The 144,179-nt window shown below is 38.5% G+C and overlaps 1 protein-coding gene across 1 annotated transcript; it reads left to right on the top strand.

The window, feature by feature from the left end:
- The first annotated feature begins 23,351 nt into the window (after positions 1 to 23,351).
- Positions 23,352 to 129,440, top strand: HIBADH (3-hydroxyisobutyrate dehydrogenase). The gene is made up of 8 exons (XM_060108158.1): positions 23,352 to 23,561; positions 33,130 to 33,290; positions 43,686 to 43,795; positions 46,239 to 46,360; positions 114,052 to 114,185; positions 115,759 to 115,835; positions 123,185 to 123,341; positions 128,253 to 129,440. The coding sequence occupies exons 1-8, from the start codon at positions 23,471 to 23,473 to the stop codon at positions 128,409 to 128,411; spliced, it is 1,011 nt and encodes a 336-aa protein (XP_059964141.1). The 5' UTR covers positions 23,352 to 23,470; the 3' UTR covers positions 128,412 to 129,440.
- The last annotated feature ends 14,739 nt before the right edge of the window (positions 129,441 to 144,179 follow it).

Genomic DNA, 144,179 nt, shown 5'->3' with positions numbered 1-144,179 from the left:
AACAAAAATCAGAAAAGGAAATAAAATTACATGAATGAAGAGAATAGGAAGAGAATCACCAGGAGATGAAAGATTTTAAAAATTTTATGGAAGTCAGAAAAGAGATGGAATCATGTGATGGATTAAACAGAGAGAAAGAAGCCACAACCCAGATACAATCAGGAGGGGCTGCAGTGGCAGTAGGAGTGAATTTGTCCAGTAAAACCTCAGAGATTTTCTGAGGTTGGAAACTTAGAGTCAAACTGTCAAGTAAGCAATAGAACAAGATACAGTCATCCCTCGGTTTTCAGAGAATTCATTCCAGGACCCCAGTGGATACCAAATCCACAGATGCTCAAGTCCCTTACAGTTGCGCCCCCATAATGGTGGATGCCAAAACCACGGGCAGGGAGGGCCCACTGCAAAGAAATTGAAGGACTCAGAAACTCCTTTTCTTAGGAAGTTACTTGATGTACTTGAGAAAAAACAGGAGCGAGGGAAATTAGAAAGAAAATGACCTGGAGTACAGAAAACATGGACCTAACCCAGGGTTCAATGAACAGAAATCCCAAATGACTGCTAGCACTGAAGGCCTAGAAATGTCTTTCCAAATTAGAACAAGAACTCAGTGGGGACCGAAAAGAATGTCTGTAATACGAAAAGAATAAATTCCATGCTATAGATAGAATAAATAAGGTGTTGGAAGTTATTTGGATATGGTGAAGAAGGCATGTTCCTTTTCCCAAGAGAAAAAAAAGGCAATTAAAAACTCCAGAAAAATAGAGAAAACAAATAGTTGTGCTCCAAATAGTAATCAATCTAAAATGCACTATAATTTTGAGCAATTGGTAGAGTACAAGGAAAAAAATGTATTTGACTATACAAATGTGTATGCATTTTATATTTTAATAGCTATTACCAAAATCCCTTCTAAAGAGGTTCTATCAGTTTTGGCAATAACTATTAAGATATAAAATGTATACACTTTTTTTTTTTGGTTTTTTTTTTTTTTTTTTTTTTTTTTTGCGGTACGTGGGCCTCTCACTGTTGTGGCCTCTCCTGTTGCGGAGCACAGGCTCTGGACGTGCAGGCTCAGCGGCCATGGCTCACGGGCCCAGCCGCTCTGCGGCATGTGGGATCTTCCCGGACCGGGGCACAAACCCGTGTCCCCTGCATCGGCAGGTGGACTCTCAACCACTGCGCCACCAGGGAAGCCCAAAATGTATAGACTTTTTGACCCAGGCATTCCACTCTAGGAATTTATCCTCAGATTTATATTCATATCTTTGTTCAAATAGTTAAATTTATGGATGTTCATTTCATCATTATTTATAGTGGCAAAAAATTAGAATTGGTTAAAGGAATTGTGGTACATCTATACAATAGAATACCACACAAGCTTTACAAAGAATGAGGTAAATCTATAGGTATGATTTGAAATAATCTCCAAGATATAGAAAGTACAGAAAACAAGATGTTAGAAAAATGTGTACATTGTGCTTCTGCTTGAGTAGAAACAAGAATACACACATGTACATCTGTGAAACTTATTCTGTGGTTGACTCTGGAGAGGTTGAATGATGTCTGAAATGAGATGGACATTTTCTTTGTCTTTTTACACTGCTTGAATTTTACCATATGCTTGCTTGTAAAAATTGTCTTTAAGCTTTAAAACATTTGGAAAGTGAAACAAAATTAAAACTAACTCACCTTTTCACTTAGGATACTTTTGCCCAAAAGTAACAGAAAACCAGACTCCACTTAGTTTTTACTGGCTCATGTAACTGGGAATTCATTGGTTCACATAATGGAAGTCTGGAGAAGGGTGAGCTTCATGTTCAGCCTAGTTCAGCCTGTTAGGACTGTTTGTCAGATTCATCTTCACACAGGCTTTCTTATGGCAAAGTGCTGCCTTCACATATGCTCTCCTCAATGTCCAAAGAAAGAGTATTTTTTCCTGTGATTCTCTTGCAAGAACAAGGAAAACTCTTTCTCAGAAGTTTCTGCATGTCTCTTCTCATTTCTTATCAGCCCAAACAGGTTTACTATGTTCTTCCTGAACCAGTCCCTGGGGCCAGAGGTATGCCATGTGCAGATCAGCTTAGGCCTGGGTTCCAGCACCAGTAACTATAACAAGGGACATAGTATTATCCTTAATTCAAAACAGTTTTTCTCTGGAGTTGGGTGTGACGGTTTCCCCTGACGTACATGAAAAAGAGTTGTACTGGTACCCAAATTAGGATGCTGTTAGGAAGGGGAGAGAAGGAAATGGAAACGGGTGTCTTGCAGGAAAACAACAATGACCATTACTCCCACCCTAATCTTCCTCAGTGCTATTACAAAAGCCTTTTTACTATTGCCTTCCCAAAATTATTCTAACTCATAAAACTATTGTCAAGGAAAATAAATTAGTCTTCTGCAGCAATGCAGTAAAGCCTGGCCATAATGATCATGATATATCCTTTGAAAAGATATAATTTAGGACTTCCCTGGTGGTCCAGTGGTTAAGACTCCATGCTTCCAAGCAGCGGGCACGGGTTCAGTCCCTGGTTGGGGAAGTTCCACATGCTGCATGGCCAAAAAAAAAAGATGTAATTTATAGGAAGCTCTCCCATTTGATATAGAATAGGTCATTTGTTAGATTATCCTATTACTTAGAATACAATCCTCAGGGGAATAGGACTATATCCTTCAAGAATGTCAGGCTTGGAGAGAATATAGAATAATGCTCATCATGATGTATGTACAATAATTATAAACTCCAAAGTGGAATTCATTAGACTTAACTTTTCCTCACTAATGATTGGCTGAAAAGTAACAATGTAAAAGTTACAGTAAGAAACCCACAAAAAGCCTGACAAATAAGCAACAGAATATTTCCTTGCTAATAATAGAATCAAGTTAAAATACTATGGACATTCTCTTTCTTCCAGATCTAAACCAATTTAGAGTAAATATTGGTATTCTCAAGGGAAGGCACAGCAATCCTGAACATTCTGGCTTATCTGTTTCTCATAGTATGCCTAGCAAAAGATGATATTCCTGAATGACTGCAGAGTGCAAGTAAAGCTGAAAATTTCATGGGCACCATCTACAAAACAGTTATTGTTTCGCCATATTTCAGACTTCACAGTCCAATCGTGTAGGTCTCAAAAAACCTGAAGTTTCTCCAGAACTGCATGGAATTCTTATAGGTAGGTTGCTGGAGAGGTAATCGAAGTGAATAATGAGTGAAACCCATAACTGTAGTGGATATTTAAATACTGGTTGAACAGAGTCATAGAAAAATTTCATAGTGTGAAGGCTGCTCTATTAGGGATAACTGCCCTATTAATAAGATGGCCTAAATCCGAAATAGTCTGGTATTTGGTTCATGGATTCTTGACCGTGAGTTTAGAGGTGATGAGAAGTAGACTTGGACCTGTATTTGAAATGCCTATGGAGGGGTTACAAGTCTGGTGCCCCCCAAGGGTTCTGTAGAAAAAGAGTGTATTTGGTAGTCTATACTGTTCCACCACATTTTGCGGGTATGTGATGCAGGGGTATCTTGCAGGCACATGGTTGAGTGTCCAGTGCTGGGTGAACAGACACAGGTGATATATAAACTCTCTTCACCAGTAGCCCCATCACCCTGAGATGGACACAGAGAAGAAGGAAGGTCTATGATTAAATTGCATGACTAGCAGTCTTAGGGGGCAGGAAAAGGAACAAAATAGCTCCTTTGGGATCACTGACTTATCTTTTGGCTGACAGTATCCTTTGCATTTGTCTGATTAATGAAAGAATTATGTTGCATATGCGACTATTAGAGTCCCTAATGAGTCAAATTAGTTCTCTTGAAAAGTCCCCAGTGGCCCTATCAGTTTGCATCCTGGCACAGCAGAAAGGCCCGGATCCAAGCTTGTCTGCCGGCACATGTAAATGTAACTGGCTGTAGTCGCACAGGAGGCCTTCCTTATCCCCAGTTCACAGTGCTAACTGTCAGGGTGTTCCCAGAGTTCTGCCGAGCATGGACAGATGTAGGGATTTTCTTTTGGTGGCACTGGATGAGTTTTGCCAATCCTTTTGAGTTCTCAGGACTACAGAGGGTTTTGAACGACTGATCTGGGATGGGATAGCTTTCTGACTTCTTAGTCTCAAAGCACATTGAAACCTAAAGTTCACCATTGGAAGAATTAAGCCTTGCCCTTAATTTCTAAGGGCAATAGCTGTTCAGGGTTTCATTCTGAACTTACTAAGTATGTCATTCTAACATACTAACATGAAGTATGTCTTTAAGGGTTAAAGGTGAACTTCATCGTGAGGAGCTACTTTTCTATCCTAGTAATTAAGTTCACGTGGTATTAGACTGTGTGAAAGTACTGAACCTATATCAGGGCACCTGCCCAGGCATTTTCCTGGGACAGCGGCATTGGAAGCATCAGTCTCTATTACCCCTACCAAGGGGTAGAGTACATGACAGCATCTCCACCCTCCTGACTGTTCTGGCAGTAGCTAGATTCTGAGTGGCCTCTTGGCCTTTCTCTTGAGTTGCACTGTCCAATACGGTAGCCACTGGCCACACGTGGCTATTTTTTAAAAAGTTTTTATTGAAATATCATTGATTTACAATGTTGTGTTAGTTTCAAGTGGCAGTAAAGTGATTCTTTTTTTTTTTTTAGATTCTTTGCTATTATAGGTTATTACAAGATATTGAGTATAGATCCCTGTGCTATCCAGTAGGTCCTTGTCACATGTGGTTATTGAGCACTTGAAATGAGACTGATCCAAATTGAGATGTGCTGTAAGTATAAAATAGACCCCAAATTTCAAAGATTTTGTATGAAAAAAGAATGGAAATATCTCATTAATAATTTTTCATATTGATTCTATGAGGAAATGATTTTTAATATTGGTTATATAATATTTACTATTAAAATTAATTTCACTTGTTTCTTTTACTCTTTTAAAATGTGGCTACTGGAAAATTTACAATGACATGTGGCTCACATATTTCTTTTGCACGGTACTGTTCTTGAGGAAAGTCAGGGACATGGTTAGACTATTGAAAGTGTGTCCAGAGCCTAGAAAATCTGAAATCTATGACTCTTTCTCATGTCTGAGGAGGTTCGCTCGGTATTCAGGCATCTACAAGTGAATTTCTCAGGACTGGCCCAGAGATGAATATTCTGCCTCCATTTCATTCCAGGACTTTCAGCACCTCAGCTCATGTGAGGCAAGATCCAGGGAGCAAAGAAGTTTATTAATCTAGAGAGTCATAAACATATTCTTAATTAATGCAAGAAAACAGTAGTAATATTTGTAACCAGTACTCAAACAGCTTCAATTGGGTTTGGAAAAATGTTTTTATTTGGGCATGAGAGACATGCCCAAGGCTCTATCTTCCTTGGAGACCCAACTCTCTGATGAGCCTTTTGGGGCCCATTAATACTGGCTGAGAAGGAGGTTAGTGGATAAAGGTATCCTATGGTCACCGTGTGCAGTCACAGAATTCCTGAAATACGGTCTCATTCTTCACAAGGATCATGGGACACCGGCAGTCTGATTTGAATTGAGGAGGGGGCCCTTCTTCAAGAACAGCTGGCTGTGTGTCATGGGAACACTATCCACAGAAGCCAGCCTCAGCCACAGATGCACTTCTGAAAGGTTGCTTGGGTCTGTGTCAGTCACTTAGGAGACATTAGACTTTGGCTGGCACCAAAGAAGCTGGGGTAATGGATAAAGTGAGGCCCAGAAAATTGTCATGGCACTGGCTTTCCAAGACAAGCACACACCTCAATGACCAGTCTCAGCCTTTCTTCCCTGAAATATCCTTGCCATGCTGTGGGGGCATCTGGAGAGCACGTGCCAGCCTTGGCTCTGTATCTTCAAGCATTTAATTCAGCTATGGACCAGGAGGGGTACCCTTGGGCACCAGCAGCATTTGGGATCAATCACCTCGGATCAAAACCCTCGGTGAACTTTACTTCAATCAGCTTCCTGCTTGTTTTCCCATTTCTGGTTTTCTTTCTCATTCACTGTCCAGCATAGACCTTTGGACTTGACAGGTATGTCTGGAAGCTCCAGCTTCAGGCTCTTGGCTCTCCCTCAAGGACTTTGCCTTAGACCTGTTCTACCAGATCTTCTTTATTTGTATGTTATCAGTTATTTATTTATTTTTTAAAATTTATTTATCTATTTATTTATTTATTTTGGGCAGCATTGGGTCTTCGTTGCTGTGTGCAGGCTTTCTCTAGCTGCGGCGAGCGGGGGCTACTCTTTGTTCCGGTGCGCGGGCTTCTCATTGTGGTGGCTTATTTGTTGTGGAGCACGGGCTTTAGGCACGTGGGCTTCAGTAGTTGTGGCACATGAGGACAGTAGTTGTGGCACACACTTAGTTGCTCCATGGCATGTGGGATCTTCTGGGACCAGGTCTTGAACCCGTGTCCTCTGCATTGGCAGGCAGATTCTTAACCACTGCGCCACCAGGGAAGCCCAACAATGTGGTTTATGTTGAACACCTTCTAGAGTCTGGAATTTTGTGTTAGGCAGAGAGCACCTTTGTGACCAGCTGCCAGTGAAAACTCTGGGCACAGAGTCTCTAATGAGCGTCCCTGGTAGATAACATTCTACATGTGTTAAATGCTGGGGAATTAAGCATGGCCTATGCGACTCTACCAGCAGAGGATTCTTAGAATCTTGTTCTTGGTTTCCTCTGGACTTTGCCCCATGTGCCTTTTACTCTTGCTATTTTGCTTTGTATCTTTTTTGTGGAAATGAATCATAGCCATGGGTATGACTGTATGCTGAGTCCTGTCCTTCTAGCGAATCCCTAAACCTAGAGGTGGTCTTGGAGATCCGTTGACACATGAGGTAATATACTGAACCCACTAGAGGAAGACTTGAATGTAAATGATTTTTGGTTTGATTTTCTCTCTTAAAGAGTTAGAAGTTGGTAGAGACACAGATGTAGAATACAAACATATGGACACCAAGGGGGGAAAGTGGCAGGGAGGGAGGGTGGTGGTGTGATGAACTGGGAGATTGGGATTGACATATATACACTAATATGTATAAAATAGATAACTAATAAGAACCTACTGTATAAAAAATAAATTAAATAAAATTCAAAAAAAGAAAAAGAAGATTATTAAAAAAAAAAAAGAGTTAGAAGTTGGAACCCTCTGATACACCTAACATTTCAGAATGTGGTTGGGAGACCCAAAGCACTAAAGCTGAGACTAACAGTATGTGGAAAATTGGCAGATGATGTAAACGTCTCAAAAGACACCTGCTAGGAAAGGTACACTCAAGAGAGGTCAGTGGAGGAAGGCCAAGGAAGTTTTGGAGGATTCAGCATGGCAGAAAGACACACAAATCAGAGGCAGGACTCTCCTTGAACAGAATCCAAGGCCATGTCCTAGAAAAGCAAATAGAGGGACAAGGACTGGTCTTGTCCCAGTCACAATGACAGAGTAGGTTAAAACCAGGAATTCTGTTGAAACAAAACAAAACAAAAAACTAGTATCAGCACAAGGAAAAACTTCTTTCTTAAGAAATACTGTTCTTGGGACTTTCCTGGTGGCGCAGTAGTTAAGAATCCGCCTGCCAATACAGGGGACACGGGTTCGAGCCCTCATCCGGGAAGATCTCACATGCTGTGGAGGAACTGAGCCCGTGCATCACAACTACTGAGCCTGCGCTCTAGAGCCTGTGAGCCACAGCTACTGAGCCAGTGTGCCACAACTACTGAAGCCCACGTGCCTAGAGCCCATGCTCCACAACAAGAGAAGCCACCGCAATAAGAAGTCCGCACACCGCAACAAAGAGTAGCCCATGCACAGCAACGAAGACCCAAATGCAGCCAAAAATAAATAAATAAATAAATTTAGAAAAAAGAAAAAAGAAATACTGTTCTTGATAAAGCTGCAGTCAGAAGTTATTTTAGGGACAAAATGTTCACAAATAGAAGATTAAAAAAGGATAGAGGGAGTTATTAAGAAGTATTTTCATTTTTTTCCCTAGAAAATGCAAGTTGTTTATGTATTTCTATGGATAGGGTGAATTAGGTTTAGCACTGAATATTTTTAAATTATCAAATATTCAAAAATATACTAGGCCTCATTAGTTTTACTATCTCACAGGAAACCAAGGTTTAATTTCCTAATGAGAAGGCGGACCCTGATTTTTTGAGAGACATAATATGAAAATGGACTTTGGAATCAGAAGCCTGTTTTTAGTTCTAGGTCTCCCTGCTAGCTATGTGATCTTGGACAGATTAATTAACTCTTTACACCCTAATCATCTCATTTTAAAATGCAAGTAATAATTATAATTACTTCATAGTGTTGTGAAAGGGCTACTTAAATTAATCCATAAAAAGAATTCACAGGGCCTGGCATATAGTATATGCTCAAGAAATGGTAGGTGTTATTATTGCAATACGACATACTTCTTGTGCTCTTAGAAAGTGAGTTTATAGGATGTTCTAAATACTTGAGGGCTATAAAGATATGCCCTGCTAACTTGTAAATGAGATAAAATAAAACCTCTAAGAATTTAGAGCCATAAAATGAATAAAAAATGAATCACCCGAAGGATAGCTTGAAGGCTCAGAAAATTTCAGTATAACCAGTTTGAAGTCATTACCATATCTTAAGAATGTGTCAGTCAAAAAAAGTGTTTGTTCATCTGTGGGCGGATAGAACAGTAGTTCCAGGCCTTCAGGTTTTATGACTCAGTTAAAAAAAAAAAGGAGGATCTGATGAAGTGCTGCCAACTTTTCAATTTACCAAAGACAGGCATGAAAAAGATCCACCAGTCTGCTGCCACCATCATGGCATATAAGAAAAGAAGTTTACCACCCAAAATTAATAAATACCATAGTCTCAGAACAAACACAATTCTTCCCAGAAAGTCCACTAATCCAGGGAGATATTTTTTTCTTTTCTTCCAAAACAGGTGAAAATCTCATTAAAGACAAGCAACACCCTCTTGGACCAGCCCTTGGGATAAGAAAAGAAGGATCACAGAGGGAAACATTGGTAGTGCCTGTTCTCCAGGGAAAAGGAAGCCTTACTGTCAGTCTTTGACCTTTTCCTTGTCCCAGTTGCAACACCATTTCTTTTTTTTTTAAATAACTTTATTAGTTTATTTATTTATTTTTGGCCGCATTGGTTCTTTGTTGCCGTGTGCGGACTTTTTCCTAGTTGTAGCAAGCGGGGGCTACCGTTCGTTGTGGCGTGTGGGCTTCTCATTGTGGTGGCTTCTCTTGTTGTGGAGCACGGGCTCCAGGTGCGCGGGCTCCAGTAGTTGTGGCTCACGGGCTCTAGAGCGCAGGCTCAGTAGTTGTGGCGCACGGGCTTAGTTGCTCCGCGGCATGTGGGATCTTCCCGGACCAGGGCTGGAACCCGTGTCCCCTGCATTGGCAGGCGGATTCTTAACCACTGCGCCACCAAGGAAGTCCACAACAACATTTCTAATGCGAAGGTAAATATAGGAGACTTAGGCATCTGATTTTGAGTACTTCCTGTCACTATGGTCATAAAGTTGAAAGGACATTCACTAGACCTTTGATTCGTTGGTTTCTCCTTGTTTTGATTTCATGCTCATGAAGCAACCTTCTAAGTTCCATATAGGTCTGCCTACAGAGAGAGAATGAGTTGATTCCATGAACTTTAAACATTTCTGGTAAGTCACTGAAATGGCTTTTGATAACTTGGATTTCTACGTAGTTTCATCACAGGGGAGAGAATGTGTTAATTATGCTTACAGGGCTATTGCTGTTTTATTTCTCCCAGTAAATTAATAAATTTGCATTCAGGTGTCTACTTTGGTCTCTTGTGCATTTTAGACTTGTCCCAGTGTCTCAGGGCCTGATCACTGCTAGACACTGAGAAAAGGAAATTTCTAGGCTGTGGAGGCACCTGGTTTTCTTGTAGATAATACCATGTATTACTGTTCCATTTTCAGAGTCATGTCTCTCTACTGATGTTTACAAGGAACACATAAAGAATGACAGTGGATTTATGAGTCAAGGTACAAACTAAGCTGCTGCAATAAAGACATTCCAGACTATAGTTACTTCAATAGTCTAGGGTAAGAAGTCCAGGGCCGGCCTCGTGGTCCTGCTGCACAAGAGCAGAGGCCCAGGTTTCATGGAGAGACCCAGGTTCATTCCATCTTGTTTCACCATCCCCTTGGCAGTTTGTCTTTATCCGCACGGTGGAAACCAGCCTCCTCCATGTCTGGGGCCCCCCCAGAGGAAATGAGAAAGAAAACGTCCAGGGCAAGGGACTGCAACTTTAAGGAAAGCCCCTAGAAATGCGCATGTCACTTCCACTCGTATCCTGTTGACCCCAGTTTAGTTACACAGCCATAACTGGCTGCAAACGGGACTGAGAATGTTCTGCTCAGTTTTATGCCCTGTGACCAAAAACATACAAAACACTTGATTTCTTTGAATAATTTGTCAGAATCTGTAAATGATCCCTGTGAAATGTGTCCTACCTGTTAATTTGTTAAAAATTTACATTGCTGGGACACGCTATGGGCTTGTGGCTTAGTTTTTTAAAATTAGCTTCAAGTTGTTCCTTTTTAAAACTCTTTTAAATTACAAAATATACCTACAAAAGAGTGTACGATATATATATAACAACGTAACAATAACCTTATTATTGTTTAAAGAATAATAATAAAATGAATACTGGTATCTATCATGAATCTTAATAAATAGCACTTTGCTAATAGTTTGGCCAGTCCCTGTGTACCTCCCAGTCACCTCTGCCTCCCCTTCCTCCCAATCATGGGTAACCTCTACCCTGAAATCTGTGTTAATCATTCTTTTGCTTTCATATAGTTTTACTACCTGTGTATATATTCATAAAAAGAAACACTTTCTGTTCTGCCTGTTTTGAGCTCTATATAAAGTTATTTATTCTTTTGTGACTCTCTCAACATTGCTTTTTTTTTTTTTTTTTTTTCTTTTTGCGGTATGTGGGCCTCTCACTGTTGTGGCCTCTCCCGTTGCGGAGCACAGGCTCCGGACGCGCAGGCCCAGCGGCCATGGCTCACGGGCCCAGCCGCTCCGCGGCATATGGGATCCTCCCAGACCGGGGCACGAACCCGTATCCCCTGCATCGGCAGGCGGACTCTCAACCACCGCGCCACCAGGGAGGCCCTCAACATTGCTTTTGAGGGTCATGCATGTTGACAAGAACAGCTATCTTCCATTCATTCTCACCTCTGTAATGGCTTTCCATTTTATGCCCAGACCACACTATATTTACCTGTTCTGTTGGGTTGTTTCTAGTTTTTTGCCATTTGGAACAATGGTGCTGTGGTCTTAGGAGGGCTCCTAATGAACATATAAATGCTTTTCTCTAAACTAAATACTTAAGAGTGGAAGTACCGAGTTTGTGCAACTTTACTAAGTAATAGCAAATAATTTTCCAATGTCATTGACTAATTTACACTCCTTCTAGCTGTGTAAGAAAGTTCCTGTTGTTCCATCTCTTCATTATGATTTAATATGCATTCCATGATTATTAATAAAATGGCTGTTTGTAATTTTCACCTTTTTCTGTTCTATTGGTTGCTTATGTTTCATGTTGCCTTGTGGAATTTCTAAAAATGTACTTTGATGGTTTTACATGTTGCAAATATCTTTTCCCAGTGGCTTGTTTTTTCATTTTCTTTTTGGTATCTTTTGATGAACAGATGTTCTTAATTATAATGCTGTTGAGTATATTAATACTTTTCTTTATTGTTTGTGCTTTTGTGACTTGTTTAAAAATTCTTCCTTATCCCAAAGTCATAAAGATATCCTTCCATATTTTCCTTTTTTTTCTTTATGGCCGTGCTGAAAGTGCAGAGTCCTAACCACTAGACAGCCAGGGAACTCCCTCATATTTTCTTCCAATAACTTTAAAGTTTTGCCTTCCATATATAAGCCTTTGGTTTGTCTGGAATTGAGTTTTGTGTACAATGAGGTAGAGAAGGTGAAGAAAAGCAGAGAGAAGGAAAAATATCTATAATCCTACTTTTTCCCTTATGCATATATGTATGCATTTAATAAAATACAAAATTATAAAATATTGCAATAACAGTTTTGTGTCCTGATTTTTTCACTTAACATTATATTATGAGACTTTTCTTATACTATACTACTAAAAATTCTTAGGAAACAATATTTTAGATGTTTTGATAAACATTCATAGATGTATTCTAGTTATCACTAGATGGTATTCTAGTTAGAATTAGGTTTATCTGTGAGTGACCCAAATCTCAAAATAACAGTGACTTTGAAAAGGACAGAAGTTGCAGCAACATGGGTGGACCTAGAGAATATTATGCTTAGTGAAGCTAGTCAAAGACAAACGCTTTGTGATATCACTTATATGTGGAAACTAAAAAATAATACAAATGATTCTATATACAAAATGGAAACAGACTCACAGATGTAGAAAACAAACTTATGGTTACCAAAGGGGAGAGGGAGGGGAAGAGGGACACATTAGGAGTGTGGGATTAACAGATACAAACTACTATAGATAAAATAGGTAAGCAACAAGGATATACTGTATAGCACAGGGAAGTATTTTCAATATCTTGTAATAACCTATAATGGAATATAATCTGAAAAAAATTGAATCACTATGCTGTACACCTGAAACTAACAGAATATTATAAATCAACTATAGTTCTATTTAAAAAAAAGATAGTAGATCATTTCTCTCTCCTGTATAAATCTGGACGTGGGCAACTCAGGCTGGTATGACAGCTCTTCTCCATGCAGTACTTGGGTATACTTGGGCACTCCTTTTATCTCTTTGCTCTGCCAGTCCTTGTCATAGGCCTGTGCTCATAGTCTAGGATAGCATGCCAGCTGTCACATCAAAGTTTCAATTAGCGGGATGAAGGAAGAAGGGACAAAGTGTATACCAAGTGCCTACTAAAGGTGGCTTCTATTCTGCTTATGTCCCAATGTCCAGAACTTAGTTGTATTTCCACACTTAACTGCAAAAGAAGCTGGGCAATTTAGTTTTTATGCTGACTAACCATATTTTTAGCTAGAAATTCTATTATTCTGGAAGAAGGGAAGAACAGACATTGGGCGCCAGTGTTCTGCAGTGTACATGTAACAGAATGCATTAATCGATTCCTTCCTTTTGTACATTGGAATTGTTCTCCTCTTTTATGCATAGCACTCCTGTGAACACCTCTCTCTATATCTACCATTATTTCTTTTTGATTGATTTTTAGGGTTGTATCCTTTGGGTCAAAGGGTGTGGTTTTTAAAAAAGTTTTTCAAAGTGCTTTTCAAGAACATTGGAGCAATGGATAAACATATTCTCAATATGTGCTTTGATCAAAGTTATACAGAGATCTGAAGAAGAAACATGCTTAAGAGCACACAGAATGCTACTGCATGTCAAGATTCATTTCTCTAAGGGAAGAGTACTTGGAGCAGAAGGTCATTAATTAATCCAGGGCTTCAATGAACTTACTGGTTATTTCCATATCATCTGGTACTAGAAAAGGGGAATCATGAGATAACAAGACCTATTAACTAGTTTCTCCCTCTGATTCGAACTATAAGTGAACTGTTATCGTATACAGAGGAAGTCTGACTCAGTAATAAGAGAAAAGGTTACAGCAACTTTCTTTCCCTAAAATTCTTTCTGCCAAATAGTCATCTTGGATGTTTGTGTGTTTCTGCCTTGATCTGTACTTAAAAAATTATTATATGTAACTATGCTTATATTTTGGTATCATTCCAAATTTGTGTGGTTGCTGGAAAGAAAACCCACAGCCTTATTAACTAAGGCTCTCTATGTGCTTTCTCTCTGACTATAGGTCTTACATTACAAATTAAATGGGGAAGTATTTTTCTTTAAGTTAAATGAATTAAGGAGGAAGAATCCTGGGGATTGTTCAGTAATAAACCCCAAAGCTGTCTTGCATCAGCTCCCCTCCTTCAACTCAGCCTCACTATTGACTTCCTCCTTAGCATTTAAATATACTTAAATCTCTTTTCTCTTTGAAATGAAAGCAAACACGGCCATATAAAAGAACGGAAGTTTGCCATCTGCAGCAACATGGATGGCTTTGGAGGGCATTATGCTAAGTGAAATAGGTCAGACGGAGAAAGACAAAACATTATGATAACACTGATATGTGGCATCTAAAAAATGCAACACACTAGTGAATATAACAAAAAAGCAGACTCACAGATATAGAGAACAAACTAGTGGTTACCAGTGGGGTGAGGGAAGGGGGGAGGACCATTTTAGGGGTTAGAGAATCACAAAATACAAACTACTAGGTCTAAAATAAGCTACAAGGATATATCATATATCACAGGGAATATAGCCAATATTTTATAATAACTATAAATGGAGTATAACCTGTAAAAATTGTAAATCACTATGTTGTATACCTGAAACTTATATAATATTGTACTGCAACTATACTTCAATAAAAGAAAAAAAATGAAAACAAATGAAAAACTCCCTTGAATTTACTTCCTGCTAATTTCTCCTTTCCTTCACAGGCCATGTTTCCTGGGGGTGGGGGGGAAGACAATACTCATTGTCTCTGTTTGTCCATTTTGCCATTTGTCATTCTCTCCTCGATCTATTGTGATCTGGTCCCACCATTTCACTGCAACTTCTCTCCTTTACTAAAGGCCACAGTAATTCTTAGTTGCAAAAGCCTTCAAAGACTTTTCTGTGCTTATCATATCCCTCACTTGATAAGAACTGGCACTGGAAATATTCCTTCTTTGAACTGTTCTCCTGCTTTAACTTCTCTGACATCATCCTGTCCTCATTTCCCTCCTTCTCTAGACTCCCCCTCTTGGTCTTTATATGCTCTAATTCTTCCACCCATACCCTAGAGTGTTCTCTGGAGTTTTATCCACTGTAGAAATGTTCGGAGGGACCCCATCTACACCCATGACTTTCATTATCATCTATTAGCCCATGACTTCCAAATATATATGCCTAACTTCAACTCTCCATCTGGCCAACTGCCCCGGACATGTCCACTTCAAACCCAACATAACCCAGTTCTCTGTTTTGGGAAATGGCACTTTCATCTACCCAGTCACCCAAGCCCAAAACCTAGGAGTCTACATCGATTATTTCTTCTCTTTCAAGTCTCCTTCAACTTCTGGAAGTAACTGGTACTATCAATTTTGCCTCCCAGGTATCTCTCCTACCTGTCTCTTTCTCCGTATGCCCACTGTCATTGCCAGCATGACTAGTTCCTGAGCATCTCTCATGTCTTAAGATAGTTTTACCTTATATGGCAGCCACTCTCACTACTCATTCTGCAGCAGAATTACTTGAGAAAATTAAAAACTAAATCCAGCTGCCCAATGACTCACCCCAGAAATTGCTTTGTGATGAGGCCTGGGCTTTGGTATTTTGGAAAAGTTCTAACATGCATTTGGGACTCCAAACCGTGGCTTTATGATCTTCGTAGATGAATTGGACCATACGGAAATAATCTGACTAGGAAACAGAGTGACCGAAGGCTACCAAAATTATGTCACGGGTCTCTGGTAATTATAGCCTTAAGCAAAACTAAATAAACAAAAGTAAAACCAAAAACCTCTGTTATTTTTGTTATAATTGATATATTGGATATAGAACAAAGGTGATGTGCTGCATCCTCAATCACAAAAGGGCCAATAGGTTATATAAGCATATGATGTGAATATTGGTGAATGCATGACTTGTTCAAAGGCATTCTGACACCAGTTTTTAAAAGCACTGTACAGAATCAGACTCACAGACATAGAGAACAGACTTGTGGTTGCCAAGGGGGAGGGGTGTGGGGGAGGAATGGACTGGGAGTTTGGGGTTAGTAGATGCAAACTATTACACATGGAATGGGTAAACAACAAGGTCCTACTGTATAGCACAGGGAACTATATTCAATATCTTGGGGTAAACCATAATGGAAAAGAATATAAAAAAGAATGTATATATGTGTATAACTGAGTCACTATGCTGTACAGCAGAAAGTAACACAACATTGTAAATCAACTATACTTCATTTAAAAACTAAATTTTAAAAAAAAGCACTGTAGTACATTTTAGGGACCATACTTTTCTTGGAGCTCCAGTTTAGTAACTTGTCTAAAGTTGTGTTCATATATTAATTTGCTCAGTCACTGTCTGAGGTTGACAGCCATTGTTGTTACTCTGTAGCTTTTCATCCTTCTTTGGGTTAAAAAAAAAAATAGTACCTACCTTTATAATTAAATTTATTCAATAACCTTGTGTAGTCCATATTTATAAGGTTTGATAGTTATTGACCACCACAGTCAAAGGTAGACATGTAGCTGGAAAACACAAAATACTAGGTATGCTCTTTGCTACTGGAATATCATTGTTTCTAGGCCCTCTCAGATGCCAGAACAAGGAGTTGTATATGTATATACTAACCTGTGTATACATATACATATTGATAAATATGTATATATGTAACAAACTCTAATCCATTTATTTACTTATTTATTTTTTATAAATTTATTTATTTTTGGCTGCATTGGGTCTTTACTGCCGCACACAGGCTTTCTCTAGTTGTGGTAAGCGGGGGTTACTCTTTGTTGCAGTGTGCGGGCCCCTCATTGTGGTGGCTTCTCTTGTTGCAGAGCATGGGCTCTAGGCATGCCGGCTTCAGTAGTTGTGGCTCCCGGGCTCTAGAGCACAGGCTCAGTAGTTGTGGTGCACGGGCTTAGTTGCTCCATGGCATGTGGGATCTTCCCAGACCAGGGATGGAACCCATGTCCCCTGCATTGGCAGGAGGATTCTTAACCATTGCGCCACCAGGGAAGCCCCTCTAATCCATTTAAACAAATGTAACAGTATGTACTTAGATATGCTCTCAATTTGGGACACAATTCGATTATTTTATCAATGTTTTATATTCCAAAATATTTTTGAAACTGCCTGTGGCAAAGATTGGTCATTGTCTTTCCAAATCCATTCTCCTTCCACCTCCCTCCACCCCTGACCCCCTGCCCTGCCCCACTCAGCTAAAAGACTACATTTCTAACCTTTCTTTGCAGCTAAGAATGGCTAAGTGACTAAGTTCTGGCCAGTGAGGAAGGGAAATTGTTGGGTGGAACTTACAAGGAAGAATTCTGAAAATGAGGACAGTCCACTGCATATCCCTTTCCTTTACCTTTTCTCCTCCTTTTCTGTTATCTGTGATCACCAGCAGCCACCTTGGATGGTGAAGTAATCATGAAGCTAGAAACCAGTGCTAGATAGTAAAACAAAAAGAGGAGCCTGGGTTTTTGATAACTCAGAGCTGCCATAATGACCCTGGTTTGTCTACATGTAGACTTCTTTTATGTGACGATAAACTAGACTGCTATCATTTTGCCGTTCTGTTTCATTCAGATAAACCTGATGCTAACCGGTACAATTTTTGAAAGTACCTTTAGATATAGTTTCTTAACCAAACTTTATCATTTTCTTCTTTTTAAAAAAAAATGTTTATTTTATTTTTTGCCTGCATCGGGTCTTAGTTGCGGCACACGGGATTTTTTTGTTGCAGCATGTGGGCTCTTCCTTGTGGTGCGTGGGCTTCTCTCTAGTTGTGGCGCAGGAGCTCAGTAGTTGTGTCCCGACGGCTTAGTTGCCCCATGGCACGTGGTATCGTAGTTCCCCGACCGGCGTCCCCTGCATTGCAAGGTGGATTCTTAACCACTGGACCACCAGGGAAGTCCCTCCATCATTTTCTTGACTGCTTGTTTATTGTCTGTTCCCCCACCCTCCAAAAAAAAATTTCTTGAGGAAGGTCATTTATTTATTTTTTTCCTTCTAGTTTTATTGAGATATAATTGACGTACAGCACTGTATAAGGTTAAGGTGTACAGCATAATGATTTGACTTATATAAATCATGAAATGATGACCACAGTAAGTTTAGCGAACATCCATCATCTAATATAGATACAAAATAAAAGAAAAAGAAAAAAAATTTCTTTTCCTTGTGAGGAGGACTCAGGATTAACTCTCAATAACTTTCATATATATCATATAGCAGGGTTAATTATATTTATCAAGATGTGCATTACATCCCTAGTACTTATTTATTTTATAACTGGAAGTTTGTGCCTTTGACTACCTTCATCCAATTCCCCTGACCCCCCACCCCCTGCCTCTGGTAACCATGAATCTGATCTCTTTTTCTATGACTTTGTTTTAGAAGCATAATTGACCTACAACACTATGTTAGTTTCTGGTGCACAGTATAGTGATCCTATATTTCTATACATTTCAAAATGATCACCATGATAAATCTAGTTACCATCTGTCACCATAAGGTCTGTTATTGACTATATTCCCCACACTGCATATTTCATACCTGTGAAATATTTTATAACTGGGAGTTTGTATGAGGAAGGTCATTTAGAACTGAGTCCTAAAGAGTAGGGGGTAGAGAATGGATATCAGAACTTGTGGTGGAAAAGAAAGGGAGAGAAAGAGAGAGAGAGAGAGAACCTGGGAGTTCAGAGCAATCTGGCAAGGGAGATAGTATCATTTTATCGTGGAGGTGAGTGAAAAGAATAATAGCTTGGGGACAGATATAAAAATGATTATATCACATGGGCCTTGTAGGGAAAGTCTTTTTTCCTCTCTTTCCCAGATTCTGAGGATATGAATGTTAGATCTTTTATTGTCACGTTCACCCCTGAGGCCATGTTTTTTTCTTTTGGTTGGTTTTTGGTTTTTTTAGTCTATTTTCTCTCTGTTGTTGAGATTGGGTAATTTCTATTGTTCTAGCTTCCTGTTCACTGTTTTTCTTTTTTTTCAGTTATTACATTCTTCATTTCTAAAATTTCCATTTATTTCTTTGTTATATCCTCTATTTCTTTGCTGAGACTATTTTTTTTCCATTTGTTTTAAGTGTGTTCTAACCGCTCATCACAATATTTTTCTGATGGCTGCTTTAAAATATTTGTCAGATAATTTTAACTTTTCTGTCACCTTTGTATTGACATCTTCCTTTTCATTAGTTTACACAATTCCTGGTTCTTGGTATGATGAATGATTTTGGTTGAAACCTGGATGTTTTAGATATTATGGCACTCTGGATCTTATTTTAATCCCCCCTTTTAGCTGGCTTTTTCTGACACTGCTCTGGCAAGGGCATGGAGGAGGGCATGGTCTTTATATATTTATTTATTTAGGCTGCACTGGGTCTTAGTTGCGGCATGTGGGATCTTTAGCTGCGGCATGCGGGCTTCTTAGTTGCTGCCTGCAGACTTCTTAGTTGCAGCCTGCAGACTCTTTGTTGCGGCATGCATGAGGCATCTAGTTCCCTGACCAGGGATCAACCTGGGCCCCCTGCATTGGCAGAGTGGAGTCTTACCCACTGGACCACCAGGGAAGTCCCAGGGCATTGTCTTTGTTACTGCCAGGTGGGGATAGAAGTCTAGGCTCCCTATTTTGCCTCTGTTGACACCTATGGGGTGGGGGTGGGCCTCCTCATTACTGGCGGGTGGGAGTGGCAGTTTCAACTCCCCACTGGGCTTCCACTGGCGCATCCCTAGCTAAGAGGGGTAGGAGCATTCCCCATGTGGCCTCCACTGACACCATGGTGGGGAGGGTAGTGGAGGAAGTCCAGCCTCTCCTCTAGGCCACTCTGACTCCACCCTAGCCAGGAGAGGGAGGGGTACCTCATTACTGTCAGTTGGGGGTGAAAGTCCAGGCTCCCCATGTGGCCTCCTGTGACACCTTGGGGACAGGGGTGGGGGGAGTATGTGTGGATAGGTACTTGTCACCATCCAGAAATGGGAAAAGTCCTGGCTCTTTACGTGGCCTTCTCTGATACCACACCAGTGGGACTGAGGTGTAGGGGGACTGAGGTGTTAGGATTGTGAGGTGTCTCATTATGGCCTTTAGCGTGTGGAAGTGGGCTCCTCACCTGGCCTTTGCCGGCATTGGTGGGAGTGGGGCCATAGGTTTTTATTATACAGTGTTTGTCTACAGTAGTGTGATTATTTTCTAAAGGTTATCTGTCTTGCTAGGCTGCCCCTTTTTGGTCCTTTGGCTAAAGAGAGTAGCCTTTTACTGGGGCATTTTGGTTTGTGCCTCTTAGCAATTTTGGGTTTACGGTTTTCGGGTTCTCCAGTACCTAGTATGTGATATAAAAGGCGAAATGAAAACCCAAGAACTTACCTCTGTGTTCCTCTTTGGACCCTGTGGTCTCTAGCTGGTATGCCTTCTTTTCTCCACCTTTCAGAATCTTCTTATTGTTACAGAGCAAGGGCTTGTGTGCCCACAGTGTGGAAAGCCAAACTCTGACTTGGGTGGGTGTTTGCAGCAAAAGTAAGGGTTTATTTGCAGGGTGCCAAGCAAGTAGAATGGGCAGCTCATGCTCAGAAAGACTTGAGCTTCTCGATGGCTTTCAGGCAAGGGTTTTTAAAGACAGTTAGGGTAGAGGGCTGTAGAATGCATGATCAGCTTCTGATCAGTTGGTGGTGAAGTAACAAGATGATGTTTTGGGAATCTCAACTTTGTGATCCCAACCAGTCTGGGGTCTACCTGCTTGCCGTCAGGGTGTAGTCACCATCCTCCACCTGGGTGAAGGTCTTAGTGTCTGTAGAGCAACTTAAAGATATGCGTCAGATTGTTCTCTATATCCCTTTAGGAGGGAGTCCTGTGATTCTACAGTCCTAATCATTAACTGCTTGCGCCTGCTCTTTGGAACACAGGAAAGGCCTAGGAGACTAAAGCCTTTTTTCCGTACAAACAAGAAATGGAAGATATAGAGGGGCTTTTGTACCTGGGAAGGCCCCTCAGGGTCCTGATCAGGTTCAAGCCCCCCTTTTTCTTTGATACTCCTCAATCTTGAGGGGTACAGGGGTGGGACAAGAAAGGGAATAAAGGTTTGCGTAGAGAGATTAATCATAGACTTACTAAGGGAATTTGGTTTTAGAGGGACTCAGTTTCATTATGTTTATTTTAGATATAATGTCCAGAGTTTTGTTGTACTTAGTGGGAGGAACAGAGAAAAATATATCTACTACATCTTCCCAGAAGCAGAAGTAAAGAGCCTATAATGCCTTGAAACACAATTTCAAGCAAAACTACTTGGCAATGACTTAGGGAGAAGTTACGGGGCCTTTCCAGCAAAGACATCAGGAAGGCAATCAAATAAAGCCAGCCATAAGGAGTAACTGCCTTTTCAGATCCAATAAGATCTGTAAGCATCTTCAAATAGTAACAGTTACTTAAAAAAATCATAATACTTATGAGAAAACTTTTATGAAAATCTTAGAGCCTTAATTTATGAATCAATATAGGCCTACCACTAGGAGATATTTAAAACACATGATGTAGGAATATGGAGAAATTGTAACTTATCCCCTGGCCCTAGTTGAGCCAAAATCATCAAACTTTCAATGCTGCTCACTCCCTTTTCAAAGCCAGCACATCTGTTTTGTTTTGTTTTGTTTTGAAGAAAAGCAAATTAAAAAGGCCTCATGTGCAGCTTTATCTCTGCTTCCTCTTCCTTCTGAGTTCCTTCTTCTCTCCCCTTCCAGTCCTAGGAGAATGTTGTTCATAAGAGGCAGACTTTTGTAAAGAAATATTCATTTTCGAGAGGAGAGCCCTATAAACAACCTAGAGAAACAAAAACAGTAGCTCACAATAAAAATGACAAAAACCATCTGATTGGATATAAAATCTCAAGAGTATAGGGGTATAAACCTCAGGAGCTGGGAGATCAATTGATATGTCGGCCTGTGTTGTAAATAGCTCTGCGATGTAGGTTCACATAGTTGAAAGGCAGACAGCATTTCAGCAGTTAATTATAGAAACCTGTAGGGCTACATTTATTGGTTGCAGGAGGTCTATTCCAGCTAAAACTCAATAAACCAGGAAGAGGATCAGGTAGGAAATGCTCCAGAAAGCAATAAATAGATTTGGGCGGGGACCCAAATCTAGGAGACTGTCCCCAATATCTGAAATAATTTTTTCTTCCTTGTCTTCCTCCTTTCCTCGGGTTTTGGTTTGTGTGGAGTAGAGGGTTAGGGTGGAGAGAAAGGCAAAGAAGGGAACTGTTTCTCTATCAGTTACAAACGCGGATCTTGCACTCTGAACTAGTTTTTGGAAACATTGCTAGCATGTCAAAAACACTGAGAGAGCCTCCTTGGAAATTATCCAATTCCTTAAGGTACTTTCAACACCTGTGAGTGACTGGGCAGAGGTTAAAAAAGGTTACACTTGTGAGTGACCGGGCAGAGGTTAAAAAAGGTTAAAGTCAAAGGTTAAAAAAGGTTAAAGTCAACTCTGTTGAGTCTGCTACTCCGATTAAAAGGTTAAGAACAACCTAGGCACGTGAATAAATAAAATGAATTCGGGGAGTGGTTCCTATTGCCCTAGCCACTCCTCACTCTTTCCTCCTGTACTACCATTCTGTAAAAAATGCAAGTCTTTCTTTGGTGTGCCCACGGCTCCCAACCCTTTCATGGGCTCAGAGAGGATGAGAACCCCGCTAATTATCGCCCGAGGGTTCAAAGATTCAAATATGTACACCAAGCACAGATACAAGAAATGAATGTCTCCTTCTCTCTGACACACATACATATGCAATACCTTCTGCATTTTCATTTACCTTTAGTTTTTACTTATGAAATGGATGCAGGATTTTCAAACATTAGAGAAATATATACTGGAATAGAGAGTGCAAGTTTCCAGCAATTCTATCCTTCAAAGAAAACAATATTAAGTTGTTTTCCTACAATTTTTCAAGTTCATGGAGAAACTTTTGGGTAAAATAAAATCAAATAATTTTAAAGTTATTGCATTCATGGTAGATTTCTGAATTTCATGAATGTTTCTCAACGAACAGACACTAAAAATACAAATGCTAACATCAAAAGACCCACGTTTTATTGAGGTTAAAAGTGGATCCCTGTACTTGGGAAGACTGGGAATTTTTGCTCTTGCTTAACTATTGCAGCAGCTGCCGCGAGTCAGAGTTATGCCCTTGACTGCAAGGAAGCAACACATGCAGTTACAACACTCCAAGGGGGCGGTTCTGAGGGTCAGACGCTCCAAGGAGGCGGTTGTGAGTGACAGCCGCCGCCTCCCACACACCCTTTGCGTTTTGATAAACAAGGAGACTCCAGCCCGCAGTCTGTACATGAGGGAGGAGCTTGGGGGCGGGGCCAGGGCTCCGGATGTGCTACTCCGAGGAGGCCTCCTATTCGTGGTTCGCAAAGGGCGGAGGATAGAGGAATTCTGATTGGTCTGCTTCCCTGTCCGTAAGGGGATTGACGTCCCATGTCCCGCCGGGCCGTGCCTCGGCGCCGCGCTCCTCCCCTCGCGGTAGGTGCCCGCCCCGAGCGGCAGAGCGCGTGCGCATGCGGCCCCACGCCGCAGCCGATCCCGCCCGCCGCACCACGCACCCTAGCAGTCAGTGGGTGAGCTGGGCTGGGCGTCGCGGAGGTCACCGTGGGGAGGCGGGGCGGGGGCAGCATGGCAGCCTCCTTACGGCTCCGTGGAGCCGCCTCCGGCCTCCGGTACTGGAGCCGCCGGCAGCAACCGGCAGTGGCCAGCCTTGCAGCGGGTAAGGACCTCGCGCCTTCTTCCCCAGTCCCTCCTCTGGCCGCCCGCTTCGCGCGCCCTGACGGCTGAAGAGATCTTTTCACCGGAGGCACTGCGGTTGGATCGGGGCTTAAAACCCAACATTTTGACTGGTTCCAAGGCCTGGCCCCTTCTGCGGCTCGCGCCACTAGTGCTTGCCCCCATTCTCCCCACCCAGATCTAGATGAATGGCGTTCGGCGTCCTTTCGGGACTTAGGAAGGAATGGGAAGATCTTGGGGTAGAGAGAGGAGTATTTGGGTCCGAGTCGTGCTTCTTTGGAGTTAGGGCTTATGAGGACAATTGGAGGGCCCACCCCCTACCCACCCCAGCGACCCCTGGCCTTGCAGCGCTGGCTGGCCTTGCAGCGCCGCGGGTGGGCGCGCTCTCCGGCCGCAGCCCTGATTTTTGTTTTAATCACCTTAATTGTTTCTGATGTTTTTACACACGTGAAGTCTTACAAATCAGGTGATCAGTCTTTCCAGCAAAGTTTTAAGTCACCCTTGATCGGCCAGGCGGGCTTCCACCGCTTCTCTGTAACTGTGCTACCTGAAGATGGCACTTCTGTCAAATTATTAACCAGAATACTTTCAACGTTCTCAAAATTGTGGCCTGAACCTATCCTGCTTCCGTCCCCTCCCACCCCTCATAACATTATACGTTATGGAAGCTAACCATCGATTTAGGAAGAGGCAGTTTTTAGACCCACAGAGAACTAATCTTTAATTTTTCAGTTGGAAGAACCTAAAGCCCCTTGGATAAGTGAATTAGGATATTACAGCAGGATCTAGAAAGTAGTCCTTGATTCTTTATGATTCCTGCACTTTTCTTCTACAGCAGGGTTCCTCTTTAATTGGAAAATTGGTTGATTTTTGGGGAAACTGCCATTGTCTTCCTGTAAAATTTTTAGTTTTGAAAATGCACTATTTAGCACTCTCATACTTGGGAGATTGAAAAAGCCTTGGTATTAATTTTTTCTGATCTTTACTTTTAAAAAAAAGGCTGGGAATTGAGTTCTTAACAGCCTCCCTTCCTCCCCCTCAGTAAAAATCTAAGCAGAAGAGTGAATTTCCTCTCTGGCTTGAAAAGGGAAAGCTCCATACGATGGGAGAGAACAGATGTATGATACAGAATCACAGTAATGAGATACAAACTCACAGAAATTGCCAAACTTGAGTGTAACTACTGTTTGAGCTACATGTATTGAACTACAAAAAATGCCTCCTACATTGGAGATACTTAAAAAAAAAATCACTCTTCTGCAGTAGTAAATGTAGCACCAGTTTTCACATGAATGCACAATTCTTTCACTTTTGATTAGTCAAGGAAGACATACGTGCTGTTTAGTGGTTTTACAAGGTGTTCTAACGCTATTTTAATGAACCCTTGAAGTACCTTCTAGAGTTACAGGAAAGTTCTTAAAATGCATGGAAGAAGAGTCTGAGGCCTGTGACTATAATAAATGCTTCTGTAGACTGGAAAGGCCTACCTTGAAATGCTGGTAGACTACTTTGGCATATAATCTTGTTCTTTGACCCAAACACATTGTAAGAATATAGATTTATGGTAAATTAAAAAAATTTTTTTGTGTGTGATGATTGTTTAAAATGCTTCAGTAATTGTTTTTACTCTGTGGAATTGTTTTAAACATTTTTGTTAATTTTAATTTACTACAAAAGTGTTAACTTTTTTGATGTTGGAGTCTTAAAAGAAAAATTATGTGCCAGTTTGGAGTCTAGGGACATTAAGAAAAAGAACTGTGTTCAAATAGTAACATTATTTAGTGTTCTGAATTCTGTGGGATGTTTGTCTCCATGATATGTTTAAGATGTTTATATCATATGGAGGGTAATATTATAAAGATCTATACAGTTATTTACAGTTTGAAAAAAATGAGATCTAAAAGTTGCTAGTAATAGCATGTCATACTTTTAAAATATTTAAAGCATCGAAAAGGAAATAGAAAAATGAGAACTATTAAACTAGACATACATTACTATTTTTTTATACATTACTATTTCATCACCATTTAATAAAAGTAAGTTTTATGTTTTATCTTAAAAGATAATTAAATTTAGTTTCAGACTTCTTTGTACAGACAAAAAAATGACAGATGTTGACCCTCTACTGTCATTTGATTCACTAACAAGTACAAGGAAAAATAATTTGTAACAGATCATCTTAAAGCGACCACCTGACCAAAAGTGGAATGGGAAAATTAGCCAGCATTATAGACAGAAATGGGAATACAGTTCTTTTTTATTATTGGCTCTTTGTGTGTGTACGAAATCTGCCTTCAAAACAGCATAACTCGTTGTGTAAATAAAATATATGCCATTTTTTTCCTCTTTACATTAGCTTCTAGGGTTGCACGTGAAACTCTGAAAAGCTGCACATGACTCTGGGGACCAAAAGTTGACCTTAAACTTGTGAAATTGCATAAGGAGAATACAGTTGACCCTTGAACAAAATGGGTTTGAACTGCATGGGTCAGCTTATGCATGGATTTTTTTCAATAAATTTGTACTACAATTGGTTTAACCTGAAGATTTGGAGCAGGCTGTGGAGGGCCAACTGTAAATTATATTTGGATTTTGTGAGGAGCGTCAGTGCCCCAACCCCACTCATTGTTCAAGGGTCAACTGTATTTCTAAAATAACTTGACCCAAATAATAAAGGCCTTTATAGAGTAAGTCACTACCCTTAGTTTAGTAACTCTTAGCATTAAAGCAAAAAGAATGCTTATGACATAATATGTAATAAAGTAGGACACAAAGTTGTATATACAGTATGGAGTCTCATAATGAAAAAATGCATTCAGAAGACTGGAAGGGCTATACAAAATGCTAACTGATTATTTTTGTGTAGTGAGATTAACTTTTTCCCTTATGACTTTATACTTTTTCGTATTTTTCAGTTTTCTACAATGAATTACTTTGATGAGAGGAAAAAAACCTTTAGAAATGTAAAATAATTAACCTTTTACCAATTTTTGCATTTTGAAACTTAGAGTCGCCCGGTTTTTGGTGGCACTTCATGTTACCAAGATATGGATAACTTTGTCCATGTCCCATTGGAGAAAAAGGTCATAATCTGTAAATTTACATCTATAAATTTAGAAACTAACTTTGCCAACTTTTCTGGCTAGTTTCTTCTTCCTCCTGGCTGCCGCTTAAGTAGTGGTACTGAGAGTCACAAGAGTTTGCTGATTAGATACAATCTTTTCTTTAATCTCTAGTTCATTTCCTATTACATACTCTGATTTTTCACAGCATTTCTAAATCTTTTACTTAGGGCTGCCAATCTGTGAACAGTCATTTGCAGAGAGATGGAGGTACCATAATTGGTTTAGGTAGTTTGGAACTTGACCATAGGTCTGGGAGGAAAGGATATTGGAGAGTCAGCCTGCAGCGTTTGCTTAATGGTTGCGGCAGTACAAATTACCTTTGCTGGATCCACTTTATCACTATCTTTACTCTTGCTTCAGCACTGACTTTTATCTTCATTTGATGAAAACTCTCTCTAGTTAGTAATTGATTCATATAACATTATTAAACACTCACTGTATGCCAATTTATTTATTTCATTTATTATAAAAGTAGTTATAAAAGTTATATGCACATGGTAAAAACTCAAAAGGTTATAAAATGAAAAGTAAAAGAGTCTTTTCTCTAACTCTGACCCATCAGTCCAACTTTCTAGTTGTAACTGCCGTTTCTTAAGCATCTTACAGAAATTTGAAAACGTTTAATGCATATGTATTCTTTTTTCTCATATACTGTGTGTTACTATATATAATGCTCTGCATCTTGCTTTTTTTCACTTAATATAACATGTCCTGGAGATTTTTTTCCTTATACTTTTAGATAGATATATCACATTCTTTTGAACATTACAATTTCATTGTATTGATTTTCTATGAAATATCAAGTACCTTGTTAATGTATATTTAGTTATTATAAATTAAGTGCCCTGTTAATGTGTATTTAGTTATTTATAATGTTTCTGTTGTTACAAACATTCCTATAGTAAACTATATTTTTGTGTTGTTCAGAGTTTATATATAGTAGAGGTCAGCAAACTGTGGCCCAATAGCTGGGTCCCTGTTTTTGTAAATAAAATTATATTGGAAAACAAGCACAGCCACTTGTTTTTATATTGTGTATGGCTGTTTTAAAACTATAGTAGATGAGTTGAATAGTTGTGACAGAGGCCTCATGGCCCCAAACTGAAATTGTTTACCCCCTCACCCTTTAAGAAAAAGTGTGCTGACCCCTTATGTATAGTATAAATTCCTGGAAATGGAATTACTGGGTCAAAGAGTATGTACATTTTAAATTTAAATTTTATAATAAAATTCAAATGTAGATCCTTTTTTCAAATTGCTGTCTAAAAGGATGACATAAAATACAATTCTACAGTGTATGAGAGTATATGTTTTAGCAGTCCCTTCTAACCAAGTGTGAGTTTATCCAAGAAACACATTTGTCCAGCTGATAGGTGAAAATGGTATTACATTGCTTTGTTTTGCATTACTCTAGTTATGACAAGTTGAACATTTTTTCAAAGTTTTTTAAAAAATATTTTCTGTTAACTGTCATTTTGTGATTTTGGCATACTTTAAAACAATGGATTATTTACATTTTTTTCCAGATTTTAAAGTTATTTGCATATATAGTAAAGTAGCCCTATTTCTATCGTGTGTTGCAAGTGTTCTTCCTAGTTATTTGTATTTTGTCATGTTTGTGATTTTTTTTTTTGAGATGTGCTAAGTTTTTCCCCCTTGTTTTATTATGAACAGTTTCAAACAAAGTGTTGAAAGAATAATGCCATGAACATCTGTGTACTCTTTGCTCAGTGTCAACGGTTGTTAACCAACCTTTTGCCATATTTGCTTTATTTCTTTCCAAGTATATTCATATCCCACCTGTATCATTTGAAATTAAAATGCAGACACTATGACACTTTCAACCCTAAATGATTCAGTGTGAATCTCCTAAGAAAGACTGTCTCCTACATAACCAAATTACCATTACCTAAGACAATTAGCACTTCCCTGGTATCATCCTAATATACAGCTCATATTTAAAATTTCATAATTTTCCTTAGAATGTCATAAGACTTTTTCCCCCCCAAATCCAGATCCATTCAAACTTCACACATTGCATTCGGTTGATATATCACTTTAGTATCTTTAGATTGAGAAATGTCTTCTCTTGTTTGTTTTTTCTGTAAACATGTTGACTCTTTAAAAACAGCTTTATTGCAATGTAGTTGACTTACAATAAACTGCACCTGTTTAACATTTACAGTTTGATGAGTTTTGACGTGTTTATACCTGTGAAACCATCAAACCATCTTCACAATCAAGACAGTGAATGTATCCATTCACCCCTCCCCCATCAGTTTCCTCATGCCTCTTTACATACTCAAACATCTATAATTGTACAGTTTCACTGGCTAGATAGATTCGTATCTTGACAGTCGTTTTTTGTTTCAGTTCTTTAAAGATGATGCCCTCCTGTTTTCTCACTGGCTTTGTTTCTGACAGGAAATCTGCCTTCATTCTTATCTTTGTTCCTTTGTACATAATGTCTTTTTTCTGCCAGTTGCTTTTGAGCATTTTGATTATGATGTGTCTTGGTATAGTTTTCTTCATGTTTCTTGTGTTGGGGTTCACTGAGCTTGGATGCATGGGGTTTATGGTTTTCATCAAATTGGAAATTTTTCCCATTAGTTCTTCACATATTTTTCTTGTCCCCACTTTGCCCTCCTCTCATTTGAGGACTCCAATTTCACAATGTATTTGGCTGGTTGAAGCTGTCTCACTGCTTACTAATGTTCTTTTTATTTTCTAAATTCTTTTTTCTGTGTTTTGTTTTGGATAGTTTCTGTTGCTTTGTTTTTAAGGTCACTCTCCTTTTCTTCTGTAATTATATTATAATCCAACCTATTGCTGTGTCCTTTTACTACTGTATTTGAAATATTTTTCATATCTGTCTTTTCTATAGCCACCAGTCTTTATTAACTCTGCCCTTACTGTGGACTGAATGTTTGTAACCCTCCAAAATTCATGTGTTGAATCCTAATCCCCACTGTGGTAGTATTAGGAGGTGGGGCCTTTGGGAAGTAATTGGGTTATGAGGGTGAAGCCCTCATGAATGGGATTAGTGTCCTAAAAACAGGAAGGAGAGCTTGTCCTCTCTCTCTGCGCTCCAGAGATACAAGAAAATGGTCATCTACAAGCCAGGAAGTGAGCCCTCACCAGATACTGGATCTGTTGCCTACTTGATCTTGGTCTTCCCAGCCTCCGGAACTGTAAGAAATAAATGCTTGTTGTTCAAGTCATCATAACAACTATACTGTGGTATATTTGTTACAGCAGCTGGAATGGACTAAGGCCTAGACAGTCACTTTTGTGTGGGTCTTTTTGCCTCCAGGCTCTTCCTTTAGTTCAGCCGTTGTACACTGCCGCCTCATTTCTGTCCTAAAGCACGGGTTTGGTCAGGTCACTTCTCTTGCCCAAACCTTTCAGTAACTACCTGTCTTAGTCTGTTTGGGCTGCTGTAACAAAATACCATAGACTGGGTGGCTTATAAACAGCAGAGAACTATTTCTCACAGTTCTGGAGGCTGGGAATTCCAAAATAAAGGTGCTGGCATATTTAATGTCAGGTGAGGGCCCACTTCTTGGTTCAAAGACAGCCATCTTTTCCCTGTGTCCTCACATGGTGGAAGGGGATGAGGGAGCTCTCTGCGGCCTCTTTTGTAAAGGCATTAGTCCCGTTCGTGAGGATTCTCCCCTCATGATCTAATCACTGCCCAAAGGCCCCACCACCAAATACCCTCACACTGGGAATTATTTTTTCAATGTAGAAATTTTGGGAGGACCAAACATTCAGTGTGTGGTACCACCACTTGCTTACAAAATACACTCAAATTGTTTAGAGCATACTTCCCAGCCTTCCACATTATGGTTGCATTTTTTCTTTCAATCTTAATCTTCTTGTTTTGTTTCTTGGTGCGTCCTTTAGGAAGAGTGGAGGGCGCTTAAAAATGAAGAACCTAGAGTCAGATTGGCTGAATATGAATCTTGGCATTACAACCTTATAAAGTCTTGGGCATTTTATTTAAACTAACCAAGTGTCAGGGACCTGAGCTGGAAGATAGGCTTAATGATGGGCTGGGATGACAGTGCTATTTATAAAGTACTGAGTATAGTGTTTGGCATGTAGTAAAATTGCCACAAATGTTAACTTTTACTATTATTCATTTTTTCTTGGCTTTACTATTTCCTTGCATATACTCATGTGCATACTTATTCCTTTTCTGTATGGAGCTCCCTTTTTTCCTACTCTGATTCCATTTGAAAGCCTACCCATCCTAGAATACTGAGGTCAAATGCTAGCTTTTTCAAGTTCCCAAACCAGATGAGTTCTTTAGTATCAGCATTATTTTTCATACTTTATCCTTCACTTTCATGTTTTAGTGTCTGTGTACATAGTTGTCCTCTTGTGTTTTAAGCTGGTTGAAAGCAAGGACTGTGTGTCATTTGTGTCTTTGATGGCATCTGCCATGGTACATATGATAGTTGCTTCATATTTGTTGAATGTGTGAATGAATTATGGTTCTACCTTGCCATAGTTAAGTGTTTGACTTAGAGTGAGTTGCCTGTTAAAATTAACTGCATTTAAATAATAATATTCCTAGTTTCTGATGTTCTTAGTTAAATTATACCTTTTCAAGCTTAACACAGTAGTCAGGCATGCTAGTTGTTAGTATTAGAGTTCTCTTACAAAGTATACTTCTCATTCTGCTTCATATCAAAATAAAAATTCAGTGAGGTGTCATTTCTCTGTCATTAAACCCCTTGTGAACCAGAAAGTTAGGCACAGGACTCCTATCATACCCAGCATGTTAAACTCAGCACTGGTAAGGCGATGATGCACAGGAATGACACCCATCTTTAACAGAAATGTTAGAGATGGTCATGGAGTTCATAGGAATGATATGTGCTTCTGACCCAAGAAGACCTCTATTTCTTAAGCATTAGGGCTTCACATAATTTGCTTTTAGGAAATCTCACTACATTGAGATTAAGTTGAAGGAAGAGCAGGGATCCATTAGTTGGGAGGATCTGAAAAAGGGTGACTGTGATTAGTTGGTGCACTACACAGTTTTAAAACTGGAGTCCTTGAAAGAAAAAGGAAAAATAAAGCCGGGAAATGATACGGAAATGGGCAAGTGGAGTTATTTCTCTTTGTTCTCTCACTAGACCGTGAACTTTCGGAGGGCAAGGACCACATCTTGCTTGTGTCATAGTACTTCATGCAGTAAATACTTGAGTGGAGTTCTAAATCTAGAAATAGAGAAATCGTGTCTAATATTATTTTCATGGTGATGCGAAGCCTGTCTGCTCTCTTGCAAAAAGCATTACCTTGAATTGTATGCCCCAGTGTGATTTCAAAAAGCCTTTTGTAAAAAGGAAGAAAATCAAATCAAACAAAACCTGCATACAGCTTTTGTGTGTGTGTGTGTGTGTGTGTGTGTGTGTGTATGTGTGTGAATTTATTTATTTATTTTTGGCTGCGTTGCTGTGCGAGGGCTTTCTCTAGTTGCGGCAAGCGGGGGCTACTCTTCCTTGCGGTGCGCGGGCTTCTCATTGTGGTGGCTTCTCTTGTTGCGGAGCACGGGCTCTAGGCATGCGGGCGTCAGTAGTTGTGGCTCATGGGCTTAGTTGCTCTGAGGCAGGCATGTGGGATCTTCCCGGACCGGGGCTTGAGCCCATGTCCCCTGCATTGGCAGGCGGATTCTTAACCACTGTGCCACCAGGGAAGCCCTGCATACAGCTTTTTAAGAATGATTTTCTTTTTCTGTAAATGGAGATGCCTCTTCTCTGAAAGTGCACGGAGTTGTTATCTCAGGGTCCTGAGACTGTTACCCTGGCCATGGAAAGCCCATGGAAGTGTCCCCCTGCTCTCTCCTAGGACCCCATTTATAAACTGGTGACTTTTGGTTGAAATACATTCTTCTGGGTTTAACATTTTTATTAAGATTGTTTTTTATACCATTGGAGGGGATGGTTTCTATAAATGTGGAAGTGGGAAGGTAAAACGTTTTCCCATTCTTGGACCTTGTCCAAGATACAGGTTTTATTGAATACTTCCAGTTTTTAATACACATTATTAGAGAAGGTAATATAGATAAGAGAATCTAGGATACTTCACTTAACAGGTAAAGTATATAATAGGTATTTAATAAATGATAACATTAAGTTTATTGTTAAAAATAGTAAAGGGATGTTATAGAGATAGAAAGCAGAAGAGAGAATGCTTAAAATTTTATGATTGTTTCCTGGAGAACTATATACTCAGAAGTTAGTCTGCCTATACATTGTTGATATCTTTAAATGATCATTAGTTTAAAACTAATCTTTACAAAGGTTTTTTTTAAAATAGAAAATATCAAAATAACAATTGACTTATTAATATTGAGTGAATATTTACAATAAAACATGTTATCTGCTCCTGTTAAAACTAATGTATTGAAATCAGTGTGTTCTAGGTCAATGGCTTCTAAGACTCCAGTTGGATTCATTGGAGTAGGCAACATGGGGAATCCAATGGCAAAAAATCTCATGAAACATGGCTATCCACTCATTATATATGATGTGTTCCCTGATGCATGCAAAGAGTTTCTAGATGCAGGTGAACAGGTAAGACCTTTTCTTAAGATGTTTTTAGATTTTGATGTTTAAAAATGTTTTTTAGATTTTGACATTCCACATTCAAATAAGTGACATCTTCTTAGAAGTATACACAATGGATTTGTAAAGTTAACTTGTTAATTTTATTTCTCTATATGTAATATTATATGATATGTAAAATATGTGTACACACACACACACACACGAGACCGTGTACTAGTAACTGAATTTAGAGTTTTTTTCAAGATATGAAGGAAATTCTTCTTGTAGAGTGGTAATTGAGGGCTGAATGTAATCCCAGAACTGGGTGAATACTAAAAAATTCCTGAGAAATATAGAAAAAGTCTAGAGAACAAATAAATAGTCAACTTCTAGGTAATAGACTTGAAATAAATACTGAGAAAATGCAATGTGTACCTAAAGGACAGGTTTAAGCAACTTAGAGGCTACTTGCAGATCTGGATATCCTCCATCTCCTTCTCCATCATGGTTTGTGTGCCATCTGGGGGTGGCAGCAGTGTTGTTTGAGGATGTGTGAGTATCATCTTGGAACTTTTCAGGGTAGGGTTGTGGCTGCTTATGCCCATATAGTCTCTGAATATTGACACTGTACCACCAGTGCAGCAGGTTTACTGATGACCTTAGGTAGCTTAGGGACTTAGACTTGTTGGAGAGGTTTGATCAGTTCTGTGTTCTGGGAAAGGTGGCTTTACCATCTTCAAGGATGGTAAGGAGTTCCAAGTTGATATTCAGTCTGGGGTGGATTGTTTTTTGGAGGAGATGGATATTACTTTTGGGGATAACACATCTATTTGATGTTGGCACTTTACAGCGGTTTCTATATTTATTTGTAAGAGTAACAACGGTACTTGGTCTCTAAACAGAGGAAATATCTTCAATTAAATACAGAATTTAATCAAAGTAATAACAGCATATTCTTCCGGCATTTTGGAGAATAATGTTCCCGAAGTTTTCATGTGTGTGTGTGTTTATGAAAGATCACAGGAATTTCTCTTCCTCTTTCTACCCCTTCTAGTAATACAGAGGTGGAAATTGAATGGAAACTGATTTACCCTGGACTGGGAAAGCAGAAGCTTAGGGCCTTTCAAATTGTGACCAGTGCCATTACTCTTCCCTTTATTCCTGTAACACTTAACAACTTGCCTATGGAGAACTGAAATGGTCATCATCCCTTTGTGAATCTCTTTTCTGCTGCTTGCCAGATTTCCGGAGCTTCTGATGCTCTGCCTGAATTGCCTCATATTCTGAAGTTATCCTTGTACCTCCATTTCCCAACAAAATTCTTATTTTTCTAGTGTTGCTAATTTTAGGTAGGTGTGAAGGAAGGCTACCTTAAGAATAAGACTTACACTTGAGTGAAGGAGACATTTACATTTTAAAAGAGAGAGAAAAGAAATTAATATTTAATGAGTACCTACTACGTGTCAGGTCTTTTACTAAATATTTTGTACATATTATCTAATTTTATCTTTGTAACAGAAGTATTTTCAGGAAACTGATGCTTGGAGAAGTTAAATAACATCCCCAAGGTTGCACAGTGAGTGAATGGCAAGAGCCAGGATCTGAACAAAGGTCTGTCTTTGACTTTGGAGCTTTAGCTCTTTTAATTACATGATGCGTAGTCACTAATTAATGAAATTTATGTATGAGACATTTTTAAGTGTATGTGTGGCGTCTTCCTTGATGATTCTGAAATGTAGCTACCTGTTACCTATTTATAAACTAGACTACTAGAAAATAAAGTGCCTGGATTTCTTTTGGATCAGTTAATGTCAGGCCAGTAATGATTATATACCACACCCTTATTTAATATGTTGTTTTGCACCAATGAAATTTGTTGGAATTAAATAATAGTTCTCTATTATGATGGATTGTATAGTGAGTGGGTATACAGTGGGTTGAATAGTGGCCCCCCAAAAGATGTCCTACAAAATTCTTAGAAGAAAACATAGGGGTAAATCTTCATGACCTTGAATTTGGCAAAGGATTCTTAAATATGACACCCAAGATCATGAGCAACAAAATTAAAAATAAGACTTCATCAAAATTGAAAACTTTTGTGCTCCAAAGAACACCAGCAAGAAAGTGAAAAGGTAACCCACAGAATGGGATAAAATATTTGCAAATCATATATCTGATAAGGACTTGTATCTAGCATGTATAAAGAAGTCATACTATTCAAACAGAAAGATAAGTGACTCAATTAAATGGACAAAGGATCTGAATAGACATTTCTCCAAAGAAGGTACAAATGACCGATAAACACATGAAAAGATGTCAATATCATTAGTCATCAGATAAATGCAACCAAAACCACAATGAGATTTCCACACCCACTGGGTTGGCTACAATTACAAAGGCAGATAACAAGAAGTATGGAGAAATTGAACTGTCACACACTGCTGATGAGGTTGTAATTCTACTCCTAGGTATATATGAAAGAGAAATGAAAACACATACCCACACAGAAACTTGTATATAAATGGCAGCATTATTCATTATAGCCAAAAGATAGAAACAACCTAAATGTCCCATCAGTGGTAAACAAAATGTGGTATATCCATACAATGATATATTATTCAGCCATAAAAAGGGATGAAGCACTGACACATGAAAGTCCAGAAGAGAGAAATCTGTAGAGACAGAAAGTAGATTAATGGCTGTTTAGTGCTGGCTGGGAGAGGAGGGGAAAGAGGGAGGCAGGCAGAGGGGAGAGATAGCTAATGGATATGGGATTTTTTTCTTGAAGTCATGAAAAATTCTAAAATTGTGATGGTTGCACATATCTGTGAATACACTAAAAACCATCAAATTATATACTTTAGGTGGGCAAATTATATGTTATGTGAATTATATCTCAATAAAGCGATTTAAAAAAAAGATAAATGTCCAAGTTCTAACCCCCAGTACTTGTGGAAGTGACCTTATTTGGAAACAGGGTCTTGGCAGATGTAATTAGGTTTAAGATCTTGAGATGAGGTCATCCTGGATTTCAGGTGGGCCCTAAAGGCAGTGATGAGTGTCCTTTCAGAGAGCCACAAGGAGAAGGCCGTGGGAAGTCGTAGGCAGACTTCAGAGTTATACTGTGGCAAGCCAAGGAACACCAGGGGCAGCCAGAAGCTAGTAGAGGCAAAGGAGGATCTTCCTTTGGAGGCAGCGTGGTGCTGCCTACATCTTGCTTTCATACTTGTGGCCTCCAGAGCTGTGAGAATACATTTCTGTTTTAAGCCACCGTGCTTGGGGTAACATTGCAGCAGCCACTGGAAACCAGTACAGCTAGAATCTACAAAATGGGTTTAGAACCTGCCCTTTCCACTTAGTATCTGCAATCTCAGGCAAGTTATTTAGTGTCTCTATATCTGTTTCCTCATGTGTGAAATAATAAGGATAATAATAATAACCTTTCTCAGGGAGTTGTTACGAGGATTAAATGAATTCATATATGTAACGAGCTTAAAATTGTGTATGGCACAGTAAACAGTGTGTGTGTTAGCTCTAAGTTCCCATAAGTCTTGGTTTCACCTCTGCTCTACCGAGCTATTATTCCGTTTCTAATGCTTTCTATTCACATGACAATGTCAGAATCTCTCACTTCTTTGTGAAGAAAAGTTACTTTTTATTGCTTTGATCACTATGGGTTAAGGCTACCTTAGAATCTCTTAGCAAAACGGGATAGGACGTTCATTAATTTACTAATTTGACTGATGTTTCTTGAGTACTTTCTATGTGTTAGGTACTGGGAATATAGTCCAGAACAAAACAGTTACAGTCTTTGCCTTTGGGGACCAACAGGAGGTGTTAGATTATCAAACCACACAAATATGTGATTCCAAATTGTGATGTGGAAAGAAGAAGAGTCTCCTCAGTTTTCAGTAAAATCCGCATTACGTTGGCTGTGAGGGCAGTCAGGGACGTTCTCTGAAGACTAGACATTTAGGTAGATAGCACAAGAATAAGCAGGATTTATCCAGGTGAAGAATGGGGACAAAGGAGCAATTTTCTTTAAAAGTGGAAGCCTCTCTCTCCAGGTTTCTAGAGATTTCTACTTTAGGTCGACCGATACAGGTTGAGTACTTCCCATGTGTCTAGCAGTCCACCTAGTGCTGTGGAGAATAAAACAGGTTGAGTTGGATGTGGCAATGTATTAGATGTGTCTCAGGTGGCAAGACTAAATAATAGAAGGGAGTTTTTATTAAAATTGTATTTTGACGGTAATGTGCTGAAGCAGGTTTTGAGGGGAAAAATAATAAGTAACTCTTAAGAGTCATTTCATTTCTGATAGAGAGCTACATAAATACTGTGCTTAATCTTCGCTCACCTACAAACAGAAAGGCTGTAGCCTGAAATGAAAGTCATGGAGACGAGATCTCTTGGATTCCTGGATAGAAATCAGAGGGTTCTAGGACACAGACTCAGTCATTAGATTTTCCTTCTTCCTTGAGATACATAAGTGGGTGTGGGGAAGGAAGGAGGATGGGTTCTGGGAGGCTGCCCGTCCCAGATTAGTGAAGCGTGAGACTCTCTTAGCTTCTGCCCACAGCTCCCAGCCTTGCCCCGCTCCCAGCACACGGTGGGAAAGTTGCGTGGGCGGTTCACACTGGGGCGGCAAAGCCTGGAAGGCAGAACCCTCTTTTCCCACGTCCCATCTCCCTCACCGCTCTGCTTCCTCTCAAGAGTCTTGACTCTAAGAGGTCCTCTGAGTATTGATTACAACAGCAGTGGAGGGCAGGAGAACGTGAAATTGAGATAAATGACAGGAGAAGGGTAAAGGGTAAAAAAGCTTTGGGCCTGAGGGGAAATATTCTGTCATAATAAAATGAAAACATTTGTTGATAAATGATTTTTATGCCGGCAGCTTAAAAACCGTTTTGAACAGCGGCAGTGTCATTTGAGCAAATGTAATTTCCTCAGACCCCTACATTAAAAGGTAATGTTAATTTGGATGTGTGACTCCTGATGTGTTAAAATGTCAGTAGTACTAATTCATAGCTATATTGTTTTAAAATGTTTGATAAAGGAAAAAGTGAGTTTCATTTTACTACTAAAAGACAAAGAGAAGACTTGGGATGAGATGGAAAAATATAGGTGAAAACTTCTTGCCATTGTGCACAATAGTGCAGTGAATGGATTAAGAGTTCAAAAATTCAGAGTATATTTGAGTTGACTCTTACATTTAAAGGACAGGTGTCCCTTTCTTTCCCTGATGTTACTATCTCAAGTGAAGTCGATGAAATGGCAGCCAAAGAAAACAGAAATTTTTTCCCTCAAAGTTTGCAGAAAACATGGCTAGTTGATTTCAAATGTCAACTGTGCTTTCAGTGGGAAATTTGCAGGGAGAGAAAGTACCAAACTAGACATATCTGGATCAAAAAGCAATCAACTAGTTCTAAAGATCTTTGGACATCTCCATGAAGAAGTGCTTTTTTGTTTTTTTAAAAGCAAAAACTGGGGATTTATTGTTTCATGTAAGTGAAGAGTTGGGGAGTGGCCTGAACCCAGGCACAGCCGAATTTTGGGCACAGATGTAATTAGATCCGTTTCTGTCTGCTTCTTGGCTCTGCTTTCCACGGGCCGGCTCCTCCCTCCCCTCAAGGTGCAAGGTCCACCTGCAGTTCCAGGTGAAGTGCTTTAGGGTGTTACCACCCTGGAGGTTTTCCTTCCAGCTGTACCTAGTAGTAAAAAATACTACGTGGGTTATGAAGGAAATAAAATCTTGGACATGTTAAAATGCTTCACGTGCCTGACTGTATTTAATGAACTTATTTATACCTTTACAGGTTAACCAATTCTATTAGGGCACTTATAATTGGTTTAATATGTTACTTGTGGTCATTCCCATAAAAAATTTACGGTTTCCTCTCTCCGTATCCCTGTATTATATCTTTATTTCTGTTGGAAACTCGGGTTTAACATACAATGCATCATTTCAACTTCTAGCATCTGTTCTAAGAATGTAACCCATGATAATTATCAGGCGTTTGGGTATTAGAAATCATGAATCAATAAATTGTGAATGTAGTGGTTTAAAAGCATAAACGCAGAAGGAACCTGGCTGCCTGAGCTCAGATCTCAGCTCTATCTTGTGCTGGCTGTGTGACTTTTAGACAGATTATTTAACTTCTTTGTACTTAAATTTTCTCATCTTATAAATTGGCAGTAGTAATAGTACCTTACTCTTAGCCCTAGGGAACCTGGCACATAGAAAGTGCTGTGACTACTATCACTACTGTTATTACTGTTAATGGTTGCTGCTTTAGTATCTATACCATATTTCTCCCAAATCTTCATTCCCCAACACCACACATATAAATACACCACTGTGTTGGCTGAGTCACTGAGTCCAGAGTCGTTGGGAATAGAATTGTAGACATATTTTTAAATGAAGGAGTGATGATAAAAATTAAAACCAAATTAGGAGATAAAGTGATTTGACTGCATCCCTGCTTAAGAATATATTCTGCAGAGTCCCTTGTGTCCTTTTATTTTACAGAAGATACCAATTTCTCTTTTTAAGCGGTAGCATTAAGGGCATGTGACTTGTGCTTTGTTTTCATTTTCATTGTCTGGGAATTTCCTTGGAGATGCCTCTGATTGGTGCCAGAAGTCTTGGGACTTATGCACCATTTCTGTTTGAGTTTTCTGGTTGAACTAGGCTTAATTGGATTCTCTTGTTTTCTCTCTAAAAACTTGGGAACCATCTTGTTGTTCCTGGGTTATAAGGCTGAACATGTTTGGTTAAGTAATTCTATTGAGATCTAATCTGGCATCCACTCAGGTTTTGTTAGATGAGAACTTTAGAAGTCTCTTGCTGAGTGGGCTTCATCACTGTTGACCACATGTTTCAAGATGTAGGCAAAAACCGTTTTGGTCAGCGTTTTAAGGGTAGTGCAATTTTGAAGCAATAGTATGCTTTTCTACTTGGAAAGATTAAAATACGCTGAGTGGCAAGTTTAACCAAGGTCATGTTCATCTTGTCTCTTTGCAAGTTTCTCTTACCCATTTGGTTTATGTGGAAGCAGTGCTGAGCTTCGCTTATGTGACTGTTTTGTGTAACAGAGACAGCGAGATTTTTCTCTTTATGTAAAACAACTAGGTTAACTGTTGTCTCCTTCCATTGGATATGTAAAAAGGAAGTGCAGTTACTTCAGATTACTCTGGGCCCTGATGCCCCCATCATTCCTCCCGTCACCCACCCAGCAAAGCAGATTTTGTCTTTAATCTGTCCAGTTGTCTAATCTTTATATTGTACACCTGCCATTGGTGCCTACTAGCATACAGATGAATCTAGTTGCAGAAATTCTTAAAGACTGTAGATATTGTGAAGGGAACCAATCTCCTGTCATCAAAATTAAAATAATGGAAAAGTAGGGTCACCTTAATTCACAGTGGTGTAAGAACGAGGCAGTTGGGATTATCAAGAGATTCTTCTGGGATGGCCATGACAGTCGGAGCAGAGCCATGTTCCAGAGTCAGCCAGATCAGCGACCATCCACACACGTGGAGGTGTCGAAGAGTCCTGCTAATGCTTTACATTTGTACTGAGTCATTGCAGATGCTTCCTATACCATCAGCCCTTTTTCACAGAGTCCGTACCTTCCTAGAATTTAAGGTTACTAAATGTGAAAACTTCCCTTGCCTAAGTTTCCTTTCTACTTTGGAGATAGAAACGCTTAAAGATAATCCAAATCACTATTCTTATTTTGTAGACTCGTAAACTGAAGCCAGAGAGGTTAAGTGATTTGCACAAAAGCACAGATGATTTAGTGGCTGAGCTATAACTAAACCCAGTCTCTGGCTTCCCAAATTAGTGTTCCTTTCCCTCATCCATGCTGTCTTTGCTGATCCATTCAATTAGCAAATGTAACTGAAGGGACTCTAATTAGATTGGCTCCTAAAGGCTTTTGTGGTGAGTGTCAGACTGGCAATAAGGTTTGTTTTTTTCCTGCCAGCTTTTGAGTCATGGCCAAATTTTGCTAGTCAGTTATTTCAAAGTCTTGAAGTCATCACTTGGAAGGCAAGATGATTTGAATAACTGGACACACGTGTCTGTCTAATAAACATGCCTTCTGTAGTGCAAATTAGAGACGGTTATTATAACGTACCAAATGTATATAGTTGTTACATATGGAGCAGTTGTGGCCAGTACAGTGGTGACATTCCAGCTATCACTGTCATTGTGTGTTTTTTTCCGGACCTGTGAGCTTTGACCCTACTTTCCTATATATTTGAGGGGTTAGCAGTACTCTGGCAACCCAGGCATCCCAAGAAGCAGATGCTAGGGATGCAGGGGGCTGATTGGCCACCCCATGCACTTGGCAGTTGCATGAATTGGCACTGCCAATTCATGAGCACAAGAAGCTTGGAGGTGTGAAGTATTCCTAGATCTGTGAGCTAATTGTTGGTGCCCCTGAGGGCATGTCTCAAGGAGTTATCTAGATGGAATTGAATTTCCTTCAGTGGAAGAGACTCTCAATTCCTAAGAGAAAGTCTGAAGTTGACTCTTAGACCTCAGGGCTGGCTTACTACAGTCCCTGAAAGATCAAGAGAGATGGAGCTGAGATAGAAGGAAAGGCAACTGAAAGGTATGCCACCATTATGCATGCCTTTATCACTTCATTTAAATAGGATGAACAGATGGGGCTCTCTGTGTAACCCATATTCTTGACACAGTCCAAGAGTAGAGAATTATGACTCCTATAGCTTTTCCTTTTCTTCTCATCTTACTGAGCTGTTTTTTTCTTGAGGAAACTTGAATTGTTTGCCAGGAAATAGTTGCCTCTTTTCAAATCTCAGTATTTGTTTGAGTGTAGGAAAGGTTTTCACCTAACTTAAGTATTACTTTGTAATTTGATGGAAAAATTTTTTTTCCATAATTATTTGTGGCCAATCCCCACTATATATCAAAATATACATATTGTTGAATGTGCCACTTTGTAGACTCTAAAATGCTGTATCGCCTTTAGATGAGAGAGACTGTCTTTTTTTTTGTTTGTTTTTGGCTTTAGACTCTGAGGTGTTTAATATTATCATTTAGTACACAAAGTGCCAGGATACTTGATTATCTGAAATTTTAGAATACAACTTATGAAATTATGTTAAAACTGCATTTCTGTAGAATTTGATTTAGAAGCTGATAGTCTCTTATGGAAGAATGAAATGTAATTGCTTCTAGCTCATAATATTTAGATTGCACACTGTGTTTGGTTTCTCATTCTTTCATCAGCTGTACATCAAAGACAGAAAGAAAATGTTTCATTTACTTCCACCACATGAAAAGCAGAGGCATTCCCATTCCTAAGATGCTTATGTGCCAGTTCACATTTCCTAGTAGAAAAGACGTCAGTTTCTAATGCATATGTAAATATTCCTATGGAGAAATTTTTGATTATCCTTCTGATAGTTCTTTGTCTTTTCTTTAAAGAGAGAAAAGGCTTTGGAAAGGAGCTTTCGTGATAATTGGGGTGATAGATTCTTTCTGTTAATGGAGAGTTTCAGTCAAGAAGTGATCTCCTGGTCTCTTCTGGCCTCTTTGGTTGCTGATCAGCTGGCCAGGTGTATCATGGTGTATATATTCGAGAGAGCAGGGGGTGGTGGAAATGTGAGTGAGCGTATGTACACCCATACTTGTAAACATATGTACAGAGGATGGGCAGAGCAGCTTTCCTGTACAGTATGTTCTCGGTCATCATTAAAGCAGAAGTCAGAATTCTGACTTCTGAGAGAGAGAGCGAACCTTGATGCCTGTTCGTATGTCGTTGTTGTATATATGGTTTCCACAGGAGACCTGACAGCTCATGCTCTCGGGCTTCATGATGGTACTCACATTCAGTGCAGTACATGCTTATGTCCTTGTCCTGACTTTTTATAAAACAGGCTTAAATTTTTTTTTTCTTGAAAATAGAGGCTGGAAGATAGTGCTAATGGGGGCTTGAGAATTTACTTGTGGATTTTGCTGCCCATGAAATAATTGGTGTATCCTGTAGTTCAGCTACCAAGTGTGATATACTAGAATGTTTTTCTTAGAGCATCTACCAAAAAGTATGCTGTTTAAGAATCCAACTTAGAGGAATCCATGAGAAGTGTGTCTGTTCCCAGGACTGTTGGGTTTTGCCCTTTTCCCCCTCAACTCACTTTGCACTTTTTAAAGTAAACAATGGATGTGATTCCATAGAAATTGCATCTGTATGTGTGAAGGAATGGACTCTATTTTAGGCAGTAAGGGTTTTTTTTGCCCTTTTTTTGTTTTTGTCTTTTGAAAACAAGGATTAGTTTTTATTCACTGTCACTATTATGGGCATGCATAAAAAGTGGATCCTACTTGTACTGTAGAAGCTGCTTGCATTTAATTTAAATAATGTGCCGTTGCAATTTTTTTTTTTAAAGGTAGTGTCTTCCCCAGCAGATGTAGCTGAAAAAGCTGACAGAATTATTACAATGTTGCCCACCAGCATCAATGCAATAGAAGCTTATTCTGGAGCAAATGGAATTCTAAAGTATGTATTTCTCAACTGTAGATAAGTTCTTGTTATGATAGTTTATGAATTTCACATTTGTTAGAACTATTGTGAAATAACAATTATGTTTGTTAAACTTTCTTTTACTGTTTTCTTATGTCTTAAAAGTGAATGGTGTGGTTTCTCTCATTGTAAAGGGTTTATTTTTTCACTGAAGTCAAGTATGTGACTTTTGGGAATAAATTTTTTTTGCTTTCTGTTTCTTCCTTTTAATCTCGCATTAAACTTACATTGGTAACCTGTTTAAGAGATTTTTAAAGCTTGCATTTTAAACTGTACAAATGTTACAAGCATAATTTTCTTACGGTTTATAGAAATTCAGGAAAAGATTTCTATGAAAAATAAAACGAAGCATTGGAAAGAACACCATTATTAAAAATTTATTATAAAATAAAAAGTTATTGTATGTCCTTTGGGTTAGTACATCTGTAGTAAGAACTTTGAGAAGATGGAATTAAAGATTAGCAGTAGCTCTTTAAATAATATATAATTTAGGTCAGAGTTTCCTACTCAGTAACTAGCTTCCCTGGCTTTGAGAACCTTTTGGTTAATAACCCTTGTGGTTATATTAGGATGACAGCGGTTGAGTTTAGTTTTCTGGTCTTACTGATTCCAGTTCCTAACTTGTTTTGTTGTTGAAGTTCAGCAGAGAGCTAGAGCAAACTGGTAGGCTTTGTAGACACATGAAGGGCTCAAGGAAAGGGTTTAATTTCATGAAGCTGTAATACATGAAATTTGAGGTTTTGGGAAATTGAATTGCTTTGGAAAACTAGCAAACTTAGAAGCAACAGACACTTGAATATTAGGCAGAAAACTGATAAGATAAATGTTTAGATTTCAGGGAAAGTTGAAAGACTCTCATTTTGGATGGAGCCCTCAGGCCCACAGTGTGTGAGTGGTCCTGAGGTGACTTAGCTGTCTCATTACCTAGTCTTTTCCAATTATGGCCCTGTTTTACGTCTGAAGAAAAAGTTACTAAAAACTTTGTGGAGACAAAATCCTATGTTTATTAATATCCTTTACTAGGAATATGGTGGCCAGCAACCAGGGCAATTTTGTCTAGGGAGTGCTTTGAAAGATTGTGGCTTTACATTGAACTGTAATTTGCTTCTCATGGGTAGTTCTTTATTTTCTTCTGGGTCAGGATCATTTCCCCACACCCTGTGCATGTATAATTTTTGAGACCATTTCCCATTTGCTTAAAGCTTTAAGATCTTAAAAATATTAATATCACAGAAGACTGGTAAACTTAATTCTTATATTTTTAGGGTATGTAAAGTGGAATTCCACATACTGAGGTGATCTATAACAGAGTGTGCTATTTCTTTTCTATGGAACATACCCAGCCATTGCATTTGGACCAGATCAATTCATATGTCTAAAATTGTTGTTTAAAGCGTTTTGCGTGCTATTTTTTTCTGTAGAAAAAAATTTCTTTTTTATAGTTTTTAGCAATGATTTTCTATTTCCCCTTCAATATTTTTATTTATTCAGTTCTAACTTTCCAATCATGGTTATGATTAAATGTCCTCTGGGTTAGTTTATCTGTAGTAAGAATTTTGGAACGTTTGAATTCAAGGTTAGCCATAGCCCTTTAAATAAATTGTAATTTAGGTCGGTTTCCAAGCCAGTGAAGGTAGGCATAGATTATAGACTGTAAGGGAACTATATAGGTATATATAGAACTGTTTTACTTTAAGAATGCCATTTAAATATTGATGTAAAATGTGATATATGAGAAGACTGCTTCCCCCTTTTACCAATGTTTGTATATAAATTTACTGTAAAGAACAAAAAGTCTCTGTGAGATTTTATAGGTCCATTCCTGTATTTTCCTTTCTGCCTGTTTGATGTTTTATTTTGTCTTTACAAAGTTGCAGTTATTAAAGAATATGCCACCCTAAAGCAAATGGCTAAATTTTAACTGCTTATGTTTATTCTACCTAGTGGAAAAGAAATGGATATGTGAAATTTGCAATATGGCTTGTTAAAGACAAATAAATTACTTTTTAAAGAGACCCAGCTACTTTACAAACAAAAATTAAAATCCTACTAAGTAGCCCTTTTAAAGTTAATAGGTGTTTTAAATTGCTTACATCTTAGCTTACCTATATTATTATGGTTAGTGTGTATTTCACCTGAAACCAGAATTTATACCATATAGATTATTAGATTATTTTGGTTTCTTTGAAATAGTTCAAGTTTACTTTGAACTATAATTGATCTGAAAATGAATTTGAGATTTTGAACCAGTTCTAATAATGTTTTTAATATTAAACCAAAGACCTCCTTGATATCTGGTGGATTTTAGCAGATTCTGATATAGGTAGCTGCATGAAATGCTTATTCAGAGTTGTAAACTATATTTTTTAAATTATAAAACTATAGTTTTTTAAAACAGTATTTCTGTTCATTTACTTAGAAAAGTGAAGAAAGGCTCACTATTAATAGATTCCAGTACTATTGATCCTATGGTTTCGAAAGAATTGGCCAAAGAAGTTGAGAAAATGGGAGCAGTTTTCATGGATGCCCCTGTTTCTGGTGGTAAGTAGTAGCTAAAATATATGCACATCTATTCTGTTTGTCATAAGTAACAGTTATGATTTTGTGCTACCCAAGATATATCTAGTTATTTTTAGAGCTATTGCAGATTCTCAATTTCCTCATTAAAAATAAAAACAAAGCAAAACTGACTTATGTTATTTAGTACTCTCAATATACAATGCTTTTTTCTAAATTCAGATAATAGGATGTTACAACTTTGAAGAGCTATGAATTTTTGGTTCAAATTACTGTGGGTAGGAATAGATCGATTCCTAGAAAATTTTAACTTTTCAGAACAGATTCAAGAAATAATTAGCCTGAATAATCTTGTAACTATTAAAGAAACTGAAGAAGTGGCAAAAAAAGAAAAAATAATTTCATAAGGGAAACATTAGATCCAGGTGATTTTACAGGTGAGTGTTACCAGAATTTCAAGGACCAGATCGTCTCAAAATTTTTTTTAAATTAATTTATTTAATTTATTTATTTTTGGCTGTGTGAGGTCTTCGTTGCTGCGCGCAGGCTTTCTCTAGTTGTGGCGGGCTACTCTTCGTTGCAGTGCGTGGACTTCTCATTGCAGTGGCTTCTCTTGTTGCGGAGCACTGGCTCTAGGCACGTGGGCTTCAGTAGTTGTGGCATGCAGGATCAGTAGTTGTGGCTCACGGGCTCTAGAGCGCAGGCTTAGTAGATGTGGCGCATGGGCTTAGTTGCTCCGCGGCACATGGGATCTCCCCGGACCAGGGCTCAAACCCCATCTCAATTTTATACAAACTTTTCCAGACAATACAAAAAGAGGAAATGCTTCCCCAACTTATTCTGTAAGATGTGTATAACTCTGATAATTAAACCAGATGGAAACATTATGAGAGAGAAAAACTGTAGGTCTACATCAGTCATGAATATAGAAGTAAAAACTTTATAGAGTATATTAACAAACTAAATCCAACCACATATGAAAGAGATCAAACACTACAACCAAGTTTGGTTTATCTCATGTATGTACAGATGGCTTAATATTAGAAGGTCTATAAATAAATAAATTTCACCACATTGACATACTTAGAAATCATCATCATCTCAATCAGAGGATGAGGAGACCCACTAATAAAATTCTGAAAGCTTAATAGTATATAAAATACTAGTAGCAGGTATCTGGGTATTTTGGAATGGCAGGATTATGGGTATTATGACTTTCCATAATTTCCAAATTTTCCAACATTACTGTGTAATCGAATATAATATATATGCACATACACACATGTATTTGCATACATATACACATATATACATATGTAATTATAGCAATATAGCAGTAGGCAATGGAGTAGCAATTTTATTCCTATTATGTTAAACTCGATTGTTGGCTTTGGGATTAAAAAATAGTAAAATAGGGCTTCCCTGGTGGTGCAGTGGTTGAGAGTCCGCCTGACGATGCAGGGGACACGGGTTCGTGCCCTGGTCTGGGAAGATCCCACATGCCGCGGAGCGGCTGGGCCCGTGAGCCATGGCTGCTGAGCCTGCGCGTCCGGAGCCTGTGCTCCGCAACGGGAGAGGCCACAGCAGTGAGAGGCCCGCGTACCGCAACAACAACAACAACAACATATATATATATATACACACATGTATAATAATTTAAATCAGTTTCTTTTTTTCATAAAGAACCTAATGGTCTTGTAAAGGTATCTTATATCCCAAACACTTTTGAGTATAGGTGCAGGTATAAATAATTTTTAGCCCCTATAATTGTTATATTGACTTGGTTAAGTAGAATTTGGGGTGTAAAGATTTATAATGTGGTATGGATCTTTGATCATAAAATACTAATAAGCAGTTTTAAGCTTGGTGTTGGTATTTTTTTTGTAGAATGGATTTAATAAACTGAACAATTCTTTCTTCTTTGAGTGGTTCTGTGATTTAATTAAAAAATTGATACATGGTACATATGATCTTGCTGTTGGTTGATCTTCTTTTGCTTCAAGAGTATAGCCTGAAATTATCATTTGATAATGAAGAATACCAACTTGATTTTTTAAGTGTTATTTTAAGTTTTAAAAATAATATGGTCTTCTTTGGGGTAAAACTTTGAAATTACTCCTTGTTCTTATCAAGCTGTTTTTAAACCTACTTTTGTAGTTTTAGAATGCTAAAATGTTAATTTGTAATAGTGAATACACTTGAATCTGAGCTATATTATAGACTGGAAGCTTTGTGTAGAGGTGGTTTGTAATAATTTATTGGTTGACACGATCATTATGAGATTAGCCAGTATATAATGGAAGCTTATGTTTGTCTTCTCATAGTTTTTATCTTTATATTTTTAATATGATGGATTAAAAATGTCTCCACTTTCTCAGTTAAAATAAAATAGAGGAAACTTTCTGTAAGTTACAGTTGCTTGGTTTAAAAATCATTATATTTTACCTAAATAAAATTAAGGAAAAGGGACCTGGAAAAAGCATAGATACCCAAGTTAGATACCCAAGATGGGACCACAATTTTATAGAGGTTCTATATTTGTCAGTCTTAAACATGGATTATTTGAGGTAATTTGAATAAAACCTTAAAAAATTTCCCCCATGTTTGTCCCTTTTCCCTCACCCCTCGTTTGTTCCTTATCTTAGACTTAAAAAAAATGCATTTTTGTGTATTTATGTAGAGCTATTACCTACAAATACAGTAGTATTCTAAAAATTAAAATAGGAACATTTTATACTCCTTATTCTGTGGTTAGCATTTTAAGGAGAAGCTTTTTTTTAACCTAGATGAATTTGAAGTTGTATAGATTTTTGAGATAGTGATTCATTTCTTTAGTCCAGCCCCTTCCTCTGCTTTCTACTAACTTTTATTCTGGGGAATGCAATGAAAAGAATCTTTACTGTATCATTTCACTAGCCCATGGAGTAATATATTGAAGGTTTTCCTCAGGTTTCATTATTGCAGCTTTTTATACATCATCCTTACTACAAATAATATAATTTTATTTAAGTTCCATGTGACTTTTTTAAAAAATCAAAAGCAAGTGATGCTTAAACTGCTATAATTATCATCCTGAAACCAATGTGAGTAACTTTTATACTTGTACAGTTAACACTTTGTAGCATAGATATTACTTTATAAAGTACTTTGGCATGCCTCAACTGATTTGGTGCTTCCTTTTGAAGCTGTCAAACTGTACATGCTTTTATCAAAGCCCACATTACATTATATTTATAGGCATTGATTCACTTCCTCCTGTAGAATTTAAGCTTTTTGAGTGCAGGGAGTAACACTTTTTTTTTCAATTTTTGTTAAATATTGAATTTATATACAAAATATTTATAAAATTATGAGGGTACCAAGTATAAGTATACATCAGGCCCATGTGTACTCTCCTCTCAGCTTAAGAAATAGGGCCTTACTGTTACCTTGTGTGTTTCTTCTACTCTATTAATACTTAATTTGACTTTTATCTTATATTCACCTCTATGGATATTTAAAGAGAGAGAGTAACACCAGATCTGATTTATACAGCTGATGCTAGGGCTAGAGAGGATTTTTAGTTCTAGAAATGGAAAATTTACGTTGAAGATCAACTAGAAATCTTATAGATGATTCTTGATTATATCCTAGGGGGAACCAGTGGAATTTGGAATTAGATTTGATGGTTCTTTAGTAAATATTCTTTAAGAAAGGAAGAAAGGAAATTGGTTAGTTCCTATAATTCTCCTACCACCTTTAGTTTTATTTTCTGCTGTACTTCTGTTAATAAGTTAAAAGAAGTTTACTTGGATATTAGGGAGAGCCTGGAACTTTAAAAGTAACGCTAAAAATGAAGGTCTTCATTTTTTCTTTAATGAAATGTCTTATACTTAAATTATTGTATTTATATAATTCTTACAAGATTATATACTGTTTTCTGATTATACATTCTAATCCTATTATGCTGACAGCACCTTGATTGCTGATTTCATATAATAAACATTTATTGAGTACTTATATACTAGGTATGTTCTAGGTACTAGAGTTAGAGCTTTAAAGATAGTCAACATCTTTTGCCTCATGGAGCTTATGATTTGGTAGGAATAGAGAGAATAAACAAGTAAACAAGAATAATTTCAATGATAAGTACTATGAAGGAAAAAAAACACAGAGTAAACAGTTAAGGAGACAGAGACTAAGGGGAGGGCCCTTTTACATAGAGTGGACAGGATGCCTTCTCCGGGGAGATGACATTTAAGCAGAGATCTGAATGTGCAGGTCAAGGGAAAGAGTGTTCTCAGTAGAGGGAGGTGCTCTGTGAGGGCTCTGAGGCATGAACAAGCTTGGTATGTTTGTGGAACATTTATCTTTGTATCCCTAGGATTTAGCAGATAGTTTCACTCGGAGTTAGTTAAACTGAATGATCTTTACACTGACTCCCCATATGTCTAATACCGTGCCTTTGTTTAACTGTTTGTGGTTATCAAACTAAAGCTAACCAGGCTCTCCAGTAGCCCATGACACTGGCCTCATAAGTATGATGCCCTAATCTGTTTATCTGTCTTGTGTAAATCACATCTTTATGAAAGTTGTAATCCTTTAATGTGAAATGTTGTTTAGTCACACCGATTTGGACGCATACATTTTTTTTAGTATGGAATGGGTCTGCTACCACAGTGTTAGTTCCAATTTGATTAGCTCTCTTGTATAATGAATGCTAGACATAAAGCAAATTAAAAACTATTGTTTGCGACTAATGACTAAATACTGTTCAGTCTGCTCCAAGGGCATAACTACAGCACTTAACTGTGCTTGAATAATTGAAGAATAAGCTCACTGATTGCGTAGTATGTCTGTGGGTTTGCATAGAAACCTTGAGTTGAAAAGACTCTGAAGTGGCCCTTGTAGTTAGCCCAAGGCTTTCTGTGCTGGAAAGCCTCATAGATTTGCTAAAATATTGCTCCGGTTAGGGATTAATGTCAAAATTAAATAATTGAACTTGGGTGTGTGTGTTTGTATAACAGTTCCCTACCAGGAAACCAGATTTAATACTCTACTTACTTGGCTGGGTTAAGTTTTAGTAATTTGTTTGAGATAGTCTTAGAATATGGAATAGTAAGCACGAAACCTATTAAGGACTTTCTCTTAGAGAGCTAGACTTGCTTACTAAATTCTTCAATGAAAGTCTCATATAGACTCCATTATTGTTTTTAAAATCCAGTGTGCAAGTCTTGGCCTTTACTGCTCACTGAACTGGATACCTACTGTTTTTCCACTTGACCTGTACCTAATTTATGGTAAAGGGAGCACAAAAACAAAAATTATTTATATTTTGGCACCTAACACCATTATGGTTAAAGGTCTATTGGCATTTCCATTAAAACATTTTCTTAGAGAGGTTTATAACTTGGCAATTTTACTTGGCTTTGGGCTGAAACATTGCTATTTCTGTCCAAAAGTAGATTCTTTTATCAAATTTCATATAGCTGAATTTTCCATAGTTTAGAATGTGTGGAGGGGAAAGGGCTATCACAGTAGGTCTTTGATGCTCTCACAAGCTGTTTGATTACACAGTAGTATTGTGTGCAGTGTTTATTCTTAGATTTTAGTCTTATGTCAGTAACATTTTATTTTTTTAAATGTTTTGAATAAGTTGATTTAACATGATTAAGATAATTCATTTTCATGGGTTCTTCCCTTTAAAGAATTGTACTACTATGATGCTTTTTAGTTCTTTTAAAATGATCAATTCTATTATTTATTATAAAATTTAAAAGTACTTTGTGACATTGACTTCTGTCTCAGAGACTTGGATTATTCTATCTTGAAAAATATTAAAGTGAGCTTCTGCTTGGTCTGATTTGTGGTATTTAAAGCGTTAGTAGCTCAAGTAATTAAAATTTTCTTTAACTTGATTTAATGGACAAATCCATTTCCTCAGAAATGACATAAGATTCATCAGTACCAGTACACCCAGAAATGGGTTAATTATGATATCCACTTACACTTAACCATAATTTTACTTATCACCCTGATCCATTAAGTATCCTTTCTGTCTCTGGAGAACACATTTTGCCTGGGATTTTCTCCAGTTTGCACAAAGTGGTTCAGAAATGTTTGGTAAATAAATTCCAAGGATTTCTTTGAAATTAGTCCCAAAGAAGAGGTGCCCATAAAAACCTCTTTTTACATTCTTTGGCGTGCCTGAGACTCCCTTACAACAGTTGTCGGGGACAAGAGTCCCTACATAAGGTGTTAATGAGTTCTTAGCATGTTTAGAGAAGACTGCTGACTCACTGCCCAAGATAACATGGTTGAGGCAGCTTTAATAATTTGTCTCCTCAGAAAATAGAAGAGTGGGCTAGAGAAGGCAAAGTGATCACTTCACTCAGTGTTTGTATTATTGCTATCAATTATTGTTAGTAATAATGATTATTGCTAACAAGAACCTAGTTTATTTCTAAGAATTTACTCTCTTGCAGTTTGCGATTCCCTCATCTCCAAATCTGCAGGCCAGATTTTAACTGCATTGCAATTTCCAGTCAAGTAACCATTACCAGAGTTGCTCTTGCCAGGCTGTGTCCTGTGGTGGAGGGTTCTCCTCACATGGGTCTGTTGGAAAGTGCGTGGATAAGGCAGGCGTCCTACCTCAAGTAATCCCAGGGTATTTTTAATGTCCTTTAATTGCCATTCAGGATGTAAGTCAGACCAGACACAACTGGGTCTGGTCACATAGTTCAGGACTGCCTAGCAGTATTTATATAAAGGTGAAGTAGATTTAGTAAATAAACCTTCTAAAGCTATTAATTGTATATAATTTATTTTTCATTAACATCTATTGATTCCTAAGCAGTGTGAAATTAGTTCCAGTATCCCTTATGTCTTTATTGTGTTCTGTTTGTGATCCCTGGATAGCTCTTGGGGGCGAAGTGGGAGGATGCAGTGGAATTAAGAATTTGACAAGGACCTTGTCATCACAATCAAACCATTATCAGACTTACTTGCAGTGTTTTAGATATCTGGTTTTCTTAAAGAAAGTTTGCTAACGTTAGCAGTTGAAAAGTATGTTAAGTTGAGGTTAGGTCCTTCTCTGTATATATTTGCCATACAGTTCTGTTTTACTTGGGGTGTTTTAATTGTGAAAAATTTAAGTATACGTGCACACTTCATAGTAGCCATCCTCCCCACATGGCCAATGAAGGTATGATAGCCGACTCGCCATCTCCCTTCTGCCTTAAGTAATTTAACTTGACCTGAAGGTAGAGGGGTTTTGTTATTGTTTTGTATTTAGCTCAGATTATCTCCAGCGATGGAGAAATGTGGACTCTTTTAGAAGAGTATTAAGAATTTTAAGGTTTGTATCTGACATCTTTTTTTATTGAGTTATTGACTATTAGTTGTCATCAGAATGTTTATCCACTGCAGTCTCTAAGATAGCATTATTCGTAAGGAGTTTTTTTAAAGTGAAATATAATATGAGGCCAGGCATACAAGTGATTTTATCATTAATTATATTTCATTTCCACTAAGTCTTATGTGTAAGGGTAATACTTGTTCTCAAGTAGCCAACATTGTTAATGTACTATGTACATATATTAAAGAGTAGAAAAATATTCTTGGAAGACACTGAAATAGTTAATTTGCTTTTCCAGCCAAGATAGGTTTATAAAACTTTCTGAAAATTAGAAGTGGGAAAGAATTTTTCTTTGCATTAATGCCACATTAACCCTTTACCTTAGGCTATAAAAATTTTCTTGCAGCAATTTTTCATTAGATAAGCAGCTAGCGGAAGGATAGTTGATTTATTGTAATTGTCAAATATCTGCAAACACTCAGATAGCTGAAAGAATTACTTTGACATAAAATCCTGAGTAGAGATGAGATTTTTCTCTAAAAGTAAATGATAATTTTGAGAAAGGAATAGGAGCAACAGTGTAGTTCTGACTTTGAGATCTATAATCTTTAGTAGCAAACTTTTAAAAACAGCATTTAGAAATATTTGATGGTATCTCATGGGCTTTAATTGGGCTGTACTTTTATATTCTTATTAGTACTCGTATAAAATCAACAGCTTTTCATGATTGAGCATTTACATCTTAAATCTTACACACTGCTCTGTTAGGAAACACACCCAGCAACACTGGGTATTTTGAAGTTAATAGGAATAGTCTATTTTATGCAGAAAAGTTGCTTTATATAATATTCAAGGGCTAGTGGACAAGGGTGAGAGTGGCGGTAGAGGGGGAGGCAGGGTGGGCGCCTGTTGGGGAGTGAGAGAGCCATTACGCTGTCCTCCATTGTAGCTGGTAGTTTGGATTAAAACTGCAGAATTACATTTTTTGGAATTGTTACTACCCCAAGTGGGAATATAAACTATATTGAACAAAATTTATTTAGCCTGTTAAAAAGTCAATCTAAAACTCTAGTTAATTAGTTTACATTATGACATCACTTCTAGTTGAGACTCAAACTTCTACTGAGTAAGCGGAGCTCTATCAGGTGAGCTGACTGCTCCCCATATGGGGCTTTAAGATAATGATGAGTTTAAATTTCCTCTTAGAGCTAAGTGAGAATAAAACTGGAGGCAGTAAATACTCTGGGCCAAAGCCATTAAATGAAAAAGCTGGGAATTCTCCAGCTCTTGACTTAAATTGTTTGTTTATCAGCTGGCGCCTAGTCTGGAGTCAAGAGCTGGAGATTTCTATCTGTGACAGAACTTTGAAACTCTTGCAGGACACTTTCATTTCAACTTAAGGTAACTTGAGTTTATAGCTTTGGCTTTAAAGATTACTAATGATTTACTCATTTCCTTACCATTTAACCAGAGTGGACTTTTTCCCAGGAAGGGATCTGTGTTTATTTAGGGCCTTTGTCTGCGGAGGGATTAAAAGGCAGCCCACCAGCATTGTGAACTTGATGGTAATAAAAGGTCACCAAAACACACCATAAAAACGTTCTTACCATGGAATTAATTATACAGTGTAATTTTACAAAGCAGTTTGGTTACTCCGTCCCTATACCCCCAATTCTTAAGAATTTCACCTTTTAAAAATTAAAGCTTTCGTACAATTTAGGTTTTTGAAAAAAATGTTTTGCTTCCTTTATGATATTTAAACACTAAGGAAATTGTCGCTGCAGTTAATTGCTTAAAATTTTTAAAGTTTTAAAATAAAAATTAGCTGTTATTGTTAAACTACGGGATGAATAACTTGTTTAGGAGGAAGGCAGAGTAGTCAAAAGGGGTGGTTGGTGTTTCATAGAACATCTCAGTTTCTAAAAACCTAAGCCTTGTTAAAAAAATTTTTTTCTGTGCCACCAGGTGGCATTGCATCCAAACCTGCTTGTGATAAAGGGAGGATTTTTTTTTTTGCATATATATTTTTATTTCTATTTTTATTTTTATTTTTTATTTTTTTATTTTACAAATTTAATCAGTTATACATATACATATGTTCCCATATCCCCTCCCTTTTGCGTCTCCCTCCCACCCTCTAAAGGGAGGATTTTAAAATACATTCTTTTTTGTTCGGGAGAGGTCATAATACTTTTTCTAGATTTTGCTTTTGAAGTTAGCTTAAAAATACATCTAATATCAAGGTTGATTAAATGTCTCTCTCCAAAGAACTGAAAAAGATTTCTGAACTCTGCAAGTGTTTGCTTTTAGGTGGTTAATACTGAAATGAAAGTAAATTAAAATGTTGAAACATTTGCAGAGGATTGCCTTTTTTTTTAAAATAATATGAACATTTAACAGTTGGCTATTTTTTTGGTTTTGTTTTACTTGTCTAAACACTCGAGAGAGGATCCTGCCTATAAAACCCTCACAAATGTTGCAGAAACCCCCCAGTGCATCAAATCACTGCCCTACTCCCCTCGACACCCGCCCCAGCCCTTATAAAAAAAAGTATCAGCAGGTTTCACTGTATGGGAATTTTTAAAAAGAGGGAAAGAGCTCTGAAAGGTGCAAGTTGGTCCTTTTCACAAGCCTAACTATGAGATTCATTAGGCAGTTCATGTTCATGTCTTAAAAGCTGTTTTTGGGAAAGTAAATTCTTGGAGTTTCCTGTACTGGTTTTGAGGAAGTCTTTATAGTCTTTTGAATCAGCTCATTTTAAGAAAGTGATAATGTAAAAGCAGGAAAAAAAGGCTCATTATAAATTTTAATAAAAAATTTTTCATTAAAATACATATTAATGTTCTATTTTATGAACTCATATATAAGTTAATAAACTGTACAGAAAACATTGTTTAATACAAGTATTCAGGTGCCACAGTATTTGTCAGAATAAATAAGGTTCAGTGTACATTCTATTGATTTTTATCCTTTTAAAAAATGTGTTCACTGTACAGAGAGATGTTTAATGCTTAGCTTTGATAAGCTTTGATTATTTATCAAAAAGCTTTATGAAATGTTGCTCATTTTATACACTCACCTCTTCCTCTGAGGCTTATTAGTGTGTACAACCTGATTAAGAAATGTATATGTTTTCAAAGTAAATGTTTGACCTCCCACCTTGTTGTTCCCGCTTTTGTACACACACACACACAACCCTCCCCTTCCCTATATTTTGAATAACTCGATTGTAATGTGTGTTGTACTAAAACTAAATACATTCGAACCTTTGGTACTACAAAGAAAACTTTGTTTTAAAAATTAGGAAAATTTTACATTTGAAAGTAGTCTAGACAAAGGTGCTCGTGACATTTGACACTGAATATTTTACTTTTAAACTTGATACAACAGTCTGCTTCTTAGCTTTGTTGTATGCTGATATTTCTACTTATTTAACATCAAAAAGCTGTAGTGGTTTTTCTTTAAAGATTGTGCCTGTGTTCTGGAATTGCCTCCTGCTGTCCATGAATTGCTTCTTGGCTTTTTTTGTTAGAATTTCTCACCAGGGTTTTTGTGAGCTATGTAGCCAACATTAAGGGGAAAAAAAAAAAGAATTTGATACAGTAGGCTGGATTAGTAAAAATTATACTTGCCATTTATAATTATAATTGAGTCAGCTTTTATGTAATAAGAATAAGCACATGCAAATCTCATGTAGTAATATGCATATATATTTATAATTGCCTACAGTGACTATTTTTCTACTTACTTCTAAAATATTAAATGACTTTTTTTGCTGAAACTCTAGAAATCTACTTTTTTATTAAAAATAATAGAAAAAAAATCCTTGCTAGTTAGGGTGTGTGTAATTTAGTAATGAAGCATTAAGATTTGGGCTTCTCTCATTTCAGTTGGAAATACTATTGGTGTAAGTGAGTGTTGCCATGGGAACCTCCACATAGATATAAAAGGCAAGACTGTCTAAGTAGAGGAGGAGGGGCAATGTACTCAGATACCACTGGCCTAAATGATCTATTTTCTGTATGTGCTGGGGGTTTAGGGGGAGCTAGGATAAGAAGGGAAGAGAAAGTAGTACAGAAAGTAAATATTAAAAGTTAACATCATGTACTCATACTTTTGGAGTCTCATAGGTGGAAGTATTTTAAAATTTAAATGGATGAAATGTGATTCTTAATTATTTGTATCATTTGCATATGTTGAGGAGTCTTTGCATACCTTATTTTTAAAGTGTGTTGATGGAACATGTTTAACTTACTTGATTTTAGATAAAATATTTAATTCAGTGAAATTTTTTGGTTGGAAAGTTAGGATTTCAGTCTCTGAGATGGCTTTAATTATAAATTTTATTAAAGAGTTTAACATAATTTTTTTCCAGATATCTGAAAAAAAAATTTTTTAAACCGTAACTTTGCTGACAAGGAGGCAGTTAATGTGGCTTTCAAAGAAAAGCTGGCTTTTAGACTTCATAGTATTTTTAATATTAGATTTTTAAAATTAAAGAAGTTTGTACTTTTCTATAAATATTGGTCAAGGAAACAATGACTTACTGTATTTGCATGTCTAATATTTTATGGTTTTCTAAAATAAAGAATGAAAATAGCAAAAAGCAAGCATCAAATCCTTTTATATCACTTAGGAGCACATGTGTAGCTGCTGAAAAAGAGGCTGCTGTTATTTATGTCATAAAAACCAATGAAATTGTGCTAAACATGAGTTAGTGTGGAAAATGCAACATCATTATCGCAGTTTTATACACTGGATTCTGGATGTCAGATACATGTGTAAAAAAAAGAAAAGACATTAACCTGACAAAAACTGTTTAAGCTTTACCTTTTTAGTCTATCCAGAGAAAAAGTAAAGCTGCCAAGGTAATAAAACATCCGGAAGTTTTTAAATTAAAAAGAGTAATTTAAATTTAAAAAAAGGGAGGGGGGAACGGGAGGAGGAAGGGGGGAAAAGACGGCACACTGCTCCCCAGGCCTGGCTGAATCTGATGTAAATTAACCAGCAGTGGAAGTGTATTGTTTCCAACTGCTCACAAACAATGCTGGCATCTCCTGGGGTGGGTGGGTGTTGGGCTGTTGAGAAATGAACTGGAATGCAAAGAGTTTAGTCATCAGTGGATTCTGTGGCTTAAAAAACAATGGGAATGAGAGTAAAGAAGGAGAAAGTATGTTTCATATAAAATTAATCAAGTGAAACCTTCAAGTGGTGTGAAATAATTCATAACTGAGAGAGAATGCTTAGTCTTCAGTAATCTTCAGTGTGATTTTTTTTTTTAAGAGACTGCATGAGGCCCTTTACAGTATAAAATGTTCAGCCACCAAGATATACCATGCTCACTTTTAGGTGTACTTTTGACACAGAATGTCAGCTTAGTTGTAGACTTGATTTCTTAACAAAAAGACAAAGAAAAATTTTATTGCTTGAAAAAATAGACAAGAGGGATAAAAAGTCAAGTTTATTTAAAAAAAAATGAGAATGAAAGTAAGGGCAACAGCATCTGTGTTGTTTTTCTGTTTCAGTTTTTGTCTGCTGCTTCCCCTCCCCCCCTTCCTTAGAAAAAACCTGACAATCTTAATAGAGTGGAAGACATAAAAGTGCACATAGCCTTATCGATAAGTAGATTCAGAATATCTTTAATCACCTTAAAATTCATAATACAGAAATTTTTAGAAGAAGGCAACTAATATTTATTAAGTACCTTTGGTGTGTCAGGCTGTCATGCTAGGTGATTGTGTATTTTAAACCATTTAATCCTTATAGTAACTTCATGAAATGCAGATTGTCCTCATTTTTTTAGTGTGCAAGTTGAGGCTCATTTAGGAAGGGACGATATGACATGGAATTATTATAAGAATTAGCCTGATTCATAGCAAAAAAAGAAAACATTTTAGGTAGAGGACTTTAAGAAATTATGAAAGGAGCAGTACCTTCAAGTTTGGAATTTCTTTGGTTGCTAGAATAACGAAGGTTTTGATTTTTTTTTTTTTTTTGTAATTTAAAAACAAAATCAACAGAAATACTTCTTCATGGTCCATTGCTATCACCATTCAGTGGCACCCCCACCACCACGTCCCCAAATATAGGAGGAGTCATTAACCAACTGAAAGTCAACTTAGGTAATTTAAACCAATTTTGATTTTGGTCTTGTATGCTTGAATCTAGTCAACTACAAGAATAAAAGGGACAAGAAAATGCAAAACCAGAAGTGAAAACCAGAAGTTTTAAACCCTCTAAAATAACTTCCTTGGAAGATTAAAAGGAGCCAGAGGGTATCTTTTTAGCTATGTAGTTGATGTATTGAGTACACAGGACAGTTTCACGTATGTTTACGCTTTTAACTTGTGTTTTAAAATTTTTATTTTCAAAAATAAATTATTTAAATGCACTTTTACAACTTGTTAAATACCCAAAATTGGCCTTTACAAAAATAATGAGTTTCAGTGTTCATGTATACTTTTTTTAGTATGTTTATATTATTCAACATTAAGACTTACGACTAACAGTGTATCAAAGTTTATTGCTCGATAATAATAAAGTACAGTATTTAGTCTGATTTGACATTATGACTATCATTATGTGTTTTACTGAAAGAATTATAATGTATCGGGAGTTAATGGTTTTTATTTTGTCATATTTTTAACCCCTCTCAATATGCACAATTTTTCAGTCATATTATTAAAAGAAATCTGTCCCAACAGCTTTTATAGAAGGCCTTTAGGAGTAGTGTTGGGTGTGTGTTTGTCTGTGTCTTTTGATAGTTTTATTCTAAAGTTAACTCTATACCTAATTCAGATTAGTTTAAAAAAAAATGAACAAACCCGTACTCCTCATAGCTTAAGTATAAAACATAGGTTTCATTGAAAGCTATAAGAAAATACGATGTTTATGACATTTTGCTTTGCCAGTTTTTCTCTGAATTTTGTAAAGATCAAGTGTGCTGAAGTGCGAAATGCTAGTATATATTTGGAAAACAAACTGAACCTCGCCTAAACCTCTTACTTTGCATATGCTAAGAGTGAGAATTTCAAGTGTGATATGTTTGGTTTCATCCTCATAGATTTCTAGCTTCAAGCATGATTGGCAGTAGTTTGGAAAGAAGAGTGATGAGTAGGCCCTTCTTCCCCTTATATTGGTGAGTTAAACGGGGAAAAAACAAACGTCCATTCTTGTTACTATAGCTCAGAACACTAAAGAAGAGCCTTGTACCAGTTCCCAGGTTATTTTGGAAGCCATATGTGAAGCTTCTTTCATTTCAGTTTGTTCTTATTCTAAGGATTACCCAGTTGTCTCCAGAAATGCATACTAGATGGATTGCTGTGAAAAGCAAGGATAGAAAAGTCAGAGTAGAGAATACTGGCAAGAAATTTCTGGAAAAAATTTTTTCTTAAGGATATTTTGACTCTGCTCTTTACTGGGCTGAAATTCCAAGGGAATAAAGATTATTGCTGGTCAGAAAATTGTCCAACTGGATAGTGATGAAAACTGGAAGTTAGTCAAATGTAAGTTTTGTGTGGTTTTGCTCTTTTCCTGTTATTGGTTGTATTGGAAGGGACCTTTAGTGGATCATCTGATATGGTAAGGTCAAGATTAGCTTTGCCTGACTTCAGTGATGTTATCTTTTCTAACCAAAGTGGCCTGTGATAATGAGATTCTTCATGGAAAAAAAATGAGGAATTCTTGTTTTTTATCTGTGCATCAGTTCTAAGTGGTGATGTGTTTTTTGAACATGGAGGTTTGACTTTAAGAGAGTGAACTGTGATATTTCAGGAAGTATGCTAATGTGAACATATGACAGTGTTTTCATGAAGGGGAGGTGATATGGGAAAACTGTAGTAATGAGGTGAAGAATAATATGGAACCTAAAAGAACAATACCTGTTCTGTTTTGTTGTTGAAGGGAGAGAACTAGGGAATTTGTATATATTATCAATTATATGTAGATATGTAAAGTTAACAATAGGAGAAAAACAGCTTTGTAATGGTAACTTTGATGTCTACCCCTTATTAAGTATATTTGTAGTACAGTTGAACACCAGAATAAACTTCAAGTAAATTCCGAAATAAGGAGTTGTTGACTTTTATTTTAATTTGTAGTATGTGTCATGTGGACATGAGAGTCACAACTAGGGAATTAGTTTTGGGAAAAGGTACTGTGAAAATGAGCTGTTTGTGGTTTCACGCCCTAACCATTTACTATTTCCCGCTTACTTTCCATTGAGAATGATAGATGTGCATCTTTGTGGATGTGCATCTTCATCTGGTTCTTCTCCCCTATCTGGCCAAATAAAGACAATTAAGACATTATTTCCTAATGTCCAAGAAATAAGAGGTTATTTTTCTCTGTTATGTCCTCCACATCTTTTAGTAACTTAAACTCTGAATTTTTTTCCCTTGGCAACAAAAATGAAGGTGATATACCTTCCTTTTACTTAAGTCTGAATTTTAAATGTTCTTGAATTTTTTTGTATGTACACAATGTGTACACAGTGTACACAATTACAAAGAAAGGAACAAGCATTTATGTATGATTTTTTTTTTTTAATGTATGATTTTTTCGTGCAAACCTTTTTTGAGGAAAAACTTTTCTAAAACCTTCCCTAAAAAAAAAAAACACAAAACCTGATCTTTTGAGTCGTTGCTATTTAATTTTATTTGCATTATTATCCTTTCTCCTGCTTAATTTTAATCATAATTTAAAAAACGAATTAAAAGTATAAATGTAAAGGATTCAAAATAAAGTTTAGGATGAAAAATATATCTAATTGCATCTGTTTGTTTCTGTGTTTTCTACTGAAATTTCTTAAACTTCCTTCCTTTTAACCGTGCTTTAGATTAAACCCAAGGAAGGCATTTCATTAACTTTTTTTCCTCTGGACCCCAAAGGTTGACTTATTGGTGTATATATACTCATATCTGAACACACATCTTTGATACGGTGTTTGGATTCTGAAGGACTCCTTAATGATTCCTTCTCAGTAATGATCTAAAATGGATGGGATCAACCTCATATTCTCTTAAGGTGTTCTGCATCTAACCTTTGTTTGACAGGGGTGATTATGTTGTATGTCCAGTTTGAGTTGTACCCACTTTGTCTTGGCTATGCTTCTAAGTGGGCATAGTTTTTGCTTTTCTTTTCAATGTTCACTCTATGTAATTATTGAAATGAAATGGTGATAAAGCTTGTGTGGGAAAGAAGTCCTTGTTTCCTGTCTTTGTTAGTGCTTGCGGGTTCCTAATCTCCTAAGAGCCTTGGGATGTAGATTTGTACATCACAACTAGGGGTGGGTAGTTTTTATGGTGAGGAAGAGGGAAAAAGATAGTATTGAAGCAATTCCTGTCTAGGTCTGCAAAGTGCAGATTGCATTTCTCTTTCAGTGGTGTTAGGTTTATGGCCCTTTTTTTGGAAAGTGCTATTAAGTGTTGGGAGACCTTTATCTTCCTCTGTTTTGTTGTAGCAGATGGAGTTGTCCTCTGGTGGTTTTGCTAGGTATGATAAATGTTGTACTAAAACTGCTTGGTGGAAGTTTGATCTGGAAAGATTACTATTTCTTTCAGTTTCCTGAAGAAAATGGAATCAAGAGTGTTCAAACTCTTGAGCAAACAAGCCCATCAGCAGATCAACAGTAATAATGTGTACTTCTCATTGATGCTTGTGACTTTTCCCCCGCCTTTAAAAAAGAAGGTTTAGGAATAAAAGCTAGACATGATGATCAGTTTTGTCTGAAGTAAAATAAGTGGTAAAAATAGTCAAACCTTTTTTCTCAGCGCCTACAGGGAGAGATGGCTGTAATGAAGGATTGTTCCTGTTTTATAAAAGAAGAATGAATGCAAAGCAGTTATGCAGTTCTCTGTGTTCATAGAAAGATTATTCATGGGACACAGTGTTGAAGTCTTTATAGCATAGCTATCCTTAGTTTTATGGCTAAAAAGACTTCCTGGTGCTTGTTTCTAATATTCTAAGAGGAATTTATTTCCCTCTTTGGCCACAGCTTTTTTAGTTTAATTCTGGTTAATTAGACTAGTAGTATTTTTAGATAATTGTGTAGTTCTAGCTTTTATGCAAATCTGTGGTTTATCTACACTGGAGTTGAAAGATATTGTCCACCACCTAGCTACTGTATTGAAGTAAATTTTGATTGATTGAATCCTCCTTACAAATAAACTTGTAGCTAAAAACACAAAGGAGATTCTAACCAAATTACCTGGCATTTGAAGACAGTTTCACTGCCAAGGGCACAAGTTAGATCCCTGGTCAGGAGCTAAGATCCCGCAAGCTGTGTGGCCCGGCCAAAAAAAATGAAGACAGTTTATTTCTTTCTTGGGTGATTCTTACTCTAGATTGGCTGTGATACACCTGGGAGTAAAGTGGGAGCCTGAACTGAGTCTGTGGCAGCAATTTGCAAATTTTTATTATCTTCACATTTCAGTTATTTGCATTAATACTTCCTTCCTTACATTAATATAGGAAGTTAAAAATAGATTGTAGTTTTTGATCTGAAACTCCCTCCTCCAGCTCCTTTATCTTTTATGTTCTACCTCTTAACGTATTCATAGCTTCAATAGTCCAGAGTAACATATCAAAGCATAATAGTAAGGGTGTCCACAGTCTTAAGCCCCTCTTTTTGCTGGTATTGGGGGAAAGAATAAGAATACTAGGTGGTCTCAGTGGTGTCTGGAGTGCACACAGGTCTTTGACTATGGTTACTGCATCTGAGTTACAGGATGCAAAAGAGTCTGGTTTGGGGGATCCTGGCAGGACTTCCCACCGTGATGTACCTGTTGGAAGATGATTGACTCGCAGCATCATATTCTTCCTTTTACTGAGGTTGCTAGGAGACTCAGAGCTAAGGTACCCAGTAGTAATCATTATTTCCCCCAATGTTCCCTTCTTCCATATGGTTTCCATTCTCACTTGTAGCTTTAGCTTAACACATATTTATTTATTTAGTCTGAACTGTGTGCTGCTGGGCACTGGGAATACAATGGTGAACGTGAGAGACCTGCTTTCCCTACTCGTAATGCTTATGATCTATGTGTTTGTGTCATTTTATCAACTATCTCAAAATCTTTTTTGGAAGTAAGGATATGAGTCATAAAGATGGACTCAAGGCCATAAGGTTCTCTTATCACTTCTCTCACTCTCTTTTTAAAATCTTCCTCTGTGTACTTTTATTCCTGCCTTCTTTTCTAGTTTTTGCTTATTTTGTTCTTCAGTTATTTATTTATTTTTTAAAGGTAAAGTAAAAATGTTTATTTTTCTTATTCTTTTTTTAACTGAGTTATATAGTTGATGTACAGTATTATATAGGTTACAGGTATACAATGCAGTGACTCACAATTTTTGAAGGTTATACTCCATTTACAGTTATTATGAAATATTGGCTGTATTTCCTGTGTTGTACAATTTATCCATATAGTTTATTTTATACATAATAGTTTGTACCTCCTAATCCCCTACCCCTCAGTTTTTTAAAACAAAGTGAAGGCTCTCTCCCGTTTCTTCTTAAAGCTTCTGTATATTGTAATTGAAGACTGCATCTTAATATTTTAAAAATATTTTAGTGCATGTATATGCATATGCACACTTGTTAAAAAAACAAAAATGGGATCTTTTATTGCAACTTATTTTTTTAATGTAATTTAATATCTTTTAATATGTAATGGATTTATTTTACACTTTAATTACTACAAAGTACGCTATTACGTGGACAGACTTCTGCTATTACAAAAAAGCTACTCTGAATATTCTTGAACGTAGGTCTTTTCCTGTATATGCAAATTTATCAGAGAAATTCTAAGAAATGGAATAGCTAGGTCAAAGAGTATGTGTCTTTTCAGTTTTGCTAGACATTGCCAGTTTTTCCACCAAAGTTTGTACTTCCACCAACAATATAGGAAAGTATTTATTCACACTCTTGTCAACACTATCTTTACATTTCTTTTTTAATCTGTTTAAAAATGTCATAGTGTGGCCTTGGTTTTCTTTCTTTCTTCTTTTTTTTAAATTATGAGTTCGTTTGAGCATTTTAAGAATGTTTATTGACCATTTATTTGTTTTTCTTTTTTCCAGTAATTGCTTCTTCCTGTCCTTTAGGCATGTTTTTATTGGATTCATTCCTTCAGCAGCTATTTGTTGAGTACTTAGAGGGTTCAGGGCACTGTTCTAGGCATTGATCTTTTCTAACTGATACGTATGAATGTCAGATGCTCATTCATTTATTCAGCAAATATTTATTGACCATCTACCATATATTAAGTACTAGTTCAGGCCTGGGAATACATAAATGAGAAAACACACACATGCGTGTGTACACACACATGCTCTTAGGCTATATTTTTAATGAGTGTGAATATGTATAGGGAGATACATATTCTGCAAATATCTTCTGCCAGTTTGTCCTTTCTTTATTCATTTTGTTTATAGTACTTTTTGAAATATGGAAGTTTTGAATTTATATGTAGTTGAATTTGTCAGTCTTACCTTTTATGCCTTCTGAGTTTTATGTCCTAGTTCTTTTTCTTTTTCTTTTGTCTTTTCTCTTGGCTGCACTGCGCAGCTTGTGGGATCTTAGTTCCCTGACCAGGGCCCTTGGCAGTGAAAGCGTGGAGTCCTAACCACTGGACCGCCAGGGAATTCCCTATGTCCTATTTTAAAAAGCCTTACCCTCTCCAAGATTATAAAAAATTTTTTTTAATTTCACATTTTTCTTTTAGTTATTTTATGATTTCATTTTTAAAAAATTTAAATCTTTGATTCATTTAGAATTTATTATGGTGGAGGGAATGAGGGTAGAGATCCAAATTACTTTTTTTAACTCACTAAATGAAAAATCCATCTTTCCCTATGAATTTCAAATACTCTTAATTTCATGCACTAAATTCCCATATGTATTTGAGTCTATTCCGAGCTCTCTGTACTCTTCTGTTGATACCTTATTGTTGATTCTTTCCTAGGTAGGACATTTTAACTTTCTGTTGCTTTATTTTCCTGTCTAGGAGGTTAGTCTTCTTTCATTAGTCTTTTTTTTCCCCTCTCAGAATTTTCCAGACTACTTTTGCCTGTTTATTGTTCCAAATAGACATGAGAGGCATTTTATCATGTTCCTCCCAAAACATTCTGTTAATATTTTGATTGGGATTGTGCTGAGTTTATGGATGAATTTATGAAAAATTGATATAGTTACAAAACTATTGAAGAGTAAGATTTACACATTATTGATATCTTCTTTTATGTCTCTTATTAGGATTTTAAAGTTTTCTATTTGTGCACCAAATGTTTCTCGTGCAGTTTATTCCAAAGTCTTTTTTAATTTTTCTCACTGCGTTGTGTCTTTGTCACTGTGCACGGGCTTTCTCTAGTTGTGGTGAGCGGGGGCTACTCTTCTCATTGCGGTGGCTTCTCTTTCTGCGGAGCACGGGCTCTAGAGAGCAGGCTCAGTAGTTGTGGCGCACGGGCTTAATTGCTCCACGGCCTGTGGGATCTTCCCGGACCGGGAATCAGACCCGTGTCCCCTGCATCGGCAGGCGGATTCTTAACCACTGCACCACCAGGGAAGTCCCTCCAAAGTCTTTTTATCTTTGTTATTGTTGTTGGCAAACATGGAGCCCTTTCTTTTTGTATAATTCTAACTTGTTTATAAATATAAGAAGTATTGATTTCTATATATTAATTTGAATTCCACTTCCCTTTTGAATTCTCTTACTGTTTCTAGTGGTTTTTCAGTTGGTTCTTTTGGATTTTCCAATTCTAAAATAATAATTTTGTTTCTTTTCCAAATTTCAGATGTCTTATTTCTTTCTTAACTAATTACAGTGGTTAATACTTCCAGAACAGTTTTGAATAACAGTAGTGGTAACAGGTGCCACTGTTTCTGACGTTAATGAGAATGCTTTTATGGATTTGATCGTAAATACAATGGTAGCTTTTGGTTTGAGGGAGATTGAAAAACTTATGTGAGGGAAGTATTCCATTATTCTTATTTTAATGTGTGCTTTCGTTATTCATTTCCTCAACAGATATTTATTATGTTTCTAGTGTGGGTCAGACACTACGTTGGTACTGGAAAGTAAACAGTCAGAATAGGCACAGTCCCTGCCCTCACGAAATTTATAATCTAGTTGAGGGGAGTCAGATGTTAGTCATATGATCACAAAAAGCTGTACAGTGGGGCTTCCCTGGTGGCGCAGTGGTTGAGAGTCCGCCTGCCGATTCAGGAGACACGAGTTCGTGCCCCGGTCCGGGAGGATCCCATATGCCACGGAACGGCTGGGCCCGTGAGCCATGGCCACTGAGCCTGCGCATCTGGAGCCTGTGCTCCACAACGGGAGAGGCCACAACAGTGAGAGGCCCGTGTACCACACACAAAAAAAAAAAAAAAAAGGGCCTCCCTGGTGACGCAGTGGTTGAGAGTCCGCCTGCCGATGCAGGGGATACGGGTTCGTGCCCCGGTCTGGGAGGATCCCATATGCCGCGGAGCGGCTGGGCCCGTGAGCCATGGCCGCTGGGCCTGCGCATCCGGAGCCTGTGCTCCGCAACGGGAGAGGCCACAACAGTGAGAGGCCCACATACCGCAAAAAGAAAAAAAAAAAAAGCTGTACAGTATTTTTACTCCTGTGGTGCAGTGGGGATACATTGGGCTATAGGAGTATATACAGAGGGAGATTTTCTTGTTGGAGAAAGTAGCCACTGATTTGTGATCTTCGATAAGGGAATGAATTAACTAGGCACAGGGGAAGAACATTCCAAGCAGAGGGTGGCACATTTGCAGGGAAGCATGGTGTTGGACATTGCTGAAGAGAGGAGTTAAGTTGGACTATCAAGACCTTTTCAGTCATGCTACTTATTTTGTTCTCTATGCTAAGGAGAATGGGAAGCCATTGAAAGTTTTAAGCAGGGAGGCAGCACGATCGGATTTGGATTTCTAAAGGATCACAATAGCTACAGTGTGGAAAATATTTTAGAGGCAGGGTGAGGGTAAAAGCTGGGAGACTAATTGGGAGGCTATTGCAATAGGCCAGGCACAGGGGGATTGCAGTTTGAGCTAGAGTTGTGGTTGTGGAGTTAGAGAAAATGGTAACCTAATTGATTGTTTATTTGGTTGTGTTCCTAAAAGTATCTTAGATTTAGACATTACAAGAAGTCAGTGTATGAAATTCACCAAGATAACTCAGGATGGGGGAAGCCAGGCGGAGGTGCAGCTTTTGAATAAAAAATATCCATGTTCATCCCAGTGGTTTGTTTTGTTTCTATCCTTGTCTTCTATTGCTTCTCATCTTTACTCTTTTGTTTCCTGACTTAAAAATCCAGTCTCTTTTCATCAGATTTCTCTCCTTTATTCTTCAGCATTCTTCATCCGGCAAACATTTATTGAGCACCTCATGTGCTGTGTTCTCTGCTGGGTGCTGGGAATAGAGATGAGTGGGCCCTCAGAGTCATCATAATGTATTAGATGAGGCAGATGCATATTCATAAAACAACACATTTTACTAAATGTAACATAAAACATGCAAAATGAAGTTATTGATCCTTTTCGGCGGGGAGGATCTCATGGTTGGCTTTTTGGAATAGGTGAGGTCTAAATTACATTTTAAAAGCGAAATAGAAATTTGCCAGGGGAGAACAGGCAAAGGGAATATAGCATGTGCAAGGACACAGAAACTTGAAATAGCACAGTGTTTTTACTGAAATATGGCAGTTTAATATTTCTGGATTTGGGCATTTCTGATTGTAAATGGAGGGGGAATTGGCAAGAGATGAAATGGGCCAGATTGGCAAGACATTTACCGTGAAGGTTCTTCCAGAATCACTGCTTTCAGAAAAGCATTTGTGTTGACTGGGGAGTAGAAAAGGCTAGCTGAGAAATTAACATAACAAAATATTTTGTTTTTAGAAGCTCATGATTTCTTTTTTTTTTTTTTTTTTTGCGGTAAGTGGGCCTCTCACTGTTGTGGCCTCTCCCGTTGCGGAGCGCAGGCTCAGCGGCCATGGCTCACAGGCCTAGCCACTCCGCGGCATGTGGGATCCTCCCGGACCGGGGCACGAACCCGTGTCCCCTGCATCAGCAGGCGGACCCTCAACCACTGCGCCACCAGGGAAACCCCATGATTTCATTTAAAAAAATGTCTTTTTGTCTAGTTAACAAGTAAGTTGTTAAACTGAGTTTCAAGAAGGCACATTTCGTTGTATTTTGTAGAAAATATCATCTTTGTAAATGCCTTATGCTGTGTTAACTATAAATGCTTGCAGGTAATAAAACTAAATAATGAGAGTGCCTGTGTCGTTGACTGGACGCAGTCATAACTTGCAATGGGCTCAGGGATGAGTGAGCTGAGAGGGCTCAGGGCCTGGAGAGACTTGAGGTTTGTGGAGAGTCTTTTAAATGATACTTTTGACTCTACTCAGTTAATCGAATTGGATAATGCCTCTATTCAGAAAAGATGAAAGCTAAGCTTATAAAAAAAATTTAACCTTAGATGAGACCATTTGATACCAAAATATGATGGTGTTATCATTTAAGTCACTTATGAAAAGGAAAACTAAGGCAGTTCTCTTGCAGTATTAGCACTTTTCCTGAGTTGTTTTCTCCTGTTAACCATTTCTCTGTTCCTTGAAAGAGCTCTTCAAGCACTGATACTAGCAGAGTGCTTCACTGAAAGGCTGGAAATATAATTTCACTTAACTGTTTCTAGTAGTATCTTCTAAATGTGATAAGAAAATACTTTTCTAATTCCAGGTGCTAGTATTATGTCCAGACTTTGAGGAAAGTGATATTGCTAGTTTACAGAATTAAGTGAGATCCTTATCTAGGACTCTGAAGGAATTAACAGATACTTTCAGAATGCTCTACAACTGAGGTATAGATAGAGGTAAAGCTCTAAAGGGACCAGATGGGTGGTAGTTAAGTAATAGCAGATGTTCCTTTTAAAATCTTCAAACCAGAGGTCTTTTAAGAATGGTGCTTGTTTTTTGCTGACTTGATTCTGTGGGAAACCTTTATGCTTATGAAAGAATCAAGAAGAAACTATTCAGATGATTGCAGACCAGTATTTGTGCTTTGTAAAGTAGACAGATTTGCATAGAAAGGAAATTCTGATTTACTATAGTGGGGCAGCAGAGTATTTAATTACTGTACGAAAGCGAGTTGGGTGTAGTGAAAAGAACACTTACATTAGGAGGAATCTGAAGACAGGTTTAAGTTCCATTGTTTCCACCACCTGTAGTGTAGCTTTGGGAAAATAACTTGACTTCTCTGAGCCTCGGCTTTTCTGGGTATATATAAAAGTGGTGAGAGTATTAATACTGAGTCTATATAAGTTATTTATTTTGAGGCTTAAGTGAAATATTGTATGAGATGAAAACTCTTATTAGTCCATAAAAATAAAACCATTGAATTTCCAGAGTGAGCATATTCCTTTCTGTAATGCCATTTTTAAGGTCTGTGGTTCTTGTGAAAATAAAATAATGAGATTTCTGTCTTTCCTTTTTTTTCCCTCACCAAAACTCCAACTTCAGGATCAAGTTTACCAGAATGTTCTAATGTAATCAGAGTGGAAGGAAAGATACACATTACTATTTATTTGGGTATGTTGTATCCCAAATCAGATATCTGACTCCAATTCACAAAACAGGACTTCTAGAGCTTTGAGAAGAGGGAGCATGGTGTGATGGAAATTTCATAGGATTTGGATTCAGGATTCAAGTTCAGGTTGCTTACTAGATGTCTGGTCTTCAAGTTCACACATTTCCAGAAGTGAACCATAGAATCTCTGCCATAGAGAAAACTGCTCAGAGAACATAACTGTTTTCAATTTAATTTATGTGCTGAGGAGTATTTCCCCAGATCATGTTTTTAGGATTGTCTTACACCAAGTGGTTGATTTCTATTTTTCTCTTAGTTTCTACAATAAATTGGAGGTAGTGAAGTTTAGGGTCAGTTTCTCTGCTGCGTACTAGCCATATGACCTTGAGCAAGTTATTTAATACCTCTGTGCCTCGGTTTCTTCATGTATAAAATGGATGTTATAAATAATACCTACCACATAGGGTTGCTTCTAGAGAAAGGTGCCTGGTCCATAGTTGCGCTCAATAGTGTTAGTTACTCCTATTATCATTAAAATCACATTGGAATTATAGATCTTTCACAGATCTTTCTTACATGGATTTACATCCCGTTAAACCATTGTAAGTTGAAACTATAAGTTGAAATGCATTTAATACAGCTAACCTACCCAACATCGTGGCTTAGCCTTGCCTACCTTAAATGTCCCCAGAACACTTACATTAGCCTACAGTTGGCAAAATCATCTATTTTATAATAAGGTGTTGGATATCTCATGTAATTTATTGAATACTATACCGAAAGTAAAAAACCGTTGTGATTTGGGTACAGAAGGGTTGTTAGTGTACCTTCGTGATCAAGTGGCTCACTGGGAGCTGTGGCTTGCTGCCCTGCCCAGCACCACAAGAGAGTGTTATACTGCATATCGCTAGCCAGGGAGAAGATAGAAATTCAAAATTTGAAGTACGGTTTCTACTGATTGCGTATTGCTTTCACACCATCGTAAAGTTGAAAAATATTAAGTCGAACCATTACTAAGCTGGGAACTTTCTGTATTAAGGAGAAAAAGGTGAAGTTCTCATTTAGTTAATACGAATTTGAGCAGAGTAGTTTAAGGGTGAATCCAAGTTACTGATTTTCTACTTTGTATACAAAGATTTGGGGGAAATGGTTTTATAGAGGAGGAAAAAAATGTCTTTTACCCTCCTAGGTTTTCTGGCTGGGGCCCTGTAAATGAGACTGACAGAAGACAGATTAACAAGAGAAAAACATAAGCATTTCTTTATTTATTTGTTTTTTAAAATATTTATTTATTTATTTATTTTGGCTGTGTCGGGTCTTAGTTGTGGCACATGGGATCTTTCGTTGAGGTGTGTGGGCTCTTTGTTGCAGTGCGCGGCTTCTCTCTAGTTGTGGCACACGGGCTTAGTTGCCCCGTGGCATGTGGGATCTTGGTTCCCCAGCCAGGGATCGAACCCATGTCCCCTGCATTGGAAGGCGGATTCTTAACCACAGGACCACCAGGGAAGTCCCAAACATTTCTTTAATATCAGTTTTGTGAAATAGAGAACCTTCATGAGGAAATGAAGACCTGAAGAAGTGTTTAAACCTGATTTTTTTTTTTTTTTTTTTTTTTGCGGTACGTGGGCCTCTCACTGTTGTGGCCTCTCCCCTTGTGGAGCACAGGCTCCGGACGCGCAGGCTCAGCGGCCATGGCTCACGGGCCCAGCCGCTCCGCGGCATGTGGGATCTTCCCGGACCGGGGCATGAACCCGTGTCCCCTGCATCGGCAGGCGGGCTCTCAACCACTGGGCCACCAGGGAAGCCCTAAACCTGATTGTTTTTATACTAAGTTTGATGAAGAGTGGAAAATCGTAGAGAAACATGATAGGACAAAAGGGTGTGAGTTAAGGATAGTAAACTGGGGTAAATGTAGCAAAGCCTGTTCATTCCGTTTCCTCTGTCTCTCTTTGTCTTTGGAGATAAGGATGCTCCTTTCCTCTGGATATAGGGAGGGCACCTCTCACGTGAGGGTCTTACAATCTGTTTTAGGGAAAAGGGAAGGTCAGAGAGTCCTTCCTATACCTGCTGTTCTCATATTCCTCCAGTTTAAAATATTCAGTGTATCAATATCACACTATTTTGGGATAGTGTGTTCTGAATCCCATCACCACCATAAAAATTAAAACAACTAAAATAAATCTTAGGTTTCTCCTAATCAAAGTATATACATTTTAATGATTTCTAAATGTAACAGAAATATACTTACCCTTTTTTATTAATTTGAATTTATAAGTAGAAATATAGCATGTTGATAAAAACATTTCATTAGATAAAAATACACATTTTCAGTATTACCTTTATTTCCTAACATTGCCATTACAGTGTTTATTTTTAACGTCATGACTATGGGATAGCTATTTGTTCTTACAAATACAAATGGTTTTTAATTTGCATACATAATATATTTATACTTTTATATACTTCAGTGAAATCATTTGTTTTCCATTTCAATTTTAACTTGTGTAAATTTCTTTTGAAATTTGTCTCTCAAAGGATAAAAGATACTTGATTTTTAAAATCATGATGAAGCATTTGAGAAGTGATTCTTAAGCAATACATTTTTAGGGGTTTAAGGCCAAGCATATAGTAGGCACTGTGCTTTCCCCATTTGATCAAGAACAGGTAAAGCAGTAAAAATAATTAGAGAATATAATAGGCTTTTATTTTTTAATTTAAAATTTTATTTTTTGGCCATGCCACATGGTTTGCAGAATTAGTTTCCTGAGCAGGGATTGAACCTAGGCCCTTGGCAGTGAAAACGAAGAGTCCTAACCACTGGACCACCAGGGAATTCCCTATTACATGCTTTTAGAGTGTTTATTCTTCAGATATAATTAAGGAAATGGTAGTAATTTCTAGAAGCAAAACTAGAGAATTATGAATTAAATAATCTTATCAGATAACAAGATAGTTTTGAGATATATTTTAAAGTACTATATATTTTATTATATATATTGAAAATAGTGTATATACCGATGTAAAAATACTGTATAACTGATATTAAAAATACTGTATCTGTAGTCTACAAAAATACAAAAGATTTAATCAAGCTGGAGAGAAATGTGTAAAGTGGGCGAGGGATAAATTAGGAGTTTGGGATTAAAATATACACACTACTATATGTAAAATAGATAACCAACAAGGACCTAGTGTAAAGCACAGGGAAATAAACTCAATATCTTGTAATAACCTATGATGGAAAAGAATCTAAAAAGTAATATATATATATATTTGTAAATATATATGAATCATTCTGCTGTACACCTGAAACTACCACAACGTTGTAAATCAACCATACTTCAATAAAAATTTTTAAAAAAGAAAAAAAATACTGTATCTGTATCAGTAGTTACCAAAATATTGCCTTGCATTTATCTTGGACTGTCTTTCCTTATTTCCTTACTTAGCTAGAAAATGAAGCAAAAACCCCACCCAACATTAAAAAAAAAAACCAGTAGTAACCCTCCCTCCCTTGTCTTTAGGCTTTAAACCTGAAATACGTTTTAAATGTGGCTTGTGCATGGCCAGCAGTGTCTTCATTCTTTCAGTTTTGCAGTCAACAGTAAATTGTTATTTTCAGAGTAAAGACCCTAAACTTTCCTGTACCAGAAACATTCCTTGGGGACTGAGGTCCAAATATCATTCTGTCACTCTGCAATATCTGTTTTAGCTACATTTCTGTTGGTATTTGTACCACTGAATGATTCATAAACATTTACTTAGACACCCTCTGCCTCCTAAACTGCTCTACTCAGAGCATAGAAACCACTAGTTTGGAAGTACAACTACTTGATACACTCATCTTTTTCTCTTATCTTCTCACTTCTTTAAAATGTCTAATTTTATAATGACATTACTTGGGTGAGACTCTTTGAACTATAGCTTTAGCCTGGTGGAATATTTTCTCAGGTGCTTTTTGAAAGGGTTAGAAATAGTTAAATGCCCTTGAATACTTATATCCCAAATAATCTTCAAATTATTGGTTGGTTAAAAAGAGGTGTTAAAAGAGAAAGAAACCTAATTGAAAGGGGAGGTGAAGAGGGTGCAGGCAAAGGAGGGAGGGTGTGCATGTCTGGGGGGTGCCTGGCTGGGGAGGGAGGAATGTAGACAAGGCAGTGAGCCATCAACATGAACTGTACCTGATGAGATTTCTTGTCACTTCTTTCCTTTTTATTTAAAAGTGGATATTAGTAAAAGTACTACTACAGCATTTTTCTCCTAATAATTCTTTTTTTTTTTTGGCCCAGTATAACTTGTTATACTAGATTTTTCTTTTGGTCATTAAGATTTAAATTTCACATTTCTAGTAGTAAAATCATCCCTGTCAAGTGTAGGGAGGCTATAGCTTTAACACCACTTCATGTCTGATTAGAAGGTTTCCTTTTGTAATTAATTTTCCTCTGAGCTTTTTGTGGAGAACCGTAGCCCACTGCAGAGAGGTTAGAATACTGTGGACTTTGGCTGTTCAGCTTTAATGATACAAGGGAATAGCAAAGCAAGAATAAATGAGGTACTTTCTGGTGAGCAAAAAATGTGAACTGACTGTCAGTGTGAGCTTGGTTCTAGGAGCAGTTAGCCAGCAGTAATAGGGCACACTTGAGTAATTGAATTTGCATAATAAGGCTTGCTGAGGAGATCTGACAGGCATAGAGATTTGTCTAGCTAGCGAGCTCCAGATGGACGTGACCACGCAGCAGCTGGGCGGCACGTTGCTCAGCATGGACAGCACTGCCCAGACTGGCAGCTGGACCCTGGCGACTGCAGGGCTGTGGCAGGCCAGCTGGTGGCTTCTGACAGCCAGTGGCCCTGTTAGAGAGCCTTTTCATAATGGCCTGTCAGGGTACGGGACCTGCAGGGACTGGCAGGAGAATGTCACAAGTCACCAGTGAGGGTTGTTAAGCTGAAGAAATCTGTCCCAGGGAAGTAGAGGTGGTCACCGTCGCAGCCGCAAAGCTAACGCCTCCCAGGGCGATTCCCCTCCTTTTCAAAGAGGACAGGCTTTTTTTAAAAAACACATTTGCTCTAGACTGCAGTCATTCTGGATTATGTTGTATTCTTTTTTTTTTTTTTTTTTTGCGGTACGAGGGCCTCTCACTGTTGTGGCCTCTCCCGTTGCGGAGCACAGGCTCTGGACGCGCAGGCTCAGTCCATGGCTCACGGGCCCAGCCGCTCCGCGGCATGTGGGATCTTCCCGGACCGGGGCACGAACCTGCGTCCCCTGCATCGGCAGGCGGACTCTCAACCACTGCGCCACCAGGGAAGCCCTATTTTGTATTCTTAAAACTTTGAAACCAAGGTGGCCACCTTCCTGGGAGCACGTGTTGACTCTCAGTCGAGATGGAAGGGAATATTACTTTTTATGTTTTCCCTCTGTCTTTGCATACTGGCAACAAGGGCATATTTGTTTGGGGGGAAATTGGTGATACTTTAATGATTTATCTTGGATTTATTGCTCATAGGAAAAAACCATATGTTTCAAGAACAAGCTGCAGAGAAAGTGAGTGAACTGGTATGAAGTTAGTTTGTTCAGGCCACCCCACCCCCACCCCAGTCCTATGTCCAGGTGGACTGCATTTATGTGGAAGAATTATATAACCACCCATCTTCTCAGATTAGAACAAACATGCAGGAAGTCCAGCTCTGTGCTTGCTATTAATGAAGTTTACATCTGTGTTCTTAAGTTGAGAATTTTGCCATCTTATAACACTTCTGCTCTAAAAAATCATGTAACTAGACAGTACAATATTTTTTAAGGGCAGGAAAACTCTACTTAGAAGCATTTTTCAGTAAAATGAGAAATTTGCTGTTACTAGCCCCAAGTTCATTTCCCTTCAGTACAACCGAATTCTAGTGAAACAACACAGTTCATACTGGAGCAACTTGGACTTTATGGCAGTAAAAGCAGTCCAGAAGGTTACCATTTTAACCTTCAAATTAGCAAAGATAGAAAAGTCTGTTCTTAGCTAAGACGGGAAATATGTAACCTCACTGACTGCTATTGGGGATGTAAATTATTTCAACCAATTCGGAGAACAGTTTGGCTAGATGCATCAAAAGCTTAAAAAATTATGTAAAGTAATTTATCTAGTTATTCTGCTTTTAAGAATGTATCCCCCTGAATTCAGAATGTATGTAAAGATTTAGCTGTGAGAATGCACGTTTAGTGTTGTTCAGAACACTGGTTCCCATTGTGCCATCCGTGGACCCCAAGGGGGACCACGAGGTCAAAATTATTTTCGTGGTAATACTAATATTACAGTGCCAAAGGAATGGTGGGTAGAAGTACTGGCCCTCAGCATGAATCAAGGCACTGGCATCAGGTTCTTCGCTGCCACCTGCATGCAATTTCACATAAGAATGGCCTTGATGAAGCAATACAAATTATTAATTTTGTTAAATCTTGATCTTTGAATACATGTGTTTTTTAAAATATTCCATGTGATAAAATGGAAAGCATAGATAAAACACTTCTGCTATAACAGGTACTGTGATTGTCTTAAGGAAAAGTACTTTTGTGATTGAGTTGCCAGCTGAATTGTCTGTTTTTCCATGGAATATCATTTTTATTTAAAAGAATGACCGATAAGACATTTTACAGAAAAAGAACAAAGTGAGCCTGTTACTTCAAGTATTTGTTGCCGATGATTTTTCAAAGTTTTGGTTTACTATCAAAGAAAAATGTCCACAATTATCTGAAAAGGTTCTTAAAATACTCCTCCCTTTTTTAACTTCATACCCATATGAAGCCCACTTTTCTTTATATTCATCAACCAAAACAACATATATCTGCTTCTGCATTCAATCTGGTATGAAAATCCAGCTGCTTTCTAATAAGGCAGATTTAAAGAAATTTGCAAAATTGTAAAATGGTGCTACTCTTCTCACCGTTTGCTTTAGAAAGTCTTGTTATTTTTCATAAAAATAGTTAACATGTAATGGCTTTATTGTTATTTTTAAGTGAATTAAGGAATAAATATTTTTTAATTTTCTCAATTTTAATTTCTAATGTAGTAAATACTGATAGATATAATCCACGTAAGCAAAAGCTTTGGGGTCCTCAATAATATTTAAGGCCAGAAAGTTTAAGAATCACTGGTTTAAAATAATGATTACTTGGAAATAACCCAGATGTCCAGTAGGGGAGAATTGATGAGATTACATAATATGAATCAAAATGTTAAATGTTTGAAATGAAAAAATGTTACAGTATTTTGTTAGGTAAGAAAAGCAGGCTATAAAACAATGTATACAATATTCCATTTAAAAATTATTATAAATAATGTTTATTTCAAATGTATTCTGTAACACTCACGTATTAAGCAGTTGAAAGAAGGTAGAAAAAGTCTAAAAAAGTTGTAAGAATGTTAGGCTGCATCATGAGATACTGTTTCCTCCTGGCTTTTGATGAAAACATCTTGTTCTTTACTGACCAAGTTACCTAACTTGAAATTTTTTCCCCTTATTTTAAGAATCAGGACAATAATAGCTACCTCTCAAGTTTGTTGAAAGAATTAAGTGAGGTAATAATGCCTGGTATATGATAGTTGTCCCATGTATTTACTTCCCTCTAACATTTCTCTCAGCTCTAAAATTCTGTATGCCAGCGGCGTATCGGTGACATTCAGTGGCTAGTAAATCTTCCTTTGAAGTCAAAATAAGGGTCCTTTGAAAACAAGAAGAGCATATCAGGTGACTGTCATCTTATTTTTTGTGGAAAAAAAAAACCTGTGGACTAACAGCTATAATACAAAAAGTAAATAGCATCATACACATGCCTTTTGGTAAAGATAGGTAAGGGAAACTAGTATTTAATGAGCTGCAGTTACATAAGTCCTCAGCCAGGTACTTTTTTGTAAAATAGCTGGATGCTTTACAGACATTATCACATTTAATCCTCACGACAACTCTGTGAAGTAAGGACTGTTGTTACCCCCATTTTACTGATGTAGAAATGGTCGAACAAAGAAGTTACAGAACATGTCTTCTGTCGTTTGTGGAGGTGGAGTAAATTCAGACCTATAAGGTTTGTGCTTTGAACCCTATAATATGCTGCCTCTGATAAAAGAGAAATGAAAACCACCGGATGAACACAAGCAACAGCTAGCCTAGCTCCTCACTCTGGGAGATTCTGAGGCGGGGAAAACCTGGATTAAGGTTCATAAACTTCAAGATCTCTGGGTCTTAAAGACTTATTCCCCAGTGTTCAATTAAATTAAAATAACATATAAAACACAGTGCCTGGTACATCATAATCATTCAGTAAATGGAAGTGAATTATTATTGATATAACTCCATGGCCAAGCCAGAATTTGGGTTCCTGGTCATAAAATAGGAAAAGAAAAAAATATCACTTTAAGTTCATAATCCTTTACTTGAAACTCTTGGAACCGTGAGTTTTGTTTTAAAGTTTTTAGGAAGATAATACTATATACTTAACCATATATTACATAACATCCCTAGCAGGGCAGGGCCACCCTCTGTAATCAAACACATTAATTATTTCTGCAGTGAAATATATGAATATTCACACTAAGCATAATATGTGCCATTAATATATAGAGATAAATAAAGACTATAAATATATAAATAACCTCACGTTAGTTCAGGTAAAGTTTTGCTGTCAAATGAGTGAAGAAAAAACCTTTTGCTTTTAGAGGTTTTGTAGAACAGAGTTGTAGGGATGGGATTGTGGACTCAAAGCATGCAAAATAATGTTTCAAGGAGAATAAAGAAGCATAGATTTCCTTACCAACTGAGGAACAGTCAAGTGGTTGTTCTGTTCAAAAGAGACCCTGCATCTTAAGTCAGAAGCAGTAAGTCTTTTTTGCCCCTAATCTCAGATACTAGTTGTATCCAAAGAGAAGAAAACAAACACCACTTCTTTTATCTTCTCTCATATAAATATGCTTCAAGTACAGTATTTCATCTAGAGGATCTGCCTTTATCAAAAAACCACAAAAAACCACAAGAAACCAAACCCATTTGGACTGGTCTCTTCTTTCCAGATTTCTTCTTATAATAGAATCTCTCTCTCTCTCTCTCTCTCTCCCTCTCTCTCCCTCTCCCTCCCTCCCTCCCTCCCTCCCTCTCTCCCTCTCTCCCTCTCTCCCTCTCTCCCTCTCTCCCTCTCTCCCCCCCTCCCCTTTCCCCTCCCCCTCTCCCCCCATGGTTCCTTGTCTGCACATTCCTTTTGACAGCTGTATAGTATTTCTCTGTATGGATGTACTATAATGTATCTTTTTTCTTATTGATTGGCATTTGTTTCCACTCTTCTGCTATTCCAAACTGTGCTAACAGAGAGTCACTAAGACTTTGTAAGAACAGCATTATTCAAACGTGAAAAGATACCTGCAGAGTGAATTCCTAGAAGAGTTGTTCAGCCAAAGGTCAAGTCAAAATTGTCATCTTGAGGAACTTTGACAAATGTCCCTCTGTTGGGGCTATGCCTGTACTGCCCTTCCCCCCAACCTCCCTCAGGGCATGTGAATGCTGTTCTCCAGAACACTCACCAATCAGTGAGGTACCAGATTGTTTTATGTTTGCCAAACTGCTAAGCAGAAAATGGTGTCTTGGTGAAGGCTTAATTTGTATTTCTTTTTCTTTCAAAAGAGCTCAAGCATTGTTTCATACGTTTAAGAGCTCTTTGTCTTCTTTTTTGTGAACTGTCCTTGTCTTTGCCCATTTCATTTTTGGTACCTGACTCACATATAAGGAAAAGTAGGCTTTCAAGATGTAAATTGTAAGTATTTTCTTTGGTTTATCATTTTAACTTTGCTACGCAGATTTTTTCTTGTAGTAAAATAAATTTTTGTGGCTTCTGGGTTTTGTGTCATAGTTGGAAAGACCTTTTCCACACTGAGATGATTAAAAGAATGTCTCCCTTAAAAAAATGTCTCCCTCTCTTTTTTTGGTGAGAATGGAAAAATGATATTCTGTGTCTTGGTCTTTAAATACTGAAAGACCTGCAAATACTAAATTCTCCTGACCTGTAAAAAAGACTAAGATTATAGGCTATGTTTGGTTATTCCTGAACAATAGTATTCAAGAAATTTACCTCTTGTAAAAGAAAAAGAATTGAGTAATTTTAAAAGAAGGGAGTTTCAGATGTTGAGAAGACAAGCAATATAGTTACTGGCTGTGCCTGGTGGAACCAAGAACTGAAGCAGAATAGTAAAACAGCCTATTCTTTATCCCTGTCCTCCTCAAGTCTCACTTCTTTTCCTACTCACTTTATGTGCCATGATACATGATTTTACACGATCAGCGCCTTTGCTCCTCTTTCCCTCTGTTGAATTTACCCCATCCCTGGCCAAATCCAACTGTTCTGCCATTCACTTGCCCTTGAGGAGCTGAACATGGTTGGAGTAAATGGATGCTCATGTTGGCCTGGTTTCACTTTTAAATTATTGAGTAATTATCACTAATCTCAAGTGGGCCCTTAAGGCTGCTTGGCGGTTCTTCATTTCCTTAGTTCATCCACCCTTTCCATTACCTAAACAATTCTTTCATACCTTCTCTTCTCTCTTCAGACTTCTGGGACCCTTCCCCAACGTCAGCACGTGAGCTTCCTTCTTAACTTTCACTGAGGAAATAGACAGTCCTGAAAGAACTTCCATGTGATCCCAGCACCACATCTACTAACCTACATGTGTATTATGCGTATATTCTGCCTTCCCTCCTGTCGCAGTGGATGAACCTGGAGGGCTCTATCTAAAGTTTACCTCTGTACTTCTGCTCTGATTTCTACCCCTCTTGCTTTCTCCCCAATTAAATCAGAATCTCTAGCAGTTGTTCTTGGCAGTTCCAGTTAAGAACTACTCTATTAGAATATAAGCTCCTTGAGAGCAGAGATTTGTTCTGTTCTGTTCAGTGCTTATAACAGTACATAACACATAATAGTTATGCACCCAGACTTGTGTTGAATGGATAAATTAGTGAATGAATGGATCTTTCTAGAAAGAAAAAAGATATAAATTATAAGCTCTGAAAAGGACAAAACATACATACCTAATAAATCCCTATGTTTTATAATTAGAAGTTTAGATCTGTTCACCAAAAAATAATTGTTTTAAAGAGTTTTCTACTGAGTTCCTACGAATATGCTTATCTGACATTTTTTCCTAGAATTTTTTTGCAGATAATTCTAGTTATTTGGATATTTTTTGGTTACTGAGAGCTGAGGTTTTTCTGATATCTAAGTGCTCAAGCTTTTTCTAATGGATTTCATTGGTGGCAGTTTCACAAATGAGTGGATCTGTATAAATCTGCTGCTCAGAAGGCCTGGGTTCAAATGCCTGCTCCATCCTTTTTCTCTCCTGTTAAGGAGGCAGATTCTATTGTGGCCGTAATCTAACTGATTGAATTTCTTTGATTAAAATCAGAAGAAGAGTGTTTATTTTCCTGACACCTCTGTTTCATGAAAAGTCATAGGAAAAACAGCCATACATATTTCAATTTGTTCTATATCTCTTTTCCCTAAATCCGAATTTATAGAAATGTGGCTATTCGGACTTCTGTGTATTTTGAAAATGTACATGTGCAATGTACATGCGTGTGGTTTAGTACAGAAGCATTATGGATTTTCATGGACTGTAACTCAACAGCATGGCACTATGTTACAGAAATAGTTCCTGAGCCCTGTTTACTTACTGATGTCAGTCCAATAATATTAGGATAAAGATACTAGCTTGTCTTTTGGCAGTTGAATTTTTATTTGTAAAACAAACATAAAATGGAACTCAGGTAATTTCTATATGTATGCCATGGTAGATAGCCTAGAACAAATACCATTAGTGTGGTTAGTCATTTACTTGGAAAGCTATTGCCAGGGCAGACTCAGAGCTACTAGGGACAGAAAGCACATATGTAAACCTGATTGTAAAAATGGAGATACAGGGCTTCCCTGGTGGCGCAGTGGTTGAGAGTCCGCCTGCCGATGCAGGGGAAACGGGTTCGTGCCCCGGTCTGGGAAGATCCCACATGCCGTGGAGCGGCTGGGCCCGTGAGTCATGGCCGCTGAGCCTGCACGTCCGGAGCCTGTGCCCCGCAAAGGGAGAGGCCACAACAGTGAGAGGCCCGCGTACCGCAAAAAAAGAAAAAAAAAAAATGGAGATACCAAGTAACTCAGCAATATAATAAAATAATGTAAATTAATGAAGAATTACTCCATTTATAGAAATTTGACTCAGATGTTTTAGGAAAGTATCTTTTGTAAATCAAGATGCAAGTATTTACCTCCATTGGTCTTTCTGTCAGAATTTTTCCTCCTTCACCTCCTGACTTTTTAAAAAAAAACAGTAAAAGTAGAATTTGTGAAACATTCCTAAATAATAAGTATACAGAGGTGCCATTTATATGTGGATCAGTGCTATTTATTTGTTCAGTTTTTTTATTTTATTGGAGTATAGTTGATTTATGACGTTGTGTTTGTTCTCTTTTTCGTTTCAATTTGTAGACTCTTGCCTCCATACTTTGTTCTTTTTGTCTGAAGCATTCACTCCCATCTAAAAACCGTTAGCATAAATCTCCTGAGAACGAGGACATTCTCCTGTATAAATCCAAGACTACTATCACATCCGAGAAATTTAACATTGATTCAGTGTCATCTAATATATAGCCCATATTCAAATTTTCTCAATTACTCCCCCAAATAACTGGGCTTTTCCTTTTCTGTGATCCACTTTCTAATAAAGGTTCATGTATTACATTTGATTGTCATGTTTCATCAGCCTTCTTTAATCTAGAACAGTTCCCATATTCTTCCTTTAAAAAAACTTTCATGATGACATTTTTGGAATCCAGATAAGTCATCTTATGGAAATTTTTCTCATTCTGGATTTATCTGATTATTTCCTTATTATTGGTTTCAGGTTAAACCTTTTTAGTTACCATACAGGGCTTGATTTGAAAAAAAAAAGTTGTCATTCAATTGTAGAGAATCTTGACTTGTTCTGCCTATTTTCAGATGCTTTCCTTAGAGTCTCAGTCAGGTACAAGGAAGCAGCAGTTGAATTTGTTTTTTTGTAGATGCTGAAAACCTGGCATATTGTAAAGAAGAAAGTTTTTTTTTTAAGCAAAAATCATCTGTCCAATTTGTGATCTAATGAGCCTTTCTGAAACCTGATGGTAGGGTGTGTGCTTTTCTGTTACCTCATAGAAATCTTAAAACAGCAGGATTAAATAAATTCTTCTGAAATGCAAGTCATTCAGGTTTACATCCCATCAAAAATACCCATTGTGTAAAACAGAAACAGGCTGAAATGCAAGCGGATATACTACAATAATACCAAGAAAATGAGTATTTCATACCAGCACTCTTATACCTTATGCTTATGGTTGCAAATGGCATTCCAAAATCTGTATTTTTAGATTATTCTGAGCTTATCTCTGGTTAATTTTGAAACTTGTGTATAAGAAGAGTTTAACAGTGAACTTTAAAACCAAAATGACGTCTTACTCTAACCCTGGTTTAGGATGTTCTCTGTTTAAGAAAATAAAGCAAATACTTTAAATAATAAATTGAACTTATAAAAACAGGTATCTCCAAAAAAATAGTTCCCTTCGTTGTAACAAATGTTTATATTTATTGTTTTCAGCTCTACCTTTTCAGAACTCGTATTAACTTTCACTTAGCAAAACTTTAAAAAAAATACCACATTCTCTAAAAATACTTTTTTCGTCTAAAGATTTGTTTTCTGTATTTTCATACCGAGGAACAGTAGATGTTAATAACAGTGGGGAGTAAGTATTTTTCCTTTTTTTTTTTAATTGAGGTCAGCAGTGTTTAGATTAATCAGGTTGACATTTCTTGCTGGTGGGTCATGAACTGTTGATAATAGCATTAAATGGTGATTCGGTTGTTGCAGAAGGTACAACTCATTATCCAGCTACTATATTAAATCATCATGGAAAACAACTGGTATCCCACACCAGTGTGTTCTGTAGAAATAGTAGATGAGGAAGTATGTATTTCTTTTGTTTACTGATACATCTTAAATTTATTGGAGGCTTAATCATGTTCTCTAAAGAAGCTGCAACACTGCCACTACTTTAGAGAACTGGGATCAATACTTGACTGATCTTAGAGGACAGAGGGTTGTAGAATTCTTTTAATAACATACCCAAAGTCTTCTCTTCATACTGTGAACCCTTCTGAAAACTTGTCTGAAGAATGAGTATACCTGGGTAGCAACTAATAAATGCAAGTATGTTTACAGTCTTGTAAGTTGGGTTTAATATTAAATTTTAGGCATATGGATATTTTAAAAAGATGTATTCATTTTAAGGGAGAGATGATACTTGGAAAGTTCACTTATGTACTATGGAAGTAGATTTCTTGAGAAGTGTCATTGTTAGAAAAACCTCTTTTTAAAGAAAAATTTTAAGAATTGGGCTAGATTTTTAAAGAACAGCTGCTAATCAACTACCTTTTAAGATAAACTTCAGTAGTTCAGTAATGCAGTGAATCTGAAGTTACTAGTCTCTTTGAGTTTTAAATTAAAATGTGTTTTCAGCATGTCCCATGTGTGTATAGGCAATGAATAGTAGCATTACTATTGTATTAATGTTGATTTAGTTTCTGATTGGACAGTATAGAATGAATGAAGTCAAGTAGTAATAAAGTAGTAATAAAATACCCCAAACACCCAGCTCAGGGTCATATATAGATGGGTGCTCAGTAACGATTTGTTAATGAATATGTGACACTTGGGCAGAAGCAGAAAAACTTACTTAGCACTTTGTATTTGTCACACAGAATGTATTTTAAGGAGGGACGGTAAAAGAAATATTTCCCTTTATAAGAAAAAGGAATATTAACATCTTTAGAGTAACAGCCTTATTTAGAATAAACACGTTCTTGGAATCTATGCTGACTCAAAGAGAAACATAGCGTTAGAAAATTACAGGCCACTAGAGGTCACTGTTTAGTAATCAACGTTTAATGAACCAGAACAGTCAGGAAAGCCAGTAAATTACAGTGTGGGTTTTTCTAATTATGAATTCATATTTAATCATTCAATGACAGGTTAACTGTGGCAGTGATTCTATGTATTTTGCATATGTGCTTATGCTAATATACTATTTCTGAGATGCTGGTCCTCCATCATTAGAGTAGTATTGCCAAAGGCTTTGTTATCTAGTCTTAATTACTAATTATGAGATGTAATTAACTTTGTTATCACCTTCACCCCTTTCATGGACCAAAAGTTCTTTTGAACTTAAAGTTCCACTGTAAATGAAAGATCCATTTATGTGATCATAGATGTAATGGTTCTGATCCATTCCACCCTCTTTCCCCTGTCTCAAATCTTCATGCTTCATTCTTGGTTTCTCTTGATCCCATCTCTGCTCTCTGTTTTGTCTCACCTGGTTTCTTTCTTCCCTCCTTTGGGCTACTTTTCTACTTTAATGTGAATCAGCTGGTTTATTTACTCAGTGACTGTTTCTCCTCAAGCTTTCCAGCCTTGATTCAGTGAGTAGTAGAATGTGACTCTTACTGCATATGTTAAAGGCATCCCAGGGTGTGCGACTTGGACTGAGCCAGCCACCAAAGGGAAGCCTGTATGCGTGTGAGCAAGTGTGCTGTGTTGCTGCTGCCGCAGCCACCGCCACCGCTCCTCCAAGCAGATGTCTCTCCTCAGCCTGTCCAGCTCGGAATCCATTAAGGAAAAGGCAGATTTCCCTGCTCATGTGATAAAAATTTGTTTTCTTCCTTAAAGACTAGGCTGGTTGCCCAAGAGGAGGCCTCCTAATCACAGGGAAGAAAACGGAACACGTGCACACGTGTTTCCTTTTCTTGAAAACAATTCTGTGCATTCTGCTCAGAAAGCAGGTACCTCAGCGCTTTGCTGCTCAGACTTCCTCTGCTTCTTGTTGCCTTTACTATCCCTGCTCCTAGGCAACTGCTGAGTGCTTATACAGTCAGCCCTCAGTATCCACAGGGGATTGGTCCCAGGACCCCCTGAGGTTACCAAAATCCACCTGTGCCCAAGTCTCTTATATAAAAGGCATAGAACAGTCGGTCCTCGGTACCCGAGTTTCCGCATTCACAGGTAGGAGGTGCCACCTGTATCCACTCAGTGTTGTCAGGGTTGCTTCTGTCTGCACCTGATACATTGTTCACCCAGGCCAGCCCAGTCTTCTCAGCCTGCCACTCAAGGTCCTCCATGGAGCCAGCTAACTCTTCTACCCTTGTTTCTTACTACTTCTCTTCACATGCCTTGACTTCTAGCCAAACTGGACCCTTCACTATTTCTTAAATGTATATTTCATTTACTCAAGTCTCCAGTTCTTGTTTATACTTTTCTTTTACTGGGATTTTAATCTCTTCCTCATTTCCTACCTGTCAAATTCTAAGCCCAACATAGATGCCACCTCCTGTGATAACTCTCCTTAGGTAGAGGTCACCCTTCCTGTGAACCACCGTAACATATAGGGCACTTACTATCCCACCTTGCACTGTAATGGCTTGTGTACCTGTGTTCTCTCCTCAACTACATTGCAGATCCATTGAGTCCAAGGATTCTTGGCAAATAAATTAAAAGTACTAAAATACAAACAGTTCTTATTAAGTACAAATAGTTCTTTATTAAATCACCTAGGGGAGAGGAAAATGTATTTTATTCTTTGAAATGATGTTTCTCATATTTGCATAGCTCTATTTATAAAGAGATTGAGAGTTTAGTTAAAAATAACCTTTTGCTTATAACAGCTACAAATTTCTTGTGTTTTTATCAAAATTTTAAAAAGTTGGAGGATATGTGCATTTTGAACTTGAACTGTATTCTCCAGCTCTTTTCAATTATTATTTCCAGTGACTGAATACACATGTAAATTCCATATTACTAGAGGAATAAAGTATGTACTTTATTATGATAGACACTAACTTACAGAGGGTTTATAAAAAGGTAAAGTGTTACCTGTTTGAATTTGGAATATACTTTTCCTTGGAAACATTTTCTAATATATTTAGGTCCCTATTTTCTACCTAAAATGTAGTCAACACAGAATATTCCTAAGTTACGATTAGTATCATGTTTCTGTGGGAAGTGATTTCAGAGATCCAGCTTGGAATGCCAGCCAGGATGCCAGCCCTTCCTGTTCTTTGAGAAAATCTACCTACTGCTTCTTCCTCCTCTTCCTAAGCTGTGGGCTCTAAATAGACCTGCATTTTAATCTATTGGACTCCTTAAATTAAACTCATTTTCTCAGTCAAGCTTATCTTTTCTATAAAACAAGTTCTTCCTCTTGATTCTCTATTTATAGTGTGCTACAGTTTCAAATTTTTTAACTTTTAGGTTTAAACTCTGAGAACAGCACTGTCCGATAGAAATATAATGCAAGCCATATAGGTAATTAAAATTTTTCTAGTAGTCACATTAAAAACATGGGAACATAATTTAATAATATTTCATTTAACCCAGTGTACCTAAAATATTATCACTTTAACATGTAATCAATATAAAAATTATGGAAGTGTTTTACATCCTTTTTTTCCACACTAAGTCTTTAAAATCTGGTGTTCATTTTACACCTAAAGCACATTAAGAAAACAATCGCATTTAAAATTGTTTTGAAAAGAATAAAATACCTATGAATAAATTTAATCAAGGAGGTGAAAGACCTGTACACTGAAAACTATAATACTTTAATGAAAGAAATTGAAGAAGATACAAATAAATGGAACAATATTCCATGTTCATGGATTGCAAGAATTAATACTGTTAAAATATCCTTATTACCCAAAGCAATCTATAGATTAAGTTCAATTCCAGTCAAAATTCCAACGGCATTTTCCACAGAAGTAGAACAAATAATCTTAAAACTTGTATGGAACCACAGAAGACCCCAAATAGCGACAGCAATCTTGAGAAGAACAAAGCTGGAGGCATCACACTCCCTGATTTCAAACTATTACAAAGCCATAGTAATCGAAACAGTATGGTATTGGCATAAAAACAGACACTTAGATCTATGGAACAGAATAGAGAGCCCAGAAATAAACCCATGGTCAATTAATATATGACAAAGGAGGCAAGAATATACAATGGGGAAAGGACAGTCTCTTCAATAAATGGTGTTGAGAAAACTGTACAGCCACATGCATAAGAATGAAACTAGACTACTGTCTTACACCATACACAAAAATCAACTCAACATTGATCAAAGACTTGAATATAAGATCTGAAACCATAAAATTCCTAGAAGAAAACACAAGCGGTAAGGTCCTTGACATTGGTCTTGGTGATTTTTTTGGATCTGACTCCAAAAGCAAAGGCAATAAAAGTAAAAATAAATAAGTGGGACTACATCAAACTAAAAAGTTTCTGCACAGCAAAGGAAATCATCAACAAAATGAAAAGGCAGCCTACTGAATGGGAGAAAATATTTATAAATCATATATCTAATAAGGGGCTAATATGCAATATATATAAAGAACTCACACACCTCAGTAGCAAAAAACCCAAACAGTCCTATTAAAAAGTAGGCAGAGGATCTGAAAAGACATTTTCCCAAAGAAGACATACAGATGGCCAACAGGCAAATAAAAAGATGCTGAACATCACTAATCATTAGGGAAATGGAAATCAAAACCACAAGAACATCACTTCATGCCTGTTAGTATGGCTAATGTAAAAAAGACAAGAAATAACAAGCGTTGGGGAGGGTGTGGAGAAAGGGGACCCTCGTGCACTGCTGGTGGGAATGTGAGTTGGTTCAGCCACTATGGAGAGCAGTACGGAGGTTCTTCAGAATGTTAAAATAGAACTCCTGTATGATTTAGCAATTCCATTCCTGGGTATTTATCCAGAGAAAATGAAAACACTAATTCAAAAAGATACATGTACCCCTGTGTTCATTTCAACAGTATTTTCAATAACCAAGATATGGAAATAACCTAAGTGTCCATTGATGGATGAATGGATTAAGTAGATGTGGAGATCTCTCTCTCTCTCTCTCTCTCTCTCTCTCTCTCTCTCTCTCTCTCTCTCTCTCTCCCCCCCTCCTCTCTCTCTATCATCTATCTATCTAAATATACACACATACATACATACAGTGGAATACTATTCAGCTGAAGAAAAGAAGGAAATCTTGCCATTGTGACAACTTGGATGGACCTTGAGGGCAGTATGATAAGTGAAATAAGTCAGACAGAAAGACAAATGCCATATGATCTCACTTATATGTGGAATTTATTTTTTTTTCTTGCTGCGTTGGGTCTTCGTTGCTGTACACGGGCTTTCTCTAGTTGCGGTGAGCAGAGGCTACTCTTCATTGCGGTGCATGGGCTTCTCATTGCGGTGGCTTCTCTTGTTGCGGAGCACGGGCTCTAGGTGCACGAGGTTCAGTAGTTGTGGCATGTGGGCTCAGTAGTTGTAGCTCGCAGGCTCTAGAGCACAGGCTCAGTAGATGTGGTGCATGGGCTTAGTTGCTCCGCAGCATGTGGGATCTTCCCCGACCAGAGCTCGAACCTGTGTCCCCCGCATTGGCAGGCGGATTCTCAACCACTGTGCCACCAGGGAAGCCCCCCTTTTAGTCCTTTTTAATAGTCTATATTTCTCTGCCAAGAATCTCTACCTTTCTGTTCTGTTGGGTCCATCCCAGAGCCATACAGCATGGATCTCACCCTAAACAGCATACCAGAAGCTTTAAGAACTTAACTATGGGGTAGACAATCTCCTAAGTATCAGACTGGCTCCTGCTAATGCATATGTAGTACAGTTCAAATAGCACTACTGAGACTTTGAAAGCTGAACTGACATTGAAACCACAACCCACAAAAGGTTTGCAGTGTGCAGCTTGACCCTAACCTGGCCAATTGTCTGGTAAAGCAAACAGACAGACAAAAACCAAAACACAGTATTCTTCATCGAATTTGAGCAGGACCCAAAGTCCCATAGCATATAATATTCCAAATGTCTCTGATATGATGAAAAATTACTTGACATGGAAAGAACCAGGAAAATCTGATAAATTCTCAAGTGAAAAGACAATCAAAATGCCAACTCTGAGATTACCCAGATATTTCGTATCAAGCAGTGACTTTAAAATAGCTATCATAACCATGTTCCAAGAAGTAAAGAAATAGAAGCTATAAAAAAGAACCAAATTGAAATTTTATAACTGAAAAAAACAGTAACTAGAAATTTGAAAAAAATCACTAAGTGTTCAAAAGCAAAGTGGATATGACAAAGGTAAGAGTCAGTGAAATCAAAGATAGAAATGACACGAATACAAATTATTTGTTCTGAACAACAGAGAGAAAAAAGACTTTAAAACAATGAACAGAGCCTCAGGATCCTGTGAAATAACATCAAAAGGTCTAATGTTTGTGCCATTGGTGTTCCAAAAGGAGATGAGAGAGTGTGGTGAAGAAAAAAATATTTGAAGAAAAAAATGACTAGAAAGTGACTGAAAGTGCCCCCAATTTGACAAAAGACAAACTTATAAATCCAGTAAGCTCAGTGAGCCTGAAACAGAATAAACTCAAAGAGATTCATGCCCAGATATATCACAAACTGCCGAAAATCAGAGAAAAAGAAAATTATCTTGAAAGGAGCCAGAGAAAAATGATGCATTACAGAGGAACAATGATTTGAATGACTTCAGAGAAACCATGAAGCCCAGAAGGCAGTAGAACAACATTTTTAGAGTGCTGAAACCAGAATTCTATATATGGCAAAATATCCTTCATGAATGAAGTTGAAATAGAGACATTCTCAGCTAAAGGAAAACTAAGAGAATTTATCTCCAGCAGACCTACTTTAAAAACATTATGTACTGCACGTAATAAAATAACGTCCAAAATTTATGAAGCAAAAAAGAATAGAACCACAAGGAGAAATTGGTAAAGGTCCACCATAATAGTGGATTTCAGTATACCTCTCTTAAAAAATTGATGATCAATTTTAAAAAAAGATGCAATAGATTTGAGTAACACAATTAACAAGCTTGATCTGGAGGACGTATATAGAACCTCATACCCAGAAATTGAAGAAGAAATGTATTTCTCAAGACATATGGAAAAAGTACTAAAAAGTGACCATAAAGTTGGCTATAAAGCAAGTCTCTAACTCCAAAGAATCTATATCTTATAGACTGCATTGTCTAACAACAGTGCAATTTAATTACAATTAAAACCTTCTATACATTTGAAATTTAAAATCACATTTCTAAAGAGTTCATATTCTTTACTCAAAGAAGTCATATGAGAGAAAAAGAATAGTACTCAACAATAATGGAAAAAATATATATTCAAATGTGATGCAGCTAAAGTGAGACTTCTGGGAGAATGCAAATGCAAATTTTGAATAGATTTTGAAAGTATATTATAAGGAAGCAAGCTGAGTATAGGAAAGAGCTCCTAAATTCTTTTTTAATTTCCAAAACAAAAATAAAACATTGTGAAAAATAAAATTAAGTCAACAACAATAATAGAAAACAACCCAATTTAAAATTGGGCAAAGGACTTGAGTGGGCTTCTCCAAAGAAGGTATACAAATGGCCTATAAGCACATGAAAAGATTCTCAACATCACTAATCATTAGGGAAATGCAAATTAAAATCACAATGAGATACCACTTCACACTCATTATAATGGCTACTATGGAAAAAACAAAACAAGATGACAAGTGTTAGTGGGAGATTGGGATTGACATATACACACTACTATATATAAAATAGATAACTAATAAGAACCTACTGTATAGCACAGGGAACCCTACTTAATACTCTGTAATAACCTGTATGCGAAAAGAATGTAAAAAAGAATGGATATATGTATATATATATAGCTGATTCACTTTGCTGTACAGCAGAAAGTAAAAGCATTGTACATCAACTATACTCCAATTAAAAAAAAAAAGAAACAAAAGAGAAAACTGAGTCTTAGGATTAGTGAACTAACTTACTGATGGACATTTCTTCCAATACTGCAGCTTACGGAAGGAGAGTGGACTGTTTTCTCCATTAAATTGAAACTATATATTCTCTAATTTATGGTTATCTTTAATATAAATTTTATTTTCAGAATACATTTTTGGTGTTAATTTAGTATAGTCCCTGAAGAGGGCAAGGAAAGAAATGCAGTTTACACCTTTGATCATGTGACTCTTGGTTTCACCCTCTAGTCAAGCTTTAAAGACATACAAACACATACACACATGTATTTGACTTGAGAAGATAAACATGAGTTTTGCAAGGATGTATTTTTATTTTATTTTGGTGAATACTGCTTAAATCTAGTCTCTAGATTTGGGCATAGTGGATACTTCCTGGTATATAATATTTATTGAATTACCTTTCAGTTGATGATCCAGTGTTTTGTTTGTTTGTTTTTGTTTTTAGAAGCTTGATGGGGAATCATGCAATTGATTATTTTATGATATATGGCTTCTTTATCATTTTTCTTTGGTAAAAAATATTTTCCTGAACAGTGTACTTAATTCTTGTTGTATATATTTATATATGCGTGTTTGTGTGTGTGTGTATTTTTAAATTTAGTGGGTAAAATTTTTTTTTCTTTATTTTTTTTACTCCTACGATTAGCAATTGTTAAAAACAAGACAACAGGCCCAAAATGGAGTCACTTATGCGAAGCCCCACATCTCCAAACTGAGACTTACCTTAATTACAGTTTCAGCTCTCCCAGAAATGTAATCTTAAACCAGTCCATCAGGAATTGCCTGATCATCACTAGTTAGGTAATCTGCCCAGTATACCCCTGATAATCACCTAAAGGAAAATGACCTTCCAAAAACCAATGTGCTGTTTTGTCTAGTATAAGTTCCTTGTTCCCACTCACTTCCTCCTGTAAAATCTTTCATTTTGTGTAGCTCCTTAGAACTCCTTTTTCTGTCTTTTAGATTGGTTGCTGTCTGATTGATGAAGCATTGGATAAATCCAATAAGTTCTTTAAAATTTATTCAGTTAAATTCTGTTTGTTGGTTTTTTAACACCAAACCCTTTTTTTTTTAAACATCTTTATTGGAGTATAATTGCTTTACAATGGTGTGTTAGTTCCTGCTTTATAACAAAGTGAATCAGCTATACATACACATATATCCCCATATCTCCTCCCTCTTGCGTCTCCTTCCCACCCTCCCTATCCCACCCCTCTAGGTGGACACAAAGCACAGAGCTGATCTCCCTGTGCTATGTGGCTGCTTCCCATTAGCTATCTATTTTACACTTGGTAGTATATATAAGTCCATGCCACTCTCTCACTTCATCCCAGTTTACCCTTCCCCCTCCCTGTGTCCCCAAGTCCATTCTCTACGTCTTCTCTTTATTCCTGTCCTGCCCCTAGGTTCTTCATAACCATTTTTTTTATTCCATATATATGTGTTAGCATACAGTATTTGTTTCTCTCTTTCTGACTTACTTCACTCTGTATGACAGACTCTAGGTCCATCCACCTCACTATGAATAACTCAATTTTGTTTCTTTTTATGGCTGAGTAATATTCCATTGTATATATGTGCCACATCTTCTTTATCCATTCATCTGTCGATGGACACTTAGGTTGCTTCCATGTCCTGGCTACTGTAAATAGAGCTGCAGTGAACATTGTGGTACATGATTTTTTTGAATTATGGTTTTCTCAGGGTATATGCCCAGTAGTGGGATTGCTGGGTCGTATGGTAGTTCTATTTTTAGTTTTTTAAGGAACCTCCATACTGTTCTCCATAGTGGCTGTATCAATTTACATTCCCACCAACAGTGCTAGAGCAAACCCTCTTTTTTTATTCTTTTTAAGTAATGTAATGACTTTCTTTCTGATATTACAGTGACCAGAACTCAATAGTATTTTATACATTGTATCATACAGATTTCCATGGCTTTCCTCACCTTCTGTTTTCATTGACAAATCAAGAAAAAAAATTTTAATAAAATGCTATTCGTTATTTCTCATAGTCATTATTTTCTACATTATAAGACCTCCTCTACCTCTCTTTGCTGAAAATTTCTGTCAGTTTGTTAAACGGCCATTATGTAAAGAGCTCATGGTCTAGGGCAAGCAAACAGATAAACAAGTATAACAGAGTGATGTGATTGAGAACAGAGGGATGAATAAAGCACTTGAGGAGGATGCATAGACAGGCTTACTGAGTACTTGAGGGGATGGTGGTTGGATATAGCCCTTGAGCTGAACTTGGAGGAGTAAGTAGAGTTTTGCTGGCTAAGCAGAACCTGAGATGGGTGCTGGAGTAGGGAGTGCATGTGGATACAACATACCAGGAAGAGGAGACAGCATGAGTGTAGGAGGCAAGAAAGATGTTCATCTTTTCTAGCGGGGAAAAGAAAGAGTCATCTGGTTTGGCTAGAGTGTCAGGCGTTGGGTGTCAGAGGCTGAGAAATTAATCTAGAAAGGTGAGTGAGACCAGACCTTGAAGGACCTAGCATGCCATGCTAAGAAAACTCCAATTTTGAGGTAAATTAGAGAGATTGAAAGATTTCAAGGAGACAAATGATGAATGGTTCTCATGGAATTGGTGAGAATTGGGTTCAAGGGAATGTTTGCAGACCAAGGAAGACCAGCTAAGTTTTGCGATATTCTAGGTGAGAGATGAACAGAGTCATAGCCAGCGTAGTAGATGATAATGGAAAGAAAAGAGCAATTAGAGAAAAATAAAATGTATTTTGTTAAGATGGTAGAATAACTTCATGTTTTTTTGTTTTTTTTTTTTTGTGTGGTATGTGGGCCTCTCACTGTTGTGGCCTCTCCCGTTGCGGAGCACAGGCTCCAGATGCGCAGGCCCAGCGGCCATGGCTCACGGGCCTAGCCGCTCCGCGGCACATGGGATCCTCCCAGACCGGGGCACGAACCTGTATCCCCTGCATCGGCAGGCGGACTCTCAACCACTGCGCCACCAGGGAGGCCCTAACTTCATGTTTTGATGTACTAGTTCCAAGTGCATGAAAATAATAGAATATTGTGATCAAATATATGAGAAAGTCAGTAAGACATAGTTGTGCTTTAAGGTAAGATACATGTCCATGGACCAAAAATAGAGTGGAAATATAGTGTATTGAGTGGCACTACAGCCATCAGCCAGCTAAACTCTGAGTCCAGAAGCAAGTCCTGAACCTAGGACATGGGAAGACACAATTACAATGGTAAGACGAGGCACTGAACCAAGCTGCCTGCTGACTCCCTGCCTGGTTCTGGAATGTCCCTAATATCCCACAGAGCAGGAGCTCCAACCCCCACCAGTGTAAGAACTGGTCTTAAACTGGGGGCCTGGGAGGCCAAAAGAGTCAACTATAAAATATACAGGGAGAAGTGAGCACAGATGGCCAGAGGGAGAGGTGGGAGGGTGGGGAGTAGGGATTAAACAAAAAGCTCTCATTCTTGTGAGCCTGCAAACTGGAATTCTACACATGTAAAGAAGAAAATAATAATAATAATAACCTTACCTAAGAAATTATTTTTAAATATTCTTCAGTAAGAATTAAAAATGAATCTAAGGAGAAAGGCATAAAATAAAAGAAACAACCCTCAGCCATAAAAAGGAACGAAACTGCAATTTGCAGAGACGTGTATTGGACCTAGAGACTGTCATACAGAATGAAGTACGTCAGAAAGAGAAAAACAAATATCGTATAATATCGCTTATATGTGGAATCTAGAAAAATGATACAGATGAACTTATTTACAAAGCAGGAACAGAGACACAGACATAGAGAATGGACATATGGATACCAGAGATGGAAGGGTCGGGGGTGGGATGAATTGGGAGATTGGGATTGACACGTATACACCACTATCTATAAAATAGATAACTAACAAGAACCTACTGTATAGTACAGGGAACTCTACTCAGTGCTCTCTGGTGACCTAAATGGGAAGGAAATCCAAAAAAAGGGGATATAAGGATGTATGTATACATATAGCTGATTCACTTTGCTGTGCAGCAGAAACTAACACAACATTGTAAAGCAACTATAGTCCAATAAAAATTAATTAAAAAAAAGAAACAACCATGGAATGATTTTAAAAATCAAATCACAAACTTTAAGTACTGACTGTTTAAAAAACCTGTTTTTGTGTGTTAAAAAAAGATAAAACTAACACTGGATAACACTAAGATTTGAGGTGTGAGTGTGGTGGGGGGGTAGAGTGGTGTCCCCTGGCTTAAAGCAGGCTGAGGTTCACAATCGAGAAGCGAATAGAAACACTGAAAACCTTCGGATGTTATTAGAAAATTTTATAGTTAATTTTGTATCTGTAAAATTTGTGAGGACTATCATCAGAAGAATAGAAAAGTGATTCATAGCTTCCAGAGCCCACAGGGGGGAAAGAGAAGGATCTTAGAAAACTTTCTCCAATCCAACAGAAGGGGAGAGAAGAGGAAAAAAAATGTAAGGAAAAATGAAAGTGAATACAAGAAATGTGTTAGGAATAAATCTAATTACAATAAATATAAGCAAGTTAAATTCATTTCTCATGAGATTGTAATTTAAAAATTCAGCTATCTACCCCCTATAAGAGACATACCGAAACATCTTTTTTTTTTCTTTTAACATCTTTATTGGAGTATAATTGCTTTACAATGGTGTGTTAGTTTCTGCTTTATAACAAAGTGAATCAGTTATACATATACATATGTCCCCATATCTCTTCCCTCTTGCATCTCCCTCCCTCCCACCCTCCCTATCCCACCCCTCTAGGTGGTCACAAAGCAGCGAGCTGATCTCCCTGTGCTATGTGGCTGCTTCCCACTAGCTATCTATTTTATGTTTGATAGTGTATATATGTCCATGCCACTCTCTCACTTTGTCCCACCTTACCCTTCCCCCGCCCTGTATCTTCAAGTCCATTCTCTAGTAGGTCTGTGTCTTTATTCATGTCTTGCCCCTAGGTTCTTCATGACCAGTTTTTTTGTTTGTTTGTTTGTTTGTTTTAGATTCCATATATATGTGTTAGCATATGGTATTTGTCTTTCTCTTTCTGACTTACTTCACTCTGTATGACAGACTCTAGGTCCATCCACCTCACTACAAATAACTCAATTTCGTTTCTTTTTATGGCTGAGTAATATTCCATTGTATGTATGTGCCACATCTTCTTTATCCATTCATCTGTTGATGGACACTTAGGTTGCTTCCATGTCCTTGCTATTGTAAATAGAGCTGCAATGAACATTTTGCAAATGAAGCAATTGACAAAGGATTAATCTCCAAAATTTACAAGCAGCGTATGCAGCTCAATATCAAAAAAACAAACAACCCAATCCAAAAATGGGCAGAAGACCTAAGTAGACATTTCTCCAAAGAAGATATACAGATTGCTAACAAACACATGAAAGAATGCTCAACATCATTAATCATTAGAGAAATGCAAATCAAAACTACAATAAGGTATCATCTCACACCAGTCAGAATGGCCATCATCAAAAAATATACAAACAGTAAATGCTGGAGAGGGTGTGGAGAAAAGGAAACCCTCTTGCACTGTTGGTGGGAATGTAAATTGATACAGCCACTATGGAGAGTATGGAGTTTCTTTACAAAACTGAAAATAGAACTACCATATGACCCAGCAATCCCACTACTGGGCATATACCCTGAGAAAACCATAATTCAAAAAGAGTCATGTACCAAACATATTTTAAAAAAAGAAAAGAGGTAATTCCCTGGCATCCTGTGGTTAGGAATCCGTGCCCTCACTGCCAAAGGCCCAGGTTCAGTCCCTCGTCGGGGAACTAAGATCCTGTAAGCTGAGCTGCGTGGCCAAAAAAAAAAAAAAAGGAAAGTAAGGAAAAAAAAGCTATACAAAAAGATTAAACATAAGGGGAGAGAAAGCACACTGAGAAAATATTAACCAAAGTAGAAATTTCAGATCAGAATCGACAGAAATCAGTAGCTGGATATAGACAGTTAAAAAGAAGTCAGATGACTGAAGTAGCATTTCCTGAGACATAGCTCTTGAGAAAACTAATTCTGAGGAGGTCTCTTTTTTTGTATTCAAATAAATTTGAGAAATGGTGTATTCTTTGTCCCCCTTTTGGAACTATTCAAAGTGCATATTTGCATATTAAAGTAAGGCCTTAAATTCTTAGATATCTGTTTAACTTTGTTTAACCCAGTATGTATTTGACCACAGAACCTTTAATCAGTCTGACAGACTGGGGTCAGGAGGGTAGGAAATTACTGGGTAGCTCTCAAATTGAAAGAAGAGCTTCAAGAACCAGGGTGTTAGTGACTAGAATTGAGCACCTGATGCTGCTAAAACACTTTTTTTGGTCTTTATTATCTGCTAGTTTCTGCTGTGCTTTTGCTTGTCAACCTCATTATCTTTTACTGCAGACACTGTTCACCTGGGCCTTCAGTAACCTTAGCTTAGCAACTCAGGACAGAACTCTTGGTTTGGTGGATTTCCTTGGCCCCATGGACTAGGTACTGTTTTCTTGAGGATGAGGTACCCTTATTGTCTATGAGAGCAACCCTTTGGCCAGAGAGGCAGGATTTGTTAACAGAAGGAGAATGGGAAAGCTTACTGGCCAGAAACAAACAACATAGCTACCACATCACTGTAAACATCCAAAAACATCCTGTAGAAGTAGTGTTCTGAGGAACTGGCCTTGAGAAATGTTGCCGTGGGGTTTCTAGTGTACGTGGATAGTAGTAATGTCTTAACTGAGAAAGGACGTGCAGAAGGAAGAACCAGGTTGGGGTCTGTGTGAGAGGAGGGCTGGTGGGACAAAACATGCTGAGCTCGTTAGATTGGACAGTTTTGGATTGGAAGATTTGGGGGCCAAGGGACTTCAACCCTGTCTTGAAGTTGCCTAGCCTAATGCTGTGGATTGTAGTAGGAGTTCAGTAAAGCTGAATGGGTATGTGGATTACCTGTGATTAACTTGTCATTTTCACAGGTTGGAACAGTTGGAGATGAGATTCATTTTATAGGAGAGGGCTCTAAGGCTCAAAGCAATTGATTTACCCAAAATAACACTGTCCTGTCAGAACTGGAGCTGGAACGTAGGTCTGGTGTGCCTTCTCAAGGTGTTACACTCTGCAGGTTGTGCCCCGCTGAGGAGACCTGAATTGGGGGTGAAATTCAGTTTACTATCCACATGCCAAACTTGTTGTTCTCACCTTCTTCTGTCTGTTTAAGGTAAAGCCTTTTTCTGATTTGGTCACCCAAAGGGGCTGCCTTTTTCTGGGTCATCTGCCCTGAAGGGTACCTTTTTACAGTTCACACAAAGGCACCATCATGTCTCATGCCTTTGGGTTAGAAGAAGATTAAATAACCCTAACCCATTGGCCTAAATCTGGCTTCATAATGAGGCAAATCAGACAACCGTCACTGTGCTTCCAAGTCGTATTATCTTGGGATTATTGCCTTCTCTTGAATCTTGAAGCCATTTCACTTTGTTTTATATTTTCTCATGTTCCACATGCCTGCCCTTCCCCCCAACTAAGTCAAGCCACTAGGTGTTATTTTTATGTATGATGGCATGTGTATATATGGCATGTATAACATATTGGGATATTTTCCCCTGCTCCCATGTTTGTGGTTTAAATTTAAGTACCAATCTGCATGGACTTAAAATCATTTGCTTCTTTCTTTAGCCTGTGCTTTTAGTTTAACCAGTTCTTGATCCTAGACCTTGTGCTTTGATCAGTCTCCTTTTTCACCTTAACTCCTAGCTGACCTCTCATCAGAATTTGTGCATTTTTCTTTGGGGGGGCAACTTGGCCTAGTGGAATGAGCGTAATATTGAAAATTAGAGGATCCTAGTTTTGAGCCATTTGGCTCAACTGTGTACACTTACTTATTTCCCGTTAACTGTTATGTATTTTTTAAATGGAGGTTATAAGACTCTAGTCTTCAATTTTCTCTACGTAACTGCATTAATGATTTGTAAAATTCATTATATTGAAGTTAATAGCATCTCATTGAAATACTCTGATCTTTTGGAGTATGTGAGAATCAGAATGCCACCAATTAAAAAATTTTCTTTGGTATTCTAATTAATTTACTTATTTAATTTAAACGTACAGTGGTTGCAAATACTAAACCATCAGCGATCTCCAGAACTCTTTTCATCTTGCAAAACTGGAACTCTGTACCCATTAAACAGTAGCTCCCTATTTCCCTCTTCTCCTTTCCCCCGGAAAGCCCATCTACTTTCTGTCTGTATGAATTTGACTACTCTGGGTACCTCATACAGCATTTGTCCTTTGGGGACCGGCCTATTTCACTTAGCACAATGTCCTTAAGTTTCATCCATGTTGTAGCATGTGTTAGAATTTCTTTCCTTTTTAAGGCTGAGTAATACTCCATTGTACTTCTGCACCGTTTTACATTCCCACCAACAACGCATAGGGGTTCTAATTTCTCACATTCTCGCCATTGCTTGTTATATTTCTGTTTTGTTTTAGAGTTGCCATCCTAACAGATACGAGGTTTTCTTTGGTATTCTTACAGAATAGATCCTGGTTCAAGTACACTGAGCCAGACTTGGAACTGACAAGTTAACTTCGTACTCAGCATCCTGAACAAAATGAAGCTGCTGGCTGTGAGTGTCGTCAGGAGGTAGTTTGTATTAAGAGGTGAGGGAGAAGGCTGTCATCTGTGATAGGATGACGTATATGGCTTATTCTTTACTTTCAGGGAAAAAAACGTAGGGCAAGAAACATTCCTTTCTGCCATGATTCATTCTCATGAAACCAGGTGAAGAGTTCTCATACCACTTACATCATCAACATTCAGTAGTTGCCTTTACCACATATTTGGTCTCACAGCGTTCAGTAAAAGTTTTGTTCTGTAGGTTTTAGTACTTGAAGTTGACCACAAATATAATGATTTTTTATTACTTCCTATAGGATTGTTTCTCTACTCAATAAGGAAATAGTAAGCGAGTTCTAAACTCTGTATAAACAGTAATGTGTCCTTGATCCTCATGCAGATCTGATAATTACCCTTTCTTAATATGATATCATGCAACATAGAAATGGTGGCAAAAGGGTACTGAATAACTAAGGGGCTGGAAAGAATGGCAGAGTGGACTAAGTCTGGCTTACCTTTGGAAGTGCCACCTCTTCAACTATGCCTGCCCCACAATTCCAGAGTCCAGATTCTCAAGGGATTCCCCAATGGGTTCTGGAGATGATAATTCCCAGTTAGCTGAGTGTAGCTTGTTAGCACAGCCTTCATGATCTTTAGTTTCTTGCTATCCTGAGTTTACTCTGATTTGCTACCAGGTTATCACCTGGCCTTTTGCTTTTTCCTCCTTATTGTCTACCCTCCCTTCTTTGTCAGCCAGCACTTCTTTTACCTTCCCCCAAAGTTATAACAGAACTCATGTGAACAATCAGTTCTCTATAAAATAGAGGGGGGTTGATCATTATGCTTGTGTTTCTTCTCAAGCAAACTGGAGATGGAGGGCAACCCCAGAGGTTTGTGGAATATGGCAGTGATTGGATTACTCAATTTGGTTTATTAGCCTTTGCTATACTTTGTGATTGTTAATGCTGAATGCAAGGAATGTATAGAAAATGTACAGGGAAGTATCTGACTCCTATCACAGAAAAATGTTGCAAATTATGCAACTTGTAAAGAAAGTAAAATAGAAGGACATAAAGGCTGCAAGCTGTTTAATACCAGATTTCTTATTTGGCTTTTTAGAATGATTTTTTTTAAAGCTGAAAGATACATTATCTGCAAGATGGAGTTTTAAAAATTACATTCTCCCAAGACATCGTTAACTTTCTCCTTGGGCTCCAGTTATGTAGCTTTTAGGAGGCTAGAGTTACATAGCAAATCCAATGTTATGTACCATCTTGATCTGGGGTGGATGTCAGAGAATTGGTTTTTAAAGTGATTTTCAAAATAAAAGCAAACCATTTCATTCTCTGATTTACCCCACCCTTAAAAACCCCCACTCTGATGGCTTCTTTTCTGCGTTGGTCCTTCTCAAACCAGCCCGGCTCCATGCGGAACAGTCTGTTGCTCTTTCAGCATAAGCAGGTCTATTGTGATATTTATGTGAATTCAAACAAGGCTAATTAAAAGAGCTGCTGACAGTTGTTGTGATCTGACTTTGACTGCAGCTTGATGGTCATTATGGGTAAATAATGAACCAGGTCTGCAAATGTAGCAGCTGCCAACTTGGGATAGAAGAATGGCTATTGCTTCCAATTTAAGGATCTATCGACCACTTCCCTTCTCCCTGCAGATCTTCTGCAGAAAACTAATGTTTTCTGCTGCTGTGTATTGTGGTTTCAGCTGTTTCAGATAGAGCCTATAATTTCCTTCTTTAATATTTAACTTAGGATATTATTAGCTTTCAGAGTTAACAACTTTTCTATTTTGGAGAAGTTCAGCTTTGTCCTTGTGTGTGCTATAACTAGCTGACCAGCTGTAGTTTATTTGTATGCATTTAATTTGTATTATGTGGGAAACAGCTAGCCTGAAAGAGCAAGTTGCAGCTTTATGAAGATGTTTCAAAATCCTATGTAGATGGGTGTTTTGTTTGTTTTGTTTTGTTTTTAAAGAGATAGATGCATGTCCGTTGCTTCTGTTTTCTTATAGATGGACACCTTTTGCCAAACCTCAGATTTGGGTTTTGTTCACTGCATCAATGACTTATGAAATATTTTGATACAAAGCTTTATTTATCAGTTCAGAGGAACTGCAGTGACTTTCATTAAAATGCAGTACTGAATATATTGTCACTGCGTCATGAACTTTTCCTTATGCTATTAGCAAGTAGGAACAGGTGCATTAAAGGTAAGAGAAAAACACATTGCATTCATAGATTAATATACTCCCTTGCGGATTTCCCACACTTACAAAATAGAGCGTCTGGATTTAAAAGTCACATTCTAGAATTTAACACCAGCTAGTACTTAACAACACATCCCTAGCACTTGTTCACCTGCCATGGAAAAGGCTATCCGCCTTTGTAAAGGCTGAGGATACAGTGGTGCTTTGTGCATAATGCAGCAGAGCTTTGAGATCTTGCTGGGAGGAAATGATCCCAAACATGCCCCCAAAAGAAAAGTCTTATTTTGAAAAATAATGATGAAAAATTGATTATTTCTCCATGTATTTGTGTCTATGTTTATTTCAGGAAAAAACTAACTAAACTTTGTTTATCTGGCTCCAGAACAGTGCAGTGAACGTTTTTGCTTTTCCGTTTCCAGCTTGGATAATGCCAGAAATAGTGTTAACAAGGGGTTATGTTATGCTGGCTTATGTTAAACCAGATCACCCCCTAACATGTGCAGAGCCATTCATCTGTGTCACCAAAACCCAAGAGAACATCTGACATGGACTCTGAAACAGAAACAGTGATCACTTACAAATCAAACATGGCACGCTCTAAACTGATTGTGCACGGCAATCTTTTCTAGAAAGGACAACTAATTGAACATGATAAAGTGTAAAGTTAATTAACACCCTTAAATTTGTTGATTACTTTCACGAGATTATATTGTTCGTTGAGTAGCAGCTTTCTGTCCCAGCTGTCGCCTTTTTCAGCGAATGTCGCTGGTAAACAATAGAGACACCATAACAAGTCGTAAATGGTCCCTGTGACAGCAGCCCCTTGTGAGGCTGCATCTGTAGAAAATGATTAGAACAATTGCATTTTAAAGATGGCTCACATTGCAGCCCAAGTCCCATTGGCCCTCTTCTTGATCTCTTTTGATGGCAGGCTGGTTAAAACATTTACGTTCTTTTGAGTAAATTAAGTGATTTACTACGTTTTGCTATATATCAATGAGAGTGCTTTGGTGGCAGGATTTTTACAGTATTAAAGACAAATCTAACTCGACTGTACTTTTTAGATTTCCATCTCTTCCTTCTCTGGATTTGAAGACTTCTTTCAAGAGTCATAGGATCGAAAATGATCTCCTTATTTGTGACTTATAAATGGTTATTCTAAGTTACCTGCACTTGCATAATAGTTTTTCTATCAAAACCCTTGGTTCAGCTTCTCAGTAAGGCTAAATTCCATATTTCAGTTCTTTGCTACTGCTAGGCTAAAGTCTTCGACATGTTCAAGCTGAGTAGATCTACTTTTTGTTATATTTGTTTTTTATAACACCAGGGTAATAACTGTGTAAAATGTCTTTCCAATGTATTCTTTCATTTGAGCTTCAAATTAAGGATGGCAAGTGTTTTTATATCACCATTTTCAGATGGAGCAACCAAGATTGAGAGGTGTTGTAACTGGTCCAAGTGGTGTGGCCTTCACTCCAGGTCACTTAACTCAGATCACAAGTTCATTTTTTAAGTCTTCATGATAATGTCTCCATACATGTGCACTTATGCTCATGCCTGTTTATTCAGCAATGAGTGAAAATGCCATTATCACATGTGGAGAATCATGCTGCTCCAAAGTTGAGCTTTTTTGATAAGCTAGAAAACATTGTCTTACTATTCTTGGTCATTTTATTGATCATTGATTTCTTCTCTGCCTACCTCCTAAAAAGACGATGAATGTTTATCAGACACATGCTGGATGCTAAGATTCAAACAGCTCATGCCTATAAGGATCTTATCAAGACACCAGAAAAATCATTGATTAGTATCAGTGCTTTATTAGAGGTATCACTAGGAATGTTATAAGAATAGAAGAAGGGGGTCATGGTCATGCACTGCTTCTCAGAGTTGACCTGAGTTGAGTCTTGAAAGATAAGCAGGAGTTAGGCAAAGAAGAAAGGGAAGGGAATTTCTTGCGAGGGAACAGCCCAGGAAAGGCATGGATGCATGAAAAGTCATTGCACATGACAGCCACTGTAAATGGTTTCCAGTATGCATTGCATAGTGGGTTTTGTTGCAGGGGGTAGATGAGGAAACCAGAGTAGTGGTTGGAGTTCATTGAGAAGAATATTAAAAATGAAATTATCAGAAACCATTTAAGGAGGAAGAAGAGAAAGTTATTGCTTCCTGCAACTCAAGAAGAGAGGGGAAGATACAGTGAGTTACGTAGTTCTCTTTTTTGCCGAAACATAAACATTTAAGTAGTTCAGAAAAAATAACTTTTACTTAATGGAAAAAATAGAAACTGTGAGACTATATAGAAATGGTGAGGAATAATGAATAATGTCTTCAGCCGCTGGTTACATTCATGTTAATGCATAACTTAAGACTTAAGCTTGTTTTGGTTCTTCTGTCAAATAAAAATGCCAAAGATTAGGATAAACATAAATATTAGAATGAGGTTATTAATACTGACTTATATTACAGGTACAAGGCTAAGATTAGCCAGAAAATGATGTAAAGTGGGAACTGAGTTTTAGCTCAGTTTAACTTGAAAAAATTATCACTGCTTTTGATGTAAAAATATGAAGAACATTGTCCATTACTTCATTTACTGTCGCCTGCATAAAGTTCCAAATAATATTTTAAGCATGTAATTTAGTTCAAGGATAAGTTATGTTTTCCTTGAGACTGCTTTATTTCTCTCCCAAATAGGATTTGCCAAAAAACTGAGATCTGTATTTGAAATTCATTGTGAAATCTTATGTTTTCATTTTGGTATTTGTTCTTAATTCTGATTTTCAGTTTTCTGATTGTTTTGTTCTAGTAAGCAAACTGAAATCTGTTGTAAAGAGAGGTAGGGTATTACGTACATTTAGATAACAGGCAGAACTCAGTGTCTGTATAAACAGCCAAAATTATTTGCTCAGTTCATGTTATTTGAAACTGCTCTGAACACAATTTACAAGTGGATTCATAATACCTTTATTTATTTATTTTTTTTTTTGCGGTACGCGGGCCTCTCCCGTTGCGGAGCACAGGCTCCGGACGCGCAGGCCCAGCGGCCATGGCTCACGGGCACAGCCGCTCTGCGGCATGTGGGATCCTCCCGGACCGGGGCACGAACCCGTGTCCCCTGCATCGGCAGGCAGACTCCCAACCACTGCGCCACCAGGGAAGCCCAACAGTCTTTTATTGTGCATCATATTTGTGTGTTTTCCTTATCTCTTTTCCCATCTCCATACCCACACACCCACACACTGCCACCACCACAAACACTAGTTGTCAAACTCCTTGAGGGCAAGGGCTGTTCCTTTGTCATTCTCAGGGTTGAGAACCACTGAGGAATGGATTTCGAATGGTCACATTTTTTATGTCAACTATTAGTAGGAGTGGCAGGAAAGAAAGAAGGAAGGTAGTTTAGATAATGGAGGCTCCCTGTGATACCTTTTCTAGAAAGGGGAGGAGAGACTTAGAGACTTGGATTAGATTTAAAGTGCTTCTCTACTGTAAGGTTGATTGAAATCAAACTGCTACCAAGAGAAGTGATAGATGTCTATCACTTTAAAAGCAGGGTAGTCCGCCACCCATTTTGAATGGTTTGGGCATTTTCCTTTTCATTTGTCTGTACAAATGAGTTCAGTTTTTCTGATTCTAGGGTCTTGGGAGAGAAACACGGAAGACATCATCACAGGAAAGTGTTAGATAAAGCATTAAAGGCAACCACAAGTCTTTAGGCTTGTCATATTTAATTACCGTCGTTACATGAGAAAATTCATTTTCTATCTCTTTTCTCTAATCTGGAACATTTAATATATTATTTGTATAAAATGAAACATGCTGCAGTTTTGTGTATTAATAGGATGTGGGGGGCCTCCCTGGTGGCGCAAGTGGTTGAGAGTCCGCCTGCCGATGCAGGGGATACGGGTTCGTGCCCCGGTCTGGGAGGATCCCATATGCCGCGGAGCGGCTGGGCCCGTGAGCCATGGCCGCTGAGCCTGCGCGTCCGGAGCCTGCGCGTCCGGAGCCTGTGCTCCGCAACGGGGGAGGCCACAACAGTGAGAGGCCCGCATACCGCAAAAAAAAAAAAAAAAAAAAAATGATGTGGGAAAGTGTATGTATGTGAACTTGAGAATCCCAAATTACAGAATTTCAAAAGCTTAAAATTAACTCAGTGATAATCTTGTCTGATCATCTCACTTTATAGGTGAAAAAACTTGCTAGAACGACAAATGCTTTGTTCGTGTCTCTAGGAGAGCAGCTCTCGCACGTACTGCAGTCACTCATTACCTTGCTCTTCCCTTCACCATTGCTTCCTCTTCTCTCTTGGAATGCATACTGCATTTACTGAGCATCTCTTATGTACCGGACACTGGGAATATGGGGTGAATAAGCCAGAGTCGCTGCTCTCATGGAGCTAATTTTCATGTAGGGAATACAGATCAGAAACAAATAGAGGTGTTAATATAAACAGGTGGTAATCAACTCAATGCTGTGAATAAAATTAAATCAGGAAAAGGGGATAGAGAGTGGCAGGATGCCATTTTAGATTGTTAGGTTGAGGGGTCAGGGACGGCCTCTCTAAAGAGGTGAATTTTGAGAAGAAACCTGAATGAAATAAAGGAAACAAGTCATAAATATCTAGGAAAAGAACATTCCAGGCAGAAGGAATAGCAAGTGCAAGGCTTTGAGATGGGAAGTTACTTGACCTGTTTCAGGAACAGCAAGGAGGCCAGGATGGCTGGAAAGCAGAGAGCAATGAAGAGAATGGTATGAAATGAGATAGGAGAGGTAGCCAAGGGCCACATCATGTACCGCTTTGTAGGACTTTTGGATTTTATATGAGAGTGATGGGACACTTTGGAGTCTGGAGAGTGGGGAAGGAACATGAACTAGATTTATACAGTTGACCCTTGAACAGCAGGAGATGTACTTATATGCAGATTTTTTTCAGTAGTAAATATTACTGTACTACACGATCCATGGTTGGTTGAAATCTGCAGCTGCAGAGGGCTGACCATAAATAGACTCAGATTTTCACCTGTGTGGGGGGTCAGTGCCCCTCACCCCTGCATTGTTCAAGGGTCAGCTGTATTTTAAAAGGATCCCTCTGGCTGCTGTATGGAGAATAGACTTTGGAGGCAAGAGCTAAAGGGAGATCAGGTAGGAGGCTATTGCAGTAATTCAGGTGAGAGATGGTGATGGCTCAGCCCAGGTGGTAGTGATGGCTAAGGAGAGAAGGGGCTGGATCACAAATGTGTAACTTAAGGATCAGGGACATATGTTATTCATCTATAACCCTAGGGCTTACCATGGGCTTGATTCTTAGTAGATTAATTTTGCTGAATGAATAAAACCAAACAAATGCAGCATTCTTGTCATTTCCCCACGCTATGATGCTTTTGAAAGGTTTTACAAGAGGTCTTCACTGTAATCTTAATATCACCGGCTATGGACCACTTTAGTATTTCTCTTTTTTTTAAGATTTATTTATTTATTTTTGGCTGCATTGGGTCTTCACTGCTGCGCTCAGGCTTTCTCTAGTTGTGTTGATGGGGGCTACTCTTTGTTGCGGTGCACGGGCTTCTCATTACAGTGGCCTCTCTTGTTTCGGAGCATGGACTCTAGGCACGCGAGCTTCAGTAGTTATGGCATGCAAGCTCAGTAGGTGTGGCTCGCGGGCTCTAGAGCACAGGCTCAGTAGTTGTGGTGCATGGGCTTAGTTGCTCCGCGGCATGTGGGATCCTTCCAGACCAGGGCTAGAACCCATGTCCCCTTCATTGGCAGGTGGATTCTTAACCACTGCACCACCAGGGAAGTCCCGTATTGCTTTTTTTTTTTTTTTTTTTGCGGTACGCGGGCCTCTCACTGTTGTGGCCTCTCCCGTTGCGGAGCACAGGCTCCGGACGCACAGGCTCAGCGGCCATGGCTCACGGGCCCAGCCGCTCCGCGGCATGTGGGATCTTCCCGGACTGGGGCACGAACCCGTGTCCCCTGCATCGGCAGGCGGACTCTCAACCACTGCGCCACCAGGGAAGCCCAGTCCCGTATTTCTTAATCTGGACCAACCTGCTTCCATTATTTATAGGATTGGCTCAAGCCAGCCAATGTTTAGCCAGAGAGGCTAAAATTTTCCTGGAAAAGACAGTGGCTTAGGTAACCAAATAGGAAAGGACTCAAGGCATTATATAGGTGAGGATAAAACTCGCACTTTGCAGATTCAGGTTATAAAGTAGTAATGCCTTACATTTAAATAGCATTTTATATTTTATAGCATCATATATTCACAGCTACTCTATGAAGAAGTTATTAATGCTTTTCCTATTTTATACACTGAAACTTAGAGAAGTTGTGTAATTTGTTTATAATATAATTTGTTTATAATAACAAATAACATAGCCAGCACATCCCAAAACCAGATATTTCATCTCTAGATCATTTACTGTTTGTTCCATGCTCATAAATTAATTTACTGAACAACTATTTATTGAATGTATCACGCACTGTGACAGATAAGGGAATGCTGACGTAAACATGACCCAGTGCTCACCTTGTGAGTGCTTTATGGTGTCACAGAGGAATTGGGTAAGAAAGTCAAAGATTTTAATTTAATAAGGTGTATAAATGCTGTAATAAAATTAAGCACAGGACATATTTTGGTTTTGTATGTACAATTACTAAAATATAAGGTAAAATAAATACTTCTCCCAATATTCTTTCAGCTGCCTAATTATATATTCTATATTTTCCTATTTTGGGGAGTGGACCTGAATTAAAATGGTGCAGCAATGTAATTTATGGTTTCTTATTCAGAGACATCAAAATATTTATATACAATATCTTCTGAAATCCATGAGATGTCTTACACAGCTTTAGAGTTCTAGCTTTCTATATGTTATTTCAAAGCTCAAAATGGTTGCATTTATTTTGGGATAACTTAGTTCTTAATTTTGCCTTTGCAATGGGACTAGCCTTGATAGTGTCATATGGTTGAATATGCATGGAAAGTTAGAATTTGGTCCCAGGGAATGCCAAAACTTCAGAATTACCCAGTTTAGTCAGACACTTACATTTGAATGTAGATTATGATAAAGTTGGAAATAATAACCCCACCATAATGAGAGGAGGAAGGAGTGGAAATACCACAGACTTGTGAATTAAAAGATGAATTATTCTTTCTTTTGTGGTCTTCTCTTAAGTAACTTATTTCTTCTTTTTGAAGTACATGTTTGAACACGTGAGAAAGTACACCTGTCAAAAGATTAACCAGCTGAGAACCATTGTCAGCATTAATTTTCCTTTAATAAATGACTCTCTGAAGCTATTTAGCAGCCTGTAATCTAGATACAAAGCTATTGACCTATGATGGATAGTGCTGGATTTGTTTGTAAGCTTTGACTTATATCGTCTACATAATTTCTCCAGGTCAGAGCAACAGGATTTAGAGTAAGGTTGGTTATGTGGTTCGAATTAAAATGGCCATAGAAATTGAGCAAAAATAATTGTAAAACATTAATGATCCCACCATCTTGGTGAAGTAAATTAGAAACTAATGAAATGACAGTCACTTAAACTTCAACATTATCAGAATGTTCAAATGACACAGATGAGTTAATTAAAAGCATTTCTTATAATTGGGTTTTTGTACATAATCAGTTCCACAGTGTCTGAAAATATTGTGAAATAATGTAATTTAACCATATATAAGCATCTCAGGCTTTCATAACATGTGAACACTTCCTCTGCCAACACTGTCTGGCTAACATAATGCTGACTTCTTTTGCTCTCAATAATTAGTTAAAAATAGCATGAACTGTAAAATAGAAAGGCTACTTGGTTTGGCAGTAGCAAAATATTCACAATTTGAATGAAATAAGGATCTCCTCATTTGGCTTTTTATGTATTAAAAACTGTGTATTTCATTGAATAAGTTAAATTCAAAAGTAGGCCATTACTTGCAGCTGTCTATATTCGAATGGCCAGGTTTGATACATAGTACAATTATGGTTTCTTTTTTTATATATAAATTTATTTATTTATTTTTGGCTGTGTTGGGTCTTCGTTTCTGTGCAAGGGCTTTCCCTAGTTGCAGCAAGCGGGGGCTGCTCTTCATCGCGGTGCGCGGGCCTCTCACTATCGCAGCCTCTCTTGTTGCGGAGCACAGGCTCCAGACGTGCAGGCTCAGTAGTTGTGGCTCACGGGCCCAGTTGCTCCGCAGCATGTGGGATCTTCCCAGACCAGGCCTCGAACCCGTGTCCCCTGCATTGGCAGGCAGATTCTCAACCACTGCGCCACCAGGGAAGCCCCAATTATGGTTTCTTTATTCCTAGCGGTACTATAAATAAGTTGTAAAGGCAAAAATTGTACTAATATAGCTCTTCCACACACTTTCCTGGTTGTGAACAACAAAACCTAACTTGAAAATTATGAATGAAGATTTCTCTAATGCTAAAAGTAGTAATAATGCTCTCGGTTTTATTTTATAGTTAATAAAAACTTAGATGAGTGAAGTTCCCCCCCCACTTCCTTTTTAAGACAAGTCTAGGCCATATTTTCTGTGCTGAAGTAGAAGTTGCTTCTCCAATCATTTCCATTAGTGAACATACATCAAATCTTTGCTAAGGAGTGGCCAAACCAATGTTAAAATTTATTTCTTCTTCCTGACATATCACTAAGAATGAATTGCCCAAAAGGTGTACAGGCATACCTCATTTTATTGCTCTTCACAAATATTGGGTTTCTCCATTATACTGTATATAGAATGGATAAACAGCAAGGTCCTACTGTATAGCACAGGGAACTATATTCAATATCCTGTGATAAACCATAATGGAAAAGAATTTTTAAAGGAATGTATATATGTATAACTGAATCACTTTGCTATACAGCGGAAATTAACATGACATTGTAAATCAACTATACTTCAATAATTTATTTTAAAAAGACAAATATTGTGGTAACCTTGAGGTGTCAGATGATGCTTAGCATTTTTAGCAGTAAAGAATTTTTAAATTAAGGTGTGTACATTGTTTTTATAGACATAATGCTATTGCCCATGTAATAGACTACAGTATTCATGTGACTCTCACCTTATTGCAATATTCACCTTATAGGGGTGGTCTGGAACTGACCCCACAAAATCTTCAAGCTATGCGTGCCTGTATAGCAGGAGGGAAAAGAAAAATCAAATAGTATTAGAAAGTGCACATCAGAATAATCAGTCTAGCTAAGCAACTGTTTTCTTTACCTTAAAGAATTTTTTTTTTTTTGCGGTACATGGGCCTCTCACTGTTGTGGCCTCTCCCGTTGCGGAGCACAGGCTCCGGACGCGCAGGCTCAGCAGCCATGGCTCACGGGCCTAGCTGCTCCGCAGCATGTGGGATCTTCCCAGACTGGGGCACGAACCCGTGTCCCCTGCCTCGGCAGGCGGACTCTCAACCACTGCACCACCAGAGAAGCCCTACCTTAAAGAATCTTTACCTACAAAGAATCTTTCTTTACCTACAAAGAGTCTTTCCATCTGAAATGCCTACTTGTTTATGGGAGAAAGAGACAAGTCCCTCTCTTTGTAGATCTCATCTGTACATAGTGTACAGAGAGCGAGTGAGTGAGCCAGAGACCCCAGATCCAGACTCAGGCAGCTGACCCCTCTGGCTGCTCCCATGCTGGTCAGGGCACAGGTCATCTTTTTTATATACTTTCTATTACTGAATAGGTTTCTCAGGAGACTAAGAGATGCACGGGAATAATAAAATTCACATTTTAAATCCCCATGGTACTCCATGATCGTGCCAAAATATCTGAGATGAATGCAGAGTTTGACTGAATCTGTATGTCCCCTTTGGCTTATAAGTAACCTGCATGTTACTTGACAATTAAAATATTCCAAGAGAGGCTTATGCCTGACATAAATATAACTTGTAGGCAAGGTGTTTTCATTTGGTTTGAGGATTTTCTCTAATTTTATACTATACTTAAACACTTGAAGAAATGTATCCCTCTTCTTCTATCCCTTTACCCCCCAAACTATTCAGGTGTGGGAGCTGCTCGGTCTGGGAACCTCACGTTTATGGTGGGCGGAGTCGAAGAAGAATTTGCTGCTGCCCAAGAGCTTCTGGGGTGCATGGGCTCCAATGTGGTGCATTGTGGAGCCGTCGGGACTGGGCAGGTAACGTTTGCACAGCAGTGACACTGACTTGATGGTGTAGAATCAGCTAATGTTCATTTTTCTTTCCTGACCACAATTTGATTCCTCCTTACTCTGTTCAATCTGTGGATTCTTTGTTTGCTCAGATTTTCTTAAATTAATTTGGAATGAGTTAGTTTTCCATCATTTCTGTTGGAAGTAAGCAGAGATAAACCAATAATTTAAAAAGACATCAAAAGTTCCATCCTTTCAGACTTTGACATATTTATCCCAGTGACCACAGAAATTATCCTTAAAACGGCTTCTGTATGAAGTGCTCGTGTTATCTGATTTGCTGTTATCTTCCCTCTAATTTTGTAATTGCTCGCCACAGCTCTATTTGTAGTACTGTCGGGTAGAAGCAACCTATGCACTTTAATCTTTTTCTTAAAAAACCAGACCATTTTCATTAAGAAATGTGTTCTATCGATTCTCTAATCAGGTAGAGGTGAATGACTACAATGAACTCTGAAATCAAACTGGTTGTCCCCCTCCCACCCAACACACACACTATCACTCGCTCCTCTTCATGCTTTGTCCTGGTCAGTGGTACCAGCTTTATCTTATTCAGGACTTCGGTATGATCTTAGATATATCTGTTGTCTCCATTCCCTTGTCCAGTCAGTCTCCAGGTTCTATTGATTTTTGCTTCAGTAGCTCTCATTGTTGGCTCTCTTGTTCATTCCACACATTACCTGGTTCAATCTTTCATTATCTCACACCTTGTTTACTGCTCACAGGGCCTAGTAGATCTCTGGATACCAGGTTTACCACTTTGCCAACATTGTAACCAAAACCAACTCCATCAAGATGCTTGTATCATCATAGGTTTCCCAGTTCTGACACTTTGCATAGATCCCTATTTCGTACCACATCAAGTTTGGACAACTAGCTTCCGTAGCTCTTGACCCAGTCTTAACTATCAAACTTCTCCTCATTCCTTAAAACCACTGCACATGAGTCCATTTTCTTACTGTTCTCAGGAATATCTCATGCCCTTGTGTATTTATTTTTTTCCCTGCTCTCCTTCTTTCCCTCTCTTGCCTATTTAAATCCTGCCTGGCCTTCTGAGAGATGGTTTCAGGTTCTGCTTCCTCTCTGCACCTGCCCTCAGTGATCTGGTTTCTCTGAACTGCTACTCTGTCTGTCTTACAGTTTCTACCATACAGTTTACCACTTAGTTGTGTTTCCTTGTTCATTGCCTTTTCATTTGGCGTGTTACTCCTGTTTCCCCAGTTAGAATGTCAGCCTCATTCCTGAAGGAGCAGTTGTACCACATCAATCAGTATTCCCTGTTGTGCTTGCGCCCATAGGAGTAGCTCAGTCGCCACACTGCAGAGCTCTTCCCTAGGGGAAGAGGACCCCCTCCCAGTCTGCTCTGGGATCTAGTGTTAGGCTCAGAGGGAGGCTTGCAGCACCAAGTGCCTTTCCTCCTTTGAAAGAATCAACAGTGGAATGCTCTTACTTTTAGAAATGTGGAATAGGGTGAAGAAATCTTCCTGTGAGTTATAGCTTGAAAATAAAGATATTTAATATGTACTCAATTTATTTTCAGGCTGCGAAGATCTGCAACAACTTGCTGTTAGCTATTAGTATGATTGGAACTGCTGAAGCTATGAATCTGGGAATCAGGTTTGTTGAATAGTACATTTTCATATACTAACAGTTTTTATGAGCTTTCCGTTTTGATTTTCTGATGTTGAAAACAAATGTTCATGAGAGATAAATCCGTTGATCCAGGAACATTTTGAAAGTATTTCATTATTGAACTTTAATAGACTTTGCTTATTGGACGACCAATAGGACCCTGGAGAGCATGAATGCTCTCTGCCGTAAGCCATAAAATGTATTGTGCTTTATATTTGAAGTTACATTATCCTTTTTATATGGGAGCTCCATTTCTTCTATTATGTTGAAATGCAAGAGACACTTTCACTATAAAATTTAAACAATCTCTGGTAGTGTAGGACAAATTTGTATAAAATACAGTTTTAATGTATAGTGAATTCAGGTGTTATGCTACCACGTGACTGGTTTTATGTATCTATTTTAAATATAGTCCCCAAAATCTACACTAAGAGGGTTCTTGGTTGTTTATTCTCAGGATAAACTGGATGGCATTCATGAAGCTGCAACTCGTATGCATAATAACTCTTTTCATTTTAACTTCCCTAGGGTTTTGTTACTTTACATTAAGTATATATCTTTTCATTGAAATAAAATGGCATTCATACTTTGCTGAAAGTGATTCAGGAATTCAGTTTTTCCTACGATGGTGATCATCCTTTAGAATGCTTAAGGTTAATGTCTTAATTTTAGCCTTTAATCTTTTGGGTTAGGAATGCTACATATGATTAATCACCTAATTAATTTTTTGGGTGTTTTGCATTTCATGAATATAATAAATATACATTTCTTACTTTAGAAAATGCTTAATGAGAAAGATGCTTTTACTGAGGTGTTTTCTTCACACGTCCCCAAACTGCTTGCCAAATATATCACAAATCAGAGTAGTGTTTCATACCATAGCTTTTGATGAAAGCAATAAAAAGAGCCAAAGTGTTTGAGATATTTTTTAAAACACAGTAATGGATTCACATTTCCTCTTAATTACCATATCAAGATGCTGTTGTTTTATTGAATTGCCCTTGTCTCAGATGTTAAACTGTCTTGACCTATTAAGTTGTCATGTTGTAATTGAGACAAAAGAGGAATTTGCTTTGCATCAGCGCTAATTGGTTTATCAATATCCTGTACCATTTACATTTTAAAATTGAATGTCTGTAAGATGGTAAGGCATATTTGTACAAAGCCTTAATAAAACTGGTGGTATATAAGAAGCTGTTCAGAGTGTTATGTCTGTATTGTAGCCAGTTTAGGCTATGGGTCACTTATCATAATTGAAAAACCAGTTACTAGTAACTTGTTTTTATGTTCATCCTCTAGGTTAATTTTATGGAGGAGGAAAATGTAAATTTCTGGAACCAAAATTGCATACAAAATTAATTGGTGTTGACAGTAGGATTAGAGCATTAGTATGCATTTGCATCTTTAGAATTTTATTTTCATTTTTTCTGGATATAAATGAGTATATAATAAAAAAAGTAAAAGCCTAGGTTATACTATACTGAAATTTCCCTCTCTTTTTGCCAGTTTATTTTATATTCTGCTTCTTACTTTAAATGTCACTGGATCTAGAATGTTCCTTAGGCATCCTCTAGCATTCCTAAAATAATTTTCCTAGCAAGTCTTATTAGATGATCATTCTAAAATGAAGTTTTTGTACAATAAGTGCTTATGGAAGTCTAACTCCAAAAGCCAGCTAATAAAGAATAGTATGAAAATCAGTTGAATCAAATGAATAAAATGTATACAATGAAATGTATACACTGGCTACTAGAGCAAGTTTATTATCAAAGAGAAAAGAAAGTGATAAAATTCCAAACAGCAATATTAAGAGCAGAAGCAATAAATAGATTTTCCCTTATTGTTGGCCTTGATCCACTATTACAAAAACAATATTTAGAAATATGAAACTTTCAATGTTTAATTTTTCCAAAACTCTATTACTGTTACTGATGTATATGTGTGTAAATGAAATATTTACACACACACACACACACACACACACATATGTCTGAGCACAAAACAGGAACTCATTGTTTTTACTTAACTGTTACAATAATTTGTAAGTTTATGGTGCACTACATTGTACTAATGAATTGCTTATTTTCATGACATTAGGATTTTATCGGTTTATCTTACAGAGATTCTCAGTGGTTTGAAAGTCCTAAAAATGATTGCTTCTGCTATTGTCTTTTCTCCATGGTTTACAGACATGGTTTAAAATGACAGGAATGTTCTCTAATAGAGTATAGAGAGCGGCCACGATTTATTGAGCATTGCAAGGTGAAAGAGAAAATTGGCATCAGCAAGCATAAATTCCCAAGTAGTAAATTCCCACAAAGTAGTATAGCATCAAAGTGGTTCAGCCACATTTATATTCTGTTCACTCTGAAGTAAAAAATTTTTTAGAGAATTAATGTCAACATTTACAAATTGAGTTACCTATTCCTATGAAGTGATCGTTTCTGATTAATTTCATTCTCCTAAGTCAGTGTCTTTTCTTGAACACTGACGTTTCCCTTTTTTAAATAGAAGAATAAAACCTTATAGTTTTAAACTCCTGTTGACCCTATGATCTTTTACAATGAGTGTTTATGGATGTTAGTGAGATTTTTAAATGCTGTAAAAAAGTAAAGCATAAAAAATATTGGTATACAACATATTTGGAAATTCTTTTTTACTAGAGCTTTCTGCCTTCTAATTGGGATCTATTTAGGACTCAGAACCTAGTTTTATGGTACTGAAAGGGCCTTACTTGCGTTAGAGAGGTCTTATTCCCGTGCACCACATAAGAATAACATTGGTAATGTGAGTTTTGTTTTTTTGTTTTCATTTTTATTCTGCTGGAAATTATGTTTTTTGTTTGGTTTGCTTTTTTTTTTTTCAATATGGGTGGTATAACAAGTTATTTGCATTGCCAACAGGGCCCAGGCCCCTCTAGCAACAGCCATATTGTCTCCTTCCACCAAAAGAAGCTTAAAACAGTCAAACTTCTGGAAGGCCGTCCAAGATGAGAACTTTCCCACAAGCATAATTTTAGCTTCCTGGTTACTTCCCTAAGGAGGTGTTGCCATTTCATTTAGGTGATGACTGAAACCTCTTAGTTGTATACCCTGATAGATATAACATATGGCAAAAGGTTTATAATAAAGGTTTGGCCAAATTTCTTATTAAACTGATAGGATGCCATCATGTTGGTTGATTAAGTGACTTCCCATATGACCCAGTGAGACTCAGGGCAGTGAGTGTGGGTGTCTGTTGATGACCACATCCCAGCTCTGTCACAGACTTAAGCTTTTCTCATCTGTAAAATGACAAAAATAATAGTATCTATCCACAGTAGCAGTAGTATCTGTTGTGAAGAGTAAATTAAGTCATCCATGTAAATCTTTTAAAACAGTGCCCGATACATAGTAGGTGCTCAATACATGGTAGTTATTGACGTGATGGTGGTGGTGGTTTGTATTTGAATTGAATTGTACGTTAATGTTTTTTTCTTCATAACACTTCTCACTGTCTAGCATTATATATTTATTTGTTTGTTTATTGTCTGTCTTCCCAACTAGAATGCAGGCTCTATGAGCTTTGTCTGCTCACCACTGTATCTTTTTTTTAAAAAAAAAAATATATTTATTTATTTATTTATTTTTGGCCGCATTGGGTCTTCGTTGCTGCACGTGGGCTTTCTCTAGTTGCGGAGAATGGGAGCTACTCTTCATTGAGGTGTTCAGGCTTCTCACTGTGGTGGCTTCTCATGTTGCAGAGCACAGGCTCTAGGTGTGCGGGCTTTAGTAGTTGTGGCACGCGGGCTCAGTAGTTGTGGCTCGCGGGCTCTAGAGCGCAGGCTCAGTAGTTGTGGTGCATAGGCTTAGTTGCTCCGTGGCATGTGGGATCTTCCCGGACCAGGTCTCGAACCCATGTCCCCTGCATTGGCAGGCGGATTCTTAACCACTGCGCCACCAGGGAAGTCCCTCACCACTGTATCTTAAGAACATCCCTGGCATGTAACAGGCACTCAATGAAGATTTGTCAGACGAATGAGGTGGGGGTCGGGGGGCTCTTCCCCTGCCTCAGGTAAACGTTACTGGGCAGGTGTCTTAACTGGCCCACTCCTGGAGGGCAGGCACAGCCTCTTCTTAGATGACAGGTCTGCGTAAACATTGGTGAATAACGGAATGATTGATTTAAGTTGACATAGTCTTAGATGTTTCATTTCCAGATTGGTTCTGTGATACAAACATCTCAGTTTAGGGACATTGTTTGCTTTGTTCTTACATAAAACCAGACAGTATAGATACTTAGAGAGACTATAAGGTGAACAAACTTTTTTGGCCCTTAAAAGCCTTGGTTACAGTGAAGGCAAACACTTGGCTTCTCTTTAATTTTTCTTATAGTTTATGCATCATTTTTACTTCTCCCAAAAGTTCATTTAAAATTCTTGCGTTTTAAAGGTGAGTAGATTTGACACAGTGACGTTTATTTGAGTTGCGTTATATATGCGGTCAGAGCAATGAATTCATTCTGTTTATATCAGAGAACATTCCAGCAATTGTAAAGCCACATGCATGCATGCGCACACTCTCGAACCACATCCAGTGGCAAGTTATTATGGGGACTGACAGACTGTCATCCTTTTGACGGCTTGAGCTGTATATCTCCTGAACAGCAATGGGGCTCTTATGCAGAAAGTATCATATGTTCCCAGCCAATTTACAGGGAAACAGCAATAACATTTTATCATGGTTGAGAGCCCAGTAGCTGCTTCCTATTAAACTTGCCCTTTCAGATACCTGTCTTGGATTAATTTGTTGATTTCAAATGAAACTCAGTCTTCTCCAGTGAAGCATGACGTTCTAGGATAGACTCCCTGAATGACAATTACTGTGTATTCTAGCTGGTTTCAGACCATTACAAGCCTTGGGCACAGTGGAAGACAGAGGACTTCAGTAACTGATTTTAATATCATGTCTAATTTTAACTGTCAGTTATATATATGCCAGTGAAAGAATCCTCAGAAAGATGAAATGCAAAACACTTCTAACTTGCTCTTTTTAATGATACACTTTGCTGTTGGGGGGTTGGGGAGGACTGGAGAGGGAGTAGCCATCTCCTAAAGAGAATCAGCATGGTGGGGAAGCATCAGATTTGAAAAGTGAGCACATAACAACTGCCACCTCATTTTTGTGTGTGCCCGTCAGGATGCTTCTAAATAGTAATATGTTCACCAAAAAGGGTTCCATAAGTCAGCGCCAGTATTTTTCCTTGAACATTCAAGAAAAATGAAATGTAGCGTTTTACAAAGGATAATAAGCTTTGCTCCCATTTTGGTGAGTATTACAGACAGAGTATGAATTTCTTTAGCAATAAAGAGTGTTGTGAGGCACTGTTGAGTCTAACCTGGTAGGTTATAAGGAGGGGGAGTATCTCTGCTGCTTTGAATGTAATGAGCCATTTTTAAAAATCTAAATTAGGAAGCCTGAATTATATTCCAAATGGAAGGTAGAGACAGTGTTTTGGGGTCTTTAAAAATATCCCCTGCTCATAGAGCACATTAGACATATATATTCTTGCATATTTGTGCTTAGACAATATATTTGCAGTTATAGCAAATTAACTAGTTGTTCATTTGTGATTTTACTTTTCACAGTTTTTCCCTAAGTGCATTGGCTTTATCTTTTCCTAAGTCATCTGTTACCATAGCATCCTGATAGCCTAATTATATTTGAAAGGGGAAAGGAAGCATCAGTAGCAAATTATACATGTAACAAACTTGGATCTTTATAAAAGAATGAATGAAACCATCAGGTTTCTTTCCAGCAGTGTACAATTGAACAGAATGTATGACAGCTGATTTAGATGGAATCTTTATCAGTTATAATCTTAGTAAAAACTGCTCATTGTAACACAGGCCACCATGTGAGTTCATCTTCATGGCATGCCATATAGAATTCCTTGAACCACAGCTGCTCCTTGAAAGCCTGATTACATAACAGTTGTATTATGTGGTAAGTCCGTACACATTCTGGCTATTGGCCCTAGACCCTGCTCGAGCATTGGAAAAAGGTTTTACTCGTCGTTCTATTCTGATCTGGAAATAGACAATTTTGAACACACAAGTAATAAGCAGCACCCCAAAATGCACAGTTCGTTTAATATTTACATGTGTCTCTGTTTAATCTTTTTTTTTTATTATTCTGGAAGGGATTGGTTTTAAGAAAAGGCAGAAAGTTTTATTTGAAACTTGATTCAAAGATATGTAGCAAAACTGTGCTTCCCAGGCTGCACTAAGATACTTGGAATAAAGTAATAGAGCTTTTTTTTTTTTTTTTTTTTTTTTTTTTTTTTCTTTTTGCGGTATGCGGGCCTCTCACTGTTGTGGCCTCTCCCGTTGCGGAGCACAGGCTCCGGATGCGCAGGCTCAGCGGCCATGGCTCACGGGCCCAGCCGCTCCGCGGCATATGGGATCCTCCCAGACTGGGGCACGAACCCGTATCCCCTGCATCGGCAGGCGGACTCTCAACCACTGCGCCACCAGGGAGGCCCTAGAGCATTTTAATTCTACTTTTTTTCTGGGTCCACATTGAACAGCCGTTTACGCCATCAGCTCAGTGATAGAACAAATGATGTTTCCGCTTGGGCAAGCTTTGTTTTATCAGGATCAGTAACCTTATCAGCAGTTGACCCAGAACTATAATGCATGTCTCTGAATAGATAGCATATGTCACAACTCTGTGCAGACTTGCTTCATAAGCAAGAATGTCTAATGAAGATTTAATAAATAAGGAAAAGTTTACAGCAAGAAATGTCTTCCTTTATAATGATAACTTCCCTTAAGCTCACTTTACTGCTCGTGGCTCATCTCTTGCATTTATTCTCTCATAAGAGCTAAAGGAATAAACATACATATAAATGCATCCACATGGACTCCCATGATACATAATTTAACTGTCAATATTTCTTTCTGAAATACATCACTTGTGAGTAAAGACTGTAGAATTTAGATGATCATCTTGGCTTAAGGTTCTTATGTGACACATAAATGCAATAATGTCCAAAAGACTAGAAAACCCATGTGTGTGATAAACCAACAATACTTTTATGCAGTCGTATGTTATTCCTTAAAAGCAGGGTAGTGCAGAAGGTTTTCTCTCAGTGCAGAATGTCCTGGCTCAGAAATGTTTAATCGCTAGCTTTTAATACCCTATAATTTAAGATTGGATTCTTCACTCTCATCAGTCTGCTTAGATATTTGAAGACATATCATAAATGGAGAGAGAAGATGGAGCATCCTCACACGTAAATAAGTCACACGTGACTTGTACATTTTGACATTTAACACTTCTTTTCTTTGACAGGTTAGGGCTTGACCCAAAACTCTTGGCTAAAATCCTAAATATGAGCTCAGGACGATGTTGGTCAAGTGACACCTATAATCCTGTACCTGGGGTGATGGATGGAGTTCCCTCGGCTAATAACTATCAGGGTGGATTCGGAACAACACTCATGGCTAAGGTATGGTAAAGGCAGAGACTACCCAAGAGAGTTGGGGGGGGATGTTTAGTGGTCTCGTTCTTCTTCCCTCCCTTCTCTCTCTCCCCACCTCACCCCACCCCCGCTTCTCTCCTCTCGTAACAAAGCATACGTCTATCCTAGAAGGCAAGGTTACTAAAATAGTGACCCAGTCACTGGAAATTATTTAAAACTTAGCTTGGATAAAAACCTTTTATCTTGTTCATTTTTAATCCTGGCCTTTCAGATGAGAAGAATAGGCTGGGATTTTTCTTTTGTGCTTGGGTTTGTTTGTAATGTGAGCTGGCAAAATGTTGTTCTTCATCATAAATTTACATTAATTTACCAAGCCCTTAGAATGGAAGCAGTAATAAGCATTTTCTGACGGTTATTAATATAATGACATTGGATATACATGTCACAGAAGAAGAGAGGACCTTAAACATGATGCTAGATTTCTAAATACATCTTCCTACTTTAAGAATATATATATATTTATTTATGTATAAAGTCATTTGAAACGCAAATTGTTGGCCTCCTCTCATTTGTGATCTCAACGTTAGAAAATACTTTTTAGACGAACAGACTTGCAGATTTTTGTGTAGAGCTTATTCCCTACCCCACTCCCCACACCCCTGCCATTGACTTTTTGACAAAAGTAGCAATATGTACAGTTGTATACCGTATTCAGCTTACTCTCCATCATTTCCCATGATGTTTCATCCATTCTACTTCTCGGCTGTGCCTTGAATTCTCCCACTTGCCCTCTCTACCACTACCAGTACCTTGGCTGAACCTTGTTTAGATTCTACCACATCTGCCCTTAACTGGTCTCCTTGCCTTTCATTCTCATCTTCTCCAGTTCATTTTCTATGGTAAAGAGTGGACTTCTTAAAATGTAAAACCCTGATTATGTCATCTCTCCTGTTAAGTCTCTTTCATGGTTTCCAGTTACTTGTAGATTAAAGTCCATCTCTGCACGTTGTCTTAAAGGCCTTTGCTCTCCTCACCAGCTCATTTCTGCCTTCCCACCCCCCTCCTTTGCTTCAGCCACACCGAACTCGTTTGGCCTCTTGTTCCCTCTCCCTGGCAGCCCTCCACGCCTGCTCTCCCCTCAGCCTGCCTCATTCTTCCTTGCCCCTCCGGCCGGACCCCTGGCGCATTGTTGGCTCACTTTAAATATTTATTGGATCAAGCAATGTTTGAAACTATGTTTCTTATTTTGTAGTTTTATTTCTCCTCGTGTTTCATTTAAGAAAATATTTATTTTTATGCCAATCTGTACCTTGTATTTAGGTTTGCATATCCTCCACGCAGGCTTTTGTAGTTGTGCTGTGTTGCTCTTGTTGGAAACAGAAAGTAGCTCCTTAAGTGGATTGTTTTCACAAAGCTGCAGGGTCGTTTATTAGGGCACACAGAAGAGTGAAAGAATCGCATTTATGCCCAGTTTGCTTTATGTACATGTATGAAGTGGGTTGTGACCTGTTAGCTTATTTGGTTCCTAAAATACTGCTAATGGCTCCAACAGAGGAAGCAGCTAACAAGTAACCTGTAAGCAGTGCTGGCTTTATCTGGGGACTCTCCTCTACGTCACACCTTTACTTCCATCATTTTCTCCAGTGTCCCTGCCCAGGAAGAATCTGCTCCTGTTGAGGTCCTTTAAAATTATTTTCTTGATTATAAAAGATAGCATAAGACAGTACAGTAGTAAAACATACGGACATTCCTGTTCTCTTTTGCTCTTTATAAGTTGTTGTTTCCCTTATAAAGAGCAAGATTTCTGAATTTTGCTTAAAATGAAAGCATTTAGAAAGGAACTTAAAAAATGCTTTCATCACCTCAGATAGCTGTTAGCAAAACACACCATAACTAATTAGACTTGTGTAGAGAATTTGATAGAGATTAAAGAAGTCCCCATCAGTGCTACATTGATTAAAGCAATCACACCTCCTTGGGCAGATCAGGCCTTTACTTACTAGGAGATATTTTGCTCAACTGCCATTAGATCTCATTGTGTTGGGGGAGATGATGTTAATGTGTCCTTGAAGTAGAGGCTTGTACATTTATTTCTAGGTTTTTTTTTTTCTTTTTGTGGTATGCGGGCCTCTCACTGTTGTGGCCTCTCCCGTTGCGGAGCACAGGCTCCGGACGCGCAGGCTCAGCGGCCATGGCTCACGGGCTCAGCCGCTCCGCGGCATGTGGGGTCCTCCCGGACCGGGGCACGAACCCATGTCCCCTGCTTCGGCAGGCGGACTCCCAACCACTGTGCCACCAGGGAAGCCCTATTTCTAGGTCTTAACATCATAAAATTCTAATATATTGTGTGTATATAATCAGAACATAATCAATACAAAAACTAGATCTTTCTTCTAAACCCCACAACTTAGAAGTCTGTTTCTGATGGCCACTAAGGCACAAATGATGGAAAATTATGACCACTCTTATTACTCACCCAGTGTACCTGTGTCCTTGTAATACGTAACGATTTGGTCCTCCATTAATTTGTTGAAACCTTTTGCAATTAATTGTTTTATATTTTTTTCCTGAACCACCCACTGAGCTCATGAATTCATAAATATTTTTATTTGATTAGTGAAGTGAGGTGTTTGTTTATTTTAAATTATATGTTACAAGCTTCAAAGGATACCTTCTTTTCTAATATTTCAGGATTGACAAGCCACTTAGGATTTTATAGACTAAATCACCTTTCTCTTTTTAGAATGTCCACCCTTTAAGGTAGCAGCCACCAAAGCTATTTTAGCTTCCCCTTTTTGGTTTCATTAGCTCTTATTTGGGATATTTACTTGCCCCTTTGAAAACCTCTAATAGCCTCTTCTTCTCAATAGCGTTGTCTTCTCCTCGATATGTTGTGTTTACTCTAAGTTCTTATATTCTAGTTATACTACTAGGTTAAAAATTATAGGGCTTCCCTGGTGGCGCAGTGGTTGAGGGTCCGCCTGCCGGTGCAGGGGACGCGGGTTCGTGCCCCGATCCCGGGGGATCCCGCGTGCCGCGGAGCGGCTGGGCCCGCGAGCCGTGGCCGCGGAGCCTGTGTGTCCGGAGCCTGTGCTCCGCGACGGGAGGGGCCACAGCAGTGAGAGGCCCGCGTACAGCAAAAAAAAAAAAAAAAAAAAAAAAAAAAATTTATAGGCAGTCTTTCTATGTAGATTTTCTGTCATTTTTAAATAAATGCATCTTGCAGATGTGCAGCAAAATGATGTTGACAAAAGAGGCTTATCTGCTTGTCTGGGTATAAGCAATAATGTAGCTGTCCACATTTGTGAAGTGTGTGGGTAATAATTAAACTTGCTTTTTAGTGGAAGCTATAGAAGACTTTAAGGTTAAGTAGATTTTCCAGATCTGTGGGTTTACATGTGAAAATTATACAAGTAAGCACAAAATACTGTTAACACCTATAGCATCATAGATATCCAAGAGGCTAGAGATTTAATCCATTCGTTAAACTTTGCTTATTTTTCCCTTGAATCATTTCCTCCTTTGAGTGGATGGTATCAATAACTACTCCGTTATCAAGGGTGTTCCTCAAAGAATACAAATAGTCCTCATCTTGCTTCTTGTCTTCCTCTTTCATTGCTTGTTGGCTTTTCCATTGATGGAGGAAATGAAGATGGTAATGGTAAGAAGGAAGTCTTGGTTTTGCCACTTGTTTTCAGCACTTATTTAATCACAAATAAAATGAAATGTGGGGAATATTGTTTCAGTTAACCATGCCTTCCTTGTCTTCCATCTACCCCCAGATGTTTCAAGGTTGGACAAGATTCCATTCTTAGAGTAGAGGATACCATTAACTACAGTTTAACTATAAAAGATTTATAACGTTAACTTTTGTCTATTTTGAAACAACCATAAGTTTTCCAAAACTCTCTGAATGAAACATTAGCTCTCAGAGATGTTAAAGTGTTGTTGTGAAGCTGATTGTCTGTTGCACTTGAAAGAAAATCCAGCTTCCTCTCCAGACATCATAAAGCTTCCATGTTGCACCTCTGCCCATCCCCAGTCTCATTTCCCTCCCCAGCCCCTTGCTTATTCTAGTTCAGCCTCATTGGCCTTCTTACTGTTTCTTGAGCATCCAAGCCATGCCCCCCACTGCCAGGGGGCCTTTCCCTTGCTCTTCCACCTGCCTGAAACTCTCTGCCCCCTCACATTCAGATCTTAGGTCAAGTGTCTTTGCCTCGGGAGGTCTTCCTTAAACATCTCATCAATCAGAACTCTCAGAACTCTCTTCCTTCCACCCCACCCCTTGCTATGTATGACTTTCTGACCCCTTACCCTGCTTTATTTTTCTTCAGAGCACTTGTCATTGTCTGGAAGTTTAGTATTTGTTTTACTGTCTATCTTCCACGCTGGATAGTAAGTTCCTGAGAACAGTGACTTGGTTTTATTATCATGACTGCACATCACCAGTGCCCAACACACAGCAGTTGTTAAATATGTGTTGACTAAGAGATTGAATGGATATTTTCATCACTGATAATTTCATCATGCTCAATTTCATAATGGGGCTTGTCTTAGGCTTACAGGCTTCTGTAGATTTGAAAAAGCATTCCCCTGTGTGATCTCACCTGGATAGGAACACCTGGCCGAAGTCAAAACAAAACAGATAGGTTTTGTGGAGGGTGGAGGAGTGGAGAGGCCACTCAGAAATCAAGGTTTCTCTCTGGAGCAGTTTTGCAGCTATAAGAAAGGACGTATAAAATATATATATATAAATATATATATATATATATATATATATATATATATATATATATAACTTAACATCGTGCTTGTAAGTATCTTATTTTTTCAGGCTTCATTTTTTCTTCTTTGAAACCCAAGCATTAGGAGCCACGGTTCTGAAGTGAGCCTTAACTACCAACCTCAATGTATTCCCTCCGCCCTTGTTTGACTTAGGATCTGGGATTAGCACAAGACTCTGCTACCAGCACGAAGAGCCCAATCCTTCTGGGCAGTCAGGCCCATCAGATCTACAGGGTGATGTGTGCGAAGGGCTACTCCAAAAAAGACTTCTCATCCGTGTTCCAGTTTCTACGAGAGGAGGAGACGTTCTGAGTTTGTGCTTTGGCTGTGGACACTGTTGGGAACCAAACTCTGTCTTGGAGCCTCTTATTATAGCTCACTCCACAAGTAAATGGGCTTAATCAAAGGTCACCTGTCTGCTTTTGTTTGTCTAGTTCACAGTAAACCCTGGGATTTTTCACCCATTTTTAACTGCTTATTCTTTTTTTAGTTTGTTTTGGTTTTTTTTTTTTTTTTTGCTGTACGCGGGCCTCTCACTGTTGTGGCCTCTCCCGTTGCGGAGCACAGGCTCCGGACGCGCAGGCTCAGCGGCCATGGCTCACGGGCCCAGCCGCTCCGTGGCATGTGGGATCTTCCCGGACCGGGGCACGAACCCGTGTTCCCTGCATCGGCAGGCGGACTCTCAACCACTGCGCAACCAGGGAAGTCCTGCTTATTCTTTTTATCTATTTAGCAAACACGTATTATCTGATTTTTTTTTTCCTGCAAGCCACTGATGGTCTCTGCTAGCTAGCTGATTGACCTTTTTCAAAAGTTTGATTCCTGAGCATCATTAGCCTACTTCAATCAGGATATTATTTACTCCACTTTACAAATAAAACCAAATTTTTTTCCACAGGATAAAACCTCTCCTGGAGGAAAGAAAAGAAATCGGTGTGAGGAAAGGAGTTAGAGAAAGGGGAAGTATAGTGAATTACTCCCTGTGTCCCTCAGAAAGTTTGTCCTGTTAACCCAATGGTGGTATTTTTGCATTCTGAAGTTACCGGTTTATTTTCCAGGACTTGATAAAGCAAGAGAACTCCTTGCTGCATGCTGCGTAATTTGGACTCTGTTACATTACCTTGGTGTGCCCCTCTTGTAACAACTCCCAATACTCAGCAAACTTATTTTTTATATTTTTGCTTCCTTGTACATTCTTACTACATATTTTTTGACTTCAAAAGAATGACATCTTTAGAACTGTTTCAGAGCCTACGATGATATGTGCTATAGATAATTATTATATTATCCTAAATATAACCATATTATTTTGAATTCAAATAAATTTCTATGCTGATAATACTTTCTTGGAGTTTTTGTGTCTTCCTAACCATTTGGTGCACAGTCAAATGATCTGACAAACTGGTGTTGCAGACTAATGGGGAAAGGATGAGAAGAAAGGGAAGGGAGGGGAGGTCAAGAGGAACCGAGTGTGAACTGACCGGCGGCCACAGCCCTCAGCCTACTGCTCTGCCTGCATCCTTAACAGGAATTTGTTTGAGTGTTTTCTGGGTTGTGGGTGCTATAGGAATTTGGCCTGCAATAAATGAAATATGTCCCAGTAGGGAGCATAGTTGCCACTTTCCCCACCACAGCCCCTAGAAATACTTCAGGCGATTAGGCCTAGATACCAGATTTAGCAGAAGGACTGCTATGTCCATCATTTTCCTGGTGATCAAAAATTCCAGGCATTAGTATAAGTGCTGGGGCTGCAGTGATAAGCAAAACAGATAAAATCCTGCCCTTGTAGACCATAAATTCTGGTGTCTCGTATGTGTGTATGTGAGGAGGTGTGACAGACAAGAAATAAATGTTTAATGTGTATGTCAGGTGATAATCAGGACTAAAAGGAGAAATAAAGCAGGGTAAGGGGGATGGATGGGGTATCCTGGGGTATTTTATTAGGGTGGCAAGGGAAGGTATCTTTGTAAGGTGGCATTTGAGCAGAGATAGGAAGGAAGTGAGGGAACAAGCCATGTAGGTATCTGGGGAAAGAACATTGTAGGCATAGGGAACAGAAAGTACAAAGGCACTGAGGTAGGATAACAGCAGATAGGAGGACTAACGAGGCTGTAAGTGAAGTGTCATAACATGAGGGAGGCCAGATCGTGTAGGACCTTGGAGGCCATGTTAGGACGTTGGCTTTTATTCTGAGTGAAACAGGCAGTGTGTCAGTTACCAAAAGCAAAAGCTAACTGATACACTGCCACCCCCCAAGTTTGGTGGTTTAACATAACAAACGTTTATTATTTTTCAAGATTCTCAAGGTGGGCTGTGTTATTCATCTGACTGGGCTAACTCATTTGGAGCTGAAGGGTCTAGTTTGGCCTCACTCATCAGGGACAGCTGGAATGGTTGGGGCTTCTGTCCACATGGTCGCTCATCCTTCAGGAAGCTAACCCAAGTTTGCTGACCTGGTGGCAGAAGGTTCCCAGCAGCAACATAGGACAAGACCAAATGAACAAGTGCTTTTTAAGCCTCTGCTTGCTTTATGGCTGTATTGTCCCATTGGTCAAAGTCACCTAGCCAAGCCCAGAGTTAGCATGGGACACGGACTACGTAAGAGTGTGGACACAGGGGCAGTAGGGGGGCCATTTTGCAAACACCGTAATATCATAGCCAGCCCATGGGAGATTTTGTTCAGAGGATTGATGTGCTCTGAGCTACTTTTAGAGGGATCGCTCTGGCTGTGGTGTGGAGAATAGAGCCTGGGGCAAGGGTGGAAGCAAGGAGGCCAGGTAGGAGGCAGTTAGAATAATCTAGGTGAGACGTGATGGTGGCTGGGACCAGAATGATAAAGATGGGAGGCAAGAAGTCGTCAGATTCTGAACGTACAAGATAGAGCCACTAACTGATGGATGGGGAGAGAGAGAAAAGGAGGAGTCAAGGATGACTCCAAGGTTGGTGGAGAAGGTGGAAGAAAGACCATCTTCTGTGAGAGCAAGATTGTAGAAGAAGAATTGAGGGAGGATCGGGGGAGGTGTAGGAGAAAAAAATCAGGAGTTTATTTGAGGTGCCTAATAGACATGTGAGTAGAGAAAAACAGGTCCAAGGACCAAGCCCTGTGGTACTCTAGCTTTTAATGGTTGGGAACATGAGGCAGAACCAGCAGATGAGACTCAGTGACCAGTAAGGTAGGTAAAAACCAGTTCTAGGAACAGTGTCCTAGAAGCCAAATGAAGACACGCTTTGAGGAGGGAATGCAAATTTGTATCAAAAGCTACTGATAAGTTGAGTAATGTAAGGGCTGAGAATTAGTCATTTGGATTTGGTGAAATAGAAGTCGTTGACTCTGACAGGTGCTTTGGTGGAGTGTTAGAAACGAGATTGGGAATGAGAGGAAAGAAACTGGAAGAAGTGAATAGAGACAAATTTCAAGTTTTGCTGTAAAAAGAAAACAGACAAATGGGATAGATACTGGTAGGGAACATGGGGTCAAGGGAAGTTTAATTATATTTTTAGGATGGGAGATGTTATGGGGTTATGCTGATGGAGGTGGAATGATCACATAGAGGGAAAAAGTAATGATGCACAAAAGAGGATACTTGCTAAGTGGTATCTTTGAGTAGTTGAGAGAGGAAGGGTAGAAGCATGGATGGAGCTTTAAAAACTAAAACCCAGCACAGACACCATGTGTCAAGCTGCCAGCATCTTATATGAAGGATAGAGTAGTATTGTAATTAATTATACAGTTTTTCAACAGAGAATAATAAATTTTAGTGCTGGAAAGTACTTTACTGACCTCTAAGCCTTACCCCTGACCTCTAAGCCTTACCCCTGTAAGTCACCCTCCTGACCATTAGTTTTCTCATCTATAAAGTTATGAACAGTGTAGCCTAATATTAAGTGCTCTTTTGGAAACTTGAAACAAAACATGAGTCAAAGACAATCACAGATGTTGGCAAGCATGTGGAGAAAGTGGAACCCTCGTAACATTGCTGCCAGGAATGTAAAACGGTGCATCCACTTTGGAAAATAGTTTGGCAGTTCGTCGAAAGGTTAAACATGGAGTTACCATATGATCCAGCAGTTCTGCTCCTAGAAAGTGCTCAAGAAAAATGAAAATATACATCTGCACAAAAACTTGTACATGAATGTTCATAGCAACATTATTCAAAATAGCCAAAAAGTGGAAACCAATCCAAACATCCCTCAACTGACGATTGCATAAACAAACCGTGGTATATCCATACAATGGAAGGTAGGCCATAAAAAGGAATGAAGGGACTTCCCTGGTGGCACAGTGGTTAAGAATCCGCCTGCCAGTGCAGGGGACACAGGTTTGAGCCCTGGTCTGGGAAGATCCCACATGCCGCGGAGCAGCTAAGCCCATGCACCACAACTACTGAGCCTGCGCTTTAGAGCCCACAAGCCACAACTACTGAGCCCGCGTGCCACAACTACTGAAGCCTGCGCCTAGAGCCCGTGCTCCTCAACAAGAGAAGCCACCGCAATGAGAAGCCCGTGCACTGCAACAAAGAGTAGCCCCCGCTCGCCACAACTAGAGGAAGCCCGCATGCAGCAACAAAGGCCCAATGCAGCCAAAAATAAATAAAGAAATAGATAAAGAAATAAATTTATTGAAGTACTGATACACGCTACAACATGGATCAACTGTGAAAACAGATGCCAAGTGAAAGAAGCCAGTCACAAAAAGCCACACACTGTGATTCTATATGAACTGTTGGGAAAAGGTGAATCTGCAGGGACAAAGTAGATTAGTGGTTTCCAGGGACTAGGGGAGAGGGGGAAATGGGAAGCGACTGCTACTAGGTATGGGGTTTCTGGGGTGATGAAAATGTTCTGGAATTAGTAGTGATGGTTGCACAACTTAGCAAATGTGTTGAAAACCATGGAATTGTACACTTTAAATGGTGAGTTTTATGGTGTGTGAAATAACTTTGAAAAAGAAAAACTAAGGAAAAGTCATGAGTTAAGATCCTTCTCTATTGATAAGTGGTTCTCAACCAGGTTTTGCCCTGGGTGACATACAGCAATGTCTGGAGACATTGGGGGAGGGGATTCTACTGGCATCTAGTGGGTAGAAGCCAGGGATGCAGCTAAACATCCTACAGTGCACACGACAGGCCCCCTCAATCAGAATAATCCTGCCCCAAATGTCAATAACGGGGTTTGAGAAACCTTGCTCAGGTGTATATTCCACAAGTATCTTAAACTCAATGTATCAGAACCCAAGCTCTGCATCCTCCCCAGCAGACCTGCTTTTCCTCCTGGTCCCTGTCCCATCCAGGTTCCCAGGAGCCATCCCTGACTCCGCTCTCTCCTCCACCCACTCTCCAAAGCGAATTCTAAATCTCTGGTGCCTACTTCACACCCTCATGGATTCCTGTCTAGAATACTTCTGTTGCTTTGTTGTTGCTTCTCTTTTTTTTCCTAAGAGCTTCGCTGAGGTATAATTTTACATACAGTAAAATTTGCTCATTTTAAATGTATGATTTAGTGACTTTCAGTCATCACCACAATCCAGTTTTCCATCACTGCCACCCCCTCCCTGAAAAGTCTCATTTAGTCACTCGCATTCTCTCCCTCCCCCAACCTCGAAGCTACAGGCAACCACTAATCTTTCTGCCTCTGTAGATTCGCAGCTGCTTCTTGGGCACCAATCTGGTTCTTCCACAATTCATTTTTCACCCCGCTGCATGGGAAGTGGAAGGCTGAAATTCACCTGCATCAAACTGTTTAGTCTCGGGTGCAGTGTGAACCCCTCAATTTCATGCTCTGGCTCTTATTTTACTTCACCAACGCTGTTGCCCTTTGCTTCCTCTATGGTACCCTGTGGGCAACAGGTTGTGAATCACAGCACTTGCCATTTCCCAAGCATGCCATGTTTCTCACACCTCAGGACCTTTGCACGTGCTGCTTCCTTCACCTGAAATGCCCTTCTCCTCCACTCCTGACTGACTGGCTCAGGCACCATATCATCTGAAAGGCCTTCTTTGGCCACCTCAGGCTGAGTCACTTCCCCTATGTTTCCACAGCTCTTTGTTGATACAGCCTGCATCATAGGACTTCTTATATTATGTTTGCATTATGTTCATCTGTCTTCTACAACAGACTGTGAGCTCTTTGAGGGCATAGAATGTGTCTTATTCAGCTTTGAGTCCCCCTGTTGAGGACAGCACCTGGCATTGAATAAGAGCTCAATAAATGACCAAGTGAGCGGAAGCGGCGGCATTGCCTTTGTGTTAGGTCAACTACAAACTGCATGAACTTTTCCCTGAAAGATTCTTCCTTAGCAGATCAAGTTTATTTTCCTTTGGGTTATAAATGATGCAGTTTGCTACACACAGCAGTCTTGCAGAATGTGGATCTTTTACAAAGGTTTCTTAGTCAAAAGGTTAGCTTATGCTGTTTGACTGAAGAAACTTATGGGGTCAAAATACGCATTTTTGATAGCAAGCTTTACTCTCATGTTTTTATGTACTTTAAACGTCAACTTGAATGCAGATAAAGCACACATATTCCCCTTTAAGGAGCACAGCAGTTCCGAATGGGATCTTTTATACCGTGCTGCCTAGGCCTTGAGGCATAAGGTAAATTTCATAATAACACAAGTTTGATTTATTCAAGGGGTTCTGTGAATAGTTAGGTGTTTGAGAGACTCTTTTGCTATCCTAGTGATCTGACACCATGTTGATGGAGCATATGCTCAGGCACAGCTGGGTCCGTATTTAAGTGAACCCCAAATGGTTTGGGTCTACTCTTTGGCCATTCTTCTCATTGCAGGGATTTTGATCTTGACTTGTTTTCTAAGCACTCAGAAATGTGTGCGATCTGTCTGCTTCCTATGGGGGGGTGGGGGGGGGGTGGGAGAGAAAGGCAAACACGGGCGGAGAATGGGGGGCGGTGTTATCCAGGTGCATAAATCCTACCCAGGCTACTGTCAGAAGCCTGCTGCTGCTCAGGAAAAGCGCACAGGTTACCACCAGCCTCAGCTGCAGTAACTGCCCCCTTGAGCATTCTCAGATGGCCAGCCAATGGGGACTCATCTGCCTGAGTAGGGTTTTTAGCCATCTTTCAGTTCAATTGAAGAGGGAGCTTAAGGACATCATAGGGATTTGTAACGTTCCGTGCAAGGTGTCAGGCCCATAAACCAGCACGTCCATCGCGCCGATGTGCACGGGGAATCGTCTCTCGTTGGTGGCAGAGAGATTGAAGATGACCTTTTACTATTTAATTGTATTCATCATTTAATAATTCAAGAATACCTAAAAGGGATGAAGACTTCTTCATTCAGACTAGAATTTGACTCTCTCAGAATGTTAATAGGAAAATACAGTAAAGCTGAGGCGCTTTGCAAGCAGCCTGTAGGGAGTGACTTCAAGTGTCCTGGTTCCTAGAGTTGCCCCTGGCTGGGAGACAGGAGATCTGCGTTCTAGCCCTGGGTCAGCACTCACTTGTCTAATATCATGGGTCAGTTTCCTTCTGTTTAAAATGAGGGCATTGCACTGATCTCCGAGGTTTGTTTTAGCTTAAAATTCTTATACCTCTTAGTTAAGGGTTTAAGAAAATGTGAGGCATGTGCTTCTGACAGTTTTTGGACTCTGTCTGGTTAGGGATTATTTATTGCTCATATAGCCATTTCATGTATTAGAGTTTTTTTTTTATATATAGCTGGGAATAGATTCAGAGATCAATACATTTTTATTAATGATAGTCCGTCATGCCTGGTAAAGAGATGGCAAGAGAGCTCATCTAGAATGAGCCACTTGAATAAACCTGACACACACGCTTAGCTCCGAGCTGCATTTTGGCAGGCCTCTCTGTAAAATAATGACATTGGCAGAGGGAGAGACTATGGAAACCTTCCTCACAGCCAGACTCATAAAATCAAAGGGCAGGTTTGGGGTGTGTTTCTCAGCCTTGGCTGTATATGCAAATCCCGTGACTTTTTGAGTGTAGCATTTTATCTTCAAAAGGACAAAATTTGGCATTTGCTATAGTCATTAAAAATGATAAATGCCTAAAATGCTTGAGAGTTGGGATTATTGTAGGTTAGAACAAATATTGTTTCAGGACCAAACGCTATCCTACAGTAGAAAACTTCTCACTGACATCGTCAAATCAGAAAATTAAAAAAATCCTTCATGATTTTCCCTTTAATCATAGGAAATTGGGCATAATTGTCGCCAGTTCTCCTTATAAAAATGTACAGTCTGGCCCTTTTGGAGGTGGATTACTCCTCCTGACTCTAAGAAGAGATAGCTTTGTGCCCTGAAAGGGTTAACTCACCTCCAGATGGAGCTTCTCAGCCCCTCTGAGTAGAGCTCAGATGATATCAATTTCGCTATTCTTTTACATTTGTTTTATGCCTATTGAACTTAATTTTCATTCCATTTATGGATAGAACTTGAAATAGTCTATGGTAATTTTAGACAATTTGAAGCTTTTCTCCAGAAACTTCACATTAGAGTTCCAATCTCAGAGACCCTAAGGGCAAATGTAGCTTTAATCCCTCTCTCCTCTTAATGACCTTAACCCTGACCCCAAGCCTGCTCTCTATAAGTGCCAAACATGATTCATTCTCCTTGCTTGGTTTAGTTTTGTCCCTTTAATGAGCCAAGATGACCAGGGGAGACCTGATAGCTTATTTGTGCTAATATAAGTATGCTCTACTAGTTAACTCCTAACTCATTTATTTGGCTTTTACTTTTGCCTAGAATTGGCCCTTTGTCTCAGAGATGAAAAGTCCATATTTTAGACAAAGGAGATGCAAACAGTTAACATTAACAAGCCAGTCAGGAGACAGACACTACCCAGGAATGAAAGATAAAGCAAACTGCTCGAGAAGGAGAGAGTCTTTGTATTCTGTGCCTCTGCACACAAATATGTGTACCATGTTATAGATAACAGTACAAACGTTCATTAAGAACATATTTTATTGTGCATTTACGCCCTAGTGTGCTGTTTCGCAGAACCACTCTCCTCTTCTGAGTTATAGGAGTCATAATGTCTCCAGGTTAAATATTTTTTGAGCTTGCGACTTTGCGGTCTGAATGTCTTATTTCTTCAGCCTCTGTAACGTAATTTCTGATCCTGTTTGTGTGTGCAGGAATGCTTTTTTGACATGGTTTTTAATACATATTATCTGATTTTTTTTTTCAATTCTGCAGTGGCATACCTGGGCCATCAAGAACGCTTGGAAAGTGATAAGCAGGAAGAGACTTTACGATAGGTTTAGTTCCCCTGTGGTCCGCCTCTCCACTTTCAGCCCAACTCATTTTGGGTTGGTAAGGGTCTGACCATGGGGTTCTGACAAATGTATTTTTATCCTTGTGAATTTATTCTTGCTTCAGTGTCCAAAACAAAACACTATTAAAAATTGATATTACTCTGAACAGTGGCTTGATCCCTGATTATGGCCTTTCCCGGCCATCCCATTTAATTTCTGGCTGGTCCAACTAGCGGCATTAAAAGCTGCCTCTTCTGACGTTGCATGTTCCCCGAGTTGCACTGTGCTCATAGCAGTTTAGTCTGGCCCCTTTTGTAGGTCAGTGACACCCTCGAGCCTGTATACCTGTGTCACCACAAATCTTAAAAGATGCACTTTTCTTGGCAGCTTCATCCTCCTAAGGTGAATTGGAGGGTGGGAGTGAAGGACAGGGTTCTGACCTCCGTGTTAAGACCAGGGAGGGCACAGCCTCTGGCCTCCCGCACTCGGGCCCTGGGGAGACTGCTGGCTTGAAGGACTCTCTGAAAGGAGGATTCCATTAGTGATATTAGTCACACGCTGGCATTTTTGGTTTTTAACAACAATCTGCGTGTTATCTTTTGAAAATACCTGGTTGTGCTTCTCCTGGAACAGTACTGATAGCATCCCTCATCCATGGTACAGCTTGGCGTACTTGCTCTCTTCGGAAGAAATAAAACTTCAGAGAAAATTCTCCTCAAGGCAGTCAAAGAGTTACCTCATCTCCAGCTCTTTAGAGTTGGGGAATCTTTTCTTATGTTAGCCCTGTTATGCCAGATAGTTTCCTCTTTTTTTTTTTTTTTTTAATTTTATTGACTGATTGATTGATTGATTTTTGGCTGCGTTGGGTCTTCGTTGCTGTGCGTGGGCTTTCTCTAGTTGCAACGAGCAGGGGCTACTCTTCGTTGCAGTGTGTGTGCTTCTCATTGCGGTGGCTTCTCGTTGCGGAGCACAGGCTCTAGGCGCGCAGGCTTCAGTAGTTGCAGAACGCGGGCTCAGTAGTTGTGGCGCACGGGCTTAGTTGCTCCGCGGCATGTGGGATCTTCCCAGACCAGGGCTCGAACCCGTGTCCCCTGCATTGGCAGGTGGATTCTTTTTTTTTTTTCTCTCTTTTTTTTTTTTTTTTTTTTTTTTCTGTACGCGGGCCTCTCACTGCTGTGGCCTCTCCTGTTGCGGAGCACAGGCTCCGGACACACAGGCTCCGCGGCCATGGCTCGCGGGCCCAGCCGCTCCGCGGCATGTGGGATCTTCCGGGATCGGGGCACGAACCCGTGTCCCCTGCATCGGCAGGCGGACTCTTAACCACTGCGCCACCAGGGAAGCCCTGCAGGTGGATTCTTAACCACTATGCCACCAGGGAAGTCCCCAGATGGTTTCCTCTTACAAAAAGAAATCATAAATGAATTCTGCATGGTCAGGTATTGTCATCTTTGCAGAGAATTTTCTTTGCATAATGTCCTATCTGATGGGCCATTCTATGTACTATATGCTACATAATCTCCACCAATGTATACTGTGGTCCATAAAACTGCCATACTGTTCTCAGAAGCTAGTAATTCACAAAGTAAACCTGAGACAATGCTGTTAATAAACACAGATTACAAACAAGAAGGTAGTAAGTGGAAATAATGCACTCATTTAAGAGTAATAAAGCTTTTGATCTTACTTTGAAAGAAAGAGTCTATGTTTAAACTCCCCATTCAGGGACAGCCAGATGCCCATAAAGAGCAGTGCTTTGCTTTGATAGAAAATCACTGAGGCCTGTCTAGCAGGTCTGGTTTGTAAACAGATTAGTTAAGGGCTCATCAGGACTGATTTGCATAGGATTCAGCAAGCCCCAGTCACTTTTTCAACCTTAATGAGCGATGCCGTTTCAGGTTAGAAATTACACCATTTTTTTTTTTTCTAGCTAGAAATCTTAGGTAATTACTTTGTGGGAAAGGGAAAGAATATTCATATAAAGTGAACCCTTGCTGTCAGCAGCTAATGGGAAAATGATGACCTGTTTTGCTTGCTCCAAATGGTGAAGGATATAATGAAGGACGTAGGTTATGAGTTTAAAATTGGGTTACAAAAAGGCTTTTCTCCCTTCCTATGTTATTTGAGAGATAAAGGAGGATTAATCTGAATTATCACAGAAAAGGTAACATGGAGCTGCAGACTCAGACCACAAATATTTATTTACCTTCCAAAGTTTCTGGAGGACCTCTTTGGAGCCAGCCTGTGTTCTACGGGCTGGGCTTCCCTCCCTCAGTGTTCAAGGCAGACAGAAGCCCTGCCTTCACGGAGCCTACCTTCTAGAGCCTACCATTATGGAGAAATGGGAACAGTAGAGGAAAGGAAGCACACGTTCTAAAATCTCCGCTAGTTAGCAGCCCTTTGCTTGAGAGGTAGCAAGACCAGTATTCCCAGAGAGAAAAGATCCTCTGATCAGTCTAACTGCACTTTTATTTTTGATTTTCAGAATAACTAGTAATTGCCTTGCTATCAGAAATCAAGAATATCTTCTCTCCTTAAATTTTGGAGTGAAGAAAATGTCAAAAGACAACCTTTGCTTACTCTGATCCTTGAATAGATAACAAATGGGCAGCTCAGTTAGAGACAACTGAGAACTTTGAAAATAAACAGTTTCTAAAGAAAATGAAATAATATCAGAAGTTTTCAACTCTGACCTTCCAAAAAGGCAATGAATTGATGGTGGGCAGTGGTCTATTTGGCTTGCAGCAGCATCGTTCTGCTTATGAGAGATGCTTTTAAGTATTGTAAACATTGGTGACACTAACTTGCTCATTTGGGAACTTGGGTTTAAATAATAACCTTCAGCCTCTGTGTCTGGCCTTGTCAAGGCCAAGGACCTCAACCTTACCCTGCTTCCTAGAAGCCAGATCAAATCAGCACACTCGTATAAATGTCACCTTGGAGACATTCCACTCTGAAAAAAAAAAGTTCCAGCTCTGGTAAGTGTTAGAAAAAAGTCCGGGGACAATTTCATACTGACTTGGCCAGGACTCCAGGTCCTGTCCAGGTAATTCAGATGGATAGGGGGTGTAAAGGGAGGCCGTGCCCTGTGTTTCTCCAGATGGGTTTGATTAGGCTGAGGAGAAAGAGGAGGTCTTGTTGAGTTGCCTGCTTGTGAAGATTGCTAGGGAGAGGGTTCCAGTGAAATCCATTTGTGACCAAGCAAGACACCTGTACTCCTTAGGAAAGCTGGGTCACACGCATTCTGTATCTCTCAAGGGAACATACATGAGGCCTTGGAGGGCCTTACAGGTCCCTTTTCTGACACTCCCGTCCCCCGCACCCACACACATACACACACACAGTATTTCCTCATAGGGAGATCCCCCTCCAACTTGCCCTTTTCTACATCTCTCTCAGCTTCCACGGGGGAATACACCTGATGGCGTCTTTCAGGCGGGTGCACTTGCCTGGGAGGAGTCCTCTACGTGGGTACTGACAAGAAGGCTCCAACCCGCCTTTCAGGAGTCTTTGACATGTGGCAACACCTGCATCCTAGACGCACAACACGGGGACTCCTGGCTCCTCCCCCTCTTTCTATAGACATCTCTCTCCAGCTCACTTCTTCCCAGCTCAGGCCAGCCTGAGGCAGATCAGCAAGACCAGTACCTGAGCAGACGACCAGATGGAGCTCCATGCGGGCAAGGTCTGTTGTGGTTACATGTGTCCCAATCACCCAGTGCAGTGCCTGACACATAGTATAGACTCACTAGATACTGCATTTGTTGGGAGAATGAATGAATAAATGAATGAATTAATGAGATACCAGGTTTTTGTTATAAGCATCCCCAGTTTTTATTAGCAATACTCCGACACTCCCCCTCCTTTGGAACATCAGGAACAGAGCCAAAGCCAAAGCTCCTGTGGGCTCTGCTGCCATGGGCTCTGAGCACGAGGGATTGGAGGGGTTGGAGGGAAGGGGACTGGCTGTGACAGGGCAGGTTTACCAGGTCTCAGGAAACCTGAGGGGGCGCCATCTGGGTGCTGCCCCCAAGCTTTGGAAGCTCTCCTGAGTTAGCAACAACGCTTAGCCCCTGTTATTAAGGGCCCCAAGGCCAATTCCAAGGCATCAGGATTACACATGTAAAACCACTAGCCCAGCCTCTGACCTATAGCAGATACTCAGTAAACGTCCCTGTCCCAGTACGGCTGTATCTGGATGCTGGCAGGTAAAAGCTTCAACTGGACTCACAGGCCCGTTTCGTTGAAATGCTGCTTGGCTAATCACCAAGCTTAGGGAACATGGAAACCCATCGTAACAGAAAGCCAGAAGCTTTGCTTATTCTTGTTTTCCTGGGTTCATAGACATGAGCGACATAGGTTTAAAAACCCACCTTTATTTTACAAACTTATAATCAAACTTTTGAAAATAATGATGAAAGCCATCCTTCATTCCCTCACTCATCTCCTGCGTCTTTTAACATGGCAACGTTGAAGCAGGATGGTTGGGCCATAAAGAGGTCAGGCCTGAGTGTGAATCCCTGCTTTACCATCTCCTAGTGTGTGACCTTGGACAGGTGACAGCCTCCCTCAGTCTCAGTTTTCTCATCTTAAAATAGGGATGATAACATTACCTACCTTATGGTGGAGTTGAAAGGCTTTAAAAAGACAATATATGTGCAGCACGTGGCACAGTGCCTGCCACAGAGTAAACGCTTTGACCCAGTCATTTCATTCCTAGTAATGCATCTTAAAGAAATAATGAAACATTTGTTTGTAATTCAGCACACAGAGATATATTTACAAGTGTACTCCTTCATCTTAGCTTGTTTTATAGTATTAACAAGTGGTTCGGTGCCTTTTCTGTGCTTTAGCCTCCTTCTCGGGCTCTTTCCAGCCAAGCTTTGTCAGGCCCAGAGTCAGCTGGAGAAGAGGTTTGGCTTTGGAGGTGGGAGAAAGGTATGAAGAGCTACCACAGGACTATAGGAACCCCTGACTATAGGAACTTTCCCTACATCTGTTAAATTGTCAATGGAGGCACAGCATGGCCAGTGAAAATTATCCATCCATCCTTGCTTCTAGCTACCTATAGCCCTCCTAGTTATTGGAGAGGGAGTACAAATGATTGTACATAGGCAGACAAATATGATCCTAAAATAAATAATAGAGTCGTAGAAAATAAAATAGAGTTACTGTGCGCAGCCAAGAGAAGATGGGGTCAGGAATAGGGGAGAAGAGAGAAGTAAAGAGAGAGCTGCCTTTATTTGGCAGCTAGAGAGACAGGGGAAAGAATAGTGACTTTGGAGTATGGCAGACTTATATTTGAAAATCAGCATGGCATTAGCACACTAACATTTCTAAAGTTTAGTTTTCTTATCTTTGAAATGGAAAAGCAGTTCATAGAGCTTTTGGGAGAAATAAATGAGATGAAAGAGTATATATAAAGCATCTGACCCATGGAAGATACTCAATAAAACTCAGTTCCACTTTCAAATATTTGGTCCGGTTGTCCCCTCAAGAAAACTGTGTGCTGTACAATGTGTGTTGATTTCAAATTCAGAGGACATGATCAATGTAACATCTTTAAAATTATTTTATGTCCCAGATGTGAATGGTCTGGTTTATATAGTTTGCATACTTTTCATTATCTTAGTGAAATTTTAAAGCATTTACCCTCGTACTAACCTTGTCGATTAAAGACCCTGTTGTTGATTGATTCAAGAAGAAGTTGGTTGAATAGTGAAGAAGTAGATTAGTAAGGCCAAGAGAAACATTTAAAAAATGTGATCTCATGAAAGGTGGTGCTTAGGCCTGCAATATGCACTTGTGTTTATCATCATGGTGAGTTGTGTTCACATCTACTGCATGACTGACAGAGGGCTTTGAAGTTTACTCAAAATCCAACTAAAAAGGCTGCTCAGATTAGGGATTGAGGGTGGCATAAAACCTGCTTTTACCCAAATGCCCCATGCAGATAAGCAGCAGGGTTGAGGGAGTATAAAAAACGGTCCTCTCAACTTGAGTCTTCTGTTTTACTTCCTTCTGTCCAGAGTATTTGCTAAAGTAATTGACAGTTTGGAAAGCTGTGATCACCCTACCTGAAGCACTCAAAATTCATGGTGAGGCTCCAGCTTATCACAGGCAGTAAAGGCTCACAAACTGTAATGGACTAAAAGAGCCATTGCCCAAGATACCACCGAGGCAAAGCCCTTTTTTTCCCCTTAAGATAAGTGTAGTCTACTGGATATTTTTAGAGCTCACATTTTTATATTATGCTTTTTGATTTCATTAAACCACCTCCAAGGTTGTCTTTCATGTTTGCAGTAATGTACCTCTTGTCTTCCCTTTATTTCCCATCTCACTATTACCTCTACCCCAGCGGGGCTTTTTGGTGTTTGAAGAAGGTGTGCAGTTTGATCCATCTTGCAGTTAGAACAGGAAAATACATGTGAGGAAGATGATGTTTGCATTCAGTCAAGAATTAGCCTTCTAATTTCAATAACAAAATATGCATCCCAAACTTCAGCAGCAGTGGAAAGCAGCATTGTTGGAAATGATGCAGCAGGAAACTTACTTGCTGAGTTTAGAATGATTACCAACTTCCATCATACTACCTTCTAGTGAAATGTAACAGTTTCTTATAAGAGTCATAGACATTATTCAAAGCCAATCCATTTAGCAAATGATGGAATTTATTGATGCCAGAGAACAGATTTATTTAAAAACCCAAGAGTTCTGGTCTAAAAAAAAATTAAAGAAAAAAAGAATGCCTCAAATATTACAGTAGCCTGAAACTTCAGAGGGCCTTAGTCGTGTCACCTCTGACCATCTACATCCACTCTCTTTCTAAATGCCATAGAAAGGAAAAGGGC

Source organism: Mesoplodon densirostris, chromosome 9 (assembly GCF_025265405.1).
Source record: "Mesoplodon densirostris isolate mMesDen1 chromosome 9, mMesDen1 primary haplotype, whole genome shotgun sequence".
Lineage (NCBI taxonomy): Eukaryota > Metazoa > Chordata > Mammalia > Artiodactyla > Ziphiidae > Mesoplodon > Mesoplodon densirostris.
The sequence above is the reverse complement of the archived record's forward strand: the minus strand, read 5'-3'. Positions and strand labels throughout refer to the sequence as shown.

What these genes read in the sequence shown, in the direction of transcription:
- HIBADH (XM_060108158.1), top strand. Translation starts at nt 23,471, where the DNA reads ATGGCAGCCTCCTTACGGCTCCGTGGAGCCGCCTCCGGCCTCCGGTAC. An exon ending in AGTGGCCAGCCTTGCAGCGG is followed by an intron (nt 23,562 to 33,129) that starts GTAAGGACCTCG and finishes TATTGAAATCAG; the next exon opens with TGTGTTCTAGGTCAATGGCT. An exon ending in GGATGCCCCTGTTTCTGGTG is followed by an intron (nt 46,361 to 114,051) that starts GTAAGTAGTAGC and finishes CAAACTATTCAG; the next exon opens with GTGTGGGAGCTGCTCGGTCT.